We start from the raw sequence: 144,179 nt of genomic DNA, 5'->3' as shown, positions 1-144,179 counted from the left end.
CATCTTGCCAGCTCACCTCTAATCACGTGTGACTTCACCTTTTGTACCAGTCTGCCATGCGGGACCTGGTCAAAGGCTTTACTGAAGTCCATGTAGACAACATCCACTGCCTTTTTTTCATCAATCATCTTCGTCACTTCCTCAAAAAACTCGATCAAGTTAGTGAGACACGACCTCCCCTTCACAAAACCATGCTGCCTCTCGCTAATAAGTCCATTTGTCTCCAAATGGGAGTAAATCCTGTCCCGAAGAATCCTCTCCAATAATTTCCCTACCACTGACATAAGGCTCACCGGCCTGTAATTTCCTGGATTATCCTTGCTACCCTTCTCAAACAAAGGAACAACATTGGCTATTCTCCAGTCTTCTGGGACCTTACCTGTAGCCAATGAGAATACAAAGATTTCTGTCAAGGCCCCAGCAATTTCCTCCCTTGCCTCCCTCAGTATTCTGGGGTTGGTCCCATCAGGCCCTGGGGACTTATCTACCTTAATGTTTTTCAAGACGCCCAACACCTCCTCCTTTTTGATATCGACATGACCCAGACTATCTACACTCCCTTCCCTAGACTCGTCATCCACCAAGTCCTTCTCTTTGGTGAAGACTGATGCAAAGTAGTCATTTAGTACCTCACCATTTCCTCTGGCTCCATGCATAGCTTCCCTCCTCTGTCCTTGAGTGGACCAACCCTTTCCCTGTCTACCCTCTTGCTCTTTATATATGTATAAAAAGCCTTGGGATTCTCTTTAATCCTGTTTGCCAATGACTTTTCATGACCCATTTTAGCCCTCCTGACTCCTTGCTTAAGTTCCTTCCTACTTTCTTTATATTCCTCAAGGGCTTTGTCTGTTCCTAGCCTTCTAGCCCTTACGAATGCTTCCTTTTTCTTTTTGACTAGGCTCACAATATCCCTCGTTATCCAAGGTTCCTGAAACTTGCCAAACTTATCCTTCATCCTCACAGGAACATGCCGGTCCTGGATTCTAATCAAGAATTGAAAGACTCCCACATGTCAGATGTTGATTTACCCTCAAACAGCCGCCCCCAATCTAAATTCTTCAGTTCCTGCCTAATATTGTTATAATTAGCCTTCCCCCAATTTAGCACCTTCACATGAGGACTACTCTTATCCTTATCCACAAGTACCTTAAAACTTAAGGAATTATGGTCACTGTTCCCGAAATGCTCCCCTACTGAAACTTCGACCACCTGGCTGATGTTTGTGGAGCTTCCCCATGCTGTCAGTTGTTTAATTGCCCATCACCATTCACTACTGGATGTGGTAGGACTGCGGAGTTTTGATCTGATCTATTGGTTGTATCGATATGTGTAGAGTTATTCGATCCATGGCAGGCAAAACTAAGCTTTGAGGATAATATTAAATGAAGGTATCAGAAATTGTCTATGGAGTGATGGAAAGTGCAGTGGTCAGTGGCTGTGCTGCTTCTGTTGTCCTGCTCTCCTTGCTGTAGTGTATTCTAATGAGAAAAACAGAAAAATATGGAATAAATTAATGGTGGCGTGATTGGTGCACTAGATGCTGAAATTTATAGTCTACATCTCCCGTTTTGCCATTGTAGAAAAATCTGGGCCAACATAGAAAACCTTTAAAAATGATCTTAAGATTCTTAAATCTAGTTTTAAATACTTCATAGTTCAAAAAATCTTTTCCCATCACAGGCAGCTACCAACTCCTCATTCCCCGAGACTTTCCCTTCTACAAGACAGTAAGAGAGGGAGATGTAGCCCTGCAGTAACCCCCACCGATTTGCTGTCATTATTCATGACAGGGCAGGGCTGCAGCATTCCAAGATGTCAAGCTTGAGCTGGGACCCAGGAAAACTCTCTGGGATGTATTTGAGGGAGAGACATGCCATTGGCCTCAGACTTCTCGAGGTTCTTCTGTTGACCCTGGTTATGTGTGTAAAAGAGTGGACAAATGGAGGAAAAGCCAGACCCTTGTCTCTAGCTGCACTTTGTCATAGGTCACATATTATACAAAATAAAAAGAGGGGAATGAGGTGAAGATGTACCTTCAGCTGCCTAGGGTCTAAGCTCTGGAATTCCCTCCCTACACCTCTCTGCCTCGCTACCTCTCTCCTTTAAGATGCTACTTAAAACCTACCCATTTGACCAAGCTTTTGGTCACCTGTCCTAATACCTCCTTATGTGACTGAGTGTCACATTTTGTTTGATAATGCTCCTGTGAAGACCCTTGGGATGTTTTACTATAGGCCATATATAATGGAAGTTGTTGTTGTTGAATATGTTACCTGGTTTTACATTCATTATTACCCCTTTCATTTTAATTTTGTTCAGTTTGAAACAAAATGCTGGAATTTCCTCTTTGGGGCAGAGATTCAGCCGGAGAACACCCAGCCCATACACATTTTCCTGGGTCAGGGCTCATCACAGATTGCTGCCGTCAGGATGGATCCTACCAGTGCAAAGAGCAGAATCCTGATGATTCATCCGTGAGGATGTAACTGCAGTACCAGAAAAAATAGCAGGGGACTTAAAGGGGCAGAAGCATCCCACACACTAGAAAGGTGGCGCAAACTTGGTTGAGACCACGACCTTCAGCAGGTTAATCGTTGGATGGACTAGGCCCTGCCACTCCATTTTGGAAACTCAGCATTTACTGCTGCTTCACAGGACCGACACTCACCTTCCATATGGCAGCCCCTGGAATCAGCAGAAAATGGAGCAGGAATCAGGAAAATCTACTGGGGCTCCAAGTCTTGCAACCTCATCAATATTGGCATGCAGCAGGCAGGGAAGGAGTAGGCTGCTGTGGTCCCAGAGGGCATGGGGTGAGGTGGCCTGAATTTTCCATCACAACCATGCCAGAGTTTGGGTGGGATCATGGAGGAGAATTTCCCTGAAAAGTTTGTTTTTATTCTTGCAGTACTATCAATTGTCAACAGATGGAGGTGTTGCACTATAATGATTCGGTGAACTCGGTTTACACAGCAAAAATGCTGTAGATGCTGGAAATCTGAAAAACAACTGAAGATACTGGAAACATGCAGCAGGTCGGTCAGTTTCTGTGGACAGAATGGATGAGCCTACTTTAAAATGTAAACTTTCATCAGTTCTGGTGAAGGGTCCACGCCAGAAATGTTAACTCCTCTCTCCTCACATGCTAGCTGGCCTGTTGAGTGTTTTCAGCACTTCTGTTATAGTGTTGTCGCCAAAGTGGAGAATTTGTTATTTCTTATCAACTCACAGTGAAAATTAAGGGTGCTTTGAGTAACAAAGTATCTGACAGTATATTAAGCTTTTTCATTATCCCAGATATCATTATACACCAGAGTTAACACTTTAATGAACAATACTCCAATACCACTAACAATGTCCCAGTTTAAGCCACAGTGGAATGTTGTGCTTGCCTGACACAGGGAGGCAGGATGTCCAAGAGAATGATCACGAATAATCAATCTACCCTTGTATTGGGCTGGCAGAGAAGAATGCCAGCATTCATGCCACCTGGACAGAAAACCTGTCACTAAATATGGATACTGAATGACTTCTCTGGATCTGCTATTTTAATTGCTTCCATGCTTTCCCTTGAATGAGTGAACAAGCTTTCAATTATATACCACTTTTCATAACCTCAGGATGTCCCAAAGTGCTTTACAGCCAAGTGAAGTACTTTTTGAAGTGTAGTCACTGTTGTAATGTAGGAAACATACCAATCAATTTGCACACAGCAAGCTCCCACAAACAGCAATGTGATCATGACCGGGTAATCTGTTTTGTGTGCTGCTGATTAAGGGAATAAATATTGGGCTATTTGAATCTGGATTTGGGTGGATATAGGAAAATGGGACAGAAAACCCAGGAGAAAGGGAATGTGCAATGTTCAGCTTGGCTATGATGCTAATATGCAACAGTTAAAAACTGCTGTTAATGACAAAGAAACAAGAAAAAGAAATAAGGGAGGGAAAAGAGTGGAGAGGAGAGATGGAGAGAAACAGCAACACAAAGATATCAAAGGCAGGTGACAGGGTAATCATATTCTCTGAATTATTGTGTGTAATGTCATGGGAGAACGAATAGCCCCGAGAAAACGTAAGAAGTAAGGCTTTGTAACCTCATTCTCACTATGTGATGGGCTTTGCCTGTTTCAGCCCTGATTGTCTCAGCAAAAAAGTGTACCCTTTAATAACATCATCAACTTGGCAACAGACCCCACCAATTCACAAAGGTATTACACCATTTATTAAAGGCACCAGTTGTTCTGCTTAAGTGGACTGTGGCAGTGCACCTGTAGAGTAAATATACGAAGGAACCAAATTCATTACTTGCATGGTTTTATTTCATTTTTGCATTTTATATTCTGTGAGGCAGTAACATACTGAGATACAGCTGTCGTTTTGCCAAGCTTCAACATTGATTAACAAAATCATTTTGACAGGCTGGATACGTGAGTTAAAAGATTAATTTTGTATCAGTCTGTCAAAATCTACACCTCTGCTGTCTATGGGTCTCTGAGTTTATCAAAGGCGAAAAATGAAAATAATTAGTTGCTTGATCAATGCTGAAGGCTGGACAGCTGACAGCTGCACCAGGAGACATTGCCTAATTACACAAGGCCTCGGTCGTGTAATATTCCTCTCCAATTATATCAGTTGTTTCAGCTCCTGTTTTATTATTTTACAAACATGTTTTGCAACTTATTCTGGGATGAACAATGTTCAGTGTTAATATTTAAATATTTGCATTGTGTTTATAAATACAGAATCGTAGAAATCACAATGTAGGGCGGTATCTGTTCTAACTTTTTGAAGCTATCTGCAGTAATCTCATTTCCTCGCCCTTTTTCCATATCCTTTTACATTCATCCTTACATTATCCCAGAATAAGAAAAGTCAGGTGTGTAGAAGATCATTCAGTCCATCCCTCTAGTACCCTACTTCTCTCATCACAGCATTCACCTGCATTTTGTAGAATCTTAATGTTTGTACCTTGAGCATCTTTTGGGGTATTTTTCTACATTAAAGTTGCTATTTAAATGGTTGTTGTTTTTGATGATGACCTTATCGGAAAGATAGGGTGTGATTGTGCAATCTGGCACTCCCAGCATGGAGTAGCACTTACAGGAGCACATCTCAGGAAATTGCAGCCACACGTACTATGAATTCTGTCAGGACAGAAAATCACAGGCTGCACACTCTCTATTTCCTGAGATGCGCTCCCTGTGAGCACCAGGGAGCACTGGATCACTGAATCACCTCTACAGTTTCAATAAGTTTCTACATTTCTCACTCTGCATAATATTTCCTCCAAAGATACCTCTTCTGTATTCTTTTTTACTGTTACATTTTGTCCCAAAAGGTCAATATTTGAAAGTTGACTGCATTTTAAAAGCATTTCCACAGATTATATCTATGACCTAGCTATCATCTATATATCTATGCACCACACCTAAGGCAACATACTTCAGAGATCACATTTCAAAATATCAAAAGCACAAAAGGAGCAAGCCTTTCATTCCCTGCTAGCTTTTCTGAGCTTGAGAACCTGTTCTTTCCCCAAGGGCAGGAGCAGGATATTTACGAGCAGCTGTCATGATGAAGCTATGTAAGTGCCTGGTTTGGCTGCAGCTGGAGCACTGTTTCCCAATCTGGCTGCTGCGAATTAAGGGGACTATCCAGGCACTGAAGCCATTGCTGGAAAAATAACAAGACTGATCCTGGCGTCAGAGAGAACAGGTAAAAGGCATGACTTGATAAGCTAGGATCTTTAGTCTTGAAAGACATATCTCAGAGTGGGGCATTGTACAATAGCCACTTCCTCTACCAGTATGTATGACCTACAGGTTAGCGCTGCAGCAACTCACCAAGGTTACCTCCCGGCTTGCAACCTGTACCAGAAATAGCAATGTTGTGGAAACACCACCACTTTCAATTTCCCCTCCAAGCCACAAACCATCCTGACATGGACATATAATTCCGTTCCTTTATCGTCACTGGCTCAGAATCCTGGAATTCCCTAACTAACACCAGTACCACAGTGGTTCAAGGAGAAGCCCACCACCATCTTCTTAGAGCAACCAGGGATGAGCAATAAACGTGCCCTTGCCCACACTACCTGCACAGCAAATAAAAGAAATATTTTTATATGTGGCACGGCAGCAGAACAGGGGACCTCAGGTTCATCAATGTAAGGGACAAATGTAGGCCAGTTGTCTGGAAGCATTTCTTTACAGAAAGGGTGATCAACGGTTGCAGTGTGTTGCCAGGAAGGGTAGTTGAGGTCAAAATGCTGGATGTGTTTAAGAAAAGCTGAGATGGTACATTGATACAATCAGATGATGAGATCTAATGGGCTGCACAGCCTTCTTTATTGGATCGTGTGACCATAATTTCTAAACTGAATACAGGAGACACGGCCTGATGCTTACCCACACCAACCGAGGCCATAGAACATGCTCTGACCTGGCTGCCAGGCCATCCACATGGCCCAGTTCCATCCACCGCTCATCAGTTAGGTTAGTAGCGGCATCCATTACCCAGACATTTTGGGCTGAATTTTTGTTCCCTGGTCCTGGTCCCGCCGACAGAAAGAAATGTGGGTCAGGAACCCACAAATGATGGCGCCAGAACCAGATATAAAAGGGGAGTGGGGAGGAGGGGAGCAATAAACGAAGTAATGCAAAATACCAGAGTTCCATTAACGATATTTTTTTTAAAAAGGGGCGGCACAGTGGTGCAGTGGTTAGCACCGCAGCCTCACAGCTCCAGCGACCCGGGTTCAGTTCTGGGTACTGCCTGTGTGGAGTTTGCAAGTTCTCCCTGTGGCCGCGTGGGTTTCCGCCGGGTGCTCCGGTTTCCTCCCACAGCCAAAGACTTGCATTTTGATAGGTAAATTGGCCATTGTAAATTGCCCCTAGTGTAGGTAGGAGAATGGTGGGGATGTGGTAGGGAATATGGAATTGATGTAGGATTAGTGGTTGTTGGTCAGCACAGACTCGGTGGGCCGAAGGGCCTGTTTCAGTGCTGTATCAATAAATAAATAAACCCAAAGGGCAATTTTCAAGGAGGAGACCCATCTGGAAAATTCCAGGCTGCTTCTGACAAGTGCCTTCAATGGGCAATTTATCTGTCTACCTGGCACTGGCAGGTGGGTAACTGTCATGCCACCCTCCCCCCCACCGATGCAGCATCAATAAAAATCGCTCGTAAGCAGGATCATGGCAGCAGACAGGTATGCCAGCCAGCAGCAGACATTTGTGGGTTTACCCGCCTCCGCGCCCGCTTCCATATCCCATTAAAAGTTCAGGGTCCATCTCTGGGCCCATTTTCTCTTCAACTGAATTTTGCAGGAGAACTGTGCGTGATCTGGGGACTGTCCACAGTGGTGGGTGGGGGAGGGGCAGGAACAGGTTGAGCATTGTGGGTGAGGGAATCGAACATGCACACTGTGGTCACAGATTTCTCATCAGCTTAAAGTCCCTCAATGAATCCACCCCTTCCACTGGTTGAAAACAGGAGATTGACATTCCTTCCACCAATCAGAACCCACCATGCAACACCACTGCCCGGCCTACTTTATTGCCCGACAGCAGGGCAACTCAGGGTAACATGGCTCCTGATTTCACAGAATCACAGGCCTGAATTTTACGGCCCCCTCCTCCACAAGAGCGGGCTGGTGGCAGGAGGGGGGTTGCGTGTGCCGTTTTCTACCCCCTCCCGCCCCCGCTGCAATATTACGCAGGGTGGAGATAGTGAGAAACAGCCCACCCACCCCAGACCAATCAAGATCCTTAAGTGGCCAATTAACTGCCACGTAAGGGCCTCCTCTTGCAGTGGCAGCCAGGTGGCAAAGGCCCCCAGAACACCACCAGATAAAACCTGGGGGCCCTCTTGCAGGCTGGAGGGGGGGTGGCCCTCCTGATTTTCTGCCCCATGGCTCAACCACCCCCACTACACAATGCTCCGCCGCCCCCCTACTGACCCCCCCTTGCCTCGCCGGGACCAAGCCAGTTGTCCCCGGCAAGGCCCCAAAAACTTACCTTTCTTCTGGGGCTGGCGTCCCTCTTGCTGCCGTTGGCTGGGTGCAGTCCCAGCAGTGGCCACCACTCCTGGTGGCGCTGCTGGGACTAAAAGCTACCGGCCCGTTGATTGGCTTGCAGCTCCATTAGGCGGGACCTCTTGCCTCAGAGAGGTGGAAGTCTCGCCCAAGGCCAATTAAGCACCTAAGGAGCGAAAAATCCCAGTGTGGCTCCCCAGAGCCAGCGGAAGTGGCCTCGCCTCCAACTTTTTGGCCGCTCCCGCGTAACATTCTGGCCACATAATCACAGAATTGTTACAGCGCACAAGGAGGCCATTCGGCCCATCGTGCCTGCACCAGTTCTCCGACTGAGCAATTCACTTAGTGCTATTCGCCCGCCTTCTCCCTGTAATCTTACACATTCTTTTCATATAACAGTCTAATTCCCTTTTGAATGCTTCAATTGAACCGACCTCCACCGCACTCTCAGGCAGCGCATTCCAGACCTTAACCACTCACTGCGTGAAAAAGCTTTTCCTCATTTGAACCCACACAGCTGTTAATAGTTAAGGTATTCAGTCGGAATGAACTTTGTGCATTGGGAACTCTGTCCAGGGGTATAGTACCTCATCTAGGGACTGTCCCAGAAAAACGAGGATGTACCCTACCATTGGAACCCATCTTGTGATTCGCCTAGAGTCTAAAATATACCATAATCAAGTGTATGCTTCATACTGTCCATTGAGGGGTCACTGTAAAATCAGAAATACTCTGGATCGGGGTCCTGGTGGTGGAGTGGGAAAGAAAGCCTTCCTCCAACTGTAGCACTAAGCCAAGCAGGCAGGAATATCCCAGGTTCAATCTGTGTTGTGAGTTAGTTGATCTCTCCATGTCGACCCCCACATGACGAATGTCCACTTGGATGGACCACAGGTCTATCAGCGTAGCCCTAAACTAGTTAGAACCTACCAGGGAGAAGGGATGGAAAAAGGAGAGAAAATTAGAGGAAAAATTAACTCACGGGAAAAGCAAAAACTGAACTGGGATCTAATTTTATACTTTATTCTGTCCAGTGGAGGGCAGTGTAGCACCATAACGTTTCTTGCTCAGCTGATTTCGAGTTCAGAAAGGTCTTGCTTTTGTGCAGCACCTTCCAACTTCTCAGAAAGTCCCAAAGCACTTCACAACCAAAGAAATATTCTTGAAATAAAAACAAGAAATGCTGGAACCACTCAGCAGGTCTGGCAGCATCTGTGAAAAGGGAAGCAGAGTTAACGTTTCAGGTCAGTGACCCTTCTTCAGAACTGACAAATATTTTTGAAACGTAGTCGCCGTTACATAGGAAGGTGTGGTTACCTATTTAAGAAGGAACCTGCATTTATATAGCACTTTTCATGACCTTAGGACATCCCAAAGTGCTTCATAGTCAATTAAATATATTTATGAAGTGTAGAAAACAAGGCAGGCAATTTGCACAAGGCAAGGTTCCACAAACTGCCATGACATAAATGATCAGTTAATCAGTTTTTAGTGGTGTTGGCTGAGGGATAAATGTCAGTCACACAGTGAGAATGCCCTGCTCTTCTTTGAATAGTGCCATGGGATCTTTTTAATCCACTTGAACAGGTTGAAGGGTCCTCAGTTTAACATCACAGCCAAAAGACGGCACCTCTGACAGTGCAGCACTCTCTCACTACTCCACTGAAATGACAGATGGATTATTTACTCAACTCCAGGAGTGAAACCTGAGCCCCATAACGTTCTAAGTCAGAGGTAAGAGTACCACATTTAAGCCAAACTTGTGTTTTTACCATGCTAGCTTATTCAGGAACTTGTCTATTAATTTTCAAAATGATTTCTCCAACATATGAAGTGGATGTGCTGAATCGGGGGAAACAACTAACTTGCTTTTAATATTCTAGCCTGCAAATGAATGTGCTCAGTTTGTTAATGTCAGCTGGAGTAGGTGGGGCTGTAACTTCTCAATGTCCACAGTTAGAGTTGGACGGTTATCCAACAACAACTTGCACCTTGCAAATATAGCACCTTTGATGTAGGAAAACCACCCAAGGTGCTTCACAGGAGCGTAATCAGATTGAAATTGACACCAAGCACAGAAGGAGATATTAGGAGAGCTCACTAAATGTTTGGGCAAAAAGGGATGTTTCAAGGAGGGTCTTAAAGGATAAGAGAGAGAGGTGGATAGGCAGAGAGTTTTAGGGAAGGAATTCCAGCGTCTCAATGTACAGTCACCAATAATGGAGTGAAGCAAGTGGGAGACTCACAAGATGCTGGAAGAAGTTCGTGGAGGGTTGTAGGGCTGGAGGAGGTCACAGAAATAGGGAGGGGTGAGGTTATGGAGGGAGTTGAACCTGAAGATGAGCATTTTAAAATCAAGGCATAGGTGGACCAGGAGCCAATGTAGGTCAGTGAGTACAGGGGTGATGGGTGAACAGGACTTAGTATGAGTTAGGACATAGGCAGCAGAGTTTTGGATCAGCTCAATTTTGTGAAGGGTAGAAGAATAGAGGCCAACCAGGAGAGCATTGGAGTAGTCAACTCTGGAGGTAACAAAAACATGATTGAGCATTTCAGCAGCAGATGAGTTGAGGCAGGGGCAATGATGGGGCATATTACAGAGGTAGAAGTAGGTAGTCTTTCTCATGGAGAACATATGGGGTCAGAAGCTTAGCTCCGGGTGAACCAGGTCAGAGAGGCTGCGATCAATCTGGTTCAGCCTCAGGCCAGGGAGAAGGATGGAGTCAGTAGTGAGGGAATAGAGGAAAAATATGATCACTTTGGTCTTTGCAATGATTAACTGGAGGAAATTGCAACTCATCCAGGACTCATGCAGTGAAAGGATCAAGAGAGCGGGGTGTCATCAATGTACATGTGGAACCTGTTGTTGTGGCTTCGGATGATGTCACTAAGGAGCAGCACATACTGAGAAAGGGGAGGCGACCAAGGATAGTTTCTTAGGAATGCTAAAGGAAATGGTACGGAGTGAGAAGATAAGCCATTGTAGGAGATTCTCTGTCTACAGCTGGATAGATAAGAGTGGTAGCAAGCAAGGGCAGTTCTACTCAGCTGGATCAGAGACATTGGAGGAAGATGGTGTGGTCAACCATGTCAAAAAACTACAGAGAGGTTAAGAAAGTTGAGGAGGATCGTGTACCCTAGTTACAGTCACAGAGAATGTCATTTCTGACTTTTTTTAGGCCATTTCAATGCTGTGACAAAGGCAGAAACCTGATTGAAGAGATTCAGATAAGTAGTTGTAGGAAAGATGATCACAGCCTTGGGAGGTGACAACACATTCAAGAACATTAGAGAGAAAAGGTTAGAGGGAGAGCAGTAGTTTGTAAGGGCAGAAATGTCATGGAGTCATAGCATCATAGTATGATTGAATGGTTACAGCACTGAAGGAGGCCATTCAGCCCATCGAGTATGTGCTAGCTCTCTGCAAGAGGAATCCGGCTGTTCCACTCCCCCATCTTTTCCCTTTAGCCCTGCAGTTTTTTCCCTTCAAGTACTTACCTAATTCCCTTTTGAAAGCCATGACTGAATCTGCCTCCCCCACCCTTTCAGGCAGTGCATTCTGGATCATAGCATTTACTGTGCAAAAGGCTTTTCCTCATGTTGCCTTTGGTCCTTTTGCCAATCACCTTAAATCGCTGTCCTCTGGTCCTTGATCCTTCTGCCAATGGGAACAGTTTCTCCCTATTTACTCTGACTAGACCCCTCATGACTTTGAACACGTCTATCAAAACCCGTTTCAATCCTGTTATGAAAGTGCTTCCATTTTTTAATATTTTTTGAGGACTCATGGTTTAGAATTGTGGAGATGGATTCATTTGAGGACTGAAGTGATTACATAGATGCTGGACTTTTTTTTAAAGGGTCACTGGAAGGACTCCATTTAAAACAACATTTACTGGATGTCACATATCTTCAGCTATGTAAACAATAGGTGCCTTCTAACCATGGGAATTGTTTACAAGAGAAGTAGCATATCAAGATTTATGGTGCTCAAGAGTGGGTTTCATTTTTGAATACTGTTTTAAGTCAGTTGAGTTTGTAGCCTGCTGAAAGAAACACCCAGCTCATCTTTTCTCCAACTCTGAGAAACACTGCAAAAAAAATCTAGTGTGTGATCGCTGTAATGCCTGATGCCGCATTTCTCCTGAGAAGCTTTAGGAAGACTTCCTCTCGACATCTCCTGAACGAACAGCTTCTGAAAAGATCCCAGTGACCCGTCTACATGTACCCGGATGCCAGACTGTATGCCATCTGGAACATAACATATCTTATCCTTTTGCTTCGAGAATTAACAAGTACTTTGGCCGAAGCATCTTTATTTTTCCTTTAACCGGTGTGTGTGTGTGTGTGTTGGGTATTTAGAAGGGAATATATAAATTTACCAACATATTTCAAACTGTGTGTTAAAGCTTTGCATCTTTATTGACTAAGTCTTGTTTTATAACAAATTAATACTTTTGTTGTTTATTAAAGAAACCTGGTTGGTGGATTTTATTCTGAAATAAAAATAGAGTATATAATTGGCTGCATCAGTAACTGGGTACACATTTAAATATATGTTGTGATCTGTGGAGAAGTGGAACTAGAGAAAGACAGTGCACTCCACCCGCCTTGGTCGTAACAAGCTTCCCTTCTCCAAGGAGAAAAACCCGAGCTTCTCCAATCTATCCTTGTAACTGAAGTCTCTCATCCCTTGAGCCATTTTTGTAAATCTTTTCTGCACCTTCTCTAACGCCTTCACATCTTTCCTAAAGCGCGATGCCCAGAATTCAGCATAATACACCAGTTGAGGCCAAACTAGTGTTTTATAAAGATTCAGCATCACTTCCTTGCTTTTGTATTCTATGCCTCTATTTATAAAGCCCAAGATTCCAGATACTTTTTAACTGCTTTCTCATCGATTTGTGCACATATATCCCCGGGTCTCTTTGCTCCTGCGCCCCCTTTCGAATTGTATCCTTTATTTTATATTGCCACTCCTTGTTCTTCCTACCAAAATGAATCACTTTTCACTTTGTTGCATTAAATTTCATCTCCCATTCCACCAGCCTGTCTTTGTCCTCTTGAAGTCTGTCACCATCCTCCTCACTCTTCACTACACTTCAAGTTTTGTATCATCTACAAATTTTGAAATTGTGCCCGGCACACCTAAGTCAAAGATTTTTTTGTAAGATTGGGGTGATGATAGCAAATTTCAAAGAGAGGGGAACAGTACCTGAGGACAGATATCCAGTGATCCATTATGGAAGTGTACATGTCAGGACATGAATAAAAATAGGATCAAGCTCAGGAGTGATGCCTTCCCTGGTCAAGCAGCCTGTTAATACTCACTGTCAAAGCCTGACACATGAATAATGGGCACCTGGGTTCAATATGGGAGGGAAAACAACAATGGAGGAACTGTATCCAAGCAGGGAGTTAAGCAAGGGGAGAAAACTGGAAAGAAAACAAATTGGTGAAAGAAAAAGGATTACTGAGGTGGCAGTGACAGACCTTTTGCTTTAGTACAATAATTGGCAATTTTCTTTTCAAATTATTTCACGCCTGTGTGTTTCAGTGAAAATAACTGGGGCTGACATTTTGAAGATTATGTGTGATTGCTTCGGGCTGCCATGCAGGGAGAAACTCTAACTGCCACAAAGGGACTATGGCCAAATTCTACATCAAATCCTTTGTTGAAGCTGCAAAACTTACATAATCACAGTGGTTGGTGAAACTTTCTTTCAGATAAATTATTGCACTGAATACCTTCACAGAACTTATTGGATTCAACAGCTAACTTCAATAGTTTAGCAATAAATGCTGCTCCCAAACTATATAACACCAATTTTAACCCTTCACACTGGATGAAAACAAGGAGTGTGGCACGGTTAAAACACATGCAGTGACCTACTCACCTCATTGACGCTAGCACATAACCAAAGGGAGACTTCAAGGACAGGAGGTGGTCCTGCTACATTGCAAACTCTGACACCATGGAAGATGCAGCCATCAACATTATTGACAAGAGAGAGCATGTAGCATTGGAGATGGTGAACCCATGCACAACGAAGTGTTTGGCCACTTGCCCTACTTTTTCTCTTTTAACTTAACTATCTCATCACACATTCTCTCCCTTACATACACACACACAGACATACATCATCATACCTACAGACATAAATATATGCACACCACATGCACAGACCATGCACACACACCCACTCACACAGACACAATCACACCCACACCCACACATATACGCACACCACATGCACAGACCACACACAGACTTACACACCATATGCGCAGACCACACACAGACACAATCACACCCACACAAGTTCACACAACACACACACAAACACAGGCACACCACATACACAGACATACCACACATCCAGATACCCAGACACACCACACACACCCTGACACACCACACACACCCTGACACACCACACACACAAACATATACAAATGGACAAGATCTCTCACATACACACAGAAAAGATCAAACCCAGACACACACACACACACAAACACATACACACGGACAAGATCAAACCCAGACACACACAAACAAACATACTCACAGCATGACAACCTGATGCTACATTACACTGTCAGTCATCTGCTGCTGTTTCCCATTTTTGATTATATATTTACTCTTGTCCCTCTGCCCTTCTAGATTCCTCCGATGATTTGGGCCCGCAGTCACACAGGCTTAGGGACGGAACCTTCCTGAAGATGCACCATCACTTGCTTTTGCCCTTCCAAGTACCAGCACAGAATCCACACCCCATGTGGTAATAGGTTGTGAGTCAGGGGGGTCTGTGTGGGTTGATTCACAGAGCACAAGTGAGCTGGAGTTGTTTCCGGTGGACAGATCAGCACAGGAAACAGCTGGCTGGATGTGAAGCTTGTGTAGGAGCTCTGCTGACATGGACTGCGATGCAGGCTTTAGCCACCCATCTGCAAAAGAAAAAGGACAAAAAATTTGGCTCCATGGCACCACTGGAGTCAACACTACAGAAGCCGGAGTTGATGAAAATGGCAGGCGCACCATTTCCGGCCACTTCTGGTGCAGCCCATGCAGTGCACTATACTGGTAAGGGCGCTAGCACCAGTGTCCCATGCCCACACCTGAAGCTTTCTCACTAGGCTGATTGTGATGTCAAATAGCCTCTTGGGCTTAATGCCTGTTCCGCCAATTTGTACTGCACAGATCCAGTTAGCACTGTGTTCAGCAAACCTAGTAATCTGCTGGAGCACAGATTGCTGGACTGCTGTGAGAACCTACAAGCCCCTTTGAACACATGCAGCTGCAGCCATGATGGCAGCAGTTTGAACCTGCATGGCAGCAAGAATGGATCTCATGACCTCAGTCTGAGCTTCCACTGCATCACTTAGACATTGGGTGGCTGCTGCCTGTGCAACAGTGTAATCTGAGACATCAGCCACCAGATGCTGCATGACGGGTGGGTCTGCAAGTATTATCATGGAGTTGACCATCACTTCCACAATGGAAAGGATGGGGCCCAAGTTCAGCACGCTGCTCTGTGCCATGTTGGAGCCAGGCTCCGCCATGCTCCTTGACATTGACAGCAGGCTGTCTGACAGACCTGCTAATACAACAAGCATCGTCATTAGTGTTCTCCTGGAGGCCATCCTATTAATGTCCTCATCTTGCAGCAGATATCCTCAATGAATCGCCCTCTGGTGAGTTGGCATATGCCTTATCCTTTCCCCCTGGCCTTGCTGCAGCCCACGTGCCCAGCAGATCCCGATTCTGTACTGCCCCCCAAAGTACTTGTATGCCCATATATTAGCTGGTGGCTGCGAGTGTGAGATCAACTGACAGTGCTTTGTCCTCAGGGATCTGTAGCTGCTTTCGCCCTTCCTCATGAGGCTGCACTGGCTGGTCAGGCAGCAAATCTTGGCTATCTGAGGGCAGAAATGGAGAAGGGGAGAGTTGGAGTGAAGGAAATGGGTGGAAAGCAAGAGGTTAATGATCACAACATCTGCAGCTTGCACTTCATGCCAGATAGCAGGATGAGGATGAGGTGGGATTTGAGAAGGGGCATAAGGCAAGAACATAATCTCATCCTCAATGTTCTCAGCATGCTGGATGTAACAGGCTCTATTACACTGTCCGCATGATGTGGAGCACCATTTCCTCATGTGATGGAGACATGCCTTGACCCCTATGTTTCTGGTCTGCTCCCTCCTGTTATGGACCACCTTGTCCAGCAAAAGAGAAGGAAGAATGTCAGTGATTGTGTTTGGGTGATGTGCCTGCCATGGTTGAATAGCTGGAGGTATTTGGAAGCAATGAGAGGTAAGTGTGAGGCTAGTAGCATTGGAAGGTGTGTGAGGGTGAGGTGGGTTACCTGAATGTTAGGCCTTGGTCTGGATTGCTGTAGAATGCTGATAGGTGAGTGATGGGAGTGTGGTGCATTGGGCACCATGACAGGCTTGTAGGAAATGTCCTTTGAAGATGCAACTATTGACTTTGACCACACGTGTACAGTCATTGAACTTTTTGTGGCTGTGCTGCTAGGTCTTTGGGGCAATATTCTGGAAAGTGACCTCCTTGACCACCTGCTCCCATTCCCTTCTCAGGGTTTGCCTTTTCCTGTGGAAACATTGCTTCTCTCCTCCTTTCAACTGAGTGCATTTATGCCTGCAGCACATTGGAAAACCTGAAAGCCCTCTTTCTTGTCTGTTGATCCATTGTGGTGCTTCTCCTTGCAGCCAATTCTTGTACAGAAAGTTAGCAGCAGCTTCCTTTTAATGAGTGCAGCTCCCCACTAAGTGGAGCATGCTGCTTTTACGCTGGGCATGCTGATTTTAACAGGGGCAGGCTGCCTTTAAGAGAGGGAGGCTGTGATATAAGGGTCTGAAAGGGTTAATGTTTGAGACAGTGAGAGTAAATCCCTCCCACTGTAATGATGATGAAATAGTTACATGGGTATTAAGCTTGGAAGAAGCTAAAATCATCATGTTAGCTGGACAGGCTTAAATGAGAGTGTAAATAATATTGTATGTAAAATAAATGAGTTACTATTTAGTCATACAAAGACTACGAGACATCTGTAAACAATGCTTGAACTATACTAACAACAACATACAACACAGGCTAGCTGAAAAACCCTGCTGGGCCCCCTGTTGAGCGTTCAGCCAGCCAGCAGCATGAGTCATGCTTGGCTGAATGCTGAAATCATTCAAATGAGGAGGCAGCATGAAGTTTGCGTATTGCCTGCCTCAACGGGACCGGGCATGGACAGATCGCAAATCACGATTCCCACGGGCGAAAATGGGAGCAATCAAATTTTTCTCCCGGATACTTTCTGTTCACCAGCGATTGCTGAATGTATTGGACTGCTGGCCAGGGAGCTACATACAATGTTGGCGATTGGGGAGGATTCAATCACCAACTTGTGTGGGGTTCTGGCACGTGCAATGACACACATTAGTCAACCACAGAATGGTTTGTCACCTCAATGAATGTTGCAATAGGGCCTCCTTGCAGGAGTCTTTGACATCAATAAGAACATTTCTCAGGGATGTTCATGGTGGGGTGATACAGGCTTTGGAATCCACCATTTCCTCTGCCTTAAACAGGCTGGGGGACCAAATGGATAGGAACTTCAGTCATATCAGAGATGTCCTATAGCCTGCTCTCCTACTGATCAGCCCATTAGCTGCATCCCAATATTAGGGACAGTCTTGCAATAGGAAGGGAGCATACTGTACTCTCTAAGAATAACAGCACATCTGTATCCTCACCATACTTTCAATGCCTGCCCTAGTGCCAGAAAACCAGCTGGGCAAGACTGCCCTGACAGCTCAGCCAGTAAAACCTTTTGAAATCTTGGGCCGGGATTAAATGCGGAGGCAGTGGCCCCGCCCATAGTCTACAAAGTCAGGGGTGAGCCCACCTCCGTCAGCCCTGAAACAGGATGTCCTGCCTCCAAAAGCTGTTGGCCAGTCAGAGGGCCCACTCTTCAGTCCCAGCAGTGCCAATGGGAGCAGTGGCCAATGTTGGGACTGCAGTAGGCCTGGGACCAGGAGCAGTGCTGGAGGCCCAGAGTAAAGGTAAGTGGGACAGGCTCGCCAGTCAGGCAGGCCCCAGCGAGTGTGGTTGTGGGCGGGGGCAGTGTAGAGTGATCAAGAGGCTGGAAGGAGGGGGTTCTTTAAGCAGGGGCAACACTTGCCGCTGTGGGGGTCCATCGTGGGGCAAAGGGTGCTGGAACAAGAGGGCCCCACCCCCACCTGAGCCTGCAGTTAGGCCACCGGGGTATACCTGGCAGCCTCGCCACGTGGCGTGGGCCCCTCTCCACTACCCCCCACCCCCCTCCCCCTGCTACTGGTAAAATACCAGCAACGCCAGGAAAAGGCCCTTAAGTGGCCATTAATTAGCCACTTAAGGGCCTCCATTGACCCAAGGGCAGGAGGGCTGCCCACCACCTCCCCACTACTGGTAAAATACCAGCAAAGGCAGATAGGCAACGGGCAAGGAAGGCCCACCATTCCACCTGATTTTATGCCACCCCCTACCTTCCAGTCTACTCCCAGGGCGGGCGTAAAACTACAACCTTTGTTTGCGAACAGTATTCTTGTTGACATTGTAATAGCACATGATGTTAATGTCAATGTTGATACATGGACAGTTGTAGTTTACTGGAAGGTGAAAGGACTGGAAGAGATGTCAGTCATGACTGGTCATGAAAGGGAGCAAAGATTCTTCAGCTGAAGCACTCTTCAATGAACTGCTGCTGAAGCTGGTGTTGCAATCCTCCCTTTATGGCATTAGTGTCATCTCCCTCACTACGTGAAGGTCTTCATTCAATGGTGGCTCCATGTGTAGTCACTGTTGAAGAGAAAAGTTATGCAATGTACAGTAAACCAGGATCATATGGACATCCTCCAGAGGTTATATTGCAGGAAGTCACCAGACCTGTCCAGGCAGTGGAATGGTTGCATAAGGGCTCCAATACTTTGCTCTAGTCAAATCATAGATCTGAGTGTAGTGATGTTCAGAAACTCATTGTGAATTCCTGAGAGGATTCATGGGCGAAGTGTGCAAGGCATAGCCTTTTTCTATAATGTGATGGAAATCACACATGCCAAATGGAAAATATTAATTTCATCATTTGGAACTCTGCGTGAGAATTTTTATGGGACATTACAAATAACTTTTTAAAAAGCAGAACAGAACAGCTGAAGATGCCCATGCACAATTTGCATATGAGACGACAAAGGCTAGCTGGGAGACAGAGGTAAATTACCTAGTCTAGCTAGAGCAATGGGGGTGCTCCCTGATTCAATTAATGAGAATGGTTTTGTCAATAGTGGTGATCAAAAGCCATTGACACCCTTTGACTTTGAAAGAGCCAAACCTCTCCCCTAACAAGTATATCTGAAGATCTTTGAATTTCAGACAATCTTGCAGAAACCTTTGTTTTCAACAAAGAGATGGTCACATGACATACCTGCTGGTGTAACACTGAATTTGTGAATTGTGCCTCAGAAAGGAACAGACAGTAACTGAACTTGAAGAAGCACCTCTCTCTCTCTCCCTCTCCAGCAAAGGCCCAGGGGAGTCTTGGTTGCAGTTAAACCTCAAATCTACAGGCCCTCACAGGCAACAACCAAGAAGACAGATAAAACCTCTGTTAGGCCTTCCAGAACCAGAGAAGCAAGCCTAAATTGTGCACATGGCCCCAGTGAGAACTTCAAGACTTTAACTTCAACAAAAGACATTGAAACTCAGTATTTGAATTCCATTTATTACAGACCTTCAACCTCCCAACTCTACCTTTTCCCCTCTGTATCTATTTGTGTGTGTGCCTCTCGTATGAATGTGAGCGTGGATGCATCGCGTATTTTTGTAATTATAACCAGTTTAAAGTGATAAGGTTAAAAAACTTACATCTTTCTTGTTTAAACTCAAGAAAACCTTTCTGATTGGTTCATTTGCAATTGTAATTAGAGTAACAGGAGCAAGTGTTTACTGAGTTGGTAAGTTAAATCACTGTGTTTAAAAGATAAACCCTGTTGCAATCAAACAAGAGAAGGGGTGAAAAGGCAGTCTGAGACCCCTTCCTCATCTGGTCATAACAATAAGCAGATATCTCTCAACCGGTTTGATATAGTGCCAGAACCCCTTAAGAACTCCGAAGGTTGTACAGTCACTACAAGCATTTTACATTTTTCTGAGTAACTACAAACTACTATCTAACACAAGAAAAAATTTGTCATAGAGTCATTAACGGAACAGGAGGCCATTCAGCCCATCACGTCTATGCTGGTTCTCTGCAGAGCATTCTAGTCAGTCCCACTCTCCCACTCAATCCCTATAGCCCTGTAAGTTTACTTCCTCAAGTGCCCATCGATTTTCCTTTCAAAATCATTGATTGTCTCCGCTTCCACCACCTTCACAGGCAACAAGTTCCAGGTCATTACCACTCACTGTATAAAAAGTTCTTCCTCACATTCCCCTGCCCAAAATCTTCAATCTGTGTCCCCTACTCCTTGTACCATCAGTTAATGGGAACAGATTTTCCATGTCTAACTTATCTAAGCCTGTACACCTTTATCAAATCTTCTCTCAATCTCCTTTGCTCAAAGGAGAACCCCAGATTTTCCAACCTAACCTTGTAACTAAAATCCCCCATGCCTGGAACCATTCTGGTAAATCTCCTCTGCATCCTTTCAAGAACCGTCACATCTTTCCTAAAGTGTGAGGACCAGAACTGGATGCAATACTCCAGTCAGGGCCTAACCAGGGCTGACTCCTGCACTTTTGCAGCATTTTTGTTGAGAGTAGGTGACTAATCCTTTAAATACTGCTGGAAATGGCTGCCTTACAACTTCTACTGCCCATGGTTTGTGAGTGGAAAGAGGAACTTGCAATAGCCATGCAGGTAGAGATGAAAATGACATTGGGATCTTAACTGGGTTATTTGTCCCCTATTGACATACATTAATGAGGCTCCCGCTTTCGCCAGCAGAAACACTAGCTGCCTAAATCGAGGTCTGTCCAAAATCGGAATGACCACACCTCCGGTAATAGAATAACAAAACCTTAGAAAGTTACAGCACAGAAGGAGGCCATTCAGCCTATGCTGGCTCTTTGAAGGAGCAGTCGTACTTAGTCCCACACCTTCGCTTTTTGTCTGTAAGTTGATAGGACTTTAAGTTTCAGTTTTTGTCCCAATGCCTCCTTGTTTATAGATCTGATATCTGGTTCTGGTTCTGACTGACTCTAAAGTTATATTGGTCTCCAAAGCAGAATTGTTTTTTGACAATGATTGACACTAAATTGAGAGGTTAACTCATAAATGTAAAAAAGGATGGTGTTTGTGGGGAATGGAAGTATTCATATTGCACTGTTTTTTCCTGACCTAAAGAAACACATCCCTGGCAGAACCAGAACTATTGGGCACAGCAGAGCAGAGGGAGCTTTGTCCTTCATTTATCTAGTGCTATACCTGACCTAGCAATGCTTAATGCTGACACTGCGTCTCACTGCTGGAACAGTTCTATATTCCTCCAAAACCTACGTTCCTCAGCTTGAACAGTGCCAAAAGTACAAATAAAATATTTGTCTGTGATGTGCTGAGTGTAACAATTTACTGTATGTGCTCAGTAATTAACATTAAAACAGGTTAAGTATGATTAGTGACAGAGGGACAGACTTTTCATTTGCCAAAGCAAAGCCAGGTGAGTTGCGGTGAGCAAACAGATTATTTTGATAAAGTATCAGGCAATCTGAAAACAATATGCAAAGGCAGTTTTTTTTTTCCATTCTGTGTTGAATCCACCAACATTATCTACTACAGTGTGTGACTGTATCAGGAAGGGAGCAACAGAGCTCATTCAGAGTTACTCCTCCTGAAATGATAAGATTTTCTCTTCCTGCTGATCTCTGTATATTTCTAAATTCAGGTTGCAATATTGCTCGACTACATTTTGAAAATCTTTAACCCGGAAGTCCTACTTCGTTTTGGGGCTGAACTTTGGCATCAGAGTCGGCAGAGGGACCATGCTCTCAGCCCCTTTCAAATTCCTGGGAATTTTCCTCCACAAGTCCCATCCTCATATCCCGATCTCAGTTTATGGTAGAGCGGTCAGTTGTCAAGGTGTGTTCCTCGGCTACCGAGTGGGCCAGGGAGCCCCACTAAATACACAGCAGTGAGGCCCAGAGTGTAATTCTGGGATGCAAGTTGGTCTCAGCAGGACTAAATAGTCTTTCAGATGCTCACTGCACTTTGGGGCCAAGTAAATAGTAGATCTACATGTGTGGCTGTCTGCATGGCAGTTTTTCTTTCAGAACCTGGCATCATAAGTCTTCAATCCATCAACCTATGCGAGCTCTTTTGGGAAAAGGGTGAAAACAGGCACTAAATGGATGCTGTGCTAAAAAGACATGCCTGTTTGAAATTCTGGTTTTAGCCTGAAGTTTTGGGCCTTATTGTTAATTGCTATAATTTAAACTTGCTGGAAGGCACTAAATCAGATACCTGCAGGTTTAGCGCTCAAATGCTGATTAGATGCAATTTTTGTGGAGCAGTATATGTGGGCTCCACTGAAGGGCTGGCAGACACTCAGCAGCAGGTCTCAGGATGGCACAGGGACCAAACGAGAGGGAGCACAGATTCCCAGAGGCAGCACTGGAGGTTCTGGTGGAAGAAGGATGTCCTGTACCTGCTGGGGGAAGAAGTCCACCTCTCTCCTGCAGTAGCTGGTGCTGCTCTGCCTGCCATATGTCCTCCTCCCATGCCTCATCCAGACCAAGAGGAACATCTAGCAAGATACCCATGACGAAGCACTGTCTTTCTCCTGATGATTCCTATAAGGTGTCCAATAAAATGAAGTAGCACAACACTTACCCTTTTTAGCTGAGATCCTCAGAGAATTTCCAGAATAAATGTTGCTCGAGTGTTGGTGAAGTCTTGACAAATTGTCCCAGAAAGTCGCCCAATGTGTTTCAAAAATCCTCTTCAAACCTTTGCATGAACAGGAAATGGTGATATACGTTTAAATAGTGCTCAAAATCCTTTGCAATGACTGGTGTACTCCCAATCAGCCAGTCACTGTTAGGAGAGGGTGTTAGGTCAAGTGCTAGCCACTGAAATGCCGTGCAGACTCCTTAACGAGTGCTAGCAGACAATTTAAATGGCAATCAGCTGCTTACAGTTCCTGTGGGAAGCCATCCCCAGCACAGGCTTCAATTCCTTTAACAAGATGGCATCTTGCACTAAATGGGGGCTAAACCACTATTTCAGCTTAGACTGCATCTTGGCTACCTCAGAGGCTCTTTAACGCCTAAAGAATCTGGAGAAAATCACCCCTTTATTCCTCTTGTCCTTTCTCTCTTTCCCTCTTTCTCCTCTGCACCAATCCAAGACTCCAATTATTCCTTTGGTTTAGCAACCCTATTGTGCTGCCTCTATTATTCGTATGATTCCATTCCTGGGATTTGATGGAGTCAACCAGTTGGATGAAATTTCCTCCCAGCTCACTTCTGGTGTCATGTTGATACTGCCATAATTTCTACTCTTCTCTTTTTTCAAAAGGGAAAAAAAGTACCAGCGTGCCCCAACTCTGAAACCTTTGAGTAGGCATTTTAGAGCAGGGAGAATATAAAACTGTAAACATGAATACATATTAAGTGTTACTCACTCATTCATTTCAGTGATGTCTCAGACTATGCAACAACTGAATTTCTAATCCCAGTGCAGTTGATAAATATACCTGATGTGGGATTGAACCAAATCAACCACTAAGGTCACAGGTTCAATCCCCACTACGTAAGGCGCTAAATCTTCAGGCCCTAACGAGGCTTGGAACGGAGATGGGCAGCCCCAAAAATACCGGTGCCGGCTGGCAGGTCAGTTTCAGGAAGCTGTTCCCAGCACCACAATGCTAACCAGGGCAGGGAGAAGACCAGACAGGAATCCTATTGAGGCCAATTAAAGCATTTAAAAAGCTCATTAAGTATCTGTTGGAAGGGGAGAATGGAATTTTGAAGGGGGCACACGGGTTTCAGGAAGTGACTGTTGTGAAACGGCTGAAGGGAGGCAGTTACAGAGTAGGGAGCCAATCGTGGCCCCTCTAGGGAATTACTCCGACCCCATAAGAGGGTCAGTGGGGAAAAGAGGGTCTCAGCATTTGGTAAGGTGGTGCTGTCTGTGCTGTGCAGGTGGCAGGGAGAATGGCCACTCCATGCCCGGGCATTGAACCAGGTCACCACAACCCTGGATCATGGTGGCAGAAGAGCAAGGGGCAATGCTGCCAAGAAGAATTGGGGGTCACCTTTACCAAAGGAAGACTCCAGCTGGTAATGGGGACATGACTGTCAGATTTTAGATTTAGTGGCAGTAAGGGACAACACCCTCCGCAGGAAGGGCAGAACCCCAAGCAGAAAGAGGGCACAGGAGAGGAAAGAAGGACAGGAAGGACACAGAAGTCTTACCCTTACCACAGGATCTACTGCCAATGATGGAACTACCTGGAGCTGACCAAGACCCAGTGCAGCTGGAGACTGCGACTCTCCAGGCAAATGATCACAGACATCTGTGACCTCATCGCCGAAGACCTCACAGCACTGGTCGCCATGCCCTGCCAGTAACCATCAAAGCCACTGTGGCCTTGAACTTCTTCACTTCTGTCTCCTTCCAAGGATCAGCTGGGGACCTTAGTGGCATCTCACGAGCAGCAACACACCACTGCATCTCGCTGATCACTGATGCCCTCTTTGCCAGAGCTGAACAGCATATTCATTTCATGACAGAAGAGGCCTCGCAGGGATAGACACCATTGGGTTTCGCTGTCATTGCTGGATTCTGCCAGGTGCAGTACATCATCAATTGTACTCATGTGGTCAACAAGACACCAGTGACCAGCCAGTGATTCATCAACAGGAAGGGTGTTCACTCCCTTCATGTCCAACTGGTCTGTGCCCACAACAAGAACTTCTTCCATGCGTGTGCTCGCTTTCCTGGCAGCTGCCATGACTCCTTCATCCTCCGCCAATCCAGCTGCCTCAGATCTTCACTCCAACCCCAAAGAGTGTGGATGGATCCCAGGGGACAAGGGAAATCCCTTGAAGAGATGGCTACTGACCCCTCTGCCGGAACTGCAGACAGAGGCACAGAGGCGATACAACCAGTGCCACATGCTCAACAGTACAACAATTCAGCATACCATCAAGCTTCTGAAGATGTGATTCCAGTACCCAGAACAGTCAGGTAGCACCCTCCAATATCCTCCTGCAAGGGTCTCCGTCACTGTGGTGGTCTGCTGCACTCTCCATAACGTGGCCCTCCAGAGAGGTATGGACCTTGAGGATGGTAAGGCCTGGAAGGAGACAGCTCATTTGTGGAAGAGTAGGAGCAGGAGGTGTGAGAAGAGGAGGAAGAGGAGGCGATGGAGATGACACTGAACAGAGAGGTGCCCCTGCTGCATGATGAGATGGCCTTCTCCTGCCACCCTCCAGGAAAAGGTCCTGCCTCCTCTCTCTCACGTCATCCAACATTAGATTCAGGTTGGCATCAATGAAGCAAGGGGTAGCCCTGTCCCAGTGTCAGGTCGCTGGCTCCCCTTTGATACTCCCTCTGGTGCATTGGAAGCCATTGGCACAAACCGCAGATCTCTCCCTCAGGACAAGCAACAGCCTCAGTGATGTCCGCCATGGGGCGTCTAAGTGAGTCTCACACCTCATCTTACCGACCTCCATTCCCGCCCCCACTGGCTGTAAGTGGACGGGAAACCAGTCTCCATATCACTTAAGGGCTCATCCCTGTGAAAATCTGAACTTTCATCAGTTTCCCGCAGGAGGCAGGTTTCTGACCCGAAAACAAACCTGGCTCCTGTTTCCCATCTCTGTGGCAAAAATTTAGCAGAGTGTGGTGTTCCTCAGGTGGAGGAAGAGAAAACATCAGCCCAAGTTTTGTGTCCTGATGGTGTAATTCCCCAGAGTGTTGCCTATGGTGCCTGTGGAACCATATCTAAATCTGAATCAGTGCCTTCATGAGGAGAAAAGGGAGAAAACAGAGACACAGGTAAAACATATTAGGGGTGTTTTTCATCTTCACTGCCTTGGTGGTGAACTAGCAGAGCAGATTGCCAGCCCCTATTGAACCAACTTATATTTGAAATCAATGAGAATGAATATTGGTTGGGTTCTATGATGAGTAGGTAATCTGTTCCATTATTTTACCACCCAATCAGTGAAGTCAAAAAATACCCTCATTTTACCAAAATGAGTCAAGAGGGAGCTTTAAGGGGCTTACAGTTTTTGGAATCTGGAAGGAGCAGCAGAGCTGACAGCAATGTGATTTTGGGGCAGATGTTTCAGTATATTTATGGAATGCATCAGACATATATGTTTGGTTTGCACTGAGATTCAAGTTCCTGTGTCCAGCTCAAAGAGATTCCCAGGAGGTCCACTCTCCTGGCTGGATTGTCAGAGGATATTTGCAACACAAAAATGCTTCAAACAGGGAATCAAGCCTTCAAGTATTTGCTAGAATCTAAATCCCGGTGCAGAGAAAATTATGAAAACTGGTTTGATGCTGTAGAAATCCTTTGTGGCAGGTTTAACCTTCCATAATAGATTTCTTGTAAGTAGCAAAATGTCAATGAGGAGTTTTAAACTTTGGAGGGGGGGTGGGGGGGGAAACTCTGCATTCCAGGTTGCATCATTGCACTGAATTGAAAGAGTTATATGCTCCTAATGACCTTGCACTCAATTATGCTGACATTTTCAAACAATTTAAAAGGTCACTGTCAACATATATATTTGGCTTCTCAAGCAGAAATGTTTGACTATAAATATGGGTGATGGGAATAATGAAGGCACCAGGATGAGGGTGGGTAGCAGGTGTCATCATGCAAATCAGATGTCATTTTTGAAATCCATAATCATTGCGCTTTTGAATGGTTCAATCAATGATCCTCTGGAAACTACCCATCCACTGATGTCAGCCATGAATTTAGGGACTGAGCTTTGCTTTTACGTCATGTTACCTTTATGCACCTTTTGTGTTGATGCTGAGGCAAGACTTTCAGTGCGTCAGTGCCAAAAAAGATCAGTATAAAATGACCAGGATCGGAACCAGAGCCAGAAAGACAACTTCCAACTGGTTTTCACTTCACGCTGGCAGCAATCACACCTTTAGTTTTACACTTTTCTCTCTACTGAAGGTGCTGACTCTTACTGAGCTGCAGCTTCACAGGCAGTGACAGGTCTCTGCCATCTCACCTACGTAACTATTCTTAATGCAACAGCTTAGAGAGCAAGAGCTAGCAAATTATTTGACAGGGAAGGGTGGGGGTTAGTGGAATGGGAACAGTACAATTAAGTTAAGTCTTGCCATTTGCACTCATGCTTTAGTAGAGTTGCTGAATAATGATCGAGTCAACACTGGAGGTGATTTCCTCCCCTCTCCTAGTCCAGTATCACTGAGGCCAATTGTTTAACTCCCCCCACTTCCCTAACTGAGGTTAACTAACATAGACTGAGGATTGATTCTGAAACATATTGTCTGTATGGCTCAGTTACACACTGGATTCACCAACTAAGCCAGTGGGGAGCTTGTGTAGTATTGCCATTAACCTATTTTTGAAGTTTGGTAAATTGTTAAAGTGGTAGAAAATGTCACCATTCTATTTTTGATCATTATAAACAACTGACACCAACTCCAGTCAGGAGTCAGTAACAAGAACTCTGTGCACATTCCTGACTTTGGACAGAGTTTAATTCTACCATCGGGAGCGGGCTGGGAGGTAGTGGGGTGTGGCGGGGGGGGGGAATTCTTGCCCTGGAATTGGTAGGGCAGGCCCATCGTCTTCCCAACCCTCCTATTTGGTCAGGGGCTAGGAAGGTCGAGGATGACCTTCCTGCTTGGAGGATGATTGAGGCCCTAAAGGTGCCAATTAATGGCCACTTAAGGGCTTCATCCCACTACCACTGGTATTCTAATAATGGTTGGGTGTGTGCCCTCTGCCACATGGGGAGACTGCCCAGTAAAAGCTGGTGGCCTCCTTGCTGGATCAGAGGGTGGGAGTGTGCCCTCGTGATCAGGCACCTTGTGGCATAAAGAGGACCCCCCCCACCGGCAGCAAGGGCCACCCCCCCGTAAAGCCCCACCTTCCCTCCACAATAACCGCTCCACCCCCCCACACATTCCCCCCCCCTCAATAGGGCCTGCCTGACTGGCCCTGGCAAGCCCTACAAACTTATTCTGGGGCCTCCTTCATGTGGCTGGTCCTGACCGGCTGCAGTCCCAGCAGTGGCCACCACTCCAGCAGTGGGATGAAGAGCTGCTCGCCATCCGATTGGCCGGTGGCAGAGCTTGGAAGTGGGTCTCTGCCCTTAAAGGAACAGAAGCCCCAACGCCAGGCAGTTAACTGCCTGATGAGCATGCAATTGCGTCAGGACTTCGAAAAATGGCCACGACAGGATTGCCCTCTGCTTTCCAGCTGGTGGACGGGGCCACTGTCGCAGCCATTAAATTCAGCCCAATGTGTGCATCGAGCAGCATCATGCCTGACACACAGACTCTGCCAATGGCATTCTGTCATCAACCACTAGAAGGTATGAGAAAGTGATCTGGGATGATGTTCTTCCGGCTTGTTTCACATCCTTCTTTGTGAAGGAAACATTACTTCCAGATGGGAATCACAGGCACAAATCCACAAAGTTAGTGGAGAGTAGTAATGTGTCGGGTGTGAAACTGGCATTCGATTGAATCGTGAGAATTTCCCACCCAGTGATTTCAGCTTAAATTACTCCCGTTATCTCTGAATGGTGCTTTTATCTGTTAAATCTAAATGATTTCTTAAAATTATGTCAGAACCACTTACTAAATGCACTTCATTCATAAAATGTCCCCCAGCTGTGATATTGTTATTGCTCTGAGATCTCGATGCTCCTTCAATTCTGTATCTCGGGAAATCCCCAATCTTCATCGCTCCACCAATGGAGGACATGCCTTCTGCTGCCTAGACCCTAAGCTCTGGAATTCCCTTTCTAAACCTCTCCACTTCTCTACTTCTCTCTCCTCCTTTCAGTCACTCCTTAAAACCTATCTCTTTGACCAAGCTTTTGGCCGCCTTTCCTAATATATCCTTATGTGACTCAGTGTCAATTTCTGTTTGCTAACACACCTGTGAAACACCTTTGGACACTTTACTATGTTATACCTCTTTTTACACTTTACTATGTCATATAAATGCAACTCGTGGTTAAATTAAAATTTAAGGTAGCAGCACAAGCTGTAGCATAGGTTAATACTGTCCTTGGAAAAGTCTGGTCATGCCTAAAAATGGGATTATGTTTGAGAAAGAGTTAAAGCTATTCTTTATATTTCAATCTGTTGAAGACCCTTCAGTGTTTCTGCAAATTGGGAGATGCAGGGGCAAATAATTATCCATCTGTGCTTAGGGCACAGGTGTCAAGTTTTGTTTCTCAGCCATGGCACCTTGGGGAAGTGAAAAGCAAGAGTACAAGGTGACACAAGGATGAGTCAGCTCACGCAACTCTCGTGCAGTTCCCAGTGCCCAGCTGAACAGGAGTGTGCTGTCTGTCCAGACAACACATAGCCTGGCAGTCCTCTTGGGCAAACTAAGTGCTTGACATGGAGCAAACCTGTGAAAAACTAAGTGGTAATAACTAAGTGGAAAAGAGTAAAAAAAGTTTATCGTGTTATACTGTCCAACTCCATCGCTTGGATAATAGAAAATGCTGGAAATACTCAGCAGGTCAGGCAACATCTATAGAGAGATAAACAGATTTAATATTTCAGGTCGATGATCTTTTTCAGAACTTGCCTCCTCCAACACTGCTGGCCTTGTTTGAGATGGATGGAGGCTCCACCCCCTTATAAGGCTCACAGAATTCCTGATGTAGGCTGAAACCAGGCATATCCAGGTTCCAGCCTAATTCGCAGCCTTTCCAGTGCACTCCCTGGGTGGTACACCTGAACTGCCTTTTCTGATGAAAGGTCATCAACCGGAAACATTAACTCTATTTCTCCCTCCACAGGTGTTGGGTAAGGTGGTTAAGAAGACATATGGAATAGTTTCTTTTATTAGACAAGGCATAGAATATAAGAACAGGAAGGTTATGCTAGAATTATATGAAATGTTAGGTCACAGCTAGAATATTGCATACAGTTCTGGTACCACATTACAGGAAGGATGTGATTGCACTAAAAAGGGTACAGAGGAGATTTACGTGGATGTCGTCAGGAACGGAGAATTTTAGCTATGAGAAAAGATTGGATAGGCTGAGGTTGCCTTCTTTGGAACAAAGGAGGTTGAGGTGAGATTTAATTGAGGTGTATGAAATTTTGAGGGGCATAGAAAGAGTGGAAAGAACACAGAACAAAGAACAGTACAGCACAGGAACAGGCCATTCGGCCCTCCAAGCCTGCGCTGATCTTGATGCCTGCCTAAATTAAAACTTCTGCACTTCCGGGTATCGTATCCCTCTATTTCCATCCTATTCATGTATTTGTCAAGATGCCTCTTAAACGTCTCTATGGTACCTGCTTCCACCACCTCCCCTGGCAACAAGTTCCAGGCACTCACCACCCTCTGTGTAAAGAACTTGCCTCGCACATCCCCTCTAAACTTTGCCCCTCTCACCTTAAACCTATGTCCCCTAGTAACTGACTCTTCCACCCTAGGAAAAAGCTTCTGACTATCCACTCTGTCCATGCCACTCATAACTTTGTAAACCTCTATCATGTCGCCCCTCCACCTCCGTCGTTCCAGTGAAAACAATCCGAGTTTATCCAACCTCTCCTCATAGCTAATGCCCTCCAGACCAGGCAACATCCTGGTAAACCTCCTCTGTACCCTCTCCAAAGCCTCCACGTCCTTCTGATAGTGTGGCGACCAGAATGGCACGCAATATTCTAAGTGTGGCCTAACTAAAGTTCTGTACAGCTGCAGCATGACTTGCCAATTTTTATACTCTATGCCCTGACTGATGAAGGCAAGTATGCGGTATGCCTTCTTGACTACCTTATCCACCTGCGTTGCCACTTTCAGTGACCTGTGGACCTGTACGCCCAGATCTCTCTGCCTGTCAATACTCCTAAGGGTTCTGCCATTTACTGTATACATGCCACCTGCATTAGACCTTCCAAAATGCATTAGCTCACATTTGTCCGGATTAAACTCCATCTGCCATTTCTCTGCCCAAAGTCTCCAACCGATCTATATCCTGCTGTATCCTCTGACAATCCTCATCACTATCCGAAACTCCGCCAACCTTTGTGTCGTCCGCAAACTTACTAATCAGACCAGCTACATTTTCCTCCAAATCATTTATATATACTACAAACAGCAAAGGTCCCAGCACTGATCCCTGCGGAACACCACTAGTCACATCCCTCCATTCAGAAAAGCACCCTTCCACTTCTACCCTCTGTCTTCTATGACAGAGCCAGTTCTGTATCCATCTTGCCAGCTCACCTCTGATCCCGTGTGACTTCACCTTTTGTACCAGTCTGCCATGAGGGGCCTTGTTAAAGGCTATACTGAAGTCCATATAGGTAACATCCACTGCCCTTCCTTCAACAATCATCTTCATCACTTCCTCAAAAAACTCAATCAAATTAGTGAGATACGACCTCCCCTTCACAAAACCATGCTGCCTCTCGTTAATAAGTTCGTTTGTTTCCAAATGGGAGTAAATCCTGTCCCGAAGAATCCTCTCTAATAATAAAGGATGGATCTATTTCCCTTAGCAGAGTGGTCAATAACCTAGATTTAAAGTAATTGGTAGAAAGATTAGAGGAGTTTGAGGAGAAAGTTTTTCACCCAGAGGGTGGAAGGGGTCTGGAACTCACCACCGGAAAGGGTGATTGAGGCAAAAACCCAAACAGCATTTAAAAATTACTTAAATATGAATTTGAAGTTCCATAAACTACAGGGTCATGGACCAAGAGCTGGAAAGTGGGATTAGCCTGGATAGCTCATTTTCAGCCAGAATAGACATGATGGGCTGATTGGCCTTCTTCTGTGCTGTAAATCTTTTATGTTTCTATCTTGTCTGACCTGCTGGGTATTTCCAGCATTTTCTGGTTTTACTTCGGATTTCAAGCATCTGTAGTATTTTGCTTTTCCATCTCTTGGATGTTGCTTCTGATTTTTTTTTGTTAATGAGTTAAAGTTCACACATATTGACTGCACAAACATTGTTTTACCTGGTTGTGCATGGCTTCTAATCTTTCCTTCAGTGTTGCATTCAACCCTAACTATTGTATTGGCATCGTTCTCCAATTATCCCTTTATCCATGCAAATTGGCTCCTGCTTTGTGAGTTGTTTACATTCTGATTAATGAAAAGATTTGTTCTGACAAATCATGTCCGATTACCAGTCACCCTCTCACTTATGCAGTCTGAAGGGCTTCTCTTATTGAACTGTGCCAGTTATGCTTGGCTGACTTGTAATCTGGCTTCTAAAGAGACTTCATTAAACAAATCATATTCCTAGAATACAAATCTCAATCTCTGCAAACAAACTTCTGTAATCAGATGATCAATTGTTATCAGTGAATCAATATTAGAATTTTAGAGGTGTAAAATTCATGGGAATTGAAAATTGGCAATTGCTGCATCTCAGTGTAACAGTGGTAGTGCACCTCCTAAGACTCTGTCACTGACCCTGTTGTACTTTCTGGAATCAAGGGGATGTTAACACTGCAGCCTCATAGCTCCAGCAACCTGGGTTCAGTTCTGGGTACTGCCTGTGCAGAGTTTGCAAGTTCTCCCTGTGTCTGCGTGGGTTTCTGCCGGGTGCTCTGGTTTCCTCCCACAGGTTGATAGGTAAATTGGCCATTGTAAATTGCCCCTAGTGTAGGTAGGTGGTAGGAGAATGGTGGGGATGTGGTAAAGAATATGGGGTTAATGTAGGATTAGTATAAATGGGTGGTTGTTGGTCAGCACAGACTCGGTGGGCCGAAGGGCCTGTTTCAGTGCTGTATCTCTAAATAAAAAATAATTCTTTCAATAATACCCTTTAAAGAGAAGCTGAAAATACATTCATAAAATCAAGATGAAACTGCCACAAATTAGACTATGGGAACGATTCTGGTTCTTCCAGATAAAATCTGAATGATTTGCAAGTATGTGGTGACAGACAGGTTAAATCCCCTAAGCTATTTGGTTTTGAAATATCTCAATGTAGCTTACTTGAACTGGTTCTGCAAAAATACTTTCTCCTTTAGAAATAAAATCTCTGGTGTTTTCATAACTACATAGAGAAATTTGAAGACCCACTTTTTTTATTTGTTCATGGGTTGTGGGTGGCACTGGCTAGGCCAGCATTTATTGTCCATCTGTAATTGCCCTTGAAAAGATGGTGGTGAGCTGCCTTCTTGAACTGCTTCAGTCCTATGATAGTGTGGAAATATTAATAATTCTGCACCAGTGTGCATGTGAGTAATTTTGCAAAGGTCATGTTCATAACTACTATTTTGGTGATGGACATTTCATCAATGTCAGGGGAGGGTACTTACACGCCAGTAATATAAAAAACATTCACCTTGCCAGGAACTAGAACTAAATAATACCCATTTACTTTTACCCTGTAGCATTTTGCCCCCAGATACAAGGTGGGGGAAAATGATTTGGTGAGTTGGTGTTCATAGCCTCTACAGTGGAATTCACTTGTCATGATTATGCAGGTATACTGCTCAAATCCCTTTTTGTTGTTTTCAATTCGTTGTGTGAAGTGATGCATTTTGGGAAATTAAACCAGGGCAGGACATATACAGTGAATGGCAGGGCCCTGGGGAGTGTTCTTGAGCAGAGAGGCCTTGGGGTGCAAGTACATAGTTCCCTGAAAGTGGCAACACAGGTAGACAGGGTGGTGAAGAAGGCGTATGGCATACTTGCCTTCATCGGCCGAGGCATTGAGTACAAGAGTTGGGACGTCATGTTACAGTTGTACATAACATTGGTTAGGCCACATCTGGAGTACTGTGTGCAGTTCTGGTTGCCGCACTACAGGAAAGGTGTGATTAAGCTAGAGAGGGTGCAGAAAGGATTCACAAGGATGTTGCCTGGTTTGGAGGACTTGAGTTATAAAGAGAGATTGGATAGGCTTGGTTTGTTTTCCCTGGAGCGAAGGAGGCTGAGAGGCGACATGATAGAGGTATATAAAATTATGAGAGGCATAGATAGGGTAGATAGCCAGAGTCTGTTTCCCATGGTAGGGGTGACTAAAACTAGAGGGCATGGATTTAAGGTGAGAGGGAGGAGGTTTAAAGGGGATCAAAGGGGTAAATTTTTCTCACAAAGAATAGTGGGTATCTGGAATGAGCTGCCTGAGGAGGTGGTGGAGGCAGGAACAGTAGAAACATTTAAGAGGCATCTGGACAGGTACTTGAATGTGCAAGGCATAGAAGGATATGGAATTAATGCAGGCAGGTGAGATTAGTATAGATAGGCATTATAGTCGGCATGGACGCGGTAAGCCGAAGGGCCTGTTTCTATGCTGTATGACTCTATGACTCTATGACATTTACCTTACCAGATTGCCCACATCATAATATAACATAATCATTCTGAGGTACTTGACTGTTGGTTGGCAGAGTTGTGGTTCTTCTGAGAAGGGATGGAGAAGTTGGATATATAAGGAGGAAGTGGGGAAAGAGATAGAGACGAAAGGCAAAATGCAATTTCAGTTTCTGCCTTGTATCATTGTTATGAGTATCATTAAATATAATGGGGGTCATTTTCAAGTTTGTCGTCTGGGCAACAATAACTTATATTTATATAGCTCCTATAATGTAATAAAATGTCCCAAGGTGCTTTACAGGAGAATTATAAAACAAAGTATGACACTGAGCCAAAAAAGGGGATATTTGGTCAGGTGACCAAAAGCTTGGTCAAAGAGGTGGGTTTTAAGGAATGTCTTAAAGGAGAAAAATGAGGTGGAGAGGCAGAGAGGTTTAGGGAGGGTATTCCAAAGCTTGGGACCTAGGCAACTGAATGCACAGCAACCAATGGTGGAGCAATTAAAGCCAGAAATCAGCTGTACAAAACTCTGGTGAGGCCGCACCTGGAGTATTGTGTGCAGTTCTGGTCACCGCATTATAGGAAGGATGTGGAATGCTTTGGAAAGGGTGCAGAGGAGATTTACTAGGATGTTGCCTGGTATGGAGGGAAGGTCTTACGAGGAAAGGCTAAGGGACTTGAGGTTGTTTTCGTTGGAGAGAAGGAGGAGGAGAGGTGACTTAATAGAGACATATAAGATAATCAGAGGGTTAGATAGGGTGGATAGTGAGAGTCTTTTTCCTCGGATGGTGATGGCAAACACGAGGGGACATAGCTTTAAGTTGAGGGGTGATTGATATAGGACAGATGTTAGAGGTAGTTTCTTTACTCAGAGAGTAGTAGGGGCGTGGAACGCCCTGCCTGCAACAGTAGTAGACTCGCCAACTTTAAGCGCATTTAAGTGGTCATTGGATAGACATATGGATGAAAATGGAATAGTGTAGGTCAGATGATTTCACAGGTCGGCGCAACATCGAGGGCCGAAGGGCCTGTACTGCGCTGTAATGTTCTAAAAAAAAGATGCACAAGAGGCGAGAATTAGAGGACAGCAGATATCTTGGAGGGTTGTGGTGTTGAAGGATATTACAGAAATAGACAGAGCAAATCTCCTGCCCTTCCTAAAACCTGCCTGATTCTCATCACCTTGAAATCACAGTAAATATGCTGCAGTAATTCCTTTGGAGACACTGAAACCCTCCTCAAAGACAAAGTTTCACTCTGTGCCATTAGAGACAAAAGTCTAGCGGCACAAAATTTGGCTGTGTAGCACCCATTTTTTCCATGCTACAAATGGTCTTATGAGTCCAAAATGGTGTCCATAGTGTGCGAGCACACTTCTGGTGAGAGTTCCACCGAACATCATATTGGTGAGGGCATGCAGTGAGCATCCGCCAGAAGTATGCAGAGTGGGCAGATCATAACGTCAATAGCGTGTAATGCTAATTTGATGGCAGCACTGCCATTTTGGAGCTCATCTCTCCAGCTCCTGCCCTCTCTTCATCACACACAGCCTAACACGCATTCAGTAGCAGAAAGGACCAACAGGGCTATTCAAAAGGGTCATCTACCACCCTTCAGATTATTTGCTGATTGATTTCCACTGGCTGTTGCTATGATTGTTTTGTGTTTTCTAGAGTTCTTTAAAGTTACCAAAGTCTACAGGGAATGGTGTGGCAGATGCTAAGGGACTTGATGTCGACTTCACGGCTTCTGCAGAAACTTGTTGCTCCCAGACATGAGTGCAGTAGAAAGCATTGCCCTTGGAATACAGCATGACTGCTTAAATGAACAGAGCAGGATAATCTGCTCGAAGAGTGAGGAGGAGGAGGAAAAAAAAGCTCTCACCAGGAGGCCATATCCACACAAACAGCAATTCTCCTACCTGAATTTCAGCAAGGAAGAATGCATCAAGCACTTCAGTAGGGATATCTTCACTGAAATCTACCATTTGCTGCAGCCACAACTGCAACCTCAGAGCAGGGGGAGGAGCAGAATGCCAGTGGCTGTGAAGGTGACAGTAGCCATGAAGTTTTCTGCATTGGGATTCTTCCAGACTGGAGCTGGAGATATTTGCAACATCTCACAGTCTGCCATCCACTGTTTCCTGAGGTCCTGGAAACCCGGTAAGCCAGGGTTAAACCTGGAAAATACGTTAAAACTCAGGCACACAGTCTCATTATAATATTTAAATGACCAATCCGCCTCCTGATAGCAGCTTGTTTCCCACTCCCACCCCGCCTTCATTAAAACCCAAAGCGGGTGGGATGGGGATAGGCTTGAGATTTTTTAAAATTTTCACATCTCACCAGGCCCCAATTCGCCTGTTTGTAGGGTTTAAAATTTCCTTCATTATCTCTTCCAGAGCTATGGTTCACAAGTGCTGGCAGCCTTTTCCTTCTCTGCCCCTTGTCCTGTCTAGTTCTTCCATACCTTCCAGCATCTGCAGACAGAGATGAGCAGACTTTGTTTTGGCAGAAAAGTAGTGACAACAAAGATTTCTAAACCCAGGGGAAGTTGATGGCAGACCTGTTTGTACCGGTAATATGCACTCCAATCACAGCAAATTATGCTTTCAATCACATTGCATGAACAAAAACAGACCAGGATGATCAACAGCCAGCTTACCCTGTTGGCTGCAATTACCAAAATGCCACCAACCAAACCTGCAGGCCTTGGTATAGTGACCTGGTAATGAGGATGGGATCCTGTCTTCAGGTCAGCAGATAACCAGATGCAGAGCTGTGCCATCTGCTACAAGGCACCTACACAGGGGTTCCGCATTCAGTGGCAGAAATTTGGCTCCATCTGCTTGCAGGAATGCTACAATGGTCACTATGGAGTTGGCTCTGTGGAATGACTCAGCGCACCACTGCCCTCACAACCACTTCATGAAATACCATATCAATTTCAGGAATCAACACGCAAAAAGTTGAATGCTAAGTTCTTCCTTCAGCTGCAGTTTGGGTTTCTTTTCCGTCTCAATTTATTCCTGCACTCTTTCAGCTTTGGGAAGTTTAATAGGTTGTATCAGGCTGAGGTGCCTTTTGGAGCTCTCCCATGGTTTGCAGAATTTTTTTTATCCCCTCATTGTAACACTCTCTTTATTTGTCCCCTCCCTTTAAATTTCACTGCATGTAATTTTTTTGTTCTCGTCACTGCTGTGCTCAACAAGCTCAGTCTAACCTGCACCTGAAACTGTTAATAAGCTAACACAGAAAATTGGAGGCAAACAACACAGCCCAAAATCCACCAACAGACATTTGTGTTTAATCTGCCAATAGCAGAAAAGTCAGACCTATACATCCAACTTAAATAAATAAATGGAACAATGCTTACAGTCAGTGCACTATTTATCTTCAGACTCAACTTAGTTACTATAATGTTAACTGGGGGGAAAAATCACCAAAGCAGCAGCACCAGCTCTAAAAGGGCAACAAACTCAGTTTAAAGCACAGGCTGACCCCTGAGGCTTGTGTAATGGAGAACATATTCTATTTTTAATTCTCTTATGTTTCGATGTAAGATGATACATCAGGTATGTGATAGAAAGTCTCATACCCAGGACTTGCCTCTGTTTGAAAGAGAATGATAAACATTACTTTTGCCCTAATTGATTGATGAGGACTTTGAATGGGATGATCAGAAATTTCTAACATATAAACCTGACCCTAAAAGACTATGTTTTGTTTAATTTGAAAATTTTAAGGTTTAAATTAAGGTTTTCTTCAAATGGATTTTCAGCAACAAAGCAAACATCACAAGCATAAAGAATAAGGAAGAATAAAAAAGAAGCATATTATCTAAATGGTGAGAGATTACAGAGCTCTGAAAGGCAGAGGGATCTGGGTGTCCTCGGGTGTGAATCGCAAGGTTAGTATGCAGGTACAGCACGTAATTAGGAAAGCTAATAGAATGTTATCATTTATCACGAGGGAAATTGAATGCTAAAGTAGGTAGGTTATGCTTCAGCTATACAGGGCATTGGTGAGACCACATCTGGAGTACTGTGTACAGTATTGGTCTCCTTATTTAAGGAAGGATGGAAATGTGTTGGAAGCAGTACAGAGAAGGTTTACTAGACCAATACTTGGAATGGGTGGGCTGTCTTACAAGGAAAGATTTGACAGGCCAGGCTTGTATCTGCTGGAGTTTAGAAAACTAAGAGGCAACTTGATTGAAACATATAAGATCCTGAGGGGTGTTGACAGGGTGGATGTGGAAAGGATGTTTCCCCTTGTGGGAGAATCTAGAACTAGGGGTCGCTGTTTAAAAATAAGGGGTCGCCCATTTAAGACAGAGGTGAGGAGAAATTTTTTCTCTCAGAGGGTCGTGAGTCTTTGGAATTCTCTTCCTCAAAAGGCGGTGGAAGCAGAGTCTTTGAATATTTTTAAGGCAGAGGTAGATAGATTCTTGATAAGCAAGGGGGCGAAAGGTTATCGGGGGTATGTAAAAATGTGGAGTAATCAGTTCAGCCATGAACTTATTGAATGGCGGAGCAGGCCCGAGGGGCCGAGTGGCTCCTAATTCGTATGTTCATATGTATGTTTGTGTGTGTTTGGAAGTCAAGCCATAACCCCATCACCTGTACATGGTGATGAATCTGGCAAAAGGTGAGAAACCTTTTACAAGTTATTGAAAAATTCTTACTTTAGGATTGAATTGCTTTTGGTCCTTCGCTTGAGAGGAAGGGGCCCTCATGAGGGAGGACCCCTAATGCAGCAGTGGCTCAGCTCCTGCTCCTCCCAACCATGTTCAAACGCATCTTCCAGGCTTTCATCAGCTGGACCATTAGCTGAAAACCTCTGTAATCCACCGGCCTGTTTCCAGGAGGCATCAAACTCTTCCTGTCCACAATTGACAAGGAAGGGGGAAAAACATCAGCAAAACTCCCAGTTCTAATTGTTATCTCGCTTGCTGGAAAAGTGCATGGGCTGAATTTTATGAGCCCCTCAACGCTGTGGGCCGCGGCAGGGGGGCCCGTAAAATTTTGTGGGGAGTGGCCCGTCTCGACCCCCAACGTCGACAAGGACCCACCGCATATTATCGGCAGCGAGGCGGGGCCGAGTGTTTTCTAATTCGTATGTTCGTATGTATGTTTGTGTGTTCATCTAATATGGAGTTCCGAGGCGAGACACTAGTGGGGAGGGAGGAGGGGTAATATTTTCAGGGCGGGAGGGGTGGGGGAGTGGGGAAAACTATACCTATTGGTTGTGGGGATGGTGTGAATGGCAAAAGTGAAGAGGTTGGGGAGGGGAAGTTTGTGCTGGGAGTAAAATACATTACAAACACAGCAGACAGTAAACACATCATTGTGGGAGTTGGGAAAGGGCCTGCATGTTTTAATTATTTATTTGAAATAAAAATTTTGCTAAACTGCTTTAAATATTAAAATTTCTCCTAAGGGCTTGGAGCCCTTTAAAAATGGCACCTGCGCGGTCACGCCAGACGCCGTTGCCAGGGACATGGCGGCCTCCCCCTCTACATCATCGGGGGCAGCCGCTCTGCCCCTTCCATTTAAATGAGCCCCCATGCATAATATCGCGGGGGCTGTGCGGCAGCGCTTCCGTGTTGGAAGGTCACCGCCTTCACAGCGCGCCGCCGCGGAGCACAGCACGCTGATAACATTCATCCCCATGTGTGTGAACACTTGTTGTGAGTCTCACCCATGAAGATTGGTGACTTGTCTGACATATCAAAAGGCTGTTGGAACTGTAACTCAGCATAAATCAGTGCCTTCAGGAAAAAGAGACAAGAAAATTGAGGGTGAAAGAACCGGTTTAAATTGGTTGGCTGTATAGTGATGTTAAAGATCACTATCTGTTCTGTAAATGTATGTTATTTTCATAATTAACTTATCTCTGTCTGCACACACCCTGTAAATATACATATCAGACACTAGTCCATCCATGCTTTTGTTATCTGCAGACCTGAGTATTCCACTACATTCCTGGCTGGTCTCCCATCTTCCATCCTCCATGAACTTAAACTCATCCAAAACTTTGCTGCCTGTATCCTAACTCACGCCAAGTCCTGTTCACCCATCACCCCTGTGCTTGCTGACCTACATTTTCTCCTAGTCCACCAATGCCTTAAATTTAAAATTCTCGTCCTCGTGTTCAAATCCATCCATGGCCATGCCCCTCCCTATTTCTATAACCTCATCCAGCCCTACAACCAAGAACTCTATATTCCTCCAATTCTGTAAATTTTTCTGCCTCTCCACCTATCTTTACTCCTTAAATCCATACTTCTGACCAAGTTTTGGCCACTTGTCCTAATATCTCTCTTTTATGTTTGATAATTCTCCTGTGAAGTGCTTTAGGATGTTTTACTGAGCTAAATGTGCTATATAAATGCAAGTTGTTGTAGTATGTGCAAATAACTTTATTTTTTCCATTTAGATAAACAAAAAGGATGGCAGGTGACAAGGGTAATATTATACGGCTTCCAAATTGGTTTCAGCATGAGACCCAGCTTAAAGGCAAGGTTTACTTGAAGATAGGATCAATTCATGGCTCAGAACTAACAGTTTCTATTTGTTTTTCTCTCCTCCCGCCACACGCAGGTTTCTCCTCTTCTCTTCTGAAGGTACTGACTCTTGCTTGTGAAATCACACCCCAGCATCAGCAGTTGTACAATACCTCATCCAAGTAATAGTCTTCATGCATATGCTTTGACTGTGTATGTTGGCAGATTACAACAACAACTTGTATTTTTATATAGCTCCTGTAACACAGTAAAATGTGTCACAGAACTGTAATTATTTTTCTCCTTGAATTAAAACAGTGTGTGCCTTTAAGACTCTGTTTTAAAACAATGTGCCTTTAGGACTGAGCACAGGGTGCCAGCTGCATCTGTCCCTAGGCCACAGCAGGAAAGAGAGACGTCACATGGTATAATGTTTCAATTTGACTGTGTGTAAAACTGCCAAAAACCGGTCTGAACCAGTTTGTTTTTGAGAGACTCACCAGAAAGCGTGCTGAAGGATTAAGCTGTCTCTTCTCTCTCAGCAGAAATACTACAAGGAGCTACAGGCTGAGTTGATTACCTAAGGAAATAAAAGCCTTTTTTTTGAGAAGACCATTTGTATTGCTGAAGGTAGCAAAACACCTTTTCTTTTACTTCCAAGCCAGAAAGTATTTGCTTCAAGATTGAAGCTCTCCTGAATGATTGTATTTTCTGGAATTCGCTGGTGTCTTGATGCCTGCTGCAGCCGAAGTGTTTGAATGCCTATCTGCTGAAGAGATGATTTCATCAAATCCGTGTGGAGACTGCGAGTAGCATTTGATTATTTTCACATTAGAATACCTCAGCCATCAGTAATGTAACCCACAAAGACTTATTTATTTATTCTTAAGAAACAGCAAATTTAAAAAAAAAATCATTTTTTTAAAGAAACCGTGATTTTGGAGTGTATGCGTGTGAATGGGGGAGTTAGATTAAAATAAGAAAAATTAAAATAAGGTCTTTAGACATAGGTTTATCTTAATAGTGTTTAAGATTTAGTTTTAATAAATAGTTAATTTGTTATTGTCTAAAGATACCTGGTTTGGTCTGTTTTTATTCTAGGGGTTACTAGAGTGTTTAATTTGGCTGTTTTCCGGTTGGGTGGGAAAACTTTAATAATATGCTGCGGCCTGTGGAGTGATGGGACTGAATTGACAGTGTATTGCTCCCGCCTTGGTCGTAACAAATGTCCCAAGGTGCATCACAGCAGCATTATCAAAACAAAATTGATAACGAGCCACGTAACGAGATATTATGGCAGGTGAACAAAAGCTTGGTCAAAGAGATAGTTTTTAAGGAGTATTTTAAAGGAGGAAAGAGAGATGGAGAGGTTTGGGGAGGGAATTCCATAGTTTAGGGCCTTTGCAGCTGAAGGCATGACTGCCAATGGTGGAGCGATTAAAATGCATGAGGCCAGAATTGGAGGAGTGCAGGTATCCTGAAGGATTGTAATGCTGGGAGAAGTTACAGAAATTGGGAGGGGTGAAGTCATGGAGGGATTTGAAAACAAGGATGAGAATTTTAAAATTGAGGCATAAAGTCAACCATAAGGCATTGTAGGTGATCCTTTTCCCAACTTTGGTTCTAACACAAGTGTACTTTCCAGGAATAAAAACAAGAAATGCTGGAACCACTCAGCAGGTCTGGCAGCATCTGTGAAAAGAGAAGCAGAGTTAACGTTTCGGGTCAGTGACCCTTCTTCGGTGTCACTGGATAATGATATAGAATGGAAACCCTAAATGATTTTTCCTCTTGCTAATGCAGGACCATTGAGGCTTGTATTGACATTCTAAGGTTGGCTAATTCAGCAGAAACTGAGAATCAAACTTGCCAGCTTCCTAATTTGTGTGGTTTGTTGCATTTATCAGTAGTTCACTTACTTACTGAGTCATTGGAGGCACTATGAGATTCTACATTAAAAGAGTGGGGGATCCAACTTGCAGTTACTGGAATAAATAAGGTTGGGGAGAAGCTGTGAAATAATGCCGCTATATAAATTCTAATCCAACTCTCAACCTCCAGGGAAGGAAAAGAAAGTAAAATAGTAAGAATTTATACAAGGATATGCAAGCTGTAAAATTACCACCACTTGTTTTCTGCTAGATAAGATTTCATCTGTAAGGTATCACATCTCCATGTCTGGTCTTCCTCTGTTGCTCCTCCTGTTCTTCCAAACACTGATCGAGAGGAAGTCTGAAAGAGCATTCTGTAGGATTTTGTCTGGAAAGGGTGGTGGAGGTTGTGGTAAATGGAAAATGGCAGCTTCTCAGCCAATGTCACCAAAGCACATAGCAACAGGAGCAGCCAAAACAACAAAAATATGCAAAACGAAATGGTGCATCCTAAAGGTTTTACAGCACCTGTTCATGGATAAGTTTGCCTTTTACAAATGACTTCTATCTTCACAGTAGCACCAAGCAATTATGGAGGCCATGTTTCTACAACAACTGATAAACGTGAATGAGGTAGCAATGAAATGTGACAACTGATGTCACCACACCATTACCCCTCCAGAGAAGATGACAGCCATTGCTCAGTTGGTAGCATTCTCGCCTCTGAGTCACAAGGTTTTGGGTTTAAGTCCCACTCCAGGCTTGAGCACAAAAATCAAGGCTGACACTCCAGTGCAGTACTGAGGGAATGCTGCCCGGTTGGAGGTGTCGTCCTTTGGATGAGACGTTAAACCGAGGCCTCATCTGCCTTCTCAGGTGGATGTGAAAGATCCCACAGCACTATTTCGAAGAAGAGCAGGAGAGTTATACCCGGTGTCCTGACCAATATTATCCCTCAATAAACATCACAAAAACAGATTATCTGGTCATTATCACATTGCTGTTTGTGGGGGGTTTGCTGTGTGCATACTGGCTGCTGCATTTCCTGCATTATAACAGTGACTACACTTCCAAAAGTACTTAATTGGCTGTAAAGTGCTTTGAGACATTCAGTGATTGTGAAAGGCGCTGCATAAATGCAAATCTTTCTTTCTTAAGGATACAGTAGTAGAAAATGGGGTGCATGAAAAGGAGTATAATGAATGCATCTGCAACTCATTTTTCTTTACCACCCAAATTTGGTTGGGCAGTGACAGAAAATCTAACTGTTATGAACAGTTCCCCTTTAATAGACCTTTTTCCACTCGTGAGTTTGACCTCAATGGACTGAACTGGCTTAAGCTGGTTGCTTTAACTGTGATATTAAAGTCACCACTGGCTGTACAGTAAATGCATGTTCTTTTCAACACTCTTTTAATTAAATAATGCCTTTCCCATTGCCCTTACTCTCTCTGCAAAGTCTTCCAAATACCACAAAAGTGTGAGTGAATAGCTCAAAAATTAATTGAACTTACAAGATGCACAGCTGCAAACTAAACAACTCTCTTGACACAGGCTTTATCAGAATAATTAATAAATGACATTTATCAGTGAGTTGAAAAATTCAGGTATGTTTAGTACAATTTACAAGGGTGGATTTCTGCAGATCTCCCACTCGTTGGTCTTAACATTAACAAGCTGGTTCCGGTGTCTTTCAAGGGTTTTTGCAGCTCTTCTGCGGAAGTTACAGTGAACAATTGGGAGAATCTGCACAGGAAAATTCACCCCCATAACCTTTAACTTTAAAAATCTATGGCAAAATACATTTGACTCGATTTTCCCCTCCAATTCCTGTCCCTGCTTTTGAGAGAAATAACAAGGTTCCATGCACCACTGCCCACATCTTGCCTAGTGCATTCATATGTGAACCAAGACAGTAGCCACAGAATTGTCACTATGTGAGGACATCACAGCTGAGTGCAAACCGGTGAACACCCAATGAATGCACACATACATGTACAGCTGAGTCACAAGATTGCACTAAAGGTAAGAACGCTGGCTGATTCTTTTTACTTGTTTTCCCCCTCCCTAGACCAGGGATACTAAGGCAATTTGTTGCAATCATATTCCTGGCTCAGTTGAGATCAACGAACTGAGCACAGATTGGGAATCAAACCCGGTCCTTTCCTGATCTGTGAGGCTTGGTTCTGCAGTATATGGGTCTAAAAGGGTTAATGTTTGGGACAGTGAGAGTAACACCTCCCACTGTGATGAGGAAGAGATTACATATGTAATAGGCTTGGGAGAAGCAGGAAGCATCATGAGTAGCAGAGGCTAGACTTATGGAAAATATACATGGTTCTTGTAAATATAATAAAGGAGTTAATGTTTAGATTTACAATAACTCTGAGATCTCTGTGAACCAGATCAGCTCTAGCATGCAAAATGCTAGCAACAATATACAACAGGTTCCAGCAGTGCATTTAACAAATTTCTCTTTTTTTAATATTTTCAGTTATTTATTACATTATTCACTGTACAGGCTGTACAGAACAAGAAGTAATTTCCAGAATGATCTGAATCCTACAACCAGCCAAGGAAAACTGGTCATATTTCATAATTTTTTCTGGCAGCTCCTTTCTTACAAAAGTATTCAGCTCTCCACGTTTCCACCCCATAGACAGATTTTCATGAATGTTTAAGTCTGTAGAATTCTGGGAATGAATAGGCCATCACTAACTGCAGTTCCTGTAAAGAATCTTTGGAGCAAAAAAAAGTCTGGTACAAAAGAAAAACAAACTTCAAACAAAACCTCTCAGCAGTCAGCGCTCAGTGGCATCACATAAGCTTTTCAATGAAAACAATGGATTGCTGACGGGGTTTTTAAAATAAATAGGACGTGACAAGCCAACACAACTCCCCATCTGGAGCCACAGCACTCATTCCTGTGAAGTCAGTCTCTCAGCTTCAGCACTGTCAGATAAATACAATCATTACAGCAAACTCCTCTCATTATAGTTCCAATGGCCTTGTTTTTTTCCCACTGGGTGCTCATGTTACTGCCTTATTTCTCAATGGATCTACTTGGCATCTGCAAGATAAATCTATTTGCACTGTGAGGCCAAACTGCCAGTAATACCTCCCTACCTAAGTAGCTGGAATATGTTAATTTGAAGGTAAGGTGATGGAATCGCTACACACTCCCAATTTTAGCTGCTTAAAAACATATGCACTAATAAGAAGCCTAGTTAAATTACTACATTTATTTTTATGATTTTTCCCATGTCAATTTTCTCATGTCTCCTTCTCTCCTGAAAGTATTCACTCCTTAGAACCATAGATGTTTCATGTCGGTGCTGACTCTTTGCTGGAACAATCCAACATGAATCCCACTGTCCTGCTTTCTCCTTGCGGCCCAGTATCTGCCTTTACTTTAAATACTTACCTACCTCACGAAGGTCTCTGCCTCAACTAGTCCTAGCAGAGAAAGGAAGCTAAATTTTGCAATCCTGTCACAGTGACAGTAGGATTACTAGCAAATGGTTACAGTTTAGATTGACGTTGTCAACAAAATGTCTTGTGAGGTTCACTAATTTAAGTATTACATCTGTGGTCCCTGTGTACAATGCAGATGGAAAACAGTTACTGGAGGGTGGCCTATCCGGAATAGCCTCAAATTTAAAGGCCTTCTGTGCCTTTAAGAGGAATTGACCAGTAAATAAATGGTCCAATAAGTGACGTGAAGAAGAGGTATAGATGACAGACGAGCAAGTTCCCTCCTTTACAGTAAAGAAAGCATAGTACAAGGTCACTGAGGAGCGCCACTAAAGAAGAGAATGGCCAACCAGACATTTTCTGTACTTTAGGATCTATGCCAGTGTGCCCAGCATTTATGGTATGCCTGCAACACTTCACCTCAAGCTGTTATACCTTGGCTTTGCATGCATATATATATAAACAACAACTTTCATTTTAAAAGCACCTGTAACATCGCAAAACATTCTAAAGCATAATTAAACAAAACTGGATTCCAAGGCAAAGAAGAAAATATTGGGAGTGGTGAATAGGTGGATTTTAAGGAGGGCCTTAAAACGGGAGAGGGGGTGGCTGAGGCACATAAGATTAGCTAGAGAATTACAAAGTGTGCAGCCCTGATGGCAAATCACACGACCGCCAATGGTGGGGTGAAGGACGGGGGAAACGCATAAAAGGTCAGAAGTGGAGGAATAGAGAGTTTGATGTTGTGGAGATGGACATAGTTGGTGTTTGTGATGGAGAGGATATCAGGTCAAATGCTCAGCTCAGGGTTTATAGGATGCTGAGATTGTTAACTTAGTGGATCTCTTCCAAACCCTTTCATTGGCCTTGAGGCCTTTCATAAAGTAAGACACACACAACTGGACACAATAGGGTAACATTGGACCATGTGCTGTTTTACAGGGCACAATTTCAGGGACCAGTGCCCCAAGAACATCCAACAAAAATCTGAAAACAGGCAAAGATTATTTTTTACCCTATTATTCTAATTGTGGCCTAACCATTGATTTGTATATCATAAATAAAAACTTTGAATCTTATATGCTTTTCTTTACAGCTTTTAGCAACCTGTTCTCCCATTTTTAAAGATTAGTGTATTTGAATCTTTAAGTGTCTCTGCTCCTCTTTAATCCTTTTTAAAGCTCTACCATTTAGTTTATATATCGACTCATTATTCATTACTTGCGTGTAAGAACCAAGTGGCTATTCACTTGTGAGGAGCCTTACTGCTCACTTCACCTTCCTGATCTCACCATTACCAACATAAGCACACTCCCAACAGGGCTCACTGGATAGTTATCAGAAAGAGGAATCCAGGACAATCTGTCCCATCTTTCTTGAGGTGTGATGAAGCCAACTGTAGTGCTCCGACTGCAATACTGCCTAAATTCAGCTAACTCACCATAGGCTGAGGCATCAAACCTGGGCTTTCCTTCTTTATACAGCTCCAAGAAAATTATTTATCATTTATAATTTTTTTTGGGTCAGGCATCTACATTGTGCCCACTGAGTCTGGATGACAATTTTATTTCCCTCATTTATTTAATCTGTGTTTTTCTTTTCTACTTGGTCCTTTTCAAGTTTTATTATTCTCCAATCATATTATGCAAAACCTTTCTCCCAAATTTCAATTTTTTTCCCAAATTCTGTTACGCTTAAAAAAAGAACACAGTCAATCACATTACAAGAAAAAATAATTGACCAAGCAACACCTGTCAGCCACATAGTTTCAGAAAAGCATTTGTTACATTTTGTTCAGTGAGTGTGATAATTAATTCTGAGGTGTGTAGACCAACATTAAAGATTACATGTACAAACTGGCCACTTCAATTTCAGCACGCCGATGTAGAAATGCTTGGTCTTCCACAAACCTCAGCCTTGATTTTTAAACAGTCAGCAATGCAGTGCTACCACCTGTACGCCATTCCTGGACTCCTGACTTTTTCATTTTTATTTAACCAAATCAACTTGCCCCGTGCCCCACCCCCCTTCCCATCCCCCATTAGTCCATACCCCACCCACTCCCATGCTCCTCTAAGCTTTGGTGACTGCCTCTATCAAAAGTTACTTCACCACACCATGTTCCCACCAGATGTACATAGCACAACCTCCTCATCTGCTGTGAGAGATACTAGATTTGTAAACAATAATTAAGTAATTCAGGGATGTGGATTAGCATGCCAATTGTGTACAATTAGCTCTAATTAATTTCTAAGCATTGAAAAATCCAAAATTGTTTTGCATTAAAAATGAATGTGCAAATGAGACATCAATTCACTATCGATGTTGCATAAGAAAATTAATCAATAACCCTTCTGATGAAGGGTCACTGACCTGAAACAATGACTCTGCTTCTCTCTCCACAGTTGCTGCCGGACCTGCTAAGTATTTCCAGCATTTCTTGTTTTTATAATCAATAACTAATTAACTTTGTCTTTTGTGCAGTCATAAAATAGTGAGTTCCTCCAATATATTAGATACCACATAAATTACTGCTATGCTCATTTAATAGAATTTAATTTGAGAATTGCTGAAAATAAAGACATGTTGTTGAAGCTTTTCGTCTTGCACTCATCAGGACAATACGCAAGGATAACCAATGTAAGGGAAAACAACAACTTATACTGCATGAGAAGAAAGTGTTGATTGGTTGGCAAGTGAACTCTGATTGGGAGAGGTGTTGCCATGGAGAATGCACCAGTTTATGGTGACAGATTGTTAACTGCCAAGCTTTGTTTGAAAATTAAACCAGGCAGCTTCACTCTGATTGGCCAAGGCATTGCCCTGAGGAATGAACCAGCTGTCACTTAATTTGTTCAGCTGAAAGAGGCGCAATGTGTGTACATGTTCTTTCTGTCTGCAAAGAACAGGGCCCTGTGTATTAATATATGTAGCTTCCAGTACGCACAAATGTGCCACACTGCGAGCCCTACTTACAATCTTAAATTGATTGTCAGCGTAATTCTTAGCAGACTGCGGATTATTTAACAAATGTTGTCCAATCACAGAATCACATCTAATGTTGGACACTGTGTTTTGAGTCCTGCCTATTCACAAATGAGTAATGTGATATATGAATTTCAATGCCAGTGGGATGTTAGGTATATGGGCTGTACGTCCCAAAGACTGGTGGATTGTATCAAACAACATGTCCCTTCTGCTGTTTGCAACAGGCAAGGTACAGGCCGTACCCAACCAGCCTGTGCTTGCAAAACTCAAAACACAGTGTCCAACATTAGATGTGATTCCACGATTGGACAACATTTGTTAAATAATCCACAGTGTGCTAAGAATTACAGTGACAATCAATTTAAGATTGTCAGTAGGGTTCACAGTGTGGCACATTTGAGCATACTGGAAGCTACATATATTAATACACAGGGCCCTGTTCTTTGCAGACAGAAAGAACATGTACACACATTGCGCCTCTTTCAGCTGAACAAATAAGTGACAGCCATTCACTGGTTCATTTCTCAGGGCAATGCCTTGGCCAATCAGAGTTAAGCTGCCTGGTTTAAATTTCAAACAAAGCTTGGCAGTTAACTGTCAGTCACTGTAAACTGGTGCATTCTCCATGGCAACACTTCACCGAATCAGAGTTCATTTGCCAATCAATCAGCACTCTCTTCTCGTGCAGTATAAGTTGTTGTTTTCCCTTAGATTGGTTATTCTTGTGTATTGTCCTGATGAGTGCAAGACGAAAAGCTTCGACAACATGTTTCTATTTTCAGCAATTCTTAAGTTTTGTACTACCAAATGAGAAGTTAATTTCTTGATTACATGGGAAATATCTCAATTGAGCTAAAGTCTCTTGTATCACTCCATTAAGTGTCTTTAATTGATCAAGTGATTGTATGTAGCAGATCAGTGCAAACTGTTAAGTAGTTTTAAAAAGAGAAAATGGAATATTGTGTCCAATTCTGGGCACTGCAGTTTGGAAGGATATGAAAGCTTTAGAGAGGATGCAGAAAAGATTCATGAGAATGATTCCAGCGATGAGGAACTTCAGTCATGTGGATAGATTGAAGAATCTGCGGTTGTTCTCCTTAGAGAAAAAACTGTTGAGAGGAGATTTGACAGAAGTGTTTAAAATCATGAGAGGTTTAGACAAAGTAGATCGAGGGAAACTGTTCCCATTGACGGAAGGGTTAGAACCAGAGGATACTGATTTAAGGTGATTGGCAAAAGAACCAATGGCGACATGAGGAAAAGCTTTTTATGCAGAAGTTAGGGTCTGGAATGCACTACCTGAGAGTGTGGTAGAGGCAGATTCAACTGTGGTTTTCAGAAGGGAATTGGATAAGCACCTGCAGAGGGAACATTTGCAGGGGTACGGGGAAAGGGCAGGGGAGTGGGACTAGCTGAATTGCTTTTGCAGAAAGCTGGCACAGACACGGTAGGCCAAATGGCCTCCTTCTGTGCTATAACTGTTCTAAGTTTCTAAGTACATGGCAGATTTGTGAGCATTTGGAAAGGAAACCCAAATGGAGTCATGTTTTGGGTGTAGAACTCTTCATTGGATTGCATTTACACCTGAATATTATGCCTGGGGTCACTGACCTCACTAAAATTCAAAAGGGTTAGGAGGTAGTCCCTTCATCAGTATCAGAATAGAAGGTGCCTATGCTTCTAGGGATATATCTGAAGTGCCCAACATGTTAGAGGGCTAGAATCACCCCTGGAAAGAACTTGTATGTGCCCTCTGCAGGCCCCATACAGAGGGGGCTGTTTGAAATAATTTTTTTAAAACTGGTCTATTTTTCTTCAGAAGTCCAGACACAAGGATCCAATGCAGACTGCAATTGCACTGTAGATTCAGCAATGGCTAGTTAATCTGTATTATGGTGGTGATGTACACTGAGTGGAACAATGGTGGACGAGCACAATGGAACTACTTTCTAATTTCTTTGAATGTGAGGGTTACAAACATCTGCAGTCTTTCCAGCATGTCCTTGCTGTAACTTAGAAATGAATCAACACCGCCCTGCAAACCCCTCCCCCACCCCACCACACCCCCTAGCCCCAGTGGGTCCCAGCAGCCCTTTTGATGAGGATTTTAAACTTATGGCGTTTTAGGGGTCTGGTAGCCAATGTCAGTCAGCAAGGACAGGGCGATCTGTGAGCAGGACAAGGGTAGAGGTAGAAGGATTTTGGATGAGTTGAAGTTTATGGAGGGTGCGCAATAGGAAGCATTGTAATAGTCGAGTCTGGAGGTGAGAAAATCATGGATGAGTGTTTCAGCAGCTAATGGGCTGAGACAGGGGCAGAGTTGGGCAACGTTACAAAGGGGAAAGCAGGTAATCTTTGTAACATAGGGCTTGATTTTTATCCCCTGCCGGGATCGGAGGTGGATCTGTGCTAAAAATGGCCCCGCTGGGCCTGTATGCTGGTTCCCAGCTCCATCCTGGCCTCAGGCCATTTTTGCAGAGGCAGGATGGGGGTGTGGCAGTGCAACCCACCTACAAGCGGCAGGTAGCCGCCATAGCTCGTTAAGAGCCTGTTGAGGCCAATTACAGGAGGCCAACTGGGATTTTCCAGTCAGACTCCAGGCCCCCCCCAAGCGGCGGTCAGCTTAGCTGCCTGGAGGCAGCCTCCCAGTGGCAGATCAGGGGGCCAATACTCCAGGCAGGCATAGAGGCCCTTCCAGCTTGCCTGGGTGCAGGTGCAGCTGCAGGCTGCCTTATAGTGGGGTTCCCCCACAGTAGTGGCCTGGCTACAAGATCCATTTTTTAATTTGCTTAAAAAAGTTGGAGAGAAGGCACCTCCATCTTGAAGCCCCGTCTACCTTGCTTACTCTCTATTGCAGCTTGCTGCTCTTTTCAAGCTGGAAGGCCTCTGATTGATCCTCCAGCTTTGAGAGCCCACCCACTCGCCCTTGATTGGACGTCAAGTCTGGCCTTTGGCCATTAATTAGCCGCCCCCATGAAAATCAGGGCCTGCGACTGTTTCTCACAGGGGTGGGTTTGGGACCCAGGAACAATCCTGACCCCTGTTTCCCACCCCTGCTGGAAACATCCTGCCCATGGAATCAGGTGAAAGCAGGTTGTGGCGTCTCCCAAAGTTGAATTGCCTTCCAACACTCATTTTTCAGGCTCTCACAAGAATGGCCATAGGCACTTGCATAAGATGCCACATGATGATTGGTTAAGCAACTTAAGCATTAAAAGTATGACATAAATTTTAATTTGATCTGTGAACTTTGTTGATGTGCAGAATGACTCCAATGATATAATTCTTCTGAAAATACAAAAAAAACTTTTTATAGAAAAGATGCCATAACGTGGTATACGTTCATTTGTCTATGCATGTGTGTGTCTATATAGGTGTATGTAAATTGTTAGATGATTTTTGTAGCATGCTCAAATATTTACTGAATGAGAGTTTGCTTTAGATAAATTAATAAGCTGATATTCCAAATAGACCCTACAGCAGTTTTAGGAAGGGAACTGTTTTACACTCACAGTATATTTGAATCTTTCTTTCCTAATTTATCTTATTCACTTTAAAAACTTCAGTCATTATTTAGTCTAGGAAGTCACCTTTACTGAAAATTTACTGTTTAAGCAAAAGTACTGGCCAACTTTTATCCCTCAACTAAAGCAGATTAAATGGTCATTCATCTCATTGCAGATAATCACAAATAGGGCAATCTCTGATCACTTCCTTGAATTGCTATCCACACATACCTCCCTTCCCCCTCCCAACTCAACTTCTTTCTGTGTCTGCCTCTGGAAAAAAACTGTCTCTCAATTCATCTACAACCGCACTTTCAAAATCCCAGCTGCCCAGCCTTTGGCTTGCCATTTACCATGACATTTCTGCAACTACGAATTTGTTCAACCACACCCTCACCTCCACTTTTGATACTGTGGTGTCCATTAATATCAATACCCTCTCCCACCCTGGCTGTTCCCCCTGATATAGCCCTCATCTTTGCTCCCTTAAAACCAAGGCTTGAATGGATATGGAAGACAACTGGCTTAGCCATTCACCGCCAGATCTGGCTAGATTATGTAAAACACTGTCAGGCAAGCCCCTCACCTGCCAAGAATGAGGAAAATTAATTTTGCCACATGAACATTGATTTTAAACAGTTGTTGATGAAGAAAAGACTTGCTTTAGAAAAACAATTGGAGACTTTGGCTGGAGAGAGACATTAGCACATCAACAGACAGTACTTCAAAGGACAAAGGAGCTATTCCCAGCTCCAATTTAATCCACAATGGACTTTTGATTCCCAGACGTTGAAGCATTCTAGGTTAATTACTAAGATGGCCGAATACACAAACAGACATGGTCAGGCCAGTTGGGGTCACATGACTAACTGACTGTTGGAGTTTTTTGAATTTGAACTTCCAACAAGGAATTTGAAATCATAAAGCTGTTTTCTCCTGGACTGAGAACACCTCTCTCCTGTTGGCTCTCATCTCGCTCTCACCAGCTTTGGAAACCATTGAAGATATATGAACACCAACAGAGAAAAGTCACCAACAGTGAACAAGGTTTAAGAAGAATACTGGGCCCCAACGAAAAGTAAGAGCTGTCTACAATCAAGGACTCTACAGCGAGCTGGAAACACAGAAACAGTAACAAGAAGCACCCTTTAGGATCTGCCTCAAACCTCTCCATTTTATTTTTCTTCTGCTCTTTTCTGTCCCTTTTTGCATGTGTGTATCGCGTGTGCATGCTAGCGTGGGGGCGTTGTATATCCGTAGGCATTAACCGTATTAGAGTTTAAGTTTTAATAAATTTCACTTTTCTTCTTTAAACCTAAAGAAAACCTGGTGTGCTCATTTCTTTGCCTTATAATTGGAAAGCTGTGAACAAGGATTCACAAAGGGGGAGCTCAAAACACAGTGTGTTTAAAATTAAACCCTGTGACAATGAGACCAGGTGAAGACAGTAAAAGACCCCTAGACACCTTTCTCACCTGGTCATCTTGCCTACCAAAACTGCTCACAATTCCACGATCATCATGGAATGCACAGATAACCCCTTGCTTCTTTTCTCTGCTGCAAATAAATTCCAACAGGTGCGAGGAGCTCATGGATTTCTTTGCTACTAAGATTAAGACCATCTGATTAGATACCTCTGCTACTTTCCCTTCTTCCATTAGTTCACTGGGCCAAACTTCCTCTAATGTTCCCTCTCTGCCCTAGCCCTGAACTTGTATCTTTCTCTAGTTTCTCTAATATATCTCCTTATGGTCTCTCCGAGCTCATACTGTTCATGGGACCCATTTCCTGCTCCCTTGACCCTATTCCCATTAAACTGCTGAGCACCCAACTTCCCTTCCTGGCTCCCATGTTACCTGATATTGTTAACAGTTCCCTCTCCTCAGGTACTGTCGCCTCTCCTTCAAAGCTACCGTCATTACCCACTCCTCAAAAATAATCCTTGCCCCCTCCATCCTTGAAAAACTACTGTCACATTTCAAATGTCCCTTTCCTCTCCAAAGTCCTTGAACATGTTGTCACCTTCCAAATCTGTGTGCACACATCATTCCTGGAACTCCATGTTTGCATCCCTCCAATCAGGATAGCGCCCATCCGACTGTCCTGAAATAGCTCTTATCAAAGTCACAAATGACATCCTACGTGACTGTGACATAGTTGACCATCCTCCTTCAATATCTCTCCTGTGTTGTCTAATTGGGTGGGCCTGCACTCAGCTGGTTTGTTTCTTATCTATCCTGTTGTAGCTGTTGTGTGTGTACACCTTTAAGAGGTGTAGCTACAATATTATGTTAGTCATGTGTCACGCACACCGGAAGTGCAATGATACAACAATCATGGACTAACTTTGCAGAATTATGAAAAACAGGCTTTGTCTTCAAAAAAATCAACCTTTATTTGACTGGTCACTGAACAAAAGGTGATTGACCCTTTGTGTATTTAAGTAGTCTGACAAAGAAAAAGAACAAATCTTCAAAGCCAATGAAATCATGAATTAATGAAACCCATCTTACACCAATCCTAAAAACACTTCAGAATTGAATGTCTTCTTCTGAAACAAAGGAGGTGTGAAGTAGCCACGTCCTGGGCGATTATGCAATCATCATGGGGAAGAGAGGAGAATGTCTCCTACCAAGATATGAGAGGTGACACAGTTTTATCTTTTAAAAAAGATAGCCAGAGAGAGAGAGTGACACACCCAGGAGAGAAGCAACTTGTAACAGCTGACATTCCAGCAAGCCAGAAAGCACATGCCCTGCTGAAAAAAATCAGACATCTACATTATACAGCAGTGAAAGCTAGAATTCACCCAGCATCCTTAATAGAACTTTCAATCAAGAGTGCAACCTACAATCATTTCAGGCCTGCATCCATCTATAACTTGATTCTCAAGAGAATTCAACAGGTTTATCATCACCTTTCTCCCACTAAAAACCACCTTCCGCTTTCTCTTGTCTATCTTTCTATTCTTGTGTGTGTGCGCAAGCAATGCGTGAGTGGATGCAGATGCGACAATTTCAAGATAAGGCATATTGATCAATAAATAATTGACTTTCTGTTTTTTAAACTTACAAGAAAACCTGTTGCAGTCAGTTTATATGAGAAAATATATTAATTATATTATTTAAGAAGGGAGGGAGAGAGAAAACAGGGAATTACAGACCTGTTAGCCTTACATGAGTTGTTGGGAAAATGCTAGAATCTATTCTAAAGGATGTGATAAATGGACACTTGGATAATAATGATCTGATTGGGCATCGTCAACATGGATTTATGAATGGGAAATCATGTTTGACGAACCTTTTGGAGTTTTTTGAGAATGTTACTAACAGAATTGATAAAAGGGAGTCGGTGGACATGGTATACTTGGATTTTCAAAAGGCTTTTGATAAAGTCCCCCATAGGAGGTTGGTTAGCAAAATTAAAGTACATGGGATAGGAGGTAATATACTGGCATGGTTTAAGGATTGGTTAACAGGCAGAAAGCAGAGAGTAAGAATAAATGGGTCATTCTTGCATTGGCAGGCTGTGACTCATGGGGTACCGCAGGGATCAGTGCTTGGGCCCCAGCTATTCGCAATATACATCAATGATTTGGATGTGGGGACCAAATGTAATATTTCCAAGTTTGCGGATGACACAAAACTAGGTGGGAATGTGTGTTGTGAGGAAGATGCAAAGCGGCTTCAAGGGGATTTGGACAGACTTAATGAGTGGGCAAGAACGTGGCAGATGGAATATAATGTGAGGTTATCCACTTTGGTAGGAGGAATAGATGTGCAGAATATTTCTTAAATGGTAAAAGATTAGAAAGTAAAGATGTACAAAGGAGCCTGGGTGTCATTGTCAATAAGTCACTGAAAGGTAACATGCAGCTGCAGCAAGCAATTAGGAAGGCTAATGGTATGTTAGCCTTTATCGCAAGAGGATTTGAGTACAGGAGTAGTGAAGTCTTGCTTCAATTGTATAGAATCTTCGTTACACTGCAGTTGGAGTACTGTGTGCAGTTTTGGTCCCCTTACCTTCGGAAGGATATTATTGCCATTGCCACCAGATGTGTTCCCGGGATGGTGGACTGTCCTATGAAGAGAGATTGGGGAAACTGGGCCTGTATTCTCTAGAATTTTGAAGAATGGGAGGTGATCTCATTCAAAGCTACAAAATACTTAAAGTGATAGACAGGGTAGATGCAGCTAAGATGTTTCCCCTGGTTGGGGAGTCTAGAACCAGGGGACACAATTTTAAAATAAGGGGGAAGCCACTTAGGACAGAGATGAGGAGAAATTTCTTTACTCAGAGGGTTGTGAATCTTTGGAATTCTCTACCCCAGAGTACTGTGGAAGCTCAGTCATTGAGTATGTTTAAAGCAGAGATTGACAGATTTCTAAATTCAAATGACATAAAGGGATTTGGGGCTAGCGTGGGAAAAAGACATTGAAGTAGTTGATCAGCCATGATCATATTGAATGGTGGGGCAGGCCCGATGGGCTGAATGGCCTGCTCCTGCTCCTATGTTCCTAAATAAAACACCAAGAGGCTAAACTCTAATACAAATACACTTGTTGCAGTCATGTGGGGAGTTGAATGGGGAAGCACCTGCATCACACCATGTGACCATAACAAATTGGAGACTCATCCCGGATCTAAACCACCAGACAAACAAGAGATTTGGAAAACAGGAGGAAAATTGACCTCTAAAATTCTGGAAAAATAAACGAACAGGTCTTTCTTGTATTCTTCTGTTTTATTTCTCTACAGCGTTAGAAATAAAAGAGATGACCACATTTAATGCTAAGGTGTTTGTAGAGCAGGGAGAGATATCGCATGAAAAGTTAAACAAATTAAGTGTTGAAGATTTATAAAGCTTAGCTACAGAGGTGGGAATCACTTTCAGACAAAAAGCAAAGAAACCTGAACTGGTGAAAAGTCTAGACAACCATTTTAAACTTACCCCTGAGCTAGAAGAAGACAGCATGGAATCAGTCTGAAAAAACAGCTTTAGCTAGAATTCAGTTGAAAGAGGAAGAGGTACAATTTCAGAAGGAAAAAGAGGAAAGGAAGATGCAAAGAGAGGAAGAGGCAAGAAGGTTTGAATTACAGACACTGCAAACCCAAAATGAAAATGTTGCTAGTCACTCAAACCTTATCCCCAATTCAGAGCAAAACTTTGATGTGCTGAGGCACTCAAGGCTAGTGTCAAAATTTAATGAGGAGGAGGTTGAGTCATATTTAACTAATTTGATAAAATAGCTACGAGGCTAAAATGGTCAAAAAAATTTTGGACTGTCCTCTTACAAGGCAAGTTTGTGGGTAGGGCTCGTGAAGCTTTTTCCCTGTTGTCAGAAGAAAGTTCCTCTGATTATGAACAAACAAAAACTACAATTCTAAATGCATATGAGCTGGTACTGGATGCATATAGACAGAGATTCTGACACACCTGGAAAAGACTCACACAGACTTACATTGAATTCAAAAGAATCAAACATAAGGCTTTTGATTGCTGGATATGATCTCTCGACCTAGAACCCTCATACGAAAATTTGAGAGAAGTGATGTTGCTAGAAGAGTTTAAAAAAAGCAACCCAAGTAATGTAAGAACCCATATCGAAGAACAAAGAGTCACAAGAGTGAGAGAAGCAGCTAAAATGGCTGACGACTATGAATTAATACATAAATCCCTAACTCCAAATAAATTTGGGTCTAGTAACTTGTACAAGCTACGGAGAGACAGCAGGGATGCAGAGGAAGCAGAAATAGGCTTGAGAGCAAAGGAGAACAGGGAAGGAAGACCCGACCAGTCTCCAACTTTTAAAAGAAGAAACCCTGGGAGAAACCAGTAGGGGTCCACCCACCATGTTTCTAGTGCAGTAATTCTGGGCATGTCCAGGCCAATTGTTGGTACGCCAAAAAACAAGCAGGAGATGTTGCAGTCAGGTCTGTGCCTGTGGCTTTGAAAATGATAAACCTGTGTTCTAATATCACGCAAGAGCAGAACACGGGCTGAATTTTACAGACCCCACCCCCCCCCCCCGACCTCGACATTGGGGGGTTTGTGGCAGGGTGGATGCCGGAAAATGTCTCCGGCAGAGGCCCGCCATGAACCTCGACGCCGGGAAGGCCAGGCCCAATATTGCCAGTAGCAGCGAGGACCCGTGGCGGCACCCCTACCCCCCCCCCCCCCCCCACCGCTCGGTGATGGGAGCCCCATTTAAATATTTAAATAAATGAATTGATTACCTTTCCACTCACGCTGTCCATCCCGGAGCGACATTGATGCTGGTGGCCAGCACTTCTGCATCTTCAGATCCCCATCCGGGCATCCGAGGAAGAACACTGGTGGGGAGTGGGGAGCAGGTAAGTTTTTCAGTGCGGGAGGAGGGGGAGCGGTGTCAGCCTCATTTCATTGATCTAGGGGATGGTGGGAAGGGGTAAAGTTTATGAACTTTGGGGGATGAAGGTCAGGTGCACAAGGTAAGTGTTTTGGGGCGGGGGGAGAGGGCAGGTAATTAATTCTATGGTTATTGGGAGGGGTGGGAGAGGGTCAGGATCAATTTATTTTTTTTAAAACACTGTATCTTTAAGTAATTAAATTGAATGTAGGGCTCGAAACGCAAAGGCTGCCGGTACCATTGCTGGGGACAGATAGTCCGCCCTCTCCATGTCATCAGGCTGGGCAGTCCGCCCCGGCCATTTAAATGATCCGCCACGCTCAATATCGTGGTGGCTCCGTGATGTGTGTTCCGCGCAGGCGGACCACCATCGTTTACATCCGCTGCCGATTAGGGCGGCGTAATCATAAATTTCAGCCCCACATATCTGAACTTTTTGCACAAAGGAAAAATGACTCCTTTTGTGTCCCAGGCACCAGACAAGGAGATAACCATCGTCTGGGATACTGGTTGTTTTCAAACCCAACTGGCAGCCAAACTGACAGAAATGTCACTGGAAAGCAGAACAAATACCATTGTATTAGTAAAAGGGCATACTGTCAAATGCTTGAAGGTTCCCTTAGTTAAAATTTATCTACAGAGTAAGTCGGTCACTGGGGTAGTGACAATTGGAATCATTCTGAGCTTACCCATGTAGTGGGTAGACCTATTGCTGGGCAATGAAGCACAGTATTGTACCCAGAGGGTCCAGAGCAGTCCACAGAGACTGGAGAAAATGAGGGGAGAAAGCAAAACTCTGTACAACTGCAGAGGGCTGGGAAAGTCTCAAAAATCAAATGGGGGAAGATAGAGCCAGAAGAATTTAAAATGGCCCAGATAGAGCAAAAAAAAATTTAAAGAAACTAAGAAAAAGCCACAAAAGCTGAAAGAAAAGCAACTGGGATATGGTTAGGTGAAATCTTTTTTAAAGATTTAAATACGGAGGAGCAACTTTCCCAAGCAGGAAAGCCTTATCTAATTGAAGCGCCACAGGGAAATGCAGTGCAAGCTGGGCAACCACCTACGAGCAGTCGTGTCCCAGAGGACATGGGGCAGATTAGGGAAACATCTATCTTTGAGGTAAAAGGAAATGGGAAGGTAACATACCCTAAAGTGAACCACATTTGTGAAAATCACAAGAGAACACAAGAAAGGTCATCATGGATCTACCCACTGAAGAATCACACAATCAGGTTCCAAATCCAAAACTAATCAAATCCAACAATTTAGAATCAGAACTCAGCAAGAACAAACAGCAGGAAGAAATCCCAGACACTTCACAGGGGCTAAAATAACAATGTATCGCTGCTGTTACCCTAGAAATAAGAACTGTCAATGTGGCAGAACCTGAATAGTTAACGCCATGTATTGTGGAAGCAGTAGTTAAGGGGTTAAAGCTTGTACAAACAAGAACCTCACCACAGGAATAACATGAAATTTGCATACTACAAGCTTCACCAACAATCACATGCTCCTGGAGATTAACATTCCTAAAGTAGTAAAAACTGTTGTGAGAGAAACTACAACTTCATTTGACAACAAGTAACCTAAAGAAATGCAATTTTTTGATGGTACCTTATCCCAAAAGAAGGATGATGAGAAAACATAAACTTGAACCTCAAATGCCTGTTACAAGCAATGCCAAGTGTAGCAATTGTAAGATGGAGGAGTGAATGAAATGAATATGTACAGTGGTGAGACCCTAAACTTTCTTACTGTTTCTTTTTTCCCTCTTTCTAAACCCCAAAAAAGAAACAACATATAAATGAAATTCAAGGAATTTCATTTTTCACTTTTGGGGAAGATGTCATGCACACTGGAAGTGTGATGACACAAGAACCAGGGACTAACTCTGAAGAGTTATGAAAAATGGACTTTGTCTTCAAAATATGAACATTTTTTTAAAAAGTGAACAATGATCCAAAATGGCCATCTATAACATGATTCTCAAGAGAATTCAATAGATAAAGAGGAAGTAGTCTTATGGATGAACACTGTTGGGCCCTACCATAATCGGCAAGAAATGTACAAGTACTTTTCCCTACCTTTTTGTGCAGGGAAAAAAAAGACTATCAACCTTCCCCCCCCCCCTTCCCCCCAACCACTAAAAACTGCCTTCCTCTTTCCCTTCTCTATCTGTTTCTTCTTGTGTGTGCGTGCAGGATGCAATTGCGACAATTTCAAGATAAGGCATATTGATCAATAAACACTTGGCTTTCTGTTTTTTAAACCAACAAGAAAACCTGTTGCTGCCTGTTTGTTTGAGAAATAAAAATCCAAGTGGCTAAACTCGAATAGAAATACACTTGCTACGGTCAGGTGGGGAGTTGAAGGGGGGACACTCACGCCATACCACGCGGCTATAACACATGTAAGAGCTATGGTGTAACACACTCCATGATTCTGAGTGTCAGACAGTCTTGAAGATACACCTGTACAGTTACCATCTCAATGTAATTGCTGCTATCTGTAATGAACAAAGAACTGACAATATTGCATTACTGATCAGTCTTTGTTACACTCTGTACAAACACAGAGGTTCAAAGAACATGCAACATGTTGGCAGTGATGAGATTTCTGAAGACCCAAAGATGAAAATGGTGTTAAGGTTCTGAAGAGAGCACATTTCTTTTCCTCTTGGAAGATTAGACCACGTTGCAAGCGTTTTTTCCCTTCTCAAATCTGCTCAGCAATGATCTGGATCTCCAAAACCCCAACATTTCCAGACTTTTTAGTCTTGAAGCAGTGCAGTCAACAGCAGCTGGGTAAACTTCTTTTCACTTCAGGCTGTGAGGTCGGGCAGCTACAGACTCCGGTTGACTCAATTGAAACAGGGATTCGCAGGTCAGTTTTTCACATCGGGAACAACTTATGGAAATCTGGGCGAGCGAACACTGTACAGAGGTGACAGACCCCGTTACTTTTACGAGTTGCGTCAGACAGTTCATCGCCAGCACGATAGTGGGCTAATGGGTCAAGCACACAATCGACATATTTTCAGTACAGGGGTGCTGCGATCTATCAGTGAACAGCGCAGCAGGCGACAGCACAGAACGGAGGAAATTCTTTGGTTGTTGTTACGGGAGGAACGATTGCTATTTCTATTTTTTGAGGGAAAATCGCCATTACAGTTTTGGACCTTCAATTTTTCTTCGCACCAAATCCACCCTTTTTGGCCTGGGTTAATCCAAAAGCACACGAATTCAGCAACAGCACCACAACCTCCAAGGCTGTTGTCATGCAGGCCCCCACCTGCTCCCATACAATACACAGAACAGACCTGGTCAAACCAGTCGGTCACGTGACCACCCTGCTGGCCAACGTGGGGAGTTTTAAGTTGTACAGACAACGTTTGAACTGGCAGAAGGCAGTTTTGTTCCTGGACTGAGAACATCTCTCTCCTGTCTGCTCCCATCTCTTTCTCACCAGCTTCAGAATCCATTGAAGACACATGAACCCCAAGAGAGAAAAGTCTCCTACAGTGAACAAGGTTTAAGAAACATACTGGGTCCCAACGAAAAACAAGATCTACCTACAATCAAGGACTCTACAGTGAGCTCGAAGACCCGTAACCAAAATCTTCAGATATTGCCTCAAACCTTTCCACTTTATTTTTCTTCTGCTCTTTTCTGTCTCTATTTGCATGTGTGTATCACGTATGCATGCTAGTGTGGGGCGTGGCGCATATCCGTAGGTATTAACCGAATTAGAGTTTTAAAATTTAAGTTTAATAAAATTTCAATCTTTCTTCTTTAAACCTAAGAAAACCTGTGTGTGTGCTGGTTTCTTTGCCTTATAATTGGAAAGTGGTGAACAAGGATTCACCAAGGGGGAGCTAAAAAGTGTGTTTAAAAAATAAAACCCTGTTACAGTAAGACCAAGTGAAGGCAGGAAGGGACCCCTAGACCTCTTTCTCACCTGGTCGTAACACTGTTCATTATTGATACTACAACAAGTCCCCACAAGCAAGTGACAGCACCATAGCGTCCAAGCTTGTCCATTATTGGTATTGCAGCAAGTTTCCACAGGCAGGTGACAGCACCACAACCTCCAAACCAGTTCACCAGTGGAACAGCAACTACTCTTTTTTCCATTGCAGAAGGCAGCACCACACCATCTGCAAGTCTTTTTGTTATTTTCTTCTGCAGGTTCAATGACACAGAGTCATTGCAATCATGGCAACACCTTTCCCTTCCATTAATTGGAAAGCATCTGACCTACTTTCAGAGTTTCTTCTTTTCAAGCAGAGAGTCAAGCTTTGTTTCGAAGGCTTAGCCATTATTGATACACAGAAATAAGCAATAAAGATATGCATAGCTACTGGCAATGAAGGTCTACATCGTCAACACATTTGGTCGTAATGATGAAGAGCAGAAGGATCCCACAAAGATTTGGTCCGCTTTAGAAGACAAATTACGCCTCAAGCTCAATTTTCGCGTGCACCAACTCGAGTTCATGTTTTTCAGACAACAGCCTAGTGAATCCATAGACCAGTTCGTCAGTCGTTGTCATGCCAAAGGCCAAGAGTATAGTTTTACTGACACCGAACTGGCAAAACGCATCATCGAGCTTGTGATTGCATCCACACTGATGTAACTCTACCAAAAGGATCTTTCGGACAAACCTAAAGATTACACAGTTGACGCCTTATTGAAGGATGGCCGCAAATTTGAGTCAATCATTGTGAGTCAGCAAAGCCTTCAGTCTTTACGTGTTATGAAGACCATCAGTGCATTGAACAGGGTTTCCAAACCCAAGTCCTCATGTACAAGATGCGGACTTTTACATTCACCTAAAGCCTGTCCAGCACGTAAATCCATATGCAAAGCATATGGTGTCAGGAGCCACTGGAAGCAACAATGTCACAAAGCCAAGACAGATACTGTGGGCAAGAGTCCTGAACACAAACAGTCGAACCGCAGGACAGCTCCGTGCCCTGACAAGCGTAGCAGTTTTCCATCACAACACAACCTATTCATCCACAAAGTTTCAGGTGTCATAGACATGACTGATCGTGAAGATTAGAGTACAGGCACAAGTGAGCGAGCGGAACAGACATTCCATGTCGTTAATGTTTCCGAGCACATTGATTCGATTACGCTGCTAGTAGCATTCGCATCCATTCATATTTCCTGTCCAGGACAAAAGGGTACACACTTGTTCCAAGCAAAAGTGGTCACGGGTGTCAGTGCAAACATTTCACCCCTACGCATCTTTAAATGCATGCATCCAGGTAAGTGGCATTCCAAGATAGCTTCGACCAACGATCAGCTAACTGCTTACAGTGGTTCCCCAATCCCACATCTCAGATCCATTATGATTAAAGTGCTGTTAAAATGATTCTGACTGGATACCCCAACTCTTCTATTGTTCAAACAAATGGACCTGCTATCGCTGGACTGTGGACATGCAGTGACCTAGCCTTGATCAGCGTCCACGGCATCGGCAACACCAAGCACTATCGCCCTCCAGTCCTCAGACAGTAACTAGAAGGAGCCTTGCAACAATGCGGGCCATGGCTTCTCTGGTTTTCTGATGATTTTTCAATTCTGTCCATAATATGGTCAGAAGAATGAAGGTCTTTTCAACTTCTGCACATCTTGTGGTTTCAAGATTCCCAAAGGTGAGAACAAGGATAAGGGACAGCCTGTTACATCCAACATACAGCGCCTCCAGTGTGAACTGTACCCAATGCATGAAGTTAGAGATGTTCTAGAATAAGGAAGGAGAATGAAAGCAATGCATGACAATCACGTTGGGATTAAACTTCCCAAATTAGCTATTGGTCGGCAAGTTACCATCCAAAAACCTATCACTGGTACATGGAATTTTGCAACAGTCTCCAAAGTCTGACCAGAACCACGTTCTTATGAAGTAACTACACCATGTTGTAACCGAGGTCAAATCAGAGCTGTTCATTATCCCAGGTCCATGGAACACTGCATTGAAACTCATACAAGATGGAAAACTATATCTCAGACAGAATTACACATTCTTCGGTGAAATCCAATTCACAAACATCTGTTCTAGTATCTGAGAACTGCTACCCTACTTCGAAATATGGCAAAGTTAACAAAACACCTTTACATTTCGCGATTGATGTTCTTGCATATTTTTATTGTCTGTTTTGTATTGTCTCATAATACTTTTCTGTACATGTAGCTAATTAACTTCTACTTGCCTAAAGGAGATGTTTAAGTTGTAAATATGTTCCTTTTCTTTTCCTTTTGGGAAAAGGGGGAACATTGTGTGAGTATGCTTTTAAGAGGTGTGATTACAAGATCATGTTAGTCAGGTAAGAGCTATGATGTATCACACCACGTGATTCTGGAGTGTTAGGCAGTCTTGAAGATACGCCTCTACAGTTACCATCTCAATGTAATTCCTGCTCTCTCTCTAATCAATAAAGAACCCAAAATATTGCGTTACTGATCCCATCTTGAGTGATCAGTCTTTGTGTACAGTCTATGCAAACACAGAGGTTCAAAGAACACGCAATAGCCAGAGAATCACCTGTAATGGCTTCTCTTTCCACTTCTGCATCAGTAACTCTGGTGTCCCCCAAGAATCTATCCTTGGTTCTCTCCTATTTCTCATCTGCATGCTACCCCACAGCAACAACACCGAAAACACGACATCCATTTCCACATGACAACAGCCAACTTTACTTCACCACCAACTTGTTCGACCCCTCCACAGTCTCTAAATTGTCAGACTGATTGTCCAACATCCAGTATTGGATGAGCAGAATTTTCCTCCAACAATGCATTGGGATGACCGAAGTCTGACTTATATTGGCTCCTGGTTAAGCAATGCCTCAATTTTAAAATTTCATCCTTGTTTTTAAATCTCTTAATGTCCTTGCCCCTCACTAGCTCTGTAATCTCCTCCAGGCCCACAACCCTCCGAGATATCTGTGTTCTACCAATTCTGGCCTTTTGAGTAACCCCCACTTGTAATCACTCTGCCATTGGTGGCTGTGCTTTAAGCTGCCAAGGCCCTAACCTCTGTAATTCCCTCCCTAAACCTCTCTGCCCTTTTTCCTCCTTTAAGATGCCTCTTAAAACCTACCTCTTTGACCAAGCTTTTGGTCATTTTCCATAATATCTTCTTATATGACTTGGTGTCAAATTTTGTTTGATAACACTCCTGTAAAGACTCTTGGAATGTTCTACTATGCTAAAGATGCTATATAAATACAAGTTGTTTCTGTTTACAAGACCTTCCTGTGTAAAAATTAGCAATCATGTTTGTCTACGAAACAAGATTTTCCGGTCACCATTAACCAGAAACTGAACTGGACCAGCCACATAAATGCTGTGGCTACAAGAGCAGGTCAGAGGCTGGGAATTCTGCAGGGGGTAACCCACCTCCTGTCTCCCCAATGCCTGTCCACCATCTACAAGGTACAAATCAGGAGTGTGATGAAATACTCTCCACTTGTCTGGATGGGTGCAGCTCCAACAACACTCAAGAAGCTCAACACCATCCAGGAAAAAACAGTCTGCTTGATTGGCACCCCATCTTAAGCATTCATTACCTTCACCACTGACACACAGTGGCAGCAGTGTGTACCATGTACAATAATATAAAAGCAAAATACTGCAGATGCTGGAATTCTGAAATAAAAACAAGAAATGCTGGAAATACTCAGCAGATCTGGCAGCAGAGAGAAACAGAGTTAATGGTTCAGGTCAGTGACCCTTCATCAGAACTGGCAAAGGTTGGAACTGTAATAGATTTTAAGCAAATAAAGCAGGGGTGGGGCAAGAGATAACAAAAGTAAAAGTGTTGATAGAATAGGGTCACAGAGAATAACTGACCAGAAGGTCATGGAGAAAAGGCAAATGGTATGTTAATGGTGTGTTGAAAGACAAAGCGTTAGTGCAGAGCAGGTGTTAATGGACAGAAAAATGAACAGCCCTGGCCCAAAGCACAAACATGAAAAAACAGTGGACAGGCAGATGGTAAGAAAAATGAATGATTAAACAAACTAAAAGAAAAAATAAAAAATAACTGAAAATAAAAGGTGGGTGGTGGGGGGGGGGGGGGGGGGTGGTGGGGGGGGGCAGGTGCCCATCATGCTCTGAAATTATTGAACTCAATGTTCAGTCCGGCAGGCTGTAGTGTGCCTAATCGGTAAATGAGATGCTGTTCCTCGAGTTTGCGTTGATGTTCACTGTAACACTGCAGCAAGCCCAGGACAGATATGTGGGCATGAGAGCAAGGGGAAGAGTTGAAATGGCAAGCAACCGGAAGCTTGGGGTCATGCTTTCAGACTGAGCGGAGGTGTTCTACAAAGTGGTCACTCAATCTGCGTTTTACCACCCCAATGTAGTGGAGACCACATTGTGAGCAGCAAATACAGTATACTAAATTGAATGAAGTACAAGTAAATCGCTGCTTCACCTGAAAGGAGTGTTTGGGGCCTTGGGTAGTGAGGAGAGAGGAGGTAAAAGTGCAGGTATTACACCTCCTGCAATTGCACGGGAAGGTGCCGTGGGAAGGGGACAAGGTGTTGGGGGTAATGTACCATCTACAAGATGCACTGCAGCAACTCACCAAGGCTCCTTCGACAGCACCTTCCAAACGCCCGACCTGTACCACCTAGAAGGACAAGGGCAGCAGATGCATGGGAACATCACCACCTGCAAGTTCTCCTCCAAGCCACACACCATCCTGACTTGGAACTATATTACCATTCCTTCACTGTCGCTGGGTCAAAATCCTGGAACTCCCTTCCTAACAGCACTGTGGGTGTACCTACCCCACATGGACTGCAGTGGTTCAAGAGGGCAGCTCACCACCACCTTCTCAAGGGTAATTAGGGATGGGCAATAAATGCTGGCCTAGCCAACAATGCCCACATCCCCCAAACGAATAATAAAAAGACAGTGACTACACTTCAAAAGTAATTGATTGGCTTGGAAGTGCTTTGAAACATCATCAGGATGTGAACATTGCTATTTAGATGCAAGTTATTTCTTTAATTCTTTAATTAGTGTATAAGAAATGAAAGGGCAATAGGAAGAACTTGAAAAAGAAACAAAAATGGGAAAAGCTAGGCAAGAATGATGTATTTCACTGGAGTTTTGATGATGAAAAGGATAGCTGGTCAATCCTGCAGTTTATCGTGTAGATGGGTAATATTGTGGCATTTACATTTTGATTGCAATTAACTAAAAGAATTGCTATCAGTATTTTTGCAATTCTTTCATCAAAGAAAAGCAGTGACAACTACCTGCTAACTGTCAAGCTCCTCCCTCTGTTTCCTGCATGCACTTCATGTATGCACAAGACAGTTGAATCTACAGAACAGACTTTATTTGTGCAGTATAGATAATCAGTCCATACAGTATAAAGTGTAGCAATTTGGACTTCTCTCTATCCAACTACCTGACTTACCCTTGGAAGTCCACCCCATTTTATATAATAAAAGCAAAATACTGCGGATGCTGGAAATCTGAAATAAAAACAAGAAATGCTGGAACCACTCAGCAGGTCTGGCAGCATCTGTGGAAAGAGAAGCAGAGTTAACGTTTCAGGTCAGCGACCCTTCTTCGGAACTGCCCATTTTATACATTGGTTGTTTACCACAAAAATGGTATTTCGTGCATACACCTTCAGACTGCTAATTCCTTTGAGATTGCACTGCTTGTTTACTTTATAACGTCTATACTATGGATCATAATGCTACATCATTCTACATTACTTAGACGTGGTTGATGTACTTGAGCCAGCCCCCCACTGCATTCCAGTTGATAAGCAGATATCTGTCAATGGAATAGGCCCTCATTGTTAATGTTATCTTGTGCTTCCCAGGCAACCAACTGGTTTTGGTTTGATTATTAACCTTCATGTCCAAAATATCCTAATCACTTTGATAACAAGTTAAAATTATTTTTTTCAAAAGGAATAAAAGTACTTCTAAAATTCAGACAGTTTTATTTTATTTTTATGCTTGTACATTTATGTAAAATGTTGTAGAGAGAATCAAATATGGTTTCTTATCTCATAAAGTACTATGGTTGAAGTACAATCTTGTTTAGTATGCATGTAAATAAGGAAGGAATTAAATTATATCAACAGGACATGAAGTGAATCACTGGGAGCAATCCAAATGTGGCAATCTCTCTCTCCATTTCCTTAAGTTCTGGCTATGTAGCAATGACCCAAGGTGTAATACATTGCTCAAGGCAGATCTTGCTGGTTTTAACTGTTGCAACATGATCTGACCTGCCTTTCTGAGTGTGAAAGGAAAGCACACCAGGATTAAACTTTTACAACAAAACTACAACAAGAAAAAAGTTTCATGACCTAAGGGAGAAACATTTTAATGGGCAAAGGAAAAAAGATCCTCTTTTAAGAAATGGAGTCTGAGAGAATGCCCAGCAACTAATAAAATCTATGAATTGGTTATCCTGATAGTACATTTAAATATTAACCGGTGTGGTGTGGTACTGAGACGTACAGATCAGGAAAGTTATGATCCAATGGGCTGGATTTTGTTCTCAGTGGCAAATAAACAAATTGAAAGTTAGAATTTTGAATTAAATGTCAAATTGGGTACAGAAAGAAAAATAGAGAGGAAAATAGATGTGATTATAAAAGAGAGATAACAGACAAAGAAAATGTGAAAAGTCTTAAAAATGAATCTCCAACAATAATTAAAATCTGAACGTATCATACTCCACACTTGTAAAAGTCAATTTTCAGTGCCAGAGAGGTTGTCTAGAAGTAGTTCAGACTTACCATTAAATACATGCTTACACTGAATGGACAAGGCCTAACCTTTTCTGGAAAGTTTAGTGTATATGTATCAGATATGTACAGCAACTTCACGTCATGAATTTCAATGCCTTTTCTCTTGGTGAGATATCAGTATAGCACAGCTTCTAGAGAAGCAGGGTGACTTGGGAAGAAACATCCTGATTTCCATAAGGTTTCATCAGAAGTTGCTGTCCAATTTACACTTTAATAATGAGGTGAGTGTTGTTAGACTCACCATTATTTCTACATGAAAATCTGGCCCAATGCTTTCCCCTCCTCATTTGACTCTATTGCAAAATACAAATGTCAGGTGAGACAGGTTTCGACACAACAGCTGAATGGCCTGCTGACATTCACACATCAATGGTAGTCAGGGCTGCCAGCAAGAGGAATATGGAAATAAAAACTCATTCACAATTGCTATTTAACTCTTGCTATACTAGTTGGGTTGGTTGACTGGTGGATGGCAGCAGTAAAGTCAGCTCCTGTACCATTGAACTGTTTTCAACTTAAAAATTGACATCCACGATCTATTCTGCATCAAAATATTATATCTGTAAAATAGATTAAGGCAAAGAATTACACTAACTGTGCCAGAAAGCAGTCACATAAGTTAAAACATCCACCTCAGCAATTCAACATTGACACTGAGAGATCCATCTCTCTCCACCTTCACATGGAAATTTTGTAGTTGCTACTTTATTGAAAATCCCAATTAATAACCTAAGAGGAGAGAAGTTATAACTGGTACACCCTGTTCTATAAATTGAGCTATTCTGTAAAAATTCATTAAATATTATTTACTAAATACATATTTCATTCCAAGAAACATGTGTTTCACTTCAGGAACACCCCAAGTTTGAAATCTCACAAATAAGAATTGTTTTGAAAGTGTTTCTAATAAAAATGAATTTCAAACAGTATTAAAAATAAAAGTTCCCTGGGAGAGTTCTTCTTCTTCTTTGGCCTCCTTATCTTGAGAGACAATGGGTAAGCGCCTGGAGGTGGTCAGTGGTGTGTGGAGCAGCGCCTGGAGTGGCTATAAAGGCCAATTCTAGAGTAACAGGCTCTTCCACAGGTGCTGCAGAAAAATTTGTTTGTTGGGGCTGTTACACAGTTGGCTCTCCCCTTGCGCTTTTGTCTTTTTTCCTGCCAACTGCTAAGTCTCTTCGACTCGCTACACTTTAGCCCTGCCTTTATGGCTGCCCGCCAGCTCTGGCGAACGCTGGCAACTGACTCCCACGACTTGTGATCAATGTCACAGGACTTCATGTCACGTTTTCAGACGTCTTTAAAGCGGAGACTTGGACGGCCGGTGGGTCTGATACCAGTGGCGAGGTCGCTGTACAATGTGTCCTTGGAGATCCTGCCATCTTCCATGCGGCTCACATGGCCAAGCCCTCTCAAGCGCTGCTGACTCAGTAGTGTGTATAAGCTGGGGATGTTGGCTGCCTCGAGGACTTCTGTGTTGGAGATACGGTCCTGCCACCTGATACCAAGTATTCTCCGGAGGCAGCGAAGATGGAATGAATTGAGACGTCGCTCTTGGCTGTCATACGTTGTCCAGGCCTCGCTGCCATAGAGCAAGGTACTGAGGTAGTGTGCATTCAATTGCAGGTTTAGTTACAGTACTGTAAGTCCTTTACCTTGTTTAACATCTCAGCTGGGTGCTGAACACACCCAGTGTCTGAATTCTGTCCTCTGTACTAGTCCCAGTGTGAGACAACTCTCTCCAACTGGTTAGTTTAATATCAGAACTGTTGAAAGTCAGTAAATTTCAAGCCACCTTGAAGATCCTGGAAGGCACTTCCTCCCTTCTCACTCTCCTGCTAGTGAACATTCATAATACAGACTTTTATTTACTCAGGCATATGCACATACCAGGTTCAGAACATAGGCATATTTGTGAAGATGCTGTGCAAACCAGAACTGGCAGTGCCTTACCATCAATCTTTATGTCGTGAACCTTATTTTTATTCTAATTTGGAAAGATTTTTTCTAATTTTCTTTCCCTTCTCAAAGCATTGGTTAATGCTGTAGTATAGTTCCAGCATCTCCCTCTATGCCATGGAGAGGGACTACATAGTGTCCACTGTTACACTTGATGCCTTCTGCAGCCAGTGGGCACCACAAGGACTAGAGGGTGTGGTGGATAGTATGAAGTTATAAGTTTCCTTTGTTTTTATTTGTTTTCTATTAGTTGTGCCACTCTGAAGAGAAGCACTTTTGTTAGGTATTGTTTCTGTTTGATGACACTGGGACGACCTGGTGTCTCCTTATATTTCTAATTTTAAAAAAGGCATCTCTCTCCAGAGACCTCGATGGTGAGTGTTAGCAGGCTATTTAACCATGGGTGACATAACAGCAAAGCTTTTTCCTGTCTTCAGTACTTTAACTGATGTTCACCTTTCCCACCCACCAGATGTCCCTGGATTGCAATCAGAAGTGGGAACAATCAGAGATCTGTTTAGAAGTGCTTAGCCGTTTCATACATTTCCCTAGTTTTATTTAAAATGTGAAAATAATAAAACAAACCCAAGGTTTGTGACAACTGTCAGAGGATTAGTCTCATTTTCAGCAGCTATCTTCAGTTCCAATCCCAACCATTATCTCCACAGAAGATTTCAGCAGAGAAACATTTTGAATAAATAATCAACATTCTGGATCTGATGAATGTTTATGTTGTCTGTCCTGTTAAAGAAAACATGATGTTAATCAGTTCCATGGTTTTTCTTTCCCACAAAGACTCTGAATGAATAACCAATATAAAATATGCAAATTAACCAGAGTTTAGAATATGGTACATGGTTGAAGTATACTGAGGGTTGAAGCATGCTCCAGAATGTGTTATTGGGCATAACATTTGGAAATATAACTTGTTTCCCTACATTTTTTTAGCTATTTTCTTTACTCTTGCTGGTGAGAGCATCATACAGGTAACAACTCGTATTCAGCTTCTAATTGTTGCACAATTAGGGGGATGGGCACCAGCATGTATAAGTAGAAAAGAGGAATAAGGTGCATAAAGGAGTGAGCATGTTGGATAGTAATGGAGAAGTGTACAAAGTGCGGTGAATAATGTTGGTGAGCTACAAGCACAAATAGCCATGTGGGAATATGATGTAATGGCAATAATGGAAACGCGGCTTAAAAATGGTGAGGACTGGACACTTAAATATTCAGGGATGCAAAGATAGGGAAAGAAAAAAAAAGAAGGTGGGGTGGCAGTACTGATTAGGGAAGACACTGTAGTGCTGGAAAGGGAGGATGCCCTTAAGGAGGCAAAGACAAAATCTATTTGGTTGGAGTTGAGAAGCAAAAAGGGTACGATCACAATACTGGGGTTATTCTATAGGCTTCCAAATAGTGAGAGAGAGATAGGGGAGCAAATCTGCAGGAAAGTCACAGAGATGTGCAAGAGCTACAGGGTGGTGATATTGGAGCCTTTAATTACCCAGATCTCGATTGGGATAATTTTACTGTAAAGGGTAAGGAGGGGGAGGAATTTCTGAAATATGTTCAGGAGAACTTCCTTGACCAATATGTTCTCAGTTCAACAAGGAAGGAGGCATTGTTGGATCTGGTGCTGGGGAATGAGGTGGGCCGAGTAGACCAAGTGTCTGTGGGGGAGCATTTGGTAACAGTAATCATTGTATCATAACGTTTAGATTAACAATGGAAGAACAAGGAACAATCTAAAGTAGAACTTCTAAATTGGAAGATGGCTAACTTCAATGGGATGAGAGAGGATCTAGCCAGGGTAAAAAAAAACAAAGACTGACAGGAAAAACTGTAATAGAACAATAGATGATGTTTAAGGAGGAGATGTTTCAGTTAGAGATTAGGAACATTCCAGCAAGGGCAAAAGGTAAGGAAATCAAAGCTGGGCCTCCTTGGATGACGAGGGAGATAGAGAATATGATTTAAAAAAAAGGGTGTATGCCACATGCCATGTAAATTCTTTAAGCAAGAACCTAGCCAATACAATGGGCTGGATTTTAAAGCCCCTCAGCCATGGGGCATTGGCGGGGGGACAGTGAAGATCGGTGGGGCGGAGGCCCACCACCGACCCCGACGGCGACAGGCCCCGTGCCAATCTCAGTGGTGGCTGCCCAGCCGCTCGACAACAGGACCCCCATTTAAATATGTAAACTAATTTACATACCTGATTTAATGAGGGTCCCATCGCCTCCTAAATCACCACACCGATCTTCATTTGGGCAGCCGACAGTGCCACGCCTTCGAATTCCCATTCGGGGAAACGTGGCACGACACCTGTGGGGAGGAAGATTGTTTCTCTGTGCAGGGGCGTGGTGCAGATTGGTCGGGAGGGTGATGGGAAGGGGTAAAGGGCAAAGTTGCCGAACTTTGGAGTGGGGAAAGGGCAAATTCTGAGTAATCGCATTCTGGGGGGGAAAGGGCACAAATGGCTGGAAATATCATTTGTGGAGGGGCGGGGGGTGTTAAAATGAATTCAATGGTAAGTTTTTTTTTGGTCATTGTACTGACCTGTCCTTTTAATTTTAAAATCTCCATTAAGGGCTGTAAGCCCTTTAAAAATGGCGTCGGTGCTTGTGCATTGGCACCAGATGCCGTTGCCTGCCACATCATCACAGGGGGCGGGCGCTGCGGCAATGCAAATGAACTGCCGTGTTTGAAATTGCGGCAGCTCCATGACGTGGTGCCCTTGTGGGTGGGCCGAATTTTTTTACGTCTGCCGCCGTCTCTTAGAATCCAGCTCAATAAAGTTGAGAGGAGAACTGAAGAGGAAAATATGACTGGCAAAGAGAGAGTATGAGAATAGAATGGCAATTAACATAAAAGAGAACCCAAAAATCTTCTACCAGCATGTAAATATAAAGTAGGTAGTAAGAGGTGGGGCCTATTAGGGACAAAGAAGGCGGTATATGCTTAGAGGCGTAGAACCAGGCTAGAATGGGTGCTTTGTATCAGTGTTAACTAAGGAAAATAGGATGCTGACAAAATATTGGTAGAAGCGGAGATGGTAGAGGTAATGGATAGGGTGAAAATTGATAGGAAGGATGTTCTGGAAAAGCTGGTTATGCTTAAAGTGGTAAGTCACCTGGTCCGGAAGGCTTACATTCCAGGTTGCTAAAGAAAGTGGGGGCGGAGATAGCAGAAGGGCTTTCCATAATCTTCCAATCTTCCCGAGATATGGGGGAGGTGCCAGAGAATTGGAGACTGGCAAACATGAAACCCTGGTTCAAGAAAGGGTGTCAGGACATTCCTAGTAACTACAGGCTGGTCATTTTAAAATCAATGGTGGGTAAGGTTTTAGAAACAATAATCAGGGGAAAAAATCAACAGGCACTTGGAGAGATTGAGTTAATTTAAGGAGAGCCAGCATGGATTTGTAAAAGACAGATTATGCTTGACTACTCTCATTGAATTGTTTGATGAGAAGGTTGTTGAAGGGAAAGCAATACATGTTGTCTAAATGGATTTTAAGAAAGTGTTTGACAAAGTACCACATAAAAGGCTGGTTAACAAAATTGAGGCACATGGAATAGGAGGATCAGTGTCCAATTGGATAAAAAAGTGGCTTATGGAGGAAAACAACGAGTCGTAGTAAATGGTTGTTGTTCAGACTGGAGGATGGGCAGACCCAAGGGTCAGTGCTAGGACCAGTGCTTTTTGATATAAATAACTTGGATATTGGAATGCAGAGTAACATTTCAAAATTTTCCAATGATATCAAACTTGGAGCTGTGGCAAACAGTGGGGATGATACCAATTGACTGCAACAGGACATTGGTAGGTTAGTGGAATGGACAGACAGGTGGCTGATGGAATTTAATAAGGGGAAGTGTGGGATGATGCATTTTGGGCAGAACGGATAGGGAGAGGCAATATAGATTAAATGGCACAGTTCTAAAGAGTGTACAGGGACTGAGGGATCTGGGGTTCATTGATCTTTGAAGGTGGAAGGACATATTGAGAGAGTAGTTAGCAAAACATATGGGATCTTGGGCTTCACAAATAGAAGTATTGAGTACAAAAGCAGGAAAGTTATGTTGAACCTTTATAAAGGTTTCATTAGGCCACAAGTAGAGTATTGCATCCAGTTCTGGGCACCACACTTTAGGATAGATGTGAGGTTCCATGAGAGAGTGCAGAGAAGATTTGCTAAAATGATTCCAGGGATGGGGGATTTTAGCCATATGGTTAGGTTGGAGAAGCTAGAGTTGTTCTTTTTGGAGAAAAGGAGATTGAGGGGAGATTTGATGGAGGTGTACAAGATTATGACAGGTTTATATAAGCTAGACAAAGAAAAGCTGTTCCCATTAGCTGTTTATACAAGGACCAGGGGATGCAGATTGAATGTTTTGGGCAAGAGATGCAGGAGAGATGTGAGGAAGAACTTTTTTTACAGAACTAGTGGTAATGATCTGGAACTCATTGCCTATGAAGGTGGTGGAAGTGGAGACAATGAATGATTTCAAAAGGAAATTGGATAGGCACTTGTGGAAAATAAACTTGCAGAGCTGCAGGATAGAGCGAGGGGATGGACTGATTGGATTGTTCTACAAAGAGCCAGCATGGGTGTGATCAGTCAAATGGCCTCCTTCTGTGCCATAATGACTCTGACTCCATGACTAGACCAAAAATGGTGCTGTAGCTTCTACAACACTTTGCTGATAAATTTATTGTGCGGTATGTTAGTAAGACATAAAGAACATCAGGGCAGCACCTTCAATTCCTGGAATAAAAATAGAAAGTGCTGGAAATACATAGCAGGTCTGGCAGCATCGGTGGAGAGAGAAACAGAGTTAATGTTTCAGGTCTGTGACCTTTCATCAGACCTTTTACCTTCAATTTGTATTCTGTGCAAAATTTCCTGCTCGTGTTAGCAATGCTACAATATGTCTCAACATCCTTGGATTAGGGAAAGTGGAAACAGAATCATCCAAGCTTCCTGCTCCTGATTGCTATCTCGTGACCCATGTTGGAAACTGTGGATTTGCAAATGGTAAATGAGACTAAGCACAGGATTGGGTTTAGCTGTAACATTGGCAACAGTCCACTGACACACAGTGTCTAGGAACACCTGAAGAATGGTTATGTAAGTGAGGTACAGAAGCCAAGGATATGTAGCATAGCACAAGACAATGGGTTCTGTGGGAAAATAGGTCAAGGAAGACATGATATACTGTCTGATTAAGCTATCAATGAAAAATGTCACCGATGTCTCTAAACAATGTATGTAAACTTGTTTGGCTGCCTTCTGTGCCGTTATGACTCTATGATGATGAGCTACAGGAGAGCAAATAATAGTATTAGCCCAAACTAATGTGATACATTATTGAAAGTAAGAACTTGTATTTATATATGGTGGATCCTTTCACAACTTTAGGATGTCCCAAGGACCTTTACAGCCAATGGCGTACTTTTTGAAGCACAGTCATAGTTACTGTTGTAATGTAGGGAAGCATGGCAGTCAATTTGCAATTGCAAGGTCATCCAAACAGAAATGAAATAAATGACCAATTAACCTGTTTTATAGTGATGTTGGTTGAGGAATAATTGTTAGCCACAACACTGGAGAACACCCCTGCTCTTCCATTAGTGGCATGGGATATTTTATGTCCAACTGAGTGGGCAGACAAGATCTCAGTTTAATGTCAAATCTGAAATACAGTACCTCCTACAGTGTAGCTTTCCCTCAGCACTGCACTGAAATGTCTGTTGAGTTACATGCTCAAGTTTCTGGAATAGGACTTTAACCGCCAACCTTCTGTTTCCAAGGCAAGGGCACTTTCTCTAAATTATTTTTAAAAATTTGTATACTCTCCATCTGCATCATTGATTTTCTGGTTGGGTCTGTCTGATTCCAAGTCATAGACCTAAAACTTAAACGCTGTTTCTCGTTCCATCGGTGCTGCCTGACCTGCTGAGTATTTCCAGTGTTTTCTGTTTTTTATTTCAGATTTCCAACATCCGCAGTATTTGTGGCTCTATTTATTATCTCCCACAATGTTCAAATGTAGCTCTCTGTGTAATTAAGTATTCACCTGAGGTCTCTGATCTGTAAAGCATGCTACAAAATGATTTGCACAGGTTGTGTACAGAAAGGGCTGTTTTCCAGCAGAGGGCGAACAAAGACAATCATTCCCTTAAGAATTTGATTGACAATCAGACTGGCTTCGATTTCCAACACTCTTTCCTGATCACCACCGTAGAGCGAAAGTTTGTTCTCTAAACATTCAGTAGATATTGCAAAGGAAACGAATGGAAGCATTTTGTCTTCTGATTTTTAAAATACACAATACTTTTAAGATTTGTTTTCTAATCTCAAGAAAAGGATCTGGAGTATTGCTCAATACGAAAAGAGAACGAGTTACCAGGGGCTTGTTTGTAAACTCGCGTTCAAGTTTTCTGTTCATGATTGAAGTCGATGACCTTCAGTTTACAGTAAACTCCCTTGATAGTACTTGGGCCTCAGTTCCCCCTCATACACACCTAGGCGCAAGCCGAAGAGTTATAGTTTGAAAAGAAATAGGGGAGCTATTTTAAACATCTTTTTCTGCGTTCGACCCCGGAATACACTGCCAAGTGGAAAATATTGCAGTGCCACCCACCCCGGCCGCCATGGCAGCAGCAAGTTTCAAAGCTCGTGAAATAAGCAAAGTTGGGAAGTTTCTTTTGAAGTACTGTTGTCTCGGTGGATAATGCATGTCGTGTTTATTCCCCGATTGTTTTAATTTCTCTGTGTGTGTTTGCGATATGAAAATCATCTCAGCTTCAGACTCGGAACATTATTCAAACCGGCCTGGCGACAGCGCCTGCCGGCTCCGCGCTCCCCTGTCAATCACCCGCCCCTCGCGGCATAACCCGCGCTTTGATTGGACGCCTGACAGCGCGTCGCTGGTATGGAATGATTGGCAGGAGGATTGAGTGTTTCCATTGGCTGCTGTAGGCGTGGTGGGCGGCATCAACCCGGGAAGTTGATTTAAGGGCCGGCACCCGCGCCTTTCGCCGCATTTCATCCGGTTCCGGTGGTGGAAGAAGTATTATTTTTTTTTTGGGGGGGCCACGTGTGTGGGGAAGAGCACTTCACTTCATATTTAATCATTTAAAAAAACTTTATTTATAATCTGATCACAACCAGAAGGAAAAAAATGGGGAAAGGGGTAAGTAAAGGCGATGTTTGCATATTTTAAGGACTTGTTTTAAGGTGGTGAGCTGGGATTGGGGTTTGAGAGGAGCAGGAGGCCCTGAAGAGTTTGCGGAATCGGGGAAGGGGTAAGTGAAGCAATACGGCAAGATTCATTATACTGAATGTCAGGCATAAGAGTAACTCATATACTGTAAAAGTGAGCCAAGTGCATTGCGTGAGTTTTGTGAACAAGGGGAAGGAACATAGTCCTGAGAGGGATTAAAGTTACTAATCCTGGAGTTAGTGCAATCTAAACTAAGAGGAGGCTGACTGACAGTTGTTTCTGCAGTTAAATAAGGCTCAGGTTTTGAGGTTGAGGGTTCAGGTTACACTGGGCGACCTCTGAAGTTTGGATCATCCTCCCAACCAGTCGGTAAGTTTAATTGTGACATGTCACTTTGTGTGTTACAAGGAGTCAGAGGGAATGGTCATTTATTTCCAGATTGCCATACCAGATAGAGGAGGAGTGTAGTTTTTTTTTGTGCCACGGAGAGGTAACATTGTGTGGGAGTGAACGTTCCAATTAATTCTGTTGTTAACATCAAGATTGAACCACATGGGGCAGGGTGTTGGTAGTAGGCCTCCTGTGTAACTGTTTTTAACGAAAGGACATTGTCTGTTAAGTGATATTTTGCCAGTTTTATAAATTGGGCTGTGTTCGCTGATTAGGGTGTGTAGTTAATAGAGAGGAGAACTGTGACAAAATAAAAAAATGAAAAGAAAGACTTGCATTTATAAAGTGCTTTCCACAACCACTGAATGTCTCAAAGTGCTTGACAACCAAGTATAGTCAATATTGTAAGAATGGAGGGAGACAGAAAGCAGGAAACTTTAGGCTAACATCTGTCATAGGGAAATTGCTTGAATCCATTATTAAGGGGGTTATAGTAGGATACTTAGAAAATCATAATGGGATCAGGAAGAGTCAGCATGGTTTTGTGAAAGGAAAAGGTGTTTAACTAATTTATTAGATTTCTTTGCAGAAGTAACAAGCAAAGTGGATAAAAGAACCTGTAGATGTGGTGTCCTTGGATTTTCAAAAGGCATTTGATCAGGTGCCGCATCAAAGATTACTACACAAAGTTAGCTAAATTTGCTGTGACACCAAGATAAGTAGGAAAGTAAATTGTCAAGAGGTAAAGAGGGATATAGATAGGTTAAGTGAGTGGGCAAAATTTGGCAGATGGAGTATAATGTGGGAAAATGTGAACTTGTCCACGTTGGCAGGAAGATTAGAAAAGCAGCATACTATTTAAATGGAGAGTGACTGCAGAACTCTACGGTACAGAGGGATCTGGGTGTCCTGGTACATGAATCACAAAAAGTTAATATGTAGGTGCAGCAAGTGATTAGGAAGGCAAAAGGAGTGTTGACATTTATTGCAAGGGGAATGGAATATAAAAGTAGGGAAGTTTTACTGCAGCTGTACAGGGCCTTGGTGAGACCATATTTGGCATACTGTGTACAGTTTTGGTCTCCTTATTTGAAAAAGGATATAATTGCATTAGAAGCAGTTCAGAGAAAGTTCAGTTGACTAATTCCAGGGATGAAGGGCTTATTTTATGAAGAAAGGTTGAACAGGTTGGCCTATACCCATTTGGAGTTTAGAAGAATGAGAGATGGTTTTATTGAAACATATAAGATCCTGAGAGAATTTGATAGGATGGATTTTGGGAAGATGTTTCCTCTTATGGGAGGAGACTAGAACTAGGAGATACGGTTTAAAAATTAGGGGTCTCCCTTCAAAGATGGAGATGAGAATTTTTTTTTCTCAGAGGGTTGTTAATCTGTGGAATTCTCTTCCCCAGAAAACAGTGGAGGCTGGGTCATTGAATTTATTCAAGGCTGACTCAGATAGATTTTTGGTAGATAAGGGAGTCAAAGGTTATGGGACCAGACAAGAAAGTGGTGTTGAGACCACAATCAGATCTGCCATGATCTTATTGAAGGGGCTCAAAGGGCCGAATGGCCTACTCCTGTTCCTATGTTCCTTTGTCTTGTTGGAAACGTGGCAGCCAATTCGCACATAACAAACAGCAATGTGATCATGAACAGATAATCTTTTTTATGATGTTGATTGAGGGATAAACGTTGGCCAGGTTACTAGGGATAATTCCTCTACTACTCTTCAAAATTGTGCCATGGGATCTTTCACATCCACCCGAAGCAGGCAGATGGGGCCTCGGTTTAACATCTCATCCAAAAGATGGCACATCTGACACTGCAGCATTCCGTGAGGACTGCTTTGGAATGTCAGCCTTGATTTTTTTTTTGTGCTGAAGCCCTGGAGTGCATTCATATCATAAACTTGCAGAATGGACATGTAATTGGCAAATGAAGGTCAATGTAAATAAGTGTGAAGTCAATACATTTTGGTAGCAAGAATACTAAATGTCTAAATGGGGTAGAGGAGCAGAGGGATCTGGGGTGGAGTGGTACAGATGCACATCACTAAGAGTAATGGCACAGATTCATAAGGCTGTAAAAAGGTAAACAAATTCATTTCTGGAAGCATAGAATTGAAAAGAGAAAGTTATGCTAAACTTGTATGAAACCTTGGTTTCATTATACAGTCTACTTGGAGCACTGTGAACAGTTCTGGTCTCCAAATTATTAAGGATATAGAGACACCAGAGAAGGTGCAAAAAATGCTAGAATGATACAAGAGCACTGATGTTACATCTATTAGGAAAGATTGAACAAGCTGGGACGCTTTTCTCTAGAAAAGAGAAGACCGAGTGGTGACTTGACAGAGGTCTTTAAAATTGTGAAAGGGTTTGATAGGGTAGACATAGAAAATGTTTCCACTTGCAGGTGAGACCAGAACTATGGGCTGTAAATGTATGATAGTCACTAATAAATCTAATAGGGAATTCAGGAGAAACTTTCTTGCCCAGGGAATGAATGTGGCACACACTACTAAAGGCCTGCTCAGGTATAAAATTGAAATCTGACCCCAACACAGCCGAGCCAGCCTGAGTCCTTTAATATTTTTTGGCCCCCGACCCGACACAAATATTGCAATAAATTTAATGATATCAAACATGTTATTGTGCTCTGCCTTGTCCAAATGGTAATACTTGTGATCCTGTTCATCTGTTTCAGCAGCAGGCTATTCCTGCAGATGGAGTTGTGGGGAATCATGGGTGAACCTGATCCCGTGAGTTCCTGGAGACAGCACTGTCCAGCCCGACCCGAATGCTGGCCTCTGAATATAGGCCGAACCCGACACATGTAGTCGGGTCTAGGAGGAGACTTGGGTGGAGCATCAGCATGGAACTGTTGCTCCAAGTGGCCTGTTTCAGTGCTGTTAATGCTTTGTAATTTTGTGATTTTTTTTTTTGATTGTTGTAAAATCATGAGTTTAATTCCAACAAACTAATGTCATTGTGCCAGCTATACCAGTCATAGTGATTTCTGCTCTGTAAGTTTAGTTTTAAAGCGTGCCTGGCTGATAAGTGACAGTACTATCCCATCAGCTATTACCACACCCTTATTTCATGCCTTTTGATTCTACACTTGCAATATCAGTGCCACAGTTCAGATATAGTAGTAACAGTTTCCACAGGAGCAAAAGACATGAATTTTATTTTAGGAAAAAAAATCAAACTAATTATTACCATAGCATTCCTGTATTACCATTCTGTTAACAACTGAGAAAATCTTGATTCTAAAAATAGTGAATTTTATTGTGGGTTAGAGGTTGGTATGTATTGCAAATCATGGACCTCTGCGATCTCCACCACTCCACAACATTCAGTGGACTGTATAATGGTGGGATTGATCATTGATCCATGTAGGAGGAGTGTGGGCAGAGGGATTGTAGAGAAATTCTGTGTATATTTTAAATATGGTGCTAATGAGGTGATAGTTGTATGTAAGACTGAATGGAATTTCAAAGGATTGCTTCAAGTTATAGCTCTGAAAGCTGTCATCCTTCCGGTTCTGATGTGGTAATGTGATGTTGAATCACTGAGTCATATTTCTGTGCCTGAGCTGAAGAAATATGAAAAGAAGCCTTCTTTTTCCCTCCATCTGTTTTACCAGGAGAGCAGCTCGATATTTTAACATTTTGTTTTCCGTGCAATATTATTTCAACTTTCTTATGCGGCACAGTGGCACAGTGGTTAGCACCGCAGCCTCACAGCTCCAGGGACCCGGGTTCAATTCTGGGTACTGCCTGTGCGGAGTTTGCAAGTTCTCCCTGTGACCGTGTGTGTTTTCGACGGGTACTCCGGTTTCCTCCCATAGCCAAAGACTTGCAGGTGATGGGTAAATTGGCCGTTGTAAATTGCCCCTCGTGTAGGTAGGTGGTAGGGAATATGGGATTACTGAAGGCTTAGTATAAATGGGTGGTTGTTGGTCGGCACAGACTCGGTGAGCTGAAAGGGCCTGTTTCAGTGCTGTAGCTCTAAATAAAAAAATAAATAAATAAATAAACTCTACCAGTGTCTGAATCACATGAACAAGTACATAATGTAGAGTAAGAAGTGCAAAATAACAATTGGGATGGTGCAAATATCATTTACTTCTGCTGTACATTGACAAAGTAATAACATAAAAATAACTTGAGTTTTTTGTTTTGCAGTCTCAACCTGACTCTGGAACATAGAAACAAGAGTAGGCTATTCAGCTCCTTTGCCCTGTACTGCTATTCAGTTTGATCATTGCTGATCTGTACCTCAATTTAATTCATCTGCTTTTGCTCCATATCCCTTGATACCCTTACCCAAAAAAATTCTGTCCATCTCTGTTCTGAAAATTTCAGTTGACCCAGCATCGACAGTTTTTTGGGGATGTGTTTCAGATTTACATGATCATTTGCATGAAAAATTGCTTCCTGATTTCACTTCTAAAAGCCCTAATTTATCTACCCTATTGAATGCCTTTATCATTTTAAACATCTCAGTTCAATCACATCGCAACTGCTTAAAGTCGAGGGAATACAAGCCAGATTTATGCAACCTGTCATCATAGTTTAACTCTTTAAATCATTTTTTTCCCCAAAAATATACTTTATTCATAAAAATCTGTTTAAAAAAAAAAAGTTCAAAACAGCACCAAGTTGACTTTCCAAAAAGTGCAAAGGAAATCAATTTTCTTCGACACAGGAGTGAGTTGCCATTCCATTTTACATGCCATGTACATTTTACAGCAAACCCATATTTGGTGTATGCAGCCCGAGGGGTTTCCCATGGGTCCAGCCCTTCACTTCACTTTGATGGGAGGACCTTACACAGTGGTCTTTCCCCATTGAGCCTTTGCAGCGGCTGCCCCAAGCTTTAGTGCGTCCCTCAGCACGTAGACCTGGACCTTTTTTTTTTTAGAGATACAGCACTGAAACAGGCCCTTCGGCCCACCGAGTCTGTGCCGACCATCAACCACCCATTTATACTAATCCTACACTAATCCCATATTCCTACCACATCCCCACCTGTCCCTATATTTCCCTACCACCTACCTATACTAGGGGCAATTTATAATGGCCAATTAACCTATCAACCTGCAAGTCTTTGGCATGTGGGAGGAAACCGGAGCACCCGGAGGAAACCCACGCAGACACAGGGAAAACTTGCAAACTCCACACAGGCAGTACCCAGAATTGAACCCGGGTCGCTGGAGCTGTGAGGCTGCGGTGCTAACCACTGCGCCGCCCAAATGTGGACCTTGGAATGTGCCAGTCTGCAACACTCGGTCGTGGACAGTACTTTGCGCTGGAAGACTTTGGTATCATTCTGAATAACCTGTTTTTACCCCTCCAAGGTCAAAATATCTTTCCAAAGGTTTGGTGCCCAAACTTCTCTTTTGACTAAGAGCCCCTTTAAATCAAGGTCAACATTCCATTAACCTTTTTGATTACATTTTGTACCTATGCATTAGCTTTTAGTTACTTGTATATGTAGACACCTAAATCCCTTTTGCTCCTCTACAGCTCCAAATCTCCCCTATTAAACTCTGCTGATTTGACTTTCTAAGATCAAAGTGGATGACACGCACTTACCCATATTTAACTCTATTCTGCCATAGTTTTCTTACTCATTTGTCTGTATCTTGTTGTAACCTCCTTCTGTCAGTTACACAACTTATTGTGCCTCCTTACTTAGTGTCATTTGCAAACTTGGTACACAACTCTATTCCTTCTCCGGTTGGAGAACATTTCCTTTATCCCATCCCTTTGTCTTCTACCTTACATACAATTAGTGGCCAATTTTTCTTTCTCTGCTAGTGGCTTTCTTGTTAGATACACTGTGATATTCATAGTAAGTATAAAAATACTACATTGATTTATCAACATACTTGATCCTTTATTCATAAATAAATATGATGTATTATATAATAAATATTATTATAATAAATAGAGTGCATTAGTGTTTCAGTGTACCAAGCCACAATGTATTAAGGTATATGGTCATGCCTTTGATGTCACGAATCGTGCTGATAAGACACTTGGGTACTTCCTGACATTTCTTCCCAGTGTTGATGAACAAGTCAGCTTGGACTATTATCATATGCTCCCAAGTCATTATTTTGAGAACTGCATTGGAAGATGGTCAACATTCCTAGCTGGTCACTCAGAGAATGGTTCCCTGGGGTCAGCAGCATTGCATTTGTGGGAGGGGTTGAAAATGAGTTTTCTTGCGTTGTGGAAAAGCTGAGAATTGTAGTTTTTCACAGTTCAGGTTGTAATTTGTGCACATGTTTAATGTGATATTTAAAAGCAAGCTGAGGCTTGTTTCATACAGGGAAAGTATGGGGCGGCGCAGTGGTTAGCACCGCAGCCTCACAGCTCAAGGGACCCAGGATCAATTCTGGGTACCGCCTGTGCGGAGTTTGCAAGTTCTCCCTGTGACCGCGTGGGATTTCGCCGGGTGCTCCGGTTTCCTCCCACAGCCAAAGACTTGCAGGTTGATAGGTAAATTGGCCATTGTAAATTGCCCCTTGTGTAGGTAGGTGGTAGGGATTATGGGATTACTGCAGGGTTAGTATAAATGGGTGGTTGTTGGTCGGCACAGACTCGGTGGGCCAAAGGGCCTGTTTCAGTGCTGTATCTCTAAATAAATAAAATAGATAAATAAAGTGGGCAGCAAATTGGGATTTTTTTCTCTCTAACTTTCAGGGTTTAGGCCAGAGGCTGTATTTAGTTATGAAATCCAGTTACTGAACAGATTTGGAATGGCAGCTGTTGATTGTTGGTTCTGTTTTATCTTTAAATCTGCATTCATTTGTCTTTGGTTTATTTTTTGATAGCAGCCTGGTATCATGGAGTCTGAGCTGTCAAGATGCAGAGTTGTTCGACAAGACTGCCAATTCCTTATTTGTACTTAGTTGATTTGAGGGAGGATTTAGACCTTGAAAAATGTAATGTATCTGTGACCTGTAAGGGAATAGTTGCAAGTCATGCTTACTGAAGTATTTCCTGGTATAATAAACCTCTACACAATGAAAGGAGGAAGAATCATTGGATCATTCAAGCAACATTTTGTGTTAGTTTACTTGCTAAAACTCTGTTTTCAGGACTGTTGCATAAATTGAGATACTTGCACCCCTCAGTAAAGTGTTAAAGTTAAAAACATCTGTTTGCTGAGGAATTCTGCTTTAATCTCCTTCTGCAGTTGGCAAACTGAGGACAAAAATAGTACAGGGTAAGATCAGTGTTAAATTATGTGGCTGGTAGTGAAGCCACTGTAGAGAAGAGCTCATGCTCAGCCTAATTATCTGCTCCCAACCACTTTATCATTAATGCTATTCTAGGTAGCTGTTGCAGGTTAGGTTAACTAAAGTAAACTAGTCAAATGCTAGCTATATTGCTGTGAATTTAGTGGTACAACAAGTGAAAGTAGTTCTCCATATCTTGGGAAGATTAATTTGTACACTACCAGCCAACATATTCTTTCCCAAACTTACTTCACTCCATATCATAAGGCATTGAATTTTGCTGGGGTTTGGTTTAATGCATGCAGGTTTCCCTTTGTTCATTTACTTCAGTGGCTATTTGTTCTAGATGAATATTTATATGCTGTTTATGCATGGGGCCATCACACCTGCACCTGCTCCTAACCTGGTGTCCGTTCACATGTGTAAGTCCAGCACGCCCGCCTGCATACAAAGTTGCTGAAGGCAGTTATAGTTCTAGGGCCAGCTAACTTTGCTCCCATTAGGGTTTAAAGCTAGCACCTTCTGATCTGTAGGGCTAATTTCTGTGTTCTCTTTAACATGTTAGTAATTGAGGGAAGCCTCAGTTCTTTTGAGTTAATCAAACTTTGTATAAATTTGTCAGTAAATGGGAAATTAATACATCATCTGACTTCCTAGTTTTTGTCAGTAGATTAGATCATTTGATCTTTAGAAACTCCTATTAGTTATTTTCCTCTTTGTCCTTCCTCTGTGAGAACAACATAATTCAGTGTTGAAATTGGGTGCTGCTTGTCTGCTTTGAGTTGACTGGGCTGTTGCCATTTGCATAATTTTTCAAATGCTTAGAGGCTCAAAATGGGAATGGATACTGGACTCCATGTTTTACATTTGAAAACTATGTGTTATGCTAGGCTGTAACTCTGTATGTGTGTCTAGTTTATTTACCTGACGTGGACAAAGTCAGTTTGCCTTATGACAGTTCACAAATTTTAAAGTACGTGTGTCTGTTACTTCTCCAGTACCTAAAATAGAGAAAAAGGTGAAAAAATGGTTAAGTTCTGATTTAGACAAAAAAAATGTCAGAAAGGCAGAATTGCCTATGTTAGGCAACAGACCAAGTGAGAGGAATTTGGAAACTGCTTATCAACTACAAAATGTAAATAACCAATGAATGGAAGCTGTATAGCTGTCTTAACACGAAGAAAGCTATCATTCTGTTGCAAGGGAAGAAGTGCATACATGTTTGTTATTGCCTTGGTCAAACTTGGTGTCTGCATTGCTAAGCAGGTATTATGTATGGCTGCTGGTCTGACCTAGCCAGCACAGCCCAGCAGAAAGCTGACATTTTGCCAAACATTCTTGATGGAAATCTGTTTTATTATTTTTTGATTTAAGGGTAAAGAGATTCTAGTATAAGTAACCTATGTTCTTGGCAAACCACTGATTACAGTGTTTTCACTTCATTGCTGTTGCACTTTAGAACAGTTCAGAGATTGCCTCAATCTTTTTGATCAGTTAAATTATAATTCCCGTTGTTCATGTGCTCAGTTGTTTTAAGTCAAGATCAAAAATAAGCTGGAATTCTCTTCATTGTCTTAAGACTATTAAGCACGTCATGATTGAACCAGAAAACTATTCAAATGACCAACCTTTTTAAAAGGTCCTTTGGTTGAATTTCACTCCTCAGAGACTTTTCACCTCAGTCATATTGGGTGTGGTGTGGAGTAAACAGGAACAAGTTTGATCAATGCAAACTGTTCAAAGACAGGAAGAGAGTGGTGATTCACATTAGTGCTGCTATGGACCTCACCAAGAGAGGCTGACATAAGGGGAATGTCGTATAATTAATACAGTAAAGGGACATCTGAGTCACAAGGCTACATGGGAGGGGTGGAATGAAGCCACAGCTCAAGTTTTCAAAATGTCAAAAAATGATTGACTAGAGTTTATGTAGAGTGGAATTAATTTTATTCTGTCAAAAACTTGGGTATTATGGATGTTACCTGTTTACTGATTGTATCTAGAAGCTTGTGATCCTAATTGTGCATTGCTGTTGAAGTTAAGTTTTTTGTCCAATTTGCTGTCAAATATTCATTCTAAAGAAAGACACATTTGCTTTTTCTAAAATATTCAAATGCCAAATTACACAAGAAATGATAGCAGTTGAGTATTTGCACAAGACAACTATTTTAAAAGTTTTTTGTGTTGTTACATGGGCATCACTGGCAAGGCCAGCATTTGTTGCCCATCCCTAATTGTCCTTGACAATTGAGTGGCTTGCTAGGCTGTTTCAGAGGGCAGTTAAGAGTCAACCACATTCCTGTGGGTCTGGAGTCTCATGTTGGCCAGACCAGGTAAGGATGGCAGATTTCCTTCCCTAAAGGACATTAGTGAGCCAGATGTTTTTTTATAACCATTGATTACTGAGACTAACTTTTAATTCCAGATATTTTTATTAATTAATTGAATTTAAATTCCACCAGCTGCTGTGGCATTTGCCTGGGTCTCTGGATTACTAGTCCAGTGATATTACCACTATGCCACTGCCTCCCCTGAGTTAAGTACCTATGCCTTGTGTCCTGTGTATTTTTTTTAAGTAACATCTTTTTAACAAGAACTTGCATTTATGTAGTGCTAATTAGTAAAACATCCAAAGATGTTTCACAGGAATGTATTAATGTAATTGACACTGGGTTAAAGAAAGAGACATTAGGACAAGTGATTAAACACTTAGAGGTAGACTTTAAGGAGCAAAAAAATTAGAGGTTTGTGGAGGAAATTCCAGAGCTTGGGACATAGACAGTTGCTTATTGTGAAGCAAAGGAAGTAGGGAATGGACAATAAGTCATCTTGTCTGGAGGATTGCAGAGTTTGAAGTTTTTAGGGCTGGAGGGACTACAGAGATAAAGTCATGGAGCGATTTGAATACAAAATGAGAATTTTTGAATCACAAAGTCGGAAGCCAGTCTAAGTCAGCAAGCACAGGTGTGATGGGGGAAGAGGATTGGTTAGGATGCAGGCAGTAGAACTTTGGATGAGTTCCAGTTTATGGAGGGTAGAAGATGGGAGGGCGGCCAGGAGAGCACTTGAATAGTTGAGTATGGAGTTAACCAAAGCATGGATAGGATTTCAGTAGCAGATGGGCTGAGGCAGTGACTGAGATGGGCGATATTAGGGAATTGCAAGTAGGTAGTCTTTGATGAAGAGGATGTGGGGTCAGAATCTCAACTCCAGTCAATTAAGACCCCACGGTTGCCGATGAAAGAAAAAGGGATCTACTTGTAGCCTGTGCATTTCCTAGTCTGAGTATTGTGTATGCTCAAGTTTTCGGTTGACAAAATGGAGTCCTGTGTATGTCACTCTGAGAGTGAAGTACATGGCTATTGCCAGTGGCTCAATTGCTCAAAATATGACAACATGACTATAATGTGTGGTTTTCAATTCTGGGCACCACACTTTAGGAAGGGTGTTAAGACCCTATAGAGGCACAAAAGTGACTTACCAAAATGGCACCAGGGATGAGGTTCTTTATCCTCAAAGGTGTTCAGAGGGCGGGAGAGAGACACAGAGGGAAATGTCCCGACTCCAGAAAAGAATGCAAAATCTGCTCCGGCTGCAGTCGATGGGGATCGAGGTCAAGGAGAATCTCCAAGAGGTGAAGAGCCAGCAAGCCTCGCTCTTTGTCACGGAGGCCTCCAAGATCTTCCAGTCCAGAGTCTGCTCCGTTGAGCAGGATGAGATATGTTCGCGTTTCTTCTTCCAAAAGGTACACAGAGAGAGCTCTGTGATCAGCAGCCTGAAAGAAGAGGATGGCTCGGAAATGTCTTCGCAGTCTGACATAATAAGGATTAGCAAATCCTTTTGTGCTGGGCTGTACGATGTGAAGCCCACGGACAGCAAGGCCTCCCAGTCCTTCCTGTCATCTATCACGGAGGTCTTAGATAGCTTGTGGGAGAGTCTGGACAAACTGCTAACTCTTGGCGAGCTGACAAAGGAGTCCGGTCCTGCGAGACGAGTAAAGCTCCCTCCCGTAAGTGACGGCTTACCGATTGAGTTGTATTCGGCTCTGTGGGACTGAATCGGCCCAGACCTGCTAGAAGCGCACGAGAATATGCTTCTGGCTGGCAGCATGTCAGAATCCATGAGGAAAGGCATCATCACCCTCCTCTACAAGCGGGAGGGGGAGAGGATGGAGATTAGAAATTGGCAGCCCATCTCATTGTTTAATGTAGACTACAAGATTCCGTCCGAAATCATCGCCAGTTGGGTCAAGTCTGCTCTGGAATTGGTGATTCACCCTGACCGGACCTGTACTGTACCTGGCAGGAAGATCTTTGATAGTCTCGCGCTACGCAAGGATACGATCGCCCTATGTATGGGACAGGGGGCTCAGCTTGGACCAGATGAAGACATTTGACAGGATATTGCACTCATACATGATGGACGTGCTCTCCAAAATGGGGTTTGGGGAGCGAATCTGCAATTGGATCAAACTGCTCCACACAAATATCAGTAGCGCAATCAATGGGTGGGAATCAGAAAGTTTCCCGATCAAATCTGGAGTCCGGCAGGGCTGTCCTCTCTCCCCTGTCTTGTTTGTTTGCTGAGTCCATTAGGAAGGATGTGGACATAAGAGGAGTGACAATCCCAGGCAGAGGAGGCACTCAGGTCAAAGCCTTCTTGTACATGGACGACGTCGCCGTTTTCTGCTCTGATCTGCTGTCTGTTCGCAGACTGATGAGCATCTGTGACCAGTACGAACTGGTCTCGGGAGCCAAAGTAAATCGCAGCAAGAGCGGGGGAATGGTCTTTGGGAACTGGGCCGACTGATCCTTTGTCCCCTTCACTGTTAGGTCAGACTACCTGAAGGTGCTGGGGATAAGGTTCGGAAGGGCTGGGGCGTGCGCCAAAACCTGGAAGGAGCGAGTAGCCATGCTACGCCATAAACTGAGCATGTGAGGCAGCATTCTCTCTCCATTATGGGTAAGAACCTGGTCATCAGGTGCGAGGCACTCACCTTGCTGTATGTGGCGCGGGTCTGGCCCGTACCCCACTACTATGATGTGGCGGTCACCCGAGCCATTTTCCGCTTTATCTGGAGATGCAAAATGGACCGGGTCTGGAGGGACATCATGTTCAAACCTCTGGATAAGGGCAGAAAAAACGTACCCAACGTCGCCCTCATTCTGATGACCACTTTCGTGTGCAGCTGCATCAAGCTGTACATAGAGCCCCAGTGCGCAAACACCAAGTGTCACTACGCGCTGAGGTTCTATCTGTCCCCAGTGTTGTGAAGGACGGATCTGGCCAATTGCCGTGGAACGCTCCATCCAGTTGAACCGTGCTGTACCACCTATCCTTCGTGGAAAAGTTAGTGTAGAAAAACACCTTTGACCACCGATCCATCAGGCAGTAGTCTGCACGGAATGTCCTCAAGACCCTACAGGAAAAGGAGATGGTGGATCCTGTCGGATGGTGCCCCGAGCAGACTACCCAAGTCATTTGGCAGAATGCCTTATCAGAACTTTCAAACAAGCACCAAGACGTAGCTTGGCTGGTGGTGAGAAGGGCTCTGCCCAGCAGATCCTTCCTGCATGCCTGGAATCTCAGTGCCTCCACATGCTGTACTTGAGGTGGCTGTGGTGGGGAAGAGACTGTTGCCTACCTCCTTCTGGAATGTACCTTTGCCAAGCAGGTGTGGAAAGAGATGCAGTGCTTTTTGTCGAGGTTCATCTCAAGCAGCTCTGTAACACAAGTCTATGCTCTATGGACTGTTCCCAGGGACGCACACAGAGATAAACATCAACTGCTGCTGGAGGAGCATCAATTCGGTGAAAGACGTTCTTTGGGCTGCTCAAAACTTGCAGGTCTTCCAGTGCAAAGAGTTGTCGACGACCCAATGTTGCAGACAGGCACGTTCCAAGGTCCAGGACTACGTGCTGTGGGACGCACTAAAACTTGGAGCAACCGCCATAGAGAACCAAGGGGCTGGACCCATGGGAAACCCCTCGGGCTGTATACACCAAATATGATTTTGCTGTAAAATGTACATTGCATGTAAAATGGAATGGAAGGGTTGTGAGGCAATTCACTCCTGTATTGAAGAAAACTAATCTCCTTTCCAGTTCCTGGAATGTCAGCTTAGTGCTGTTTTGAATTGTTCTGTAATGTATTTTTTATAGATTTTTATGAATAAAGTATATTTTTGGGGAAAAAAAGAGGGATAAGAATCTTCGGTTATGTGGAGAGACTGGACAAGCTGGGGATTTGATAAAGGTGTTCAAAATCATGAAAGGTTTTGATAGAGTAAGTAAGGAGAAACTGTTTCCAATGGCAAGAATCAATAACCAGAGGCCACAGATTTAAGGCGATTGGCAAAGAACCAGAGGCGACATGAGGAGATACCTTCTTGCATGGCAAGTTGTGATCTGGAATGCCGTACCTGAAAGGGTGGTGGAAACAGATTCAATTACTAGCTTTCAAAAGGGAATTTGATAAATACCTGAAGGGGAAAAAAGATAGATGTATGGGGAAAGAGCAGGTGATTGGGATTAATTGGTTTGCTCCCCAATGAGCCAACAGAGACACAAATGGCCTCCTTCAGTGTTGTCTCATTCTATGATTCTATAATACAGTAAAGGTTCATCCTTAAGCTTGCACAAAGTCACTATTGTAAATAGGGGGTGGAATGGAATTGTAGCATACATATAAGGAAGATCCCAGGATTGATTGTGTGTGCCAAATTAGTTAATCTCAGCTGTGTTGAGATGTTGGTGATGAGGGTGCTGTACTTGGTTTCCTAGGGTAGGGTAACAATGTCATCCAGGGTTCAAACTCCTCATTACTGCTCAATACCTCTTGTTGTAAAGTACACATGCACGTGTAAATATCAGATGAGGACAGGATTAGCTTTGGTTGCTGGGTCTCTTCCCTTCCTCCTCCTCATTGACGTTGTCATGGATGATAGATGGTGAGATAAGGTACCAGAGGACAACCTGTGCCTATGGTACCATACTCAAACATAAATGTGTTTTTTGAACGGGCAGAGAATTTAGAGGGGTAAGAAACTTAGTTAATGTAAATAGTGCAAAAAGATATGGTGGAGTTAGGAAGATTACAAAGATTCATAATCAACATTACATCTGCAATTAAAAGAAAGAGCTTGCATTTATCTAACACTTTTCATTTCCTCAGAACTTCCTTCAATATTACAATATGCATATTAAAGTGTTTTAGGTAAAGGAGCAGTGTAGCCTGCACCCTCCGCTGATTTCTTTCAATTAGCTTTAGCTGAATTTTATTCTGGGAGCTTTTGGAGGAATTTCTGGAATGTAACTTCAAACATAAGTGAGTGGGAGATTGCAGTTCAAGGTTTTTTTAGAAACTTAACTAACCGAATACCCCTAGACAAATCATCTTGAATTGAGAAACTTAGCAAGATGGATATCTCCCAATTTTGCATGCTCACATGATTCCACAGGTGTAGAAAAGGCAGTAAGACAGTATTTTTAAAAAAATTGGCGTGTTCACTGGACATACTGTTCTGACATTAGTTAGCAACCATAGTGTAATGAGTAGAACCAAAACAATGTACTGTATGGCTGCCAATTTCACTTTATAATGTGCATCATTTATAGCATGTGTAATGTGTGCCTGTATTGTGATCTGGTGCTTACAGTGCATGCCCACCTTATTTAAGCTAGTGGCTCAATTCTGTTTGAAACGCACTGACCCCAGTCAAACTGGAATTGATTGTATATTCCCTGGGTCTGCCATAATATCGAACATTTGGATAACTGCAGTTGGCTATACCTTTCCCACTTTTCAATAATAAAACCTTATTCTGTTGAACAGTTTATTGGAATGGAGTGGAATGGTGTGTTCTGGGCTGATTAGAGATATTACTTAATGTGTAACAGCTTGCTTTAAGTTGACATAAATTTTAGTTCCCAGAATCTCATCCTCAAAGCCATTCTTTTCAGTGTTCACAGTTCTGAATGCTCTTTGATGTGCTATGAGGCTGTGTGGAATGGTGTAAATCTCTGAGCTCCTTCACCTAATGTGAGAGGAGGGTGATCATTGCATTTCTTCATCCCATGTGGGGGCTGGAACACTTCATCTAGTTTTTAAACCAAAATTTGCCTGTTGCCTGATGAATTTAATTTTTTTTTCTCCTGATGCCTTTAATGGCTACTCTGGGATGCAGAGACTGCTGTTTTCAAAACATTTAGCTATTATCTACAAGAATTTGCTGAGAATAAACCTCATGTTTAGACTGAGTTGCTGAAAATAACATGATTCACAAACAAAATAATGATAACTCATGCAGTCTAGCCAGAGATTAAAATTTTTCAGTGTCTTGTACTGACATTGAGGGTAGTTTATGTCTTTATCAGGTGAATTTTCTTCTCTAAGTAACCAAGTTCAGCAGAAAAGTTGCTTGAGCAGTCTTTGCCATTCTGAAGTGATTGAAATTAAAAATTAAAACGGTGGGTATTTCCCTCCATTAAATCAATAAGATTTAGTAACTAAGCAACTTGTAACCATAATGAAAAATTAATTATCAGATGTTAATGACTGCTGTCTTCGAGTTCTACTTTTATCAGCATACACCACTGTTCTAAGGTGACCATGCTCTGAAGATGTCCATTTTTAGCACAGTTTTAGAATTTGGTACAGTGGATTAGATTTTCTTCTAGTTGAAGAGTCATGTTCTGGTTTCATTTTACTGTAGGCCATAATTTTGCACTGCTTTTTATAAGATATTCAAGTACTGATAAATCATGTTGGCAGTATGGTGTGAGATTGACAGATTTTTGTACAGTAAAGGTAACAAGGGATATGGAGGAAAGGGAGGAAATGGAGTTGAGGTATAGATTGTCATGATCTAAATGAATTGCAAAACACAGGCCCTAAGGCTGAATGGCTGCTGTCTGTCCTATAATGGAACTTTTGATATTTGAAGGAAAGCTGGAAACTGCTGCAATTAATCTATATGCAAAGAATTTTTTTTCTGTCACAAGAACCCACCGCTGTAGCTATTGAGGACTGTGTGCTAACATTGGAAAACATGATAATGACCAATGTATGCAGCAACCTGTAAATCCCTGGCAGGCTCAGCACAAGTTGGCCTCTTTAATTTACCATATGTATGGAATAGCGCAAAAAAATTTAAAGGGGCCACCCACTTCAAAAAAATAGAGGGTAGGTTGCAAATAGCCATCTGATTTTCAGTTGCACTTTTCTCTCATTTTGTTTTTGCAGTTTGTTTTATTTCACCTCACCTTCTTGCCATGTCATAATTTTTGCTTGAACTTTGAACAGGCAAATTATACTAACTTGTAGTTATCTGACTCTGCTACAAGCTAAGTACTTATGTCTTATTAAAACAGAGGTTTCAAAACTTCTATGTTGGAAAACCCCATTACAAATACTAACATGCTCCTGGGGTCCTCTGTCTTAACTCCCCAAAGATAGTATTAGCTGCCATTGCAGAAAACATTTTAGTATGAATGCATCAGCAGAAATGACATACAAGGAGAATATATACAGCAACTTACATTTTATATAGCATTTTTAATATAGAAAATTTCCCCACTGTGCTTGACAGAGGTGGGAGGAAAATTGGACACCGAGCTAAAGTACAAATTACGTCTTACAAATTACGATGGCCAAAAGCTTGGTCAAAAAAAAATCATGAAGGAGAAGAGGGGTTTAGGGAGAAATTTTAGAGCATGGATGTGAGTGACTGAAGGCACGGCCACCAAAAATGGGGGTGATAGGATGGGAGAATGCATAAGAGGCCAGAACCAGGGGTAGTGTGTTCCAGTGTTTAGGGTGGTGAGGGTTAAGTGTGGAAGAGATGGGGAGGGGTGAGGTCTTGAGGGGATTTAAACATAAGGATGAGAATTTTAAATGGAAGTCACTGGGGAGCCAGTGTAAATCAGCGAGAGCAGGGGTGAGGGATGAGTGAAATTTGATGCAGGATACAGTTGACGAGTGTTGGATAAGTTGAAATTAATGGGAAGCTGGAGGATACGCAGGTTGGGGTGCATTGCCTGAAAGTGAGCAGTAGTTCTGGTATTGAGAGGTTACGGAGGTGGGAGCAGACAGTCCGTAATGGAGAGGAGATAGGGTCAGGAGCTTAACTTGGGATCAAATAAAGCAGCAATGTTGCAATTGGTCTGATCCAGCCTGAATCAGTGGCTGGGGAGGTGCTGGTATAGTGTTTGTAGCAAGTGAAATAACACGCTAACGAATCGAGAAAAGAGAAAGATATAGAATTTGGAAACTTGCCATGCTGCTCCAGTATGGTGTGAGATTGACACATTTTTGTACAGTAAGGGTAACAAGCGATGTGGAGCAAAGGGAAGGAAATGGAGTTGAGGTATAGATTGTCATGATCTAAATGAATTGTAAAACAAGCCCTAGGGCTGAATGGCCAGGTCTGTGTATGCTTGCCTGCCGATGGGCCCCGATTGGAAGACTTGTGTAATGCTGTTTTCTGGGAGGTATTGGAGACATTTTGCCTTTAAATTTGAAATGATCCTGGCTACTTATAGGGTTCTTATAGATTTCACCTTTCAGCATCACTTGCATTAGGCAACTGTCAAGGTGCTTTAGTATAATGTGTTCTCAGGTGCAAAGTTTCCTGTCCTTAGAGGGTGGGTCCTGATTTAGGCTGTTTTTCTACAGTGCTGGTGGAACAGGCTGCTCATTACTAGCATTCTATTTTACTTTACATCAGAATAAATTTAATCCGTGTGACTGTTGCCAGCATGTAAGGGATGGGAGGAGGGTCCAGTTGTTGAATAAGATTTCAATGCAGTAATATAATAAAATCAAAATACTGCAGATGCTCGAAATCTGAAATAAAAACAAGAAATCTTGGAAATACTCAGCAGGTCTGGCAGCATCCACAGAGAGAGAAGCAGAGTTAATGTTTCAGATCAGTGACCCTTCCTCAGAACTCAGTTCAACTTGAAACGTTAACTCTGTTTTTCTCTCCACAGATGCTGCCAGACCTGCTGAGTATTTCCAAGATTTCTTGTTTTTATTTCAGATTTCGAGCATCTGCAGTATTTTGCTTTTGTATTTGATTCTGAATGACCTTGTTTACTGAAGTTTGTCTAGTGAATGAGGCTATTGTTTAATTGTAATTAAACCCCATGGAGCTACTTTTCCATCTAGCAGTGTGTACTGCTAAATTTTAAAAAGGAGGAAAAAAACAGCAGTGAGTCTGAGGGGATGAAAAATGCAAACCCTTTGTATCCCATGATTGTTAACATTGTAAAGGTCCTTTCAGTTTAATAGTAAACCATGTTATAGTGCAAATGGTAGGTAATGGTCCACACTGGGAATTTTTAACTGATTGAGGGTAGGGTCCAAAAGCTTTTGAAGATGCTAAGTGTCAGTTTTAACCTTCTGGTACTTAAGGCAGGCGGCTGTTCCAATCTAATTTCTCCAGACTCTTGATTTGAGTTAAATATGGAGAGTACAATTGTTGTACTATCATTTTTGCTTTTTACCTACTTTTCCCTCAAAGTAAAAACTCAATCCATAACAATATATAGATACACAAGTCTACATCAAACTGTTGTAGCTGATTAAAATCTAACCAATTCACTAAATCACACCCTTGCCTCCACCTTTCATGTCCTTGCCCCCATTAAAACGCTTGACATTTTCACTTTAATCATTCCCCCAATGTACCCTTCTCTCCACTCCCTTAAAATCCAAGGAATCAAATTTGAACATCATTGGCGAACAGCTGGTTTAACCATTCATCGCCAAATCTGGCTGAACGACTTTAAAGATTATCAGGTTATGCTGTCCATTGCTAAAGCTCCTCACTATACTAAAATCATCCAGGAATGCAAAGATAATCCCACAGTTTCTTTTCACCACTAACCATCATCTTAAACCACACTCGTCTCTCTCCACGACCCTCACCTCCACCAGCAAATGGGGAAAAAACTCCTACTTTTTTGTCACAAGGATGGAGACTATCCAATCAGCTGTCACTGCTGCTTTCCTCCCTTCCCTTAGCCCATCGGGACAAACTTCCCAAATGCCCCTCAGTGCCCTAGCCCTGAACTTGCATTTTTCTGTAGATTCTTTCCCATCTCCTTCAGTCCTCTCCAACCTCTGACATCTTCTCCATGGGCCCACCTCCTGCTCGATTGACCCTATTCCGACCAAACCGCTGACCACTCATCTTCCCTTTCTGGGCCTCATGTTAGCTGATATTAATGGTTTACTCTCCTCACGTCCTGTCTCCTTCCTCGTCAAATCTGTAGTTATCACCCCTTTCCTTATAAAACTTACCCTTGACCCCTCTCCTTGCAAACTACTGCCCCATCTCCAGCCTCCTTTTCCACTTCAAAGTCCTTGAACACCTTGTTGCTTCCCAATTCTCTGCCCATTTGTCCCACAATTCTATATTTGAAACCCTTCAATCACACCTCAGTCCTGAAACAGCTCTTGTCAAAGTCACTAATGACATTCTTCGTGACTGTGATAAACCAACCTTCCTCGTCCTTCTCGACCTGTCTGCTGCCTTTGACGCAGTTGACAACCCCATCCTCCTCCAATGTCTCTTTGTCATCTAAGCCCTTGCTCGGTTCCATTCTTTTTTATCAAAAATCATTGTAAAAAAATCATCTGCAATATCTTCTCCCACTCCTGCACTGTTACTTCTGGTGTCTCCCAAGGATCCATCGTTGGCCTCCTTCTATTTCTCACCGATGTTACCCCTTGGCGGTATCATCCAAAAACACATCAGGTCCACGTGTATGCTGGCGACACTCGGCTCTATTTCACCACCACATCTTTAGACCCTCCGCTGTCTCTGATTTGTCACACTGTTTGTCCAACATTTAATACTGAATAAGCAGAAATTTCCTCCAACTAAATATTGGGAAGACTAAAGCCATTGGGTTTGGTTCCTGCCACAAACTTTGTTCCCTTACCGCAACATCCATCACTGGCAACTCTTAAAGTTACGTAAGACTTTGCACCCTTGCTGTTGTGCTTCACCGTGAGTACCATCACCAAGACTGCTTGCTTCCACCTATATAACTTTGCTTGACTCCACCCCAGCCTCAGTTCATCTGCTGAAATCCTCATTCATGCCTTTGTTACTTCCAGACTTGACTATTCCAATGCATTCCTGGCTGGTGTCTCATCTTCTGCTATGCACTCATGCTAAACTCTGCCGCCCATATCTTAACTCACTCCAAATCTCGTTTACCCGTCACCCGTGTGTTTGCTGACCTTCACTGACTGCCACTCTGACAATGCCTCAATTCTAAAATCCCTCCATGGCACAGCCCCCTGCCTATCTGTGTAGTCTCATAAAGCCCGACTGGCCTTTGAAATCTGTGTGCTCTTCCAGTTCTGGCCTCTTGCCCATCACTGATTTTAATCACTCCATTGGCAGCTGTGCTTTCAGCTACTTTGACAGCAAGCTCTGGAATTCTCTCCTTACACCTCTCTGCTTCTCTCTCATTTAAGATTCCCCTTAAAACCTACCTCTAATCAAACTTTTGGCCATCTGTCCAAATATCTCGTTTTGCGAATTGGTGCTTTTTTTTATTGGCATTGCTCTTGTAAAGTGCCTTGGGACGTTTTACTACATTAAATGCATCATATAAATGTAAGTTTTTTTATTTCACGGGATGTGGGCCGCCCTAATTGCCCTTGAGAAGGTGGTGGTGAGCCACCGCCTTGAACCGCTGTTGTCCATGTGGAATAGGTATACCCACAGTGCTGTTTGGAAGGGAGTTCCAGGATTTTGACCCAGCGACAGTGAAGGAATGGCGATATAGTTCCAAGTCAGGATGGTGTGTGGCTTGGAGGGGAACTTGCAGATTGTGGTGTTCACATGCATCTGCTGCCCTTGTCCTTCAAGGTGGTAGAGGTCACGGATTTGGAAGGTGCTGTCAAAGGAGCCTTGGTGAGTTGCTGCAGTGCATCTTGTGGATGATGCTGCTGCCACGATGCATTGGTGGTGGAGGGAGTGAATGTTGAAGGTGGTGAATGGGATGCCAATCAAGCGGGCTGCTTTGCCCTGGATGGTGTCGAGCTTCTTGAGTGTTGAAGCTGCATGCAGCCAGGCAAGTGGAGAGTATTACATCACATTCCTGACTTGTGCCTTGTAGATGGTGGGGAGTCAGGATATCACGTGGATTGAATTGAATTGGCTGAAGATTGGCATCTGTAATGCTGGGGACCTGAGGAGGAGGCCGAGATGATCATCCACTTGGCACTTCTGGCTGAAGATGATTACAAATGCTTCAGCCTTGTCTTTTGCACTGATGTGCTGGGCTCTCCATCGTTGATGATGGGGATATTTGTGGAGCCTCCTCCACCTGTTAGTTGTTTAATTGTCCACTACCATTCACAACTGGATGTGGCAGGACTGCAGATATTAGATCTGATCTGTTGGTAGTGGGATCGCTAAGCTCTGTCTATCGCATGCTGCTTCTGCTGTTAGGAATGCAGGTAGTCCTGTGTTGTAGCTTCACAAGGTTTACAGAGGGGGTCATGCTTTCACACTGGGCGGAGATGTTCCACAAAGCGGTCACCCAATCTGTGTTTGATCTCCCCAATGTAGAGGCAACCGCATTGTGAGCAGTGAATACAGTATACTAAATTGAAGGAAGTACAAGTAAATCGCTGCTTCACCTAGAAGGAGTGTTTGGGACCTTGGATCGTGAGGAGAGCGAAGTTAAAAGGGCAGGTATTACACCTCCTGCGATTGCATGGGAAGGGGATGAGGTGTTGGGGGTGATGAAGGAGTGGACCAGGGTGTCATGAAGGGAACGATCCCTTCGGAATGCTGACAAGGGGGGGCAGGGAAGATGTGTTTGGTGGCATCACGCTGGAGGTGACTGAAATGGCAGAGGATGATCCTTTGGATGTAAAGGCTGATGGGGTGGAAAATGAGGACAAGGGAAACCCTGTCACGGTTCTGGGAGGGAGGAGAAAGGGTGAGGGCAGAAGTCCGGGAAGTAAGTCGGACACTGTTGAGGGCCCTGTCACCCCCACAGTGAGGGGGAATCCTCAGTTGAGGAAAGAGGAAGACCTGTCAGAAGCGCTGTTGCGGAAGGTCGCTTCATCGGAACAGATGCATCCGAGACGAGGAAACTGGGAGAATGGGATGGAGTTCTGACAGGAAAATGGGTGTGAGGAAGTATAATCAAGATCGCCGTGGGAGTCGGTGGGCTTATAATGAATATTAGTAGACAGCCTATCCCCAGAGATGGAGACAGAAATCGAGGAAGGGAAGGGAAGTGTTAGAGATAGACCATTTAAAGGTGAGAGAAGGATGGAAATTGGAGGCAAAGTTGAAGAAGTTTTCCAGTTCGGGGCAAGAGCAGGAAGTGGCACCAATACGATCATCAAAAGAGGGGGCCTGAGTCGGACTCAAACAAGGACTGTTCGCCATATCCCACAAAAAGACAGGCATAACTAGGACGTATGGGTACCCATAGCAACAGCTTTTATTTGAAGGAAGTGAGTGGAGTTGAAGGAGAAGTTGTTCAATGTAAGAATGAGTTCAGCCAGGCCGAGGAAGGTGGTGGTGGATGGGGACTGGTTGGGCCTCTGTTCAAGGAAGAAGCAGAGAGCCTTCAGACTGTCCTGGTGGGGGGTGGAGGTGTAGAGGGATTGGACATTCATAGTGAAGAGAAGGCGGTTAGGGCCAGGAAACTGGAAATTGTCGAAATGATGTAGGGCCATTTCAACACACCCCATGCCCACATTTCTGTCCTTGGCCTGCTGCAGTGTTCCAGTGAACATCAACATAAGCTCGAGGAGCAGCACCTGATCTTTCGATTAGGCACTCTACAGCCTCGCGGATTCAACCTTGAGTTCAATAATTTCAGAACATGACAGGCCTTTTGAAAAAAAAAATTATTATTTTATTTTATTTTTTAACCAGGTGCCTGTTTTACATGTAGACCAAACTGCTCATTATTCTGCCATGAACACTCTCTGGATTAATGCTTTGTCTTTCACCACAAGCATTAACACACGCTTTGCCTTTGTCCCATGACAGCTTTGTTATACAATCTCGCCTGCCCTCTGTCCTATCACACACCTTCCCTTTTCTCTTTCCCACCAACCCACCACCCCACCCATCCCCCCTCCCCCACCTTCACTTGCTTAAAACCTAATTCTTTTCTAATCTTAGCCAGTTCTGATTGAAAGGTCACAGACCAGAAATGTTAACTCTGCTTCTCCACAAATGCTGCCAGACCTGCTGAGGATTTCCAGCTCTTTCAGTTTTTATTTTGGATTTCCAGCATCTGCAGTATTTTGCTTTTATTGTGGCAGCAATTTGAGGTGATTGCCTTCCCATTAGAAGGGTGATGTGTTACAATAGCTACCCTTGAACTCCGGCTAAGCTGGCAAACGCTCGAGTATGCAAAGTGCATTTCATCGAACGGAATAAACACACTGATCCAACTGATGCTCGCCCCACTAGAATTTAAGTTGCTGCCTTCAGCAGTGCTGCAGGGTGGGCTGAATAAGTTACTACCAAATGGCAGTTTGTGGAGCTCAAACAGGAGTGCAATTATGTTTAAAAATCATAATCTCTCAGACTGAACTTCAAGTTTTGCAAAACTTTAGGTCTTGAATAATTACCTATCTTGCAAACTGCCAAATATCTCTGGGCTTGTTCAACAGCATCCTGCACGGGTGAATTGCATGGTGCGCAGACTTTTGTGGCATTAATATAACTGTTTAGCAGTTGGCTACAGTTTTTAAAAAAGATTTCTTCTTGTTTCCAGGTCGGTTTTCCAACAGTGTGATATTTTCTATGCGCATCTTCCATATAATATATTTAAATTATTTTCTTTCTAGATTGCAAGTGACAAATATGAGCCTGCGGCAACATCAGAGAATGCTACCAAGTCCAAAAAGAAAGATAAGAAATCTAAAAAAAAGGATATGGAGGAACTTAAGAAAGAAGTGTCACTGGTATGTTTCTTTTTTTTTTGTCTTGAGAGTGGGGCATATTCATTTTATTTGGTGTCTTTACTGTCTCTCTGATTCATGCGGAAAATGTTTGAGATTATCTAATGTTTAGCTTTCCTGTTCCAGGATGATCATAAACTCGATTTGGATGAACTCCAGCGCAAATATGGTACAGACCTGACTCGGGTAGGCAATGTTCATCAGTGGTTCTTTGTTCAGTACTTTTCTGTTCAGTATATTTTCTACAAATGCCATGTTTTGTCTGTGCACTTGTAAATAATGTTGCTCTACCCCAAAGCAAAAGTGGTGTGTGCAATTTTAATAGGTTACTACATCCACTCTCCACTCTTCACATGCACGCTACCAACACCTCAGCTCTGCCTCTCCCATCTCTCTCAGCCCCTCCAATGTCTCTGCACTGTCAGATTGCTTGACTGGCACCCTGTCTTGGGGATGAGGTGCAATTTCCTTCAGTTTAAACATTGGGAAGTCCAAAATAATCATTTTCAGCCCCCACCCTCGACAGCTGAGGGCATGACCTCTAATGGTGGGACTACGTGAGAAAGTTGGGAATGGGATGAACTGCACGAGCACCAGCCATTGAAGTATTCTGGGAGAGGGGAGGATTTGGGACTAGAGAAGATTGCAGAGATGGGGAGGAGCAAAGTCATGAAGGGGTTTAAACTCGAGGGTGGAATTTTAAATTGGAAATATTGAAGTTCAGGAACCAATGTGGTCAGCAATGACTCAGGTGATAGACGATTAGGACATGGTGTGAGACAGGAAACAGACTTTTTGATGGAGTAGATATGGAGTTTAAGCTGAGCTCAGCTTGAAACAGAATACCCAGCTTGTGAGCAATCTGGATAGTGGCTGGAGAAACTGTCTATGCCCTGTGCTCTGAAAGTCCCTCCCAAAACCTCTTGACCACTTCATCCCTTTTGAGGCTCTACTTAAAGTCTACTTCTTTTGTGGCTGTGTTCACTTTGGTGTAATTACAATTCTGTAAAGTGCCTTCAGATCCTTTTCTGCATTCAAGGCGCTGTATAAATGTAAGTTATTGGCAATCATTTCAAATTTAAATTCTAGCTCTTTGACAAAATGAATGTGTTCTCCTTAATGTCTCAAATAGCATGAGAATTTGTGAGCTGACTGTTCTTTAAAAGGGTGAAAGATATGATCCTCTCTTGAAAGGGCCAAGCATGGATGCATAGCTGCTGTATATATTAAGTTCATGTTTAAAATTGTGATATTGATGGGTTGCAGGAGTCTTGGTTTATAATTCTACACTAATCAGTAATTAAATATGTGGTGATTAATGTGATTCTGCTTTGCCAAGAGCAACTGTTCTTTCGACTTTCTGAAAACCATTTGAGGTCAGGGTTCTATAAAAGTTTTTAACAGCAAAGTGTGGAGTGGAAAACTCAATTGCTTCTCCCTTTTGTCCTCTCACTATATTTTCCACTCCTGCCCCCAAGTAGTCTCAGTGCAAATGTGAATCTGTTTCATTGTGAGGAGCCATCACATTTGAGTATCCTGTCCTTGCCTGATGTTCAAATATGTTCTTCTCTAATAGGGGTTTGTGGTCTGGAGGAGGAACTGTAGCATTTTCTAACATCCATTGCTACCCCTGGTGTTGTGCATCTTGCTTCAATCTTTGATTGATGATCTATTTAGTGTGGTGAACTTACCCACTCAATATTTTGAGAATAGACAATTTAAGTCACTTTGGTACTGTACTTCATTTAGCAGATAGTCATAGGGGTAGGCTTCTAGTTTACAGTGCCACTAAAATAACGGATTAAAATCAAACCACAGAAGGTTGTTTGCTGAGTACAGTGATGTTCACATGTGATTCATATACTGCAGAATACTTTGTTGATTATGTTTCTATTTTAACTGAGGCATATTGCAGTGTGCAGGTTAAGCCAGCCTAATCTCAAAGGAATGTTTTCTAACCGCAAGAATTACCACAAATCTTGTCAAACACTAAGCTATGTTTTTTCCTCTGAAGGAAAACTGCCTATGTTGTTCTATTTATATAATGATAGGTAAGTTCAGGAGTTCAAGGTCAGTGTATCCTCTTCCCTGAAGAATCACATGCGCAGTAAAGTTTGTGTCAGCAGTTTCAGTCATAAATAAGATTTCCTGGTCTAGTGATTTGGAATTTCAAAAGCTGTTGTGTTGCAGATCACTTCCTGCTGAGTCCTGCAGATTATCAATTGCAGCAGAGTTTAAATTCCTTTAATCCCTTTTGAAACTTTAAAGCTAGTGGCTATTTCCACAGATTACCTTCTCATTAGTTGATTGTCCACTTAAAGGGGAGGTGTTTTCAATATTTGAGAATTTCTTATTTGGAGTCTTACAGATCAGTTTGTAATTTATTGTGTTATGTCAGTTGTTTTATATCAGATAGATGATGACTGGGACTTCAAAAATTCTATTAGATCTCACCCATATCTAATTTGTGGCCTAGTCACTTTGCATGATGGTTTAATGGGGTAGTGTTGTATTTTATCATTAAAACTGATTTAATTCTCAATGTTGGGAAACTAATCTCCTCACAGGTTAAGCTATTCTGTTTAGTTAAAACAGAAACCTGATTGATTGTCATAACTCTTTAGGATCTAGTTGAGCAGATTTGTCAGTCTCATAAAAAAGTTACAGCTATTCAGAAGAGCATTCCTAAACTTCAGCAAGATGGAAACAAATTACTGTTAGGCTTTATTAATAGGGATATAGAGTACAAAAGCAAGGAGGTTATGTTGAACTTGTATAGAACACGAGTTTGGCCTCGACTGGGATATTATGTCCAGTTCTGGAAACCACACTTTAGGAAAGATGTGAAGGCATTAGAGCAAGTGTCGAAAAAATTTATGAGAATGGTTCCAGGGATGAGGGACTTCAATTACGTAGATAGGAAAGGTTGGGACTGTTTTCCTTGGAGAAGTGAAGGTTGAGAGGAGATTTGATAGAGGTATTCAGAATCATGAGGTTTGGACAGAGTAGAGAGGGAAAACTTGCCATTGCTGGAAGGATTGAGAACAAGACGGCACAGATTCAAGGTAATTGGCAAAAGAAGCAATGGCAACATCTTGAAAAACTTTTTCATGCATTGAGTGGTTAGGATCTGGAATGCACTGCATGACTGTGGTGGAGGAAGGTTAATTGAGGCATTCAAGAGGGAATTGGATTATTATCTGAAAAGGAAGAATGTGCAGGGCTGTAGGGAGGAGGCGGGGGAATGGCACTGGGTGAATTGCTCCTTCGTAAAGCCAGCACAGACACAGTGGGCTGAATGGCCACCTTCTATGCTGTAATGATTTTGTGAAATTTTTCTGCAGCCAGTGCTTGGTTGAGTTGTATTGATTATTGGTCTGAGACTCAGTAAAGTTCTTCTCAAGTTTAGATAACCAAGGAAACTTCAAGCTTACTAGCTGTCCTGTTGGGATCATCTCTGAGTTTGTTGCAAAGAGGGGAGGAGAAAGTGCAGCAGTGTGTTTCCGCATGTCTTTGCCCTGACTCATTTTGTCCAAACAATATGCGATTCCTATTATTTCTGTCATTGGACTAGTTTTGGGTCAGGGGAGAACGCAACGTCAGGGTCAGCGCAACATCGAGGGCCGAAGGGCCTGTACTGCGCTGTAATATTCTATGTTCTATAACTGGAGCAGTTTTCACTCAGTTGATAAGTGTAGCTCTAATGACTCCTATGGTAAATATGTTTCCCATTGTTGAGCAGCATTGTACAGCCCAGGAAGCTCCCAAATTTAATCCTGCGCCTGTTGGTCATTCACTGCTAGGATTAGGATGATGCACCAATTGCTCCTTGGGTAGGGCAGAGGGATGAATTGGCTACGGTTCCCATTCTTGATTGTTATCTTGTGATTGGTGTTACAAAGTGCCTGCCTTAATGAGAGAGAGAATTGGGTATGGCTGTGATGTCTTAGTGATTGAATGGCATGATGAAGCTTAACTGCTTGAGTTTACGCATGAAGAATGACCAGTTGGGTGAGCGGCTGGGGTGGGGGGTGGGCATCTGGTGCGTTTGGACCTCCTAATATTATGACATCTTACTTCATTAAAGAGGGGAGAAAAAATAAAAATTGAAGATCAAAAATATGAAATGACTGTTGTTTCATTGGTGCTTATTTAGTATTTGTCTTTTTAGGGTCTTACCAATGCTCGTGCTAAAGAGATTCTTGCTCGTGATGGTCCTAATGCACTAACACCTCCACCTACCACTCCTGAGTGGATAAAGTTCTGTCGGCAGCTCTTTGGTGGTTTCTCAATCCTACTGTGGATTGGTGCACTTCTTTGCTTTCTAGCCTATGGTATTCAGGCTGCAACGGAAGATGAGCCAGCAAATGATAATGTGAGTAAAACCATTTTCTGCTTTGTACTTACAATTATGCTGTGATCATTGTGTCACCATCCTGGTTTTGTTGTATTTCTTGTTCTTATGTGTATCTTGTGATTTCTACAGTTATACCTGGGAGTTGTATTATCTACCGTGGTCATAGTAACTGGCTGTTTCTCATACTACCAAGAAGCTAAGAGCTCAAAAATCATGGATTCTTTCAAGAACATGGTGCCTCAGGTATGTAGACCTGTAATTCAACTAAATAAGGAATATTGATATGAAAAGTGTAATTGTTATATGTCTGCAGTGATATTTTGATTCTCTCCACTCTAGCAAGCCCTAGTTATCCGCGAAGGTGAGAAGAATGTCATCAATGCTGAGTCCGTAGTTGTTGGAGATCTGGTGGAGGTAAAAGGTGGTGACCGTATCCCTGCAGATTTGCGAATCATCTCTGCACATGGTTGCAAGGTGTGTATGACTAATGCAATGAGAGAATGCTCCCCTCTCCTTCCCATTGCACAGGAGGTATTAAAATAAAAGTAATCACATTGCAGGAAGTATTAAAATAAAAGTAATCACATTAATGAAGTAAGTCTGGCTACAGACTCTAATGAGCTTGATCTGTAGTGTCCTTTAAAATTGAGGAACCATCACTGGAGCAAGCTCCAAACTGATTGAATTCAAAATGAAGAGCATCAGCTCTCGGGTAGGCCTCACATTGCAACAAATTAAACGGTTGGTGTATGCAGCCTGTGTATTCCCAATGTTTAGCTATGCTTCTGATTGCCATGATAACTATGTTAAGCAGCTATATATATTCTCGGTTCAATTATGTGCAACCAAAAAAAGGATTCTGGGCTTTCCTTGCAAAGAGCAAAGGACATAAATGTGACCTCGGACTGAATTTGGAATTCCAATTCACAGTTCAAATGTATAAAACTGATATGACCCTACCCAAAAACTAATGCATTTTTATCTTTTCATTTAGGTGGACAACTCCTCATTGACTGGAGAATCTGAACCTCAGACTCGGTCACCTGAACTTTCTAGTGAAAACCCCCTGGAAACACGAAACATTGCTTTCTTCTCCACCAACTGTGTTGAAGGTATGCCTAAGTTTCATCTGTTAGTAGTGAATGATTTTGGTTTTTGTTGTCAGCCTTTACTTAGTAGCAGCATGCTTGCCCCTGAGTTAGAAGATTGTGGGTTCCAGGGATACTGAGCGCATGATCTGGCAGACACTATAGTGGTGCACTGCATGTTCTTTCAGTGGACCTCGAAGGTGAACATAAAAAATATCCGTGGCATTTTTTGAAGAAGAGCATGGAGGTCTCTTGATGTCCTGGCTAACCTTTATCTAACCTTCAACGAGCATCCTCATAAAGATGTGCAGATAGTGGTAGGGACTTGTGTGAAAATTGGCTGCTGTATCTCCAGGCATTACAACAGTGACTACATTTCAAGAGCATTTAATTGGACGTGTAGCATCCTGAGGTCTTGAAAGGCACTATAAAAATGGAAATATTTCTTTTTCTTAAAATAATGATGTGAACCTTATTATTCTTGTAGGTACTGCTCGAGGTATTGTCATCAATATAGGTGACAATACTGTCATGGGTAGGATTGCCACTCTAGCATCTGGACTGGAGGTGGGACGAACTCCAATTGCTATTGAGATCGAACATTTCATTCACATCATCACTGGAGTGGCAGTCTTCCTTGGTGTGAGCTTCTTCATTCTCTCCCTCATCCTGGGATACACCTGGCTTGAAGCAGTCATCTTCTTGATCGGAATCATTGTCGCCAATGTGCCAGAGGGATTACTTGCTACTGTCACGGTATGAGATGGCTTTGCTTTGGGGTTATTTTCATCCACACCTAGGAAGTAATCTGGTGGAGTGGATTGTCCACCTACCATAGAACCGGCCTGTTTTTCAATCCATTGATTTCAAAGCAAAAGTGGCATCTTTAGGAGAGTTGGGGAGAAAAATGATCAGGGGGACCAGGCAAATAAGATAGTCTATTGAAGTGAAAAGTGCTGCATTTTTATGGGGACTTACTGAAGGGTTTTCAATAAAATTGGGACAAAGAAGATTTGACAATTTTCCTAAGGGGTGGTGAAGGTGGCATGGTGGTAATGTCACTGGACTAGTAATCCAGAGGCCCAGGCTGTTGCTCTGGGGCATGAGTTCAAATTCCACCACAGTAGCTCATATAATGGTGACCAGGAAACTATCATTAATTGTAATAAAAACCTACCTGGTTCACTGCTGTCCTTTAAGGAAGGAAATTTACCACCCTTTTCTGGTCTGGCCTACATGTGACTCCGGACCCACAGCAATGTGGTCGACTGTTAAGTGCTCTCTGAAATAACTTAACAAGCCACTCAGTTCAAGAGCAGTTGAGGATGGGCAACAAATTCTGGCCTTGCCGGCGACGCCCACGTCCCATGAAAGACTTTTTAAAAATCACTAGTGGGCACATTAGTTGATACTGGCACTCTGAAGCAGTTACCCAAATGATCAATTTTGTCTCCTCTCCAGGTGTGTCTAACCCTGACTGCTAAACGTATGGCACGGAAAAACTGCCTGGTGAAGAATCTTGAAGCTGTGGAGACACTAGGATCAACCTCCACTATCTGCTCTGACAAGACTGGAACACTAACACAGAATCGAATGACGGTCGCTCACATGTGGTTTGACAACCAGATCCACGAAGCTGATACTACTGAAAACCAGTCAGGTTAGAGAAATAGATTTTTTTTGTGCAATGTGCAGTATCTTTCAAAGCATAAATTTCACTGGTTGCATCTCTTTCGATTAGGTGGTGGGCTTCCACGTGTAAATCTGCTTGAGACAAATTGGTGCACTTATTTAGTTGGTGAGAAATCACCATAACTTCCAGTAATAATAGGTGGCTATGAGTCTTTTACTGCAAGCTGCCTGTTAAGTGAATTCTTGGCAGCTTTCAAATTTTCAACTGCAATTTATAGTAAAAAGTATGCAAAGTTAGCAGTCTTTTTTGATGATGGTGTATGAAAGAGGGAAAGAAAGATGACCACAGATTAAGTTTATTTTCTTGACCAGTCTGAAATATTGGCATGCAGGGATAATGTAATGCTTGGGAAGCTTACAGACTTTCAGCACTCAGAATAGCTGAGTTAACTGTCTTTCCCATTTCACCAGGTTATCCCCTGCTACCTGTATAAACCTGTGAACGAACTGCACAAGCAGATGCAGTTAACAAGCCTATGAACTCTGCTTCATTTTTGCTTGATTATGAAGAAAACTCACAGCTAATCACTCCTTGCAAATCAAAGGTTAAAAGTCGCAGAAGATAAAATGGCACAAATCTTCCTTTGAAATTGTAACCATTTGAACACCAAAGAAATGTGGCACATAGAGAACTAACTATCTATGCCTGTCTTTTATAGGTACTGCTTTTGACAAGAGTTCTGCCACTTGGTCTGCGCTGTCCCGTGTTGCTGCATTGTGCAACCGGGCAGTTTTCCAGGCAGGACAAGAAAATGTGCCTATTCTGAAGGTGAGTTTAATTTTGTGAGATGAATTCCAATGGTTTCAGACTGTGCTCTCGCAACTAGAAATTCTGTGGCTACAGCACAGTGCAGCTCAAATTTGAGGACTGTTTTTCAGGTTCCATCCAGGAGTGCCAGTTAAGTGTCCTAGGAAGCATAAAGGTGATTCCTGCAAGGAGGATCTAGTTTTTGTTCCTTTCAGACTGTTCTAAACAATAAAATTGTGGTGTTAGGAGATTTTATAAGAAGTGGTCTTCTGAAAGTGGTTCCAAAATTAAGCCTTTTGATTTTGATTTTACGCAGGCTAATATAAGCTGCTTTTATATTGATGCTGTTTGAATTCAGATTCCTGCAGTGTGGCAGCCATGAGCTGCTCTCTGTCAAGCTGCTAAATCTCAGTAGCAGACTTGCAGACTCATAAAGTTAGTGAATGTGCCACTGGGGTAAGAGAGTCAGATATAGCAGCATAAATGCCAGGATCTGAAATTAAGTGATGCCAATATAAAAGGAGCTTTAAGCCTTGAAATGTATTCCCATTTTGTCTACTTTTGGTATAATGTTGCATATGTTTGCGTGCTATATCCCAGGTAATAACTTGTGGGGGTAGATATTTAAATATGAAAGCTCCTTCAGAAGCGCATAGTGAAACCATCTTTATGTACTACCACATTTCAGTCTAAGTATTGAGGATTTTTGAGAGAAAACACTTGAGTAATGCAGTGAGGGTTTTGCTTATGCCCACTTAGTGAAGATATTTATTGTGTGATGTTAAATTGACCATCAATATTTGTACTTCCTATTTTCATGCAGCGAAGTGTTGCTGGAGATGCCTCTGAATCTGCCCTCCTCAAGTGTATTGAACTGTGTTGTGGATCGGTTCAGCAAATGAGGGACCGCAACCCTAAGATTGTGGAAATTCCATTCAACTCCACCAATAAATATCAGGTACAGAGGAAATACAGCAGAATTGAGCACTTGTTTTGGGGAGACCTGGAAGCAAGTAGAATGCTAAGTGGAGGGGGATAAATAAAAGTTTGGGACTGCATAGCAGTAGCTGCTGATTTTTGAGTTGAGACTGGAGACTAAAGATTAACTGCTTCTTCCAGCAGCATCAAGTATTATGTGGTGGTGGAGGAAAGCATCTCTTACCCAGAGTTAACAATCCAGCACAAGATTTTTTTTAAATTTGTTTGTGGGATATGGGCATTACTGACTAGGCCAGCATTTATTGCCCACCCCTAATTGCCCTTGAATTGAATGGCTTGCTAGGCTATTTCAGAGGGCATTTTAAGAGTCAACCACATTGTTGTGAGACTGGAGTCACATGTCGGCCAGATCAGGTAAGGATGGCAGATTTCCTTCCCTAAAGGGCATTAGTGAACCAGATGGGTTTTTACAACAATTGACAATGGTTTCATGGTCATCATTTTTTATTTGAATAAAGAATTTTATTAATTGAAATTACATTTCACCATCTGTAATGGTGGGATTTGAACCCAGAGCATTAGCCTGGGCTCTGGATTACTAGTACATTACTCGTGACATTACCACCACGCCACCGCCTCGCCAGTTGATTTGAAATGTCAGGATTGGGGTAACGACCCCCTTTATAACCTTGGCGGTTCAGTTGTATTTAAATTTATATGAATAATTTAGAAGGCCCAGTGGGTAAAAATACAGCTTCCCAATTTTATTCAGGTACAGTAATCTTTTTCAGGATTGCAGTGCAACTAAACCATATTACTCTTTAAGAACAAAAGAGTTTTTATTTCAAGTAGACTTGTTCTATTTTGTCTATTTCTGTTTCCCAGTTCCAAAAGATTTAGCTTGTTAGAGTTTAAATGTGTTTGATGACGTTAAATAAATCCTAATCTGGGGAACTGGTTATTGTGATTTTCTGTTTAACAATTTTTAGCAGATGCATTTTATAAACATTCCTGACTGTCTTCTAAGTTTCAACTATTTTTCCCTCAGCTATCTATCCATGAGAATGAAAAATCCAGTGAGAGTCGCTACCTGTTGGTGATGAAGGGAGCACCAGAGCGAATCCTGGACCGTTGCTCCACTATCCTTCTGAATGGTGAAGAGAAGCCACTGAATGAGGAGATGAAAGAGGCATTCCAGAATGCTTACTTAGAGCTGGGTGGCTTGGGAGAGCGAGTGCTAGGTAAGGAGACTTGCACCCGGGGGGGTAAGTGCGGGAGGAGATAATGGCAAAACTGTGGCAAGCATTCGAGCACTATATTGCAGTACAGTCTATTGAACCTTAAACAGGAAAATTAATGTATTTCATTCTTTTAAATGTTCTTGAAGTAACTTGGAGCCATCCTGATTGCTCATTTGGTTAAGGCAGTAACAGAGCCACATAAACAATGTTGCAGACTTAATTCTTAGTCTGTGCTGCATTAGCTGATCAATGATAGGATGGGGGTTATCGCATTTGACTTCAGCAATCAGGCCAAAGAGGAAAATCAGCCAGAGTTTTGGGGAAATTGGTCAGTTTTTAAAAATATTTGCAGTTATAGCATCTTTTAGATTAGATTTAGACATCTCATAATATATATATTTGAAATATTCCAAATTGTGAGTAGTCGTGTACTGTGATCTTGTACCTGCTGGGGGCTAGGGCTAGACTTCCTAAATTGAATGTATATAAGATCTGACTGCTGGCGGAAGAAACTTTAGTCCTATCTGAGGTGGATTCCAATCTACATTCCAGAGAAGAACACAGAATACTAACTCTCTGTACCACATTTTTGTACCTTCTAAATAAGATTGTCTTCAGAAAAGATAAATTAAGCTGATCTTGTAGGTAGGTATTTGTTCTGTATAGATTATGGCGAAATCGAGTGCCACTTTCCCTGTTGAACTCCCATTATTCTCTTGTAGGGTTCTGCCATTTAGCGTTGCCCAATAATAAGTATGTAGAAGGATATCCATTTGATGCAGATGAACCCAATTTCCCCACAACGGACCTGTGCTTTGTTGGACTGATGGCTATGATTGATCCACCCCGTGCTGCTGTACCAGATGCTGTTGGCAAGTGCAGAAGTGCTGGAATCAAGGTAAAATGACTCCTCTGAGTTGCACCAAAAGCATTGGAAATTAATTCAGGATGAACTTTGCAACTTTGCTTTACATATTGCTCAGCTATTCATTAGCCAGTAATGACGAAGTTCGATATTGGGGTCAGTTTTCGTGTGTTAGAAAACATAATGGATTTTTTAAAAACTCTGCCAATTCAGAGAAATAACATTTGGGAAATTAGTGTCTCACCATGAAAGGCAATCAAAACAAGTTCCATGAACCACATCGCCCAATACCTCACCTATGTTTTGTACGCTATGATATCAGCCACAGCTAGGAGCTAGAGGAGCTTCATTCCCTTTAGAATATTTGCACTGAATCCACACTCGCTATACGAGCTGATATCTTGTTCCAAAGGTCAATGACCCTGTGGGGAGAAAGAAAAATCTGGCATTCACCTAATTCTATGCTTGCGTAACTTATATGCATGTCCCTTGTTCCTCTCTAACATTTCTAATTCAAATAACCACACTTCATGGACACTGATTACTTCATTATTTTAAAGATATCCATTGTATTTCCCAAATGTTTATGCTTTTCGGGAAAAAAAAACTCTATGACAATTGTAAGAATTTCTATAGATCTTTAAAAAAGAAGTTAAAGTGAGCCTGGGGAATTGGTAAGGAGATGGCAGATGAATTGAACAGGTATTTTATATTCTTCACCATAGAGGATACAAGTGACAGCCCAGAAATAGCTGTAAATCAGGAAATGGAAGGGTGGGAAGAACTCAAGAAAATTACAATCACCAGGGAAGTGGTACTGAGCAAATTGTTGTAACTGCAGGCTGACAAGTCCCCAGGTCCTGATGGACTTCATCTAAGGGTCTTAAAAGAAGTGGCTAGCGAAATAGTTGATGCGTTGATTTTCCAAAATTCCCTATCTTTGGGAAGGTTCCATTAGATTGGAAAGTAGACAATGTAACTCTTTTATTCAAAAATGGAGGGAGACAGAAAGCAGGAAACGACAGGCCAGTTAGCTTAACATCTTTCATAGGGAAAATGTTAGAAGCTATTGTTAAGGAGATTTGTTACCACCAGGCGAGAAAGGTGTCTAGGGGTCCCTCTCAGCCTTCACCTGGTCTTACTGTAACACGGTTTAATTTTAAACACACCATGTTTTGAGCTCGCTCTTGGTGAATCCTTGTTCACCACTTTCCAATTATAAGGCAAAGAAACCAGCCCACACAAGCTTTCTTAGGTTTAAAGAAGAAAAGTGAATTTATTAATCTTAAACTAAAACTCTAATTCAGTTAATGTCTACGGATACCTGCTGCGCCCCACGCTAGCATGCATGCGCGATACACCCATGCAAATAGAGACAGAAACGAGCAGAAGAAAAATAAAGTGGAAAGGTTTGAGGCAATATCTGAAGAGTTTTTTTACGGTTCTTCGCTCACTGTAGAGGCCTTTTGTAGGTTGATCTTGCTTTTCATTGGGGCCCAGTATTCTTCTTAAATCTTGTTCACTCTAGAGACTTTTCTCTCTTGGGGTTCATGTGTCTTCAGTAGGTTTCAGTTCCGTGAGGAAGAGGTGAGAGCAGACAGGAGGAGAGGAGGTCTTTTCGATCCAGGAGCCCAGAGCTTTCTGTCTTCAAACACTCTTTCTCCAATTTAAAACTCTCAGTTCAGACGCTGCAACAGCCAGTTAGTCATGTGACTAAACTGGTCTGACCACGTCTGTTCTGCGTATTGGGAGCAGGGAATAGCTGCTTTGTTCCAACACAGTCTGCTGGTTATGTGCAAAAATGTCCTTCAAGCCAGGGGTTTGGCAACCCCTTGTAATAGGCCTTCTCTTCCCAGCAACAATTTGAAATTTAATGTCCATGTGGCAAAATTAATGTGCCTCATTATTGGCAGGTGGGCCTACATTACACATTAAAGCAGAGCACTTCGAAAAATTCAAGGTAATCAGGGAGAGTCAACATGGTTTTGTGAAAGGGAAATCCTGTTTAACCAATAAATTGGAGTTCTTGCAAGGCGTAACTTACTGTGGATAAAGGGGAACTGTGGATGTATTGCACTTAGATTTCTAGAAGGCATTTGCTAAGCTGCCACATCAAAGGTTATTGCAGAAAATAAAAGCTTATGGTGTAGTTGGTAACATTGGCATTGGATAGAAGATTGGCTAGCTAGCTGGGAACAGAGTTGGCATAAATGGGTCATTTTCTGGTTGGCAAGATGTAATGAGTGGTGTGCCACAGGAATCCGTGCTTGGGCTTCAACTTTTTACAATTTATATAAATGACTTGGATGAAGGGACCGAAGGTATGGTTACTAAGTTTTCTGATGACACAAAAGTAGGAAGGTAAGTTGTGAAGTGGACATAAGGAAGCAGCAAAGGTATACAGTTAGGTTAAGTGAGTGGGCAAAGATCTGGCAAATGGAGTATCATGTGGGAAAATGTAAAATTGTCCATTTTGGCAGGAAGAATAAAAAAGAAGCATATGATCTAAATGGTGAGAGATTGCAGCGCTGAGAGTTGCATAGGGATCTGGGTGTCCTAGTGCATGAATTGCAAAAGGTTAGTAAGTAATTAGGAAAGTTAATAGAATGTTATCATTTATTACGAGGGGAATTGAATACAAAAGTAAGGAGGTTATGCTTCAGCTATACAAGGCATTGGTGAGACCACATCTGGAGTACTGTATACAGTATTGGTCTCCTTATTTAAGGAAGGATGTAAATGCATTGGAGGCACTTCAGAGAGGTTTACTAGATTAATACCTGGAATGCGCGGGATGCCTTATGAGGAAAGGTTGGACAGGTGAGGCTTGTATCTGCCGGAATTTAGAAAAGTAAGAGGCGACTTGATTGAAGCATATAAGATCCTGAGGGGTCTTGACAGGGTGGATGTGGAAAGGATGTTTCCTCTTGTGGGAGAATCTAGAACTAGGAGTCACTATTTAAAAATAAGGAGTCACCCATTTAAGACAGAGGTAAGGAGAAATCTTTTCTCTGAGGGTCGTGAGTCTTCCTCAAAAGGCAGCGGGAGCAGAGTCTTGGAATATTTTTAAGGCAGAGGTAGATGGATTCTTGAAAAGCAAGAGGTAAAAAGTTACTGGGGGTAGGTGGAAATGTGGAGTTGAGGTTACAATTAGATCAGCCATGGTCTTATCGAATGGCGCAGCAGGCTCGAGTGGCCTACTCCTACTCCAAATTCGTAAACCTCAGGGGTTTTAATCTAGTGTCAGGCCTGAACCGTTTCTAGGGCCTCGATCACCCATCATGTGTAAGGACTATAACTGGACACAGTGTTGTATATAAAGCCTAAACAAAGGACAGTATGGTGCTTTTTGCTTTATATCGGATCATACTGGTAATACATCCTAATACTCATTTACTTTTGTAATAGCCTCATGCTTCTGGTCATGGGCCTTTAGAGATTTAGGTGCTATAACACTTTGTTCACTTTCTTGCTCAATAGACTTTAGTTTGGAACCCTGCATCTTATATACACAGTTGACATTAGCCCAACCATCATTTATCTATATTAAATGACATTTGTCAGACACATGCCCGTTTCCATCACTGCAATTAAATCTGATTTTAGTTATTTCTTCTCCAAGGTTTTCAATTCTTTGTATCATCAGCAAGATTGTGAAGAACAGCTGTTCAAACGTAAATCCCTACAGGGCACTATTGGTAACTGGTCTCCGTGCAGAACCACTACCATTGATAACCTGCCTACAAAAATACAATCAATTCCCTAATGAACCCAAGATCTGCCCTCCAATCCTATCTTATAAAGTAGCTTATTGTGTGGCACCTTATCAAAACATTTTTGAGATATCTATAGACTGTTCCACTTACCTCAATGGAGAGAATATGTGGAGGTAGGATCCTTTGAGATCGCTGCTGCTGTTTTCTTTTGTTTCCTGATTCATATATTGAACTTGTACTTTATAGGTTATAATGGTAACTGGTGACCATCCAATCACTGCTAAAGCCATTGCTAAGGGTGTGGGTATCATCTCCGAAGGAAATGAGACTATAGAAGACATTGCTGCTCGTCTGAACATTCCTAGTAGTCAGGTTAATCCCAGGTAAGTGGTCTATCAGAAGCTGGAATTCTGGCTGATTTTGCCTTCGTAGTTCACTGTTGCTGAGGCCAATTATAATATCCTTGCTGCTACCCTGGCTGAGATTGACTAACTCAGCATTGGATGGGCATGGAACCTGGGTTGTGCCAGTTGACACAAGAGTTTTTCTTTTTCCTGAGACCCACTGGAGGAGAGAGCTCCAAGTATTTTACCACTTAAAACCTACTGTAACCCCTCCAATGACTTGATGAATAAACAGCATATCGTAAGGTTCAATTCTTGACTTATATTGTGATCTCTGGCTAGCACCACTGGTTAAGATTGGGCTCTGTATCCTGAAGCTAGATAGTAAGAGGGAATCGGCCAGGGTGCTTGTTCCCAATTGCTATTCAGTGACCCCTACTGGGAAGATGCCTGATGAGGGCAGGATCAGGCTCATCTGTAACTCTTTCTGTGGTTGGACAGCCTGATGATCACAACCTACATTCAAACATGCATGATAGTCACCAACAGATTCTGAGACTATTACTGTGCTACTGAGCCTAATGTTGCACTTTTGTGACTCAGGGATGCCAAAGCTTGTGTTGTCCATGGTTCAGAACTTAAAGATTTAACCTCAGACCAGTTGGATGACATCTTACACCATCATACAGAGATAGTCTTTGCTCGAACTTCTCCCCAACAGAAACTGATTATCGTGGAAGGCTGTCAGCGACAGGTAGGAAACTATTATATTTGTGAATGAGATGCAGTTCTTTTTCCTTCCCCACTCATTAACTGACTTGTGCAGGATTTTGCCACATTACAGTATACTCAATATAGCTGTAGAGAGGGAGAGGGGAAGGGGAAAAAGAAAGACATGCATTTAAATGTAATTGATAGCATATTTTGAATATTAATTTGTGCAAGGCAGGATTTATTCAATATAAATACCATACTCTAAACTTATGATGGAAACTAAATTCCAGATTTTGCACCTGGGCCACATCTTGGGTGTGGCAGAACTACTGCCAGTAGCGTGGATGAGCCTCTCATCTTGACACATTTTCCATTCTGAGTCGTTCATATCACTTCGGCGAGATTCCCAACCTTTGCACAGTTAAGGGCCTGTGAATAGCGCCAGTTGGCATGCAGCCATGCCGCATTGTGGCTCGGTCAGCAGTCTACAAGCTGTAAGTAAAACTTAGGATTTTTTTAAAACTGAATTTGGCTCTGCAGGTCTTTAAAGTCCATTGCACAGACTTTCTGGATTTAAAAGAAAAATCCCAACTCCACCGAGCAGTGTGAGACACCATGCATGAACCAGGTGCTTCTCTTGTCCACTGTTAATTGAACAAAAATGGAGGAGATATGGCTGGAGGGGTGTAAACGGGGCAGGTAGTTCCCTGACCACGTTTCCTACTCACCCCTATTATGTCAAAAGGTTGATGGAGGGAGAGTGGGAAATCCTGGCCAAAACTTTGTGCTGGAGTACTCGATATGGAGAAGTACTTGACAAGAATGGTGGTTTGTAAACTCCTACACTTATCAGGAGTGTGTAGTTCATTGTGTTGTCAACCTTAGCAGAAAAGTTTTAAATCATTGGGGGAGGAAAGTTGGAATTTTCTCTCTAAAATGTAACGCTTTAGAATGGGAATAGTTATGAAAGATTGTGCTTTTAAAAAGGTTAAAGCTTCTTATTAGGAGTAGGGGTATAAAGCTTTATTAAACAGGAAGTTGGCAGATCTTTATCTTTATGTAAAGAAAAGAAAGACTTACTTTTACGTAGTGCTTGTCACAACCGCTGGGCATCTCAAAGCACTTTACAGCCAATGAAGTGCTTTTGAAGTGTAGTCGCTGTTGTACTATAGGAAACGTGGCAACCAGTTTGCGTACACGAAGCTCTTGCAAGGCAGCGTTGTGATAATGACCAGATAATCTGTTTTTGTGATGTTGGTTAAGGGACAAATATTGGCCAGGACACCGGGGATAACTCCCCTGCTCTTCTTCCACAGGGCAGACAGGGCCTGGGTTTAATGTCCCATCCAAAAGATGGCACCTCTGATAGTGCACTTTCCTCACAAAGGACATTACACCAAAGAAAGACTTGCATTTATGTAGCACCTTCCACAACCTCAGGATGTCACAAAGCACTTCACAGCAAATTAAATACTTTTTCACTGTAGTCACTACTATAATGTAGGAAATGCAGCAGTCAATTTGCACACAGCACAAATAGCAATGTGATAATGACCAGATAATCTGTTTTAATGATGTTGATTGAGGGCTAAATGTTGTCCAAGACAGTGGGGATAAATCCCCTGCTCCTCTTCAAAATAGTGGTATGCGATCTTTTACATCCATCTCTCCCAAAAGAAGGCACCTCTGACAGCACAGCTCCCTCCTCATTACTGCACTGCAGCTTGATTTTTGTGCTGAAACCCTGGAGTGGGACTTGAACCCCGAACCTTGGGACTCGAGCAAGAGTGCTGCCAACTGAGCCACGACTGACACATGGTTTGATATTTTGATTTAATGTTTCTGCAGGGTGCCATTGTAGCTGTGACAGGTGATGGAGTGAATGACTCTCCTGCTCTGAAGAAGGCTGATATTGGTGTTGCTATGGGTATTGCTGGCTCTGATGTGTCCAAGCAAGCTGCTGACATGATTCTGCTAGATGATAATTTTGCCTCCATTGTCACTGGTGTGGAAGAAGGTGAGGGCAGTATTTGGAGCTGATGGCAAAGGTTTGGTGTTTGGGATCTAACAAAAATGGAAAATGCTAGAAGTATACAATAGGTCCATCAACATTTGAAAAAGCTATCTACTGCCAGCATTTTCCATTTTTATTTCAAATTTATAGCGCATAGTTTTTTTTTTCCCTTTTAGTCCTTTGCTATCTTGTATACTCTAGTGGCTCTACTTGAATAGAAAATACTTAAAACGGAAAGCACCAATTGCAATTCCTTGTTTAAGTTATCTGACTGCAGCTTGGGTTGCGATGGGATATTGGTATTTCAGGCTTCAGCAAGGACTGCTGGAAGTCAATCAGCAAGGTTGCTGCTTCTGCTATGTGTTCAGTAACTGCAAAAAGCGTGCATGTGGTGATTTAATGCGGGTAACATTGACTCAGTTGTGATGCTTCGTAACTTCTTGATACTCAGCTGTCCAAGCTCCTGTGAAGAATGCCCTCTAGATAAGCTACTGAAGGGCTGCTGCCAGTTTGGGTATGTACCCCAGCATAACTTACCACCTTGAGAAGAAGGACAAGGGCAGAAAGTTGGAAGAGAAAGAACAAAAGAGTCTTGTTTTGATAGTACAGTGGATAGTCCAGGCATGCTTCTGAATATTTAAACTTCTGGAATGCTCAGTCAGTGTTGTATCTTGAGCTGAATAATTTTCTGTGCCTTTTTTAAGACTAAGAATTTAATTGCCTATTTTGCCATGGTGTTTCATGCAACTGCCTGTTCTCTTCAATAGCTTTTGGAGTACCTTTCTGTTTTATAAAAATACAAAATCCACAGCCCAGTTTGTACAGAAGAGCTGCTTTATTTAATTACTTCAACAAATTACAGTGTGATCTTTTTCACAGGTCGCCTGATTTTTGATAACCTAAAGAAATCCATTGCTTACACCTTAACCAGCAATATCCCTGAAATCACACCTTTTCTGGTTTTCATCATTGCAAACGTCCCACTGCCACTCGGAACTGTCACAATCCTCTGCATTGACCTGGGTACGGACATGGTGAGTTTACTGTCCAGTCTTTGTGTAGTTATTTAATTGAGATGGATGTTTAAAGCTCTGTTGTGTTGTAAAGATTGTGTTGCTACTTTCTTCTCCCTTCTGCCTCCAATGGATGTCCTCCTCTCGAACTGCTTATCTTACTTTTAAGCCAATGATCGGAGAATGAGCCACTAACTATTTCCCCTTTCAGTATTCAGGGCTTTGATCCTGAACATTGTGCACATTGCTGTTCTACTGCCCTGCCAATTAAATGCATTATAGCAAAAATGTTGAAGCTAGTTGCATGTAAATTAATAAGTGTTGCTTTTGCAGTGGGATTTGGTATAATCTGTTTTACCAATGATTGCTGTGCTTTGCAGGTCCCTGCCATCTCTCTTGCTTATGAACAGGCTGAAAGTGATATAATGAAGAGACAGCCACGCAACCCCAAGACAGACAAACTGGTGAATGAGAGATTGATTAGTATGGCTTATGGGCAGATTGGTGAGTAATGGTTTAGTTGGCCATTCCAATCTTTCACTTTATGCTATATTGAAAAGTATACAAATATTGTGAACAAGATTTAAAATTAACATGTTCCTTATAGCCTTCAACAATCAGCATGGCAAACCTCATTTAAGCTCCATTTAGTGTAGGGATGTCCAGACTAGGAATGACTCTTGTTTTATCAGTCTGGCATGAATCCAGCCAGGCTTTACACCGGTGCTATATTTGGCTTGAATATCCCTAGGCTTTGCAGTGCAATGTTAGCTAACATTGTTCTTGGACTGCAGCTCAGTGACCATGAGAGTGATTGTCACATGAGGACTGGATAGAGTCCCTACACTCAAATATGCTGCTCCTGCTCACTGTCCAGTATCATGAATAAAGAGTGGACATTTGGATGAGGTGATTGGGAGGTTTGTATCAGTGCCACTGCAGCAAATTGTGGTTGTATAGAGATAATATTTAAATACATCTCAACATGACAAGATTCAGCACTTACAGGTGGAAGAGAAGAAATGCATGTAATCTATAATCCAGGCAAGGGACAAATGGCACACTTTGTTGCTGAAGATGAACTGCGAGAAGCAGCATGATTGGAGCAAATGATTTGTTGTCAGACTAAATCACCCTTTCCATTGCATTTGGACCTGTTTATATTAAATTGCAGCAAGTAACTCACCTCCTGATTTCCCAAAACCTGCCCACCATCTACAAGGCACAAGTCAGGAGTGTGCTGGAATACTCTCCACTTGCCAGGATGGGTGCAGCTCCAACAACACAAGAAGTTCAACACCATCCAGGGCAAAGCAGCCTGCTTGATTGGCACCCCAACTACATGCACTCCCTCCACCACCGATGCACAGTGGCAGCAGTGTGTGCCATCTACAAGATGCACTGCAGCAACACACCAAGGCTTCTTAGACAGCACCTTCCAAACCTGTGACCTCTATCACCTGGAAGGACAAGGGCAGCAAATGCATGGGAACACCACCACCTGCAAGTTCCCCTCCAAGCCACATGCCATCCTGACTTGGAGCTATATCGCCGTTCCTTCGCTGTCGCTGGGTCAATCCTGGAACTCCCTTTCTAACAGCACTGTGGGTGTACCTACCTCACATGGACTGCAGCGGTTCAAGAAGGGTGCTCACCACCACCTTCTCGAGGCCAATTAGGGATAGGCAATAAATGCTGGCCTAGCCAGCGATGCCCACATCCCATGAATGAATTAAAAAAAACTTTTTTCAAAAATACTAACTTCTGCATTTGCGTACATATACTCAAACTAACAGTAGTTTGGTTTTTAATTAGCTGCCCCAAAAAAAACTAGAAACAAAACAAAGTCTGCAGATCATACTTCCGATGAACAGTCTTCAAATTCAACACAGTCCAAGTTCACTTGCAGTCTTCCAAGGTCTGATAAGAAAAGGGTCCTTTCAGAGATAGGGGTTTAACAGTTCAGTTCAGCAGTTGTAATATTAAACTCTTTTTTCTAGCGATGAACACAGCAGATCAACAATTTGTTATTTCTTTAAGGAATTAATTTGGCTTGAAGCTTTTTAGAAGTTTGAGAGAGAAACTACCCAGGGTCTAAATTGACTTAGAGAGAGCTCTCCTATTTCCTTCACATGCTGGATCAGTCTGTAAACTGTGTCTCTGCTAGCCAGTTTCAGAGTCAAAATGGATACATTGAAGCCTTGTTCTCCCTATCTGTATGGTTTTTGCCTGGCAACCAGAATGCACTTTTGCTCAATGACTCCGGAGCTTGCTGTCTTAAAGAAGTACTGATCTTTTACAGCCTTAAAGGTGCACCGCAATATTTCCCGAGGAGGAAAAAAACAGGATCGTGACACAATCCACTCTGACTCTCTGATCAGCTCGGTCATTGTCCTTCTAATTATGTTTCTCCTCATGATTTATTTTTTTGTTTTTCTTTGTACCGCAGGTCCTCTTCCTCTACTGTGAAGATAGATACAAAATACTAATTTAACAAGCTGCCATTTCCTTATTGTCGATTACATTGTCACCACCATCTATCTTTTATGAACCCACCTTTTTCTTAGTTGCTCTTAATATATTTATAACAATGTTATTGTTTGTCTTTATAGCCTTTGCAAGTTGTTTTTGTATTTTTTTTTTTGCAACTCTGAATATTTTCTTGCTTGCAATTTATATCTGCCTGCAGGATATTCATTTTTGCATTTGTGAAAGCCTCTTCTAGTTTTAAACTATACCTTACCTCAATTGTTGACCATGGTTTGCTTAATTACACCACTGGAGCTTTTGCCTTTATAGGAGTAAGTATTGGTCTTGTATTGTACCAAATATCCCTTTAAATACCTCCCACAATTCAGCCCAGTTTACTGTGGTCGGTTTATGTCTCTGCCCTTCAAGGTTAGTCTTTAAGTTTAATACCTTAGTGTGTGATTCTTCTACCTCTCAAACTTAGCATTAAATTCGATCATGTTATGGTCACTGCTGGTAAGATGTTCCCTTACCATCATTTGTTAACTAATTCTGGCTTGTTACACAGCTAGTATGGCCTGTTGCCTTGGTAGTAAAACATTGTTCCAGAAAACTGTCCTAAATACACTCTAGAAATTTGCTGCCTTTACGACTTGTGGCATTCTGTTTCTCCCAGTTGGTGAAAATTAAAATCTTCTATTATAACCACATTGCTTTTGCTACATATCTGATCTCCAATCTCACAATTTATGCATCCCTACTAGAGCACTACTGTCAGGAGGTTTACAGACAACTCTAAAGCTTATATCCTTTGCTGTTTCTTAATTCTACACCTGTTCCACTACTGCTCACCCTTACTGAAATCCCTTTTTTTAACTGCTGTAATAGTGTATTTTATCATTATTGCTTGTCTTCCTTTCCCAATTTCCCTATCTGTGTAATCAAATAGCTTTTTTTAAGATTCGTTGCTTCAATTTTTTTTGTGTGTGAGCAGAGGCAAGAATTAAAATAAAAATGTAATTGCTTTTATCCAGGAATGATCCAGGCCTTGGGTGGTTTCTTCACATATTTTGTGATCTTGGCTGAAAATGGATTCCTCCCAACGGACCTAATTGGAATCCGTGTGTCTTGGGATGACCGGTGGAAAACTGACGTGGAAGACAGCTATGGCCAACAGTGGGTACGTATAAGCCACCTTCGTGCCATGTATTGCTGACAGCCAAGAGCTGGTTTCCTGTAGCATAATTGATTTAGACTTTGCCTTGGTAATGATGTTGGCAGCTGAAGCTTATATCTCAGCACTTGGCAGAGAATTCAAACTTTCCAACAAGCAGGTTAGAATATCATCTAGAGCAGCTTATTAAAAGAACATTATTCCTCTTTTACAATGGAACCTGGGTTACCCATAAAACTTTTTGTGGGGTTGGGTCTAATTTACAAAAATAAAATTAATTTAAACAGTCTCTTGATCTTGATCTTCAGTAGGAGTGGTTATTTGGATGTCCAGGACCTGATGGAATTTACTGTCCATGCAGTTCTTTTTAAAAAATTCTTTCATGGGTTATGGGCATCGCTGGCAAGGCCAGCATTTATTGCCCTCAAGATGGTGGTGGTGAGCCGTCTTCTTGAACCGCTGTAGTCTGTGTTGTGTAGGTACACCCACAGTGCTGTTAGAAAGGGAATTCCAGGATTTTGATCCAACAACAGTGACGGAAAGGCGATATAGTTCCAAGTCAGGATGGAGTGTGGCTTGGAGGAGAACTTGCAGGTGGTGGTGTTCCCATGCATCTGCTGCCCTTGTTCTTCCAGGTGATAGAGGTCGCGGGTTTGGAAGGTGCTTTCGAAGGAGGTTTGGTGACTTGCTGCAGTGCATCTTGTAGATGGTACCCACTGCTGCCACTATGCATCAGTGGTAAAGGGAGTGAATGTTGAAGCTGGTGGATGAGGTGTCAATCAAGTTGGCTGTTCTGTCCCGGATGATTTCGAGCTACTTGACTGTTGTTGGAGCTGCACCCATCCAGACAAGTGGAGAGTATTCCATCACACTCCTGACTTGTGCCTTGTAGATGGTGGGAGTCAGGAGGTAAGTTACTCACTGCAGAATTCCAAACCTCTGACCTGCTCTTGTAGTCACAGTATTTATATGGCTGGTCCAGTTCAGTTTCTGGTCAAAGGTAACCCCAGGATAGTGGGGGATTCAGTGATGGTAATACCATTGAATGTCAAGGAGAGATGGTTAGATTTTCTCTTCTGGGGATGGTCATTGCCTGGCACTTGTTTGGTGCAAATGTGACTTGCCAGTTATCAGTCCAAGCCTGCATGTTGTCCAGGTCTTGCTGCATATGGACACGGACTGCCTTAGTATCTGAGGAGTCGCAAATGGTGCTGAACATTGTGCAATCATCAGGGAACATCCCCACCTGTGACCTTGTGACTGAAGGAAGGTCATTGATGAAGCAGCTGAGGATGGTTGGGCCTGGGCCAGTATCCTGCAGTGATGTCCTGGGGCTGAGATGATTGACCTCCAACAACCATAACCATCTTCCTTTGTGCTAGGTATGACTCCAACCAGTGGAGAATTTTCCCCCTAATTCCCATTGACTCCAGTTTTGCTAGGGCTCCTTGATGCCGGACTCTGTTAAAAGCTGCCTTGATGTCAAGGGCAGTGACTCTCACCTCACCTCTTGAGTTCAGCCCATTTTTCCATGTTTGAACCAAGTCTGTAATGAGGTCAGGAGCTGAGTGGCTCTGGCGGAACCCAAACTGAGTGTCAGTGAGCGGATTATTGCTGGATAAGTGTGCTTGAAAGCACTGTCAATGACCCCTTCCATCACTTTGCTGATGATTAAGAGCAGACTGATGGGGTGGTAATTGGCAGAGATGGATCTGACCTTTTTGTGTACAGGACATACCTGGGTAATTTTCCACGTTGCCGGGTAGATGCCAGTGTTGTAACTGTACTGGAACAGCTTGGCTAGGAGCGCGGCCAGTTCTGGAGCACAAGTCTACAGTACTATTTGCTGGAATGTTGTCAGGGCCCATAGCCTTTGCTGTATTTAGTGCCTTCAGCCGTTTCTTGATATCACGTGGAATTGAATTGGCTGCAGCCAGGCATCTGTGATGCTGGGAACCTCAGGAGGAGGCTAAGATGAATCATCGTCTCGGCACTTCTGGCTGAAGATGGTTGCAAATGTTTCAGCCTTGTCTTTTGCACTGATGTGCTGGACTCCCCCATCATTGAGTATGGGGATATTTGTGGAGCCTACTCCTCCTGTCAGTTGTTTAATTGTCCACCACCATTCATGACTGGATGTGGCAGAGCTTAGATCTGATCCGTTGGTTGTAGGATCGCTTAGCTCTGTCTATCACATGCTGCTTCTGCTGTTAGGAATGCATGTAGTCCTGTGTGTCGCTTTACCGGGTTGACACCTCATTTTTAGGGATACCTGTTGCTGCTTCTCGCGTGCTTTCCTGCACTCTTCTGTTAAGGCTTGGGTCGCTAGGAGACCAGTGTGAGTGGGGCTGCCAGTAATTTCATTTTTGATGTCCCTTTCTAAGATGGAAAAATTGGAGTCACTGGGCACTTGATTGCATAATAATCAGAAACTAATTCGATGTGTTAATGAGAGGGTCCCTCTACCACAGTGAATAATCAAGTTTCACTGTAGTTTAGAGAAGGTTTATGAATGGAGATAAAAGGATTAGCTATGATTCCATTTAGAGAGAGAGAAGAGATCCAGGACAAATGAGACGTAATCAGAGTGAGTGAACTGCTTTCTTGGCTTATCAGAGCTGGAAAGTTCCGTCGCTGGGTTGTATGCCTCATTGAAATAAAAGTAATACTTCATTAAGATTTTATCGCACATTTTTGGTATACCAAGTTTGAATCCCCGACTGTGTCCCTGAGCATATTTAAAACTTAACTCCACTAATTTAATATTTGTCCTTTTTCAGACTTACGAACAACGGAAAATTGTGGAGTTTACATGCCACACTTCATTCTTCGTCAGTATTGTGATAGTGCAGTGGGCTGACTTAATTATCTGTAAGACCAGAAGGAACTCCATCTTCCAACAGGGAATGAAGTAAATATTTCACCAATATGTTCGGGAGAGGGGGAGTTTACACCAGTCAATGGCATAATATGTAGTAATCACAGTTGGCATCTTTGGCTAAAGAATTTTAGAATTAAATCTTCTCTTTCCATTTTATTCTCTGTTCCCTTGGGCACGGGCGAGTAGGGGAGAATCCTAATGGGATATAGTGCGACTGTTACTGGGTAAAATCTGGTATGGACTAAAATATAAACTTGCTAAAATGGGATGTAAATTGAACCAGTTATTTTACAGGTAAATGTGCTGTAGGCTGTAAAACAAGACATAATTTCAATATCTGGGCTGTACTAAGTTATCTGACCTATGTTAATATATTATAATTGGCTTCATCACCTTGGACTAGGGAGAGTTATCAGCCAGCTTTCCCGCAACTGGTCACTATCCATTGGTTTTATTGTCTCCGCCCTTTCAATGAACGTAATGTGAGGATTGTGTTGAAGTCACATGTGGTGCCACTGTGATTGTGTGATGGTACTTAAGCTCATAACTGGATAATGGTCATTGGACTTGTTACTGGAAGCTGCCAGCACCAGTGAAACTGCCCTAGAATGAGTTGCTATGTTCAGGTGTGGGAATCGGAGGTATTTTGGGCGATGAGTATTTTCTGTTGCCTTGACTCATAATATATTTCCTTGTTTCACAGGAACAAAATTCTCATCTTTGGTTTGTTTGAAGAGACAGCACTTGCTGCTTTCCTTTCATACTGCCCTGGCACTGATATAGCGATCAGGATGTACCCACTCAAGTAAGTAGCTCTTATTTCCCTGTCCTGGCTCCTACAGTAGTGGTTGCTTTTAGTTCCAAATAACAAGCATCTTTTAGTATTCAGATTCTCTTTGCTGTGGGTGTCTCATTTTTGGTTGACATTCTTCTTGTTAGGTCTTTAATTCAGTTCATTTGCTTTCTTGCAGGCCAAACTGGTGGTTCTGTGCCTTTCCATACAGTCTTATCATATTTCTCTATGATGAAATGCGAAGGTTCATCCTCCGTAGGAGCCCTGGAGGTAATCTAGAACAGTTTGTGACATTGTGTCTGAAAGTATTTCATGTAGATTCAAATCTAAATAATCTAGTCAGGGTTCATGTGCACTCTGTAACTTTAAAGGGTAATATCCCTGACTGACGAGGCTTTATTGTAGTTTAGTTCTGTATTTGTCATGTAAGTTCAGTCTGCCTCATGTCTGATCTAAACTCTTAACATTGGAATGCTGTTAAGTTGTTTGATTACTTTTACGATTTAAGTTCCTGTTGGCCATATTGGGTAAATGCATTTCCCACATTGTGGTATGGGACATACAAGTCAGGTATTCCTGTTCTGTGTTGTGCAAGCTGATCTTAACCAGGTTGGCTGCTCGCTTCCCTGGGTTAGGGATATTGGCAGATGGGACAAGAGATCACCTAGAGTTCCTGCTTCCAACTGGTGCCCAGTGACACCTCCGTACAAACATTTAAATTAGGAGCAGAAGTAGGCCATTCAGCCCCTCAAGGCTGCTCCACCATTCTATAAGATCTTGGCTGATCTGTTTGTGTTTCGAATTCCGCACTCTCCTCTACCCCCGATAACCTTTTGATTCTCATGCATACCAAGAATCTATATACCTCCGCCTTAAAAATATTCAATGACCCTTCCTCCACCACCTTCTGAGGCAGAGAGCTCCAAAGTCGCACAACCCTCAGAGAAAAAAATTCTCCTCATCTCTGTCCTAAAAGGGCAGCCCCTAATTTTAAAACAATGCCCCCTAGTTCTGGACTCACCCACAAGAGGAAACATCCTTTCCACATCCACCTTGTCAAGACCGTTCAGGATCTTATATACTTCAATCAAGTATCCCCTCACTCTTCTAATCTCCAGTGAAAATAAGCCCAGTCTGTCCAACCTTTCCTCATAAGACAACCCGCAACCTATTTACTAGATTGATACCTGGAATGAGTGGGTTGTCTTATGAGGAAAGGTTGGACACCTGCTTGGAAGTGCATGAATTTGGATGTTGAAATGAGGACATGATAGGCTCAGCTGTGAGATTCCTCGTCAGTTGAATAGCCTGCTGACTTTCGTTGTACCGGCTTAAGCATAAAAAGCAGCCACATGGGTCAGGTACTTCCTGGGCAGTACCTAGTGCATGTAGGATCACCACAGTTACTTCCTTCAGGAGAGGAAAGGGAAAAAGCTGGGGAGCAAGGGCAATAAATCTGTCAAAATAAACATGAGAATTACAAGAAAAGATATTAGATTGCTTCAGAGTTTTGTTTGTCTTGTACTTTACACTTCATAAAAATGCATTGCCTGACTTTTTTCTTCCTTTTTATTACTAGGTTGGGTGGAGCAGGAAACCTATTACTAGAAGAACAAATGCTAATACACTTCATCAGTTTGTTTGTCTGCCTTAACTATTAAACATTTACTAAAGAGCTAATTGTGGTGAATGGAGATGGACTGTTTTGTAAGAAGCAAAACTGGAAATGTCAGTCGTTTTATATAAACTTTTTACAAATATAATTTAAATAAATTAGATTATGTCAGTCTGTGTGTGCTATGTTTTTATATTTTAATTAATTACTCAACCACTTAATATACACCATCTGCAATGGGTATTAAAGCCATTTTAAGATATTTGCCTTTTCTTTTAACTTTCCAGTACTGGTTATTAATCCTGATTGAAATAGACCTGTGCATATTTTGTGCATCCTTAGACTGAATAGTATTGCTTCTGCGAAAAGTTATTACATGCTCTTCTGACTACTATCAGGAAGTGATTTCAACAGGTGATGGAACATATTTCTCATTGTAAAACATAGGCTGTAGCCTACACACAATTGGTTTTCCGTAGATATTGGTTTGCACTTGCTGGGTAATAGGTGGGCAGAACAGTGGCAAATGGAAGTGTGAGGTCATGCATTTGAGGAGGGAAAACAAGGCAAGGGAATACACAACAAATGGTAGGATACCGAGAAGAGTAGACGAATAGAGAGACCTTGGAGTCCACAGATGCCTGAAGGTAGGACAGATAGATATGATGGTTTAGAAGGCAAACAAAATTCTCTCTTTTATTAGAGGCATAGAATATAAGAGCAGGGAGTTTATGCTAGAACTATATAAAATACTAGTTAAGCCACTGCATACAGTTCTGGTCACCACATTACAGGAAGGATGTGATTGCATCAGGGAGGATACAGATAAGATTTACAAGTATGTTGCTAGGACTGGAGAATTTTAGCCATCAGGAATGATTGGATAGGGTGGGGTTGTTTTCTTTGGAACAGAGGGGAGATTTAATTGAGGTGTGTAAAGTTATGAGGTGCCAAATTAAAGTGGATAGGAAGGGCCTATTTCCCTTAGCAGAGAGGTCAATAACCAGGGGGCAGAGATTTAAAGTAATTGGTGGAAGGATTAAAAAGGAATTGAGAAGTGTTTTCACCCAGAGGGTGGTGGGCGTCTATAACTCACTGCATTAAATAATGATAGAGGCAAAAAGCCTCATCACATTTTAGAAGTACATGGACATACACTTGAAGTTCTGTAACCTACAAGACTACAGACCAAAGAGCTGGGAAGTGGAATTACAACACTGACAAAATGAGCCAAGAGGCTGCCTCCTGTGCCATAAATTTCTGATTCTATAAGTGACTCGGAGGTGCTGTGCTGTAAAGAATGCAATACTTCGAATATATCAAGAATGTACAGAATGCTGTTGTCTTACTGTTGGTATATCTGCTTTCATTAATAACATACAGGAATGTCAAAAGTTGCATTTACTGCAGCTTTTGGATCTCTCAAATGTTCAGTGACACTAGAATATTTCTTTGGAATAGTTTGCTGCTTGTGCCATAGTTGCAGATTTTACTGCAAACATTCAGAATGGAGCTGAGCAAGTTCCTGGCGGAGGTTGGTATTGCTACATCTAAAGATAGGTGCGAGGTTGGGTAATGTACCTTGTAGTTAGTGTTATCTATTGGACTTCATTTTTGATAGTCTTTGGGGTTGGGGAAGAATTTCCCAGAAGTCTTTACCCCTGAATTGACCTGCAGCTTTTTTTTTAAACTTTCAAAAATCCACTCTCCCACATTACCTATGTAAGCACATTATTGGTTCTATGATCAATTGTATTTATGGGGCCAAATTACATTAACCAAAATCTATTCTTATACAGTGCTTTTTTCCATTGGTTGTACTGATCAGTTTGTGCTGGGAAGAAGGAAGAGTTTCATTTTGGGGGCTTTTACTCCACATTTTAGTCTCTAGATCAGCATCTTGGGCCACTTCTGTAAGCAGCTGTTCATTCTCGACAAACCAGTGTAGCTTTACCTGGCTAAATTCTGGGTAATTTATAGGAAGCCAAGGGGTACAACAGATAGTGACAGGAGGACTATATTTCATCTTACTGGCTGTGTCAGTTGCACTTGTGTGATCTTTCTTGATTTTATTAGGTGGTAGAATAAACAGACTATTAAATTCTGGTTTAAGCTATAAAACGACCAGTCTGTTTATTAAGCAGTAAATAGATAAATATACCATGCAAGATGCAGTTAAAAACACAAAATGCCAGAAATACTCAGGTCTGGCAGCTCAGTTCTGATGAAAGGTCACAGACATTAACTCTGCTTCTCTCTCCACAGATGCTGCTCGACCTGCTGAGTTATTTCCAACACTTTGTTTTTATTTCTGATTGCCAGCATTCACAGTATTTTTCCTTTATACCAAAGCAATGATGCAACATAAATTTACAGGGTTTAACTAGCCGTCCTCTTATGTAGTGGGTTACTGCTGAATGTTTAGAGTAGGGGTCAGCAACTTTTTTTTTTACCTAAGCCTTTTTAAAAAAAAAAAGCAATTGGGGAAAATAAAAACTTGGGAGCTGCAAGACAAAATTTCACCATTTCTAAACCAAATATTTGACACATTGCCAAGTGTCTGACAGAAGGCATAATTTGCATATATAATAAAATACGTGTTGAATTTATGTATCAAACATAATTAAAATAGACCTAATTGAATTATCGTTTTTGACTTTTTTAAACTATAATTTTCAGTAAAGGCATCTTTAAAGCAAACTATAACTTAAGATGCAAAGAATTAAGACAACTGTTACCGGCTATTGATTCTCATGATAAATAGCTTATAATAGCGCATTCAGAATAATTTATTATCTCAGCGATATTAGACACAATAATGGTTGCAATGGTAAAACCTGTTCCTTCAATCAAAGACATTATCTATAACCATGGTGCAGCTATACCACTCAAACAGGTTTATTTACAGCACAATGTTTTTTTGTTAAAATAATCATTTGAAACAGTAAAGTGCAGCATAATGATTAGCCTTTTATCCCCACGATAAAAAACCCAGCTCTTACTTTTCTTGCCTTAATTTTATTAGGCTTTTTAATGTTAATGCAATCCAACTGGAAAACATTGGGAGCTGCAAATGAGATGTTAAAGAGCCGCATGTGGCACCAGAGCTTCAGTTTGCCAACCCTGGTTTAGAGTCTAGGTCAATCAAATGACTTCAGATGAATTATTTAATTGGAACAAGACAGACTGAAATATGAATTTGTAATTTGATAAAGACAAAGGACATTTAAAGATACATCTTATAAAACTCAAAGCTGCCAATGAAACATGTTTTCAAACAGAACCAATGGGATTCTTGCATTTGAACTGAAGGGTTTGGCTTCTCCCTCTCAAACATAAAGTGCCTCAATCTTCAACCATGCTAGCATACTCTCAGTGTAACTTTAGCAGGAACATATTGAAACACCAGGAAACTAGGTTGAAGATTCTGTGCTAGCCTGCTCGGGGCAGATCATCTGCCTATTCCAAATGTCATCATGCTTAGAGAGTTAAGGACTCCCAAAGTTAGAAGTTCCTGCACCCTAAGCCTTACTGAGATCTAACATAGTAAGCAGCCATTTTTTAGGGGTCAGAACAGACGACAATTTTTTTTAAAATGGTAGATGTTGTAAATCTAAAACAGAGAAGTTGCTCTAACCAATGGAGAGTACAGGTCAGTTAACAGGGTGTGGCACCCTCATTCAAAACCCTACTGCCTGTGTCCTAACTCTCACCAAGTTCTGCTCACTCATCATCCTTGTGCTCATTCTACATTAGATCCTGATTCAACGATGCTTTGATTTTAAAATTCTCAACGTTTTCAAATCCCTCCATGGCCTGGCCTCTCCCTATCTGTGTAATGTCCTCCAACCCAACAAAACCAAGATATCAGTGCTCAACCAATTCTGGTTCTTGATTATTCCCAATTTTAGTCACTCCACCATTGGCAGCCATGCATCCAGCTGTCAAGGCCAGTGACCTGGAATTCCGTCCCTAAACTTCTCTGCCCCTCTACCTCTCTTTCCTCCTTTAAGACATTAAAACCTATCTGAACAATCTTTTGGTCAACTGCCCTTATATCTCCTTATGTGGCTCTGTGTCAAATTCTGTTTGATAATGCCTGTAAAGTGGCTTGGGACGTTTTATTATGTTAAAGGCAGTATTCAAAAGTAAGTTGTTATCTATTACAAACGTACAGCATTTGAAAAGAAGCAGGGAGGAAGAACACATTCATGCACATGCATACAGACACATGTAAAAAAGGAATAGAATGACCTGTAAAGAACTAAATTGGGAAACAGGAGATGGTTAAATGGCACAAGTAATATTAGCTTGAGATAATAAGGCTCACCTGAGGATCCATGCCAGAAATAAGCTGATACTCCCAGAGGAATGCAGCTTGCAGTCCTTTACAAAGGGGCTCAATGGGGCCATCCTCAACTTGTTTCTTGGCGGGCCTGGCACCCACCATTGATATGATAATGAAAGAACTAAGCCCAAATCTTCTACATTAGCAACTGAGGTCACAGGCTAGGATGCTTCCCCAACCCCATGGATTGCAATACTCCAGGTCTCTTCCAGGGCAATAATATGTGAAAACAAGCTGGCCCATTTCCTGTAAATTAATCTGCTTTTAAACTTTAATATACTGTTCCATGGGAAAATAAAATAAACCAATAATATGATGCATGATAGACAAAAATGTTTGATTTTTTTCTCATGGGAAGGATGTCTATAAGTTAAATTCAGGAGTAATGGGATTGCCTGCTGTCGGTGCTGTTTACCAGCAGATGGTGAACAGGTCTGATTAGGCAATCCCATTTACATTTGAATTTAACATTTGGGCATTTTTTACTTCATTGATTTTTTAAATATTCCTTCAGTGGATTTTAATTAAATGAGATTTGTCTTTTTTGTGGAGAAGCATTTGAATTGTGTACTGGCAGTTTGAAGACCACATCAGGAAATTAAATAGCTGGTCAGTAAACAACTAGTTTGAGCCTAAATCAGGTCAAATATGTGGTATAATTACAGTAAAATTTAGTTCTAATTATTTTGGCAGATCCCAGACAGATCATTGCTTCCGAAGGGTACAGCTGAGAAGTTTGCACTGCTCATACTGCAGGTATGCATTCCTCAGTTTCCCATGGAAAAGATCCATATTATTAAATTCAAATCTACAAAAGGATGATGTTAATGAAGAAGGGATAATGCCTCAAAGTTAAATTTGAATCTAACAATATTGCCTGTTCTTAGCCCTGCTCATATGTAAGAACTGTCAGTAGGTAGCACTGTAGGCAATCACCACTTGCTTGAGATACCAGTGGTGTGAATAAAGTGGCAGTCAAAATGTCTACCGTACCCCTAGCTCTTCTGTATCACTGTTAGAAATTTTGAATTGGTGTGACAGAATTCCAACATGCCATAGAGTGGGTGCATGCAGATTGTGAAGCCCACCAAGCTCCTGGATCTTTCTGATGTTTGTTTAGTTTAGTTTAGAGATACAGCACTGAAACAGGCCCTTCGGCCCACCGAGTCTGTGCCGACCATCAACCACCCATTTTATACTAATCCTACACTAATTCCATATTCCTACCACATCCCCACCTGTCCCTATATTTCCCTACCACCTACCTATACTAGTAGCAATTTATAATGGTCAATTAACCTATCAACCAGCAAGTCTTTGGCATGTGGGAGGAAACCGGAGCACCCGGAGGAAACCCACGCAGACACAGGGAGAACTTACAAACTCCACACAGGCAGTACCCGGAATTGAACCCGGGTCGCTGGAGCTGTGAGGCTGCGGTGCTAACCACTGCGCCACTGTGTCGTCACATAGAGGCCAGGTTTTCTGTCACAGGAAATATCAGGAAGACCTTCCAACCCAGGCTGTGTTCAAACACCTGCCTGGTTTATATCGAGAGCCGAGATCGGTGTGTTCTTGGTTAGGGCGATGTGCAGTGTAGTAGATATTGAGGTATGGGCAGTCAGGCATGTATTCTAAGAACTAAAACGTGCATATTCATTCCTCTTCAAATGCAATAAAAACATTATGAACTCTAAGCACCTTGGTATTTCTGGGATAAATTGTCTCTGTATTGTAAAAATATCCTCTTTAAACAACTCCCATTTACAATAAACAACTTTACTGTAGTGTATGCAAAATGTAAACATTAAAACTACAGCCATAACATGCTATAAATCTGTTCTGTGTATCAGTATCTAACTACAAAATGAATTCTTTCATTCTGAAGCAATCTCCTCTCAGAAATTGAATTCACTTCTGTTTGTTTCCAAAATGCATTATTTCTTTATACATTGAACTCTCAAATTGCCAACTTTCCAGAAGAGTACAAAGAAAACGCTTCAAAGATACTCTGAAGCTTTCCTTGAGGCGTGACTATGTTGACCTTAACAACTGAGAGCTCGCTACCAATTGCTCAGAATGGTGACAACTTGTCCACCAAGCTGCATCAAGTCCCAACACCTTAATGATGAGGCAGAGCGATAGCAGAGAAGGAAAGAAAAGAAAGCAAATCCTGCACTCTGGATCCCACTACCTCTTAGGATGTCCTGGCCCATGTGCCCAAAAATTAGTGCATTGAAAATCGGCCCACTGAGTCGCATGAAGACCCATGGCAGAAACTCGTAACCCTGAGTAGACATTGTCCTTGAATCGAGGAACAGCCGACAGCAATTTGATGTACACTTAGCATTTGTTCCATTATTGCATAATCAGGGCTTGAACTTTAAATACTTTGAAATAAGTCATCAACTCAAAGCTTCATATACCACATTTATTGCTTTCCACATTCCACGCCCTACTGTGGTATGTGCCCAATCTTTCCCTTTATTTAAATGCTGTTCCCTCTAATCTTGCTCTGTTGAATACCAAGTTAATTGAAAGCTATAATATAATGGAATGTGTTAATTGACACCATGTAATGTGGCATAGATGCTACTTGCTTTATATTTCTGTTTTATACACTGACAAATTTCTTCCCTCTCTGGACAGCGTTTCCTTGGTGGGTAGATCCAGGGGTTCCTAAAGCACTTTACAGCCAATGAAATACTTTCAAAGCTCCTGGCACATTGAACTCCCTTCTTCAATACCTCTGCCTTGTCATCCCCATCTCACTTTCAAAAACCTCCTGTGGATGCTTCTGTTTTACCATGATTTACCCCCAACCCCTTCCCCTCTCTTCTGCTCAGTGTTGATTCTCTGTTCATACCATGTAAAGCCCACTGAGTTGTCTTTTTCTATGAAAGAAGCTCTACAGAAATATAAATTGTGGTATCTACCATACTTCCCTGGGTTAGAAGAAAAACTTATGCTTATCTATTATTAAAGAGTATGCAGAATGTAGCAAATTCACTATAAAAACAGAATAGCTAAACTTATTTAAAAAAAAGTTTTCAATCTAAGTGGGCACTGAAAATATTGTATTTGTTTGGAATGTCCTGTAACATTGAATTTAACATACAGTTCCTTAGACAAGTACATATGACGGGTAAAGTTAGTAGGGCCTAACATAAAATGCCTCAAGTTGATTGCAACAAACTGCTTGTTATCTGCTGGGATGGGTGTGTTTTAGGCCTTTCTGTTTTTGAACTCTGATCTGATCTCGAAATATGCCCGACCAAGAACTGTAGAAACTGGGTCCAACTGTGCAGCAGATCCTGATCTTCAGAACAACCTATAAGGAAACAGAAAACAACAGTTTTTCGAAAGTGAAGATGATTGGGTCGATTTTCATGCTAATGCCCCATATGCACCAGGTCATAGGACACAATAGCACAGGGAAATGTTCATGACCTGTTAGATAGGTCCCTGTCCCATTAGTATTTGATGTGCATTTCCCAAGTGCCACGTGCAGGAACATCAAGGAGGTGTTTATAATAATGTGATTGTACCTTATGTAGCATTTTTGGGTTATCAAGTTTAACCAGAGCTCAGGTACATCCTAAGTATTAAAGATGGCTACCCAGTTTGCTCGGTGCTGAGCTCTATATGGTATTAATTTTAAAGGGCCAGGTAAAATTATACAATTAACAGTTTTAAGGTTGTCACCTTTGTTAGTTTCCTTGCTGGCACTTCGGTTCTTGTCTCTTCCTTGTTTCCAGCAGCATTACTGGTAGCAGTGGGTCTCCCAATCATTATCTGAGGTGTTTAGAAATAAAAGGCCAATAGAGGATTTATGAAGGCAATGCAGTTGATATGGTGTACATGAACTTTCAAAAGACGTTTGATACAGTGCCATACAACAGACCTGTGAGTAATGTTATAGCTCATGGAATAAAAGGGACAGTAGCAACATGGATACGGAATTGGCTGAGTGACAGGAAACAAAGAGTAGTGGTGAAGGATAATGAAGGAGGTGCACCGGTTGACAGTACCTTCTTCATTAAGAAAATCCTTATTGATTGCTGTGGGTTCCAAGCTGCAGACGTCTTCTGCCTGCAGGACCTCCCCAGCAGTGGATATTTTGACGTGACTTTCAAGAACGTGGCGGGATGCATCAAGTTCCTGAAGGTTTTTTCAGGTTTTTTTTTCAGTTTTTGTGATACAGCACTGAAACAGGCCCTTCGGCCCACCGAGTCTGTGCCGACCATCAACCACCCATTTATACTAATCCTACACTAATTCCATATTCCTACCACATCCCCACCTGTCCCTATATTTCCCTACCACCTACCTATACTAGGGGCAATTTATAATGACCAATTAACCTATCAACCAGCAAGTCTTTGGCATGTGGGAGGAAACCGGAACACCCGGAGAAAACCCACGCAGACACAGGGAGAACTTGCAAACTCCACACAGGCAGTACCCAGAATTGAACCCGGGTCGCTGGAGCTGTGAGGCTGCGGTGCCAACCACTGCGCCACTGTGCCACCCCTTGTGTTCAAGGTGAAGGGGCTGCTGTCGATCCTCACAGTGGAGCCACTCTTCACACTGCCATTGCAACGTGACTGGGTGGTGACAATTCACCTCTATAACCTCCATGTTCCTGTCGTGGGTGTACTCACCTTTCTTGCCAGGTACGTCAAGGGGGCCGGCAGCAGCACTGATGTCAAGGACCCATTTGGGATTTGGACCAGCAAGCGGCAGATCAAGATGACCTTGAAGGTCGATGCCAATGGAACCATCATCCACCCTCCCTCCAGCTTCGCTATCGGGGGAAGTTGAGGCTTCTTGGTCTATGTGGGGCAGCCCAGAGTTTGTCGCACCTGTGCCAAATCTGGTCACGTGGTAGCTAACTGCAGCACAGTTGTCTGGAAGAACTGCAAACAGGAAGGCCATCAGACCAAGAACTGTAAGTAGAGTAAGTGTTGCAAATTGTGCGGTGAGGCAGGTCATCTCTACAAACCTGCCCCAAATGCTGCCTCTGTTATGCTCAGGCGGCAAGGTCCAAGGAAAGGCCGGGAGAAGGAACAGTGAATGCATCCGGTGCTGGGAAGGAGACAAGCAACCCTCTCCGAAGTGAGGAAAGTCTACCTGAGAAGGGGAAGAAAGAGGAGGCAGCTGCAACCAACAACCCAACACCTACCCTGTGCCCGGAAACCCCTCCTCTACAGACAGAATCAATGGAGGAGGAGGCAACAGATGGACAAACTGGTCAGTGGCAAGTGGTACAAAGGAAAATCACAGAAAAACTAAACTAAACTAAACTAAACTCCAAAAAAGGAACAGGCCACCACCCAAACCAGTGGCAAGAGGGGGCTACCGTCTGATACAGACTATGGCAGCTCCTCCTCGCTGGACGAGGAAGGGCCAGAACAACAGCACCTGCAAAAGAAGCGACAGAACTCAAAGGAGCTGGAAGATAAAGCCCCCCAGCTCCAGGGCACTCGAAGCTGTGATGGGCCCAGCACGCCCCAAACCCAAAGCGCCGAACCTAGTGACATGCCCAGCACACCCCAGCTCCGGGACACCGAGAGCAAAGACGTGCCTGGCGCTGTCCAGCTCCTGGAAGCCAGGACCAGTGATGTCTTCAGGGAGGAACAGAGGGGAAAGACACCAACAGCAGAGGACAGCCCAAGCCTTGCTGCCTACAAGACCCCCCCTCCGATGTCACCCCAGTGGAACAAACCCCCCATGAGAAACCAGGAGGGGTTTCTGAGCCCAACGAATGTGAACCAGCTTGCGTACACCATGGGTATGCAGGAACATACCCAAGGACAGGGACTAGCAAGGACAACTGGTGTGGGAAGTAACAACTAACTTAAAAATGGGTATAAAGATTGCTTCGATTAATGTGCGTAGCATTAAATCCACTACGTGATGTGTTTCAACCTTGGATTACCTCGCCAAGGTCACAGCCAACCTGCTGTTTCTGCAGGAGTGTGGAATGCCACACCTCAGCACCTATAGGCAATGGTTGCGATGGTGGTCCCACGGGCCATCGATCTGGTCAGGGGGTAATGATTCCTGTTCCTCCGGCCTGGGATTCTGCTGCTGGGAGGAAACTTCACCATCTTCAATGTTAAGGAGGTGGTGGGCGGTCGCCTCCTCTTAGCAGATGTAATATACGACAATGTTCCGCTCTGGTTGATCAATGTGTATGCCCCGGTTCAAGGCAGCAAGCGGCTGACCGTTTTCCAGCAGCTCCCACTGCAACTGGCGACGTCAAGGCCGGTCATTCTAGGCGGTGATTTCCACTGCATCATTGATGCAGCTGGACGATACGGCAGTGACGACAGCAAACTGGACACTACGTCCAGATTCCTAATGGGAACAGTAAAAGATGCCAAACTGCACGATGTCTTCAGCAAACATGCAGATGGAGCGCAGCATAGATACATATGGTCAAGAACGGATGGGTCTGTCCGTTCCAGGATTGACTTCCTGTTTGTGTCCCGTGCTGTCACAGTCAGTTCCACCATCAAAGCGGTGTTCTTCTCTGACCATTGCCTCTTACTGGCCGACTGTCACTTACAGGATGACCAGTGCGTTGGCAGGGTGACATGGAAGCTCAATGCTACACTGCTAACCCCAGAGAATGTTGAGGAACTCAAAAGGGATTACAAAGGTTGGAGAACTGTGAAACCCCTCTTTGAATCTCCAGTTCACTGGTGGGAGGCAATCAAGGAGAACATCAAGAGGTTCTTTATCTTCAGTGTTCAGAGGGCGAGAGAGAGACAGAGGGAAATGTCCCGACTCCAGGAAAGAATGCAAAATCTGCTCCGGCTGCAGTCGATGGGGGTCGAGGTCAAGGAGGATCTCCAAGAGGTGAAGAGCCAGCAGGCCTTGCTCTTTGCCACGGAGGCCTCCAAGATCATCTTCCAGTCCAGAGTCTGCTCCATGGAGCAGGAAGAAATGTGCTCGTGTTTCTTCTTCCAAAAGGTACACAGAGAGAGCTCTGTGATCAGCAGCCTGAAGGAAGAGGATGGCTCGGTAACGTCTTCGCAGTCCGACATACTAAGGATCAGCAAATCCTTTTATGCTGGGCTGTATGATGTGAAGCCCACGGACAGCATGGCTTCCCAGTCCTTTCTGTCATCTATCACAGAGGTCTTGATTTTTATGAATAAAGTATATTTTTAGGAAAAAAAAGTTTTGGGAGGGTAGGGCAAATAGTTACTGTCGTTGTTATTGAGCTGTGGGAACAGAGCGTTAGGAATGTATTTGATAACTTTCGGGGGGGGGATTGTATCTTTAAAAATTTAAATATGCTGGTAGGGCCTGTGCACAGGCAGCTGTTGCCATTGCCGGCGATGGACAGCCCGCCCCCTCCACATGATGGGGGTGCTGTGGTGGGGGGGGGGGGGGGTGGTGAGCCATCCCAGCTCTTTAAATGAGCTGCTGGGTGGGAGATTGTGACAGCTCTTTGACGCGGGCGCCATTCTTTGAGCTCGCCTTTGAGATCAGTGGTGGGCTTTTAAAACCTAGCCCCTAGAGTGAAATTTCAAGGTAGGTAGTGGAGACAAAAGCCTTTGAAATATTAAGATACAATTTGATGCCATGACAGAGGTACCTTCTGGATGTTTAAGCTAAGATGGGCTAAGTGACCTCTATCTTGTGATCTTGAATTGTTTCTATCTGTATCAATTATATCTCTGAATTTAAATTTGAATATATCCAGCAAGGTTCATTTCCAAGGACCCTCAGATTTTCTAGGAATCTAGGAATTTTCTAAGGGGAATCATATGCTCTATAGCGAAAACAAAACGGTACGTCATGGGCCTAAAGGCCTGTGTTTCCACATGCAACACAAAGAATCAAAGAAGAGGAACCTTGCTGGTTGCTCATACTGGCTCTCATATATTTAGTATATATAAAATGGAGTATGATTGCAAGATTTTGATGTCTCTTTTAAGAATGTGCTTTAAGAATAGCTTTGTTCCCATATCAGTTCTGTTATTAAGACTTTAGTTCCAACTCCACGACATCCCCTTCTCCACTTCTATCGAAACACTTATTCCATAGTTCAGTACTGACTGCTTTCATGTCCTTCCAGTAAGCCTGCACTTTCTGCAAAGTTCTGCTCATTCAAAATACTGCGTAACATAACTCTACCAACACAAAATCTTGCACTCCCGTAACCCCTGTCCTTGCCGAGCACTTGCCCCCTGAAGATATTACTATAAGGTCCCCATATTTAAATCCTTCCAGGCTTACTCA

The 144,179-nt window shown here is 42.7% G+C and overlaps 1 protein-coding gene and 1 long non-coding RNA gene across 3 annotated transcripts; both read left to right on the top strand.

Moving 5' to 3' along the window:
* The first annotated feature begins 9,164 nt into the window (after positions 1-9,164).
* LOC137374140 (uncharacterized) lies at positions 9,165-42,028 on the top strand. 2 transcript variants are annotated; one of them, XR_010975768.1, is made up of 4 exons: positions 9,165-9,281; positions 9,625-9,771; positions 36,237-36,725; positions 41,616-42,028. It is a non-coding gene; the product is annotated as an uncharacterized lncRNA (long non-coding RNA). The 2 variants fall into 2 exon arrangements; XR_010975769.1 differs by having other exon boundaries at positions 41,613-42,028.
* A 37,076-nt stretch (positions 42,029-79,104) lies between these two features.
* Positions 79,105-131,743, top strand: LOC137374517 (sodium/potassium-transporting ATPase subunit alpha). Its single transcript, XM_068040723.1, has 23 exons — positions 79,105-79,262; positions 103,796-103,912; positions 104,036-104,095; positions 108,081-108,284; positions 108,396-108,509; positions 108,606-108,740; positions 109,261-109,378; positions 109,842-110,110; positions 110,816-111,014; positions 111,706-111,815; positions 112,618-112,752; positions 113,782-113,974; positions 114,697-114,872; positions 118,802-118,938; positions 119,503-119,653; positions 121,462-121,630; positions 122,507-122,661; positions 123,021-123,144; positions 126,144-126,289; positions 129,064-129,194; positions 129,868-129,969; positions 130,136-130,227; positions 131,537-131,743. The coding sequence occupies exons 1-23, from the start codon at positions 79,251-79,253 to the stop codon at positions 131,563-131,565; spliced, it is 3,078 nt and encodes a 1,025-aa protein (XP_067896824.1). The 5' UTR covers positions 79,105-79,250; the 3' UTR covers positions 131,566-131,743.
* Positions 131,744-144,179: the final 12,436 nt, after the last annotated feature.

Source organism: Heterodontus francisci, chromosome 10 (assembly GCF_036365525.1).
Source record: "Heterodontus francisci isolate sHetFra1 chromosome 10, sHetFra1.hap1, whole genome shotgun sequence".
Classification (NCBI taxonomy): domain Eukaryota; kingdom Metazoa; phylum Chordata; class Chondrichthyes; order Heterodontiformes; family Heterodontidae; genus Heterodontus; species Heterodontus francisci.
The sequence above is the reverse complement of the archived record's forward strand: the minus strand, read 5'-3'. Positions and strand labels throughout refer to the sequence as shown.

Excerpts from the sequence above, each read along its gene's own strand:
- LOC137374517 (XM_068040723.1), top strand. Across the intron at positions 111,015-111,705 it reads TACTACTGAAAACCAGTCAG|GTACTGCTTTTGACAAGAGT; the intron begins GTTAGAGAAATA and ends TGTCTTTTATAG. Across the intron at positions 123,145-126,143 it reads TATGGCTTATGGGCAGATTG|GAATGATCCAGGCCTTGGGT; the intron begins GTGAGTAATGGT and ends GCTTTTATCCAG.